Source organism: Equus asinus, chromosome 15 (assembly GCF_041296235.1).
Source record: "Equus asinus isolate D_3611 breed Donkey chromosome 15, EquAss-T2T_v2, whole genome shotgun sequence".
NCBI classification, from domain to species: Eukaryota; Metazoa; Chordata; class Mammalia; order Perissodactyla; family Equidae; genus Equus; species Equus asinus.
The window spans coordinates 11,200,782-11,325,851 of record NC_091804.1 but is presented as its reverse complement, the minus strand read 5'-3'; the positions used below and the strand labels follow the sequence as shown (position 1 = coordinate 11,325,851).

Below are 125,070 nucleotides of genomic sequence, written 5' to 3'. Positions count from 1 at the left end.
ATAAGTCAGTCACTTACAGAAGGAACACTCTAAGGAGAGTTAATTTATTAAGTTGGGTCTATATAATGACCACGTTTGTCACTTTCATTAAACAAACACTGATTGAGCAACTTCTACATGCAAGACATTGTGCTCAGCTCTCGAAACACAATGATGATGAGGCATGTGTCCTTGTCTTGAAGAGTGTACTTGTCAGGAGGGGTAACACTAGTCGTTGTAGCAAAATCTCCAAATCACCATGGCTTTGAACAATAAAGTTTTATTTCTCACTGTGCAAGGTTAAATGCAGATACTCCTGGTCCAATAGCTCTCTTTTGAGCAGTAACTCAGAGTTTTGGGTTCCTTCCACTCAGAATCCTTTGTCATGTAGAAAGGAAAGAGAGAGTGTGTGTAGATGATCACTCGGGATGTTTTATGGCCAGGTCTTGAAGTAACAGAGCTCTTCACAGTCCCACCTAGACTGTGTTGCTGGAAAATGTTCTCTAGCTGTGAACCCAAAAAGAAGAAAACTAGATACCGGAGGGGGTGGGGAAGTGTGCTCTGGAATGTTCTACCAGAAAGGTGATCCAGGTTTGGTGGGAAGGCAGACATGCAAACAGACACATTCTACTAGGCTATAGTAGCATCAATAATAAAGATATGAATAAGGTGCTGTGGGAACTCTAAAGAAGGAAGTAGGATTTTTCAAACTTTTATCAACTATTGGTACGATTTCATAAATGTGCTTGAAACTTAATTTGTTTGGGCTATTAAATTTGTAATTCTTTTTCCACAAAAATTGCAATCCAGTTTTCCCTAACTCCTCGAAAGCAGAGCACTGCTGGCAGCCTTGTTTGGCAACTTTAGTCACAGAGCACAGGCGTTTATCAATACTAGTTATGTGTGCTTACTAGAACACAAATTCACCCGGAATTTGGATCTCACAGTGTGAAAGGATTTTAATAGGATTCATTCATACATTTGTTCAACATTTTATAAAGACTTCTGTCCCCAAAATTCAATTTACAATTTTTACAACATTTTAAAAGACTTTGATCTCCAACTCTCCCTTTACAAATTTACAAGAATTTACACTCACTGCAAGGATTTCTTTCCAGAGTTTTTTAAAAGTTATTTTTCCTTAGGATCCAAAAATGTTAATTTTAGAGAAGAGGAGAGGCAGTTGAGGCTCACATGTGGGGACGGTGTGTGATGAAAATGCAGGACACAGCCACGCCTGGATTCTAATTTAGATCAGCCTGCCTCAGGCAACAGGAAAGTCATTTGTCCCTGTGTGCCCATACCGCGGTCTGGCACAAGTTGGGGTGAGAGCCACCCTTAAACTCAGTCTCTGACTATCGGATTCTTGTTTGCCATCTTAATTTATATATTCCATCCATGTGCCAATTCTCCCGACCTCCCCTCCTTTCTAAGTGATTCTAATTACAAAACACACAGGAGGATCCTTGAGGGATCTGAAAGCTGCTGGGGACACCCTCTTTGATCTCCCATCTGAACCACAACGGTCTATTGTTTCAATTCTCCCTCAGCTCTCCAGTTGACAATTATTGGCATTTTAGAGCCTGGAGATAGCAATAAGATGCCCGACAGGATCGGCCACCTAAAAATCCAAAGGAGGCACTCCCACCAAACACCTCCCCTTTCTTCCTCCTCCCTCCCTCCACAAAAATTACTGAAAAGGAGAAGATATCGAGTGCTTTATAGAAAGCTGCCAATATATTAATAAGATGCTAGGGCTGGTTAGAATTTTAAAGATGCTCAAGTCATCTCTAAAGCGGCAACTAGCCCTTCCTTCCCCTGACAAAATAAACCACAGGCGCACTATTCCTTAACCACCGCTATTTAAATTCTACAGGATGCCACGATGACCCGAGGAACTTTCGGAATGTTCAGTGTTTCTTGTCTTAATTTGGGTAAGACTTGGCCGAGGTGCCTGGCGTAAAGATGTGAACTCCGAAGGTTAGTTGACTTAAGAATCTTACTTGTTCGTAGGACCGCGAGGAGGAGGGCAGAGACCGGGCGGGGGGAGGGGCGTGTCGGCGAGAAAGGTTTGTTTATTTAATTTCAGTCTCCAAGAGACAATGGGGAGGATCCATCCCGGGGGCACTGGAGTCCAGGATGCGGGATGGGCTTGGAAATTTGCGAAATAGATATGTGCGAACGCCTGGGCTGGCAGCGCCGCTCGCGGGGAGGGAAGAGCAGGGCGGGCACAGGGGAGGAGGGAAGGAGGAAACCGGCTGGGAGGCAGGGGAAGCGCAATATAAAAGGCCCTAGCCTTACCGTGCGCCCGCCACTCCGAGCCACTTTGGGAAGGCGGGAGCCAGGGCAAGATCGAGAGGGAGGGAAACGCGCGGGGCCACTGCTGTGACCTGAGCCCACCTCCGGACCCAATTCTTTCTTGCCTCCCCAGCGAGGACCCCGCACCCTCGGCTCGACCCCGGAGCCCTTCTACTCGCCAGCTGCCCCCTGCAAGGCATGAGCGGCGCGCGGGAGCCCGAGGCTGCAGCGCGGTCATGAGGCGGCGGCCCAGGAGTGGAGGCTGTGCGACGGCAGACCCCAGATCCCCACCGGGCGGGGCGCCTCCAGGATGAGCCCTCCGACCCGCGACTGCCTGAGCTGAGATTCACCTGGGTGCCCAACCTACGTTCCGTGCGCCTGAGCCGCGGGCACCCGGCCGCGGCAGTTTCCCGCCGCGACACCTGCGCGCTGGACCAGACGCACGCCCAGCGAATCGGACTCGCTTCCCTTCCCAGGCTCTACAGGGCTCCGCGGGCGCGTAAGCTGCAGTACTCCGGGAGAGGCGGCCAGCCGTCCAGGAGCAAGTGTCAAGACCTTTCTGGAACGACACTTTATCGCCCCCCTCATACACACGCACGCCAGCGTCAGGCAGGGGCGCACAGTTGCAGACAGACACCTGGCTTGTCCGGCGCCCCCTCCGTTCTCCATCACCACAACTCCCAGCTCCACTCTATCAATAAAGGTTTCTAAACTCGCCTAGGCACCCCCACCCACCCACAGCCCAGAGCCTCAGTGCGCACAAGGGCTCTGCCCTCGCGGGCCACAGCGACCTCGGCAGCGGTGGCGCGCACTTGGCACAGCCCGGCAGGAGGACGCGGACCCCAGAGGGGTGCCCAGGTCACCTCCAAACAGTGACAACACCCGTGTACCCCGGCCCCCCATCTGGAGCCGGCTCACCCTAAGACTCGGCGGCGGGGCGGCGAGGCCCGCGGCCCGAAGGAGCGCAGGGAGGAGGGGAGGTGGCTCGTCGGGTGAGTGGCTCCAGGCGGCAAGGGCGGGGGAGCCAAGCGTGGAGGTAACTCCGGGCCGCCACTGAAGCCCTCCTCCTCCTTCTCCTCCTCCTCCTCCTCCTTCTCCTCCTCCTCCTGCTCCCCGCGCTCCTCTGGCGGCCGCTCCCGCTCCAGCTGCGGCGCCGCGGCCACATCTGGGGCGCCCATGTGCACTCGGGGGCTCGGCTGCGCCCGCCCCGCCGCCGCCCCCGCTGCCCCCTGCCCGCAGGGTGGTCCCTGGCCCGGCCCGGGTCCCGGGCAGCCCCCAGTCCCTGCCGCCGCCGACGCCGGGGCGCGCCGGGGTTTGCTCCGCAGCCGGCTTGGACGCCCCCGGCCCCGCCGTGGCTCCGCCGTGGTGCGGAGGCGGCGGCGGCGGCGGCGGTGGTGGCTCCTGCTCCCCCGGCCCGGCGCGCCCCGCCGCGCCCAGCGCCAGCCCTGCGGGCCCGGGGAGCGGGGCCCCGGCGGGGGCCGAGGCGGGAGCCGCGCTGCCGGGCTCCCGGGCTCCGACTCCTCCTCCCCCGGCGCCACCGCCACCGCCGCCGCCGCCCGCCGCGCCAGGTCCTAAAGCCGCGCGTCTCAAGAGGATGGTGCGCCTGGCGGCCGAGCTGCTGCTGCTGCTGGGGCTGCTGCTGCTCACGCTGCACATCACCGTGCTACGCGGTTCGGGAGCCGCGGACAGGCCAGACGCGGCCGCGGGCAACGCCAGCCGGACCGAGCTGCAGGTGAGTGCGCTGCCGGAGAGGGGCGCGCGTGGCAGCGGGGACGCGGGTGGCGGGGTGCTGAGCTAACGACTGACGGATGCGAGGAGGCGGGTCCCGCGTCCCACCAAAGAGCAACTGTTTTGGCAGCGGTTTTGCCTGGGCAACCTGTCTCAGGCAGAGGCCGAGCAGGGGGATGCGCCTGGGGACTGGCTTCAAGGTCTGGCAGATCCCCTTCTCCAGGTCTGTCACGGGTCAGGTGCCTGGGGGTGCGAGGCTTGGGATGGGCGGAGGAAGTGTGGAGCGTGTAACTGTTTGCTCTGGGGTGCTGCCAGTCTTTGGTTGCCCTTTAGAAGCTGAGTAATGTTGTTCTGGGCGGGGGGAGCAGAAGGAGACTGACTATGGGATGAGATCCCCAAACTAGGTTTGAGAAAAGAACCCGAGTGAGCCTGCCCCTTCAGAGAGCAATGCCAAAGGTCAGGAAATAATTTGTCGAGGAGGATGGCCAGACGTCCTCTCTTCGCCCACGCGGTCCCTGTGCCTCCCGTGTCCTTCCCCAGCCATGCAGAGGGCGCGGAGTCAAGCCACTTGTCATACTTTGGGCTGGAGTTGCCCGGGGCTTTTAAACGTGTAGCAAAGACTTCTTCCTAGCGTTCTGCCCCTGTTGAAGGTCGCCTTAGGAATGGGATTCTGATGATCTGTTCAGCTATGAGACAGGGGAGTAGGTCGCAGCTGGGGAGGGGGTAGCGGGCGTCAGACACAAGGTGAATTCTGGTTTCCGAATAAAGGATTGCCCCGGTAGGGATTTCCTGTCGCTGCCTTGGAAAGCGCGTTTCTTTGGGTTTGAAGGTGTGACAGCTGTCATCTCGGGGCATGGGTAGAAGTCAGCAGGGATTTTCCCAGGAAGCATCGGGAAATTTCTGGCTTCTGAAATCTTCTCTTCAAACCAGCCCCTCTAAAACTCTTCACTCTGCAATGTCGAGATAAGCGTTATTCATTGTTCCCAAAAGGCTTTACAGTCATTGCCCTTGCTAATACATTTTTTACATCTTTATGTCATTTGTAGAGGAAAAACTCTACTGTTAAGGAGAGAAGAATTCACTTAAATACTTCCATAGTGCTCACTATGTGCCACTGTTTTAAATGCTTTACAGACTTTAATTGATTTAATGAGGTACTATACTGTTAATATCCCCCCTTTACAGACACAAAAACTGAGGCAGAGAGGTTAAGAAACTTAGTTCACACATCCCAGATTCTTGATTAATTACACAACATTTTCTCTCTGCCAGGGTGTTTAGACTAAAGCATGGTGATCCTTGCACACAAATACAAACCAGCAATGGAAAAGTATACACCCCAGAATCTCAAGTTCTTTTAAATGTGGGACATTTCTGAAAATGTCCTATCTTTGTGGGGCCCCCTCGTCTCCTTCTGTGGGAAAACAGGTACAGTGACAGACTGACGGGATTCCTTTGGGGAATTGAGTCACCACCATTCTATAGACTGTGGTACACCCACCTGTCTAACACTGTAGGACTAATTCTTAATATCTTCAAGATTTCTGGAAGTCATATTTTAAATATGATGCTTTCTTTCCTCGTGGAATCATGAAAAGCTGTAAAAATGATGTTCTATGGAAAAGTAAATTTGGCAGATTTCTTTATGAGGTGTTTGCTATCATTAGAATAACCTGGGGTTGGCCTTTTCCGCCTGAACAGCAAGGTAATGAGAGAAGCAGCTGGTGGAAGTGGCAACGGCAGAGGGGAAGTGGATTAAATTCTCAGAAAGGCTTTTGACTGAAGAACTGCCCCAAGAGGGCAGAAGAAAATGCTCCCAGGAATATCTTGAGTCCCTAGCAGCTGCTAATCCACCAGCTTCAGCTTATCTGTTAGTAGTGTTTAGTTATTCTATTCACTCAAGGCACTTCATCCAAGTGGAATGATGAGTTTAACAGTTTAGTTCATAATTTTACCCTCTTTTGTAATTTGTTATTATAAAAGTTTTATATTCTTCCTGACTAAAGTTATTTCTTTGGCCCTTTGACTCTCCAAAGGCATTACAATTCAAATGGAGAGAGTATGTTCTGCCAAATGGGGAGGTGTGCAAGAGATATTTATTAGTGTGCCATTTTCAGGTCCCTACAGTGAACCCTAGTAGCAGGTGTATTTGAAAACAAAACTATGGACGCTATATTCTTTCTGTTTACTGGATATTTTTAACTTCTCTTAAACTCCATTTAAATTTGAAGGCGCTGTGATATCTTAAGCTGCTAAAATCATTCTTTGCAACCAGAAAGTTAATCAATCCTTATACTACATTATTTTTGTTGTCATATCTGCTTAAAACATTCTAAAATATGAGGTTGAAGTCAGAAATACACAACGGTAGGTTAATTGACCCAAACTGTAGTATATTTGGGATCATTTAAAAAGAGATACACCTTTATTTAAGATCAAGTGGTTTTGACATTTCAAGGACACCCAATAAAATGGTAGTAAGAATAACAACCATAATAGCTAAGATTTGTCAAGTGCTTTTTATGTGTCAGGCACTGTTCTTAGCACTTTACATATATTAACTGTTTAAATCCTCAGAAAAATCCCATGAATTTGGTGTGATCGTTATCCCTGTCTCACATGAAAAAACTGGGGTTAGGGAACTTGCCCAAGGTTGCCCTCATCGAAGATGCTTAATTTGTTTTTGTTATTTCATAGTGTAAAAATCTTTGAGGAATGTTTGTATTCCAAGTTCTTCGTAAAGTCATCATGCTGACTACGAGAGAGAAAGCCTTTTAACAATTTACATTTTCCAACGTACCTTGACAGTCTTATTGTGCCAAATATGAACACATATATGCATATATACCCACACATTGATACATTACACACACACACGCACACACACACATATATAAACATGATCTAACAAGATTTTTTGGTAGTTTCAGCATACTAGGGGAGATGTTTTTGCGTCTGTAAGTGACTGTCCTGTCCTGTAGATGTGCTGTTATGAGGTGGCAGTAAAATGCTTTGGCACACTATCTCTATTGGTTATGTGGCTCATGAACATAATGATCTTAGTCTTTGTACTGTTTTCAATGCTTTATTTTAAAATATCTAATAAGAAATTGTACAATTTTCTGCAACACCTCCATAGAAATGCACGGAAACATCAACCTTGTTCACTTTTGAATGAAATCTTATCTCCTCTCTGAAATAAGTTTGTCTCCTGTTGATCAGCTACTCAGATTAGTTCTTTCATAGTCTTTAATTGATAATAGTAAGAGAACAACTATATAAAATAAAAGCAGTCTGGAAGACAGAATATCCCAAAATATAGACTCCACAGGCAATAATGATAATGGTGGTATCTCTTTTACTTAAAATTCAAATGAGTGCTTCTCTACTAAATCTCAGCCAGATTCAGAACCATAAATTTCTACAGATTTTAAGTTATAAAGCTAGAATTCATTTAGACAGTGAGATTAAGCACGTATTGTAAAACATCAGATTGATTAGTTTTACAATAACATTAAAGCAAACCACACTCTGATGTGTAATTAAATGTTTTTGTTCTCTATCTCCTAACTAGCATCTTTATGAGTACTTTCCCCATTTTATCCCTCTACTTGCCTTCAATAAAAGAGCTTAGCTTCTTGTACTCACTGCTTCAGATTCAAGAGTTCATCTGAGCTATTTGTACCAGTAGAAGCAAAAGCAACATTTATTTGTACTTAGTACAAGTAAGGTTCCTTACAATGACCCCCATGGGATAGGTAGCATTTATATACCTGTTTCACAGATGAGGAAATTGAGGCCTGAAGAGTTCTGAGTAGCTTTCCCAAGGCCACACAGCTGTGATGGGGCAGGGCCAGGATTCAGACCCAGGCAGGCTGAATGTAGAGCCCAATTTCTTGGTCCAGTCCATCAACAAGTCTCCTCTAGCTCTGACTGAAGTCAACAGCCATTATGTTTCTTGTTTTGTGACTTGCCTGCCCATTTTCCAGACAGGCCATTTGCTCTTATCCCTGGAATTCTTTATAAATTATGAATAACTGTTCCACTTAGCTATTGCTGCATAACAAACCACTCCAAAACTTAGTGGCTTAAAACAACCATTTTATTTGCTCATGAGTTTGTGTGTCAGCAACTTGCTCTGGGCTCAGCTGGGTGGTTCTTCTGCTGATCTCACCTAGGATTACTCATGTGGCTACAGCCTTCTGTTGACTCGATGTGGGCTAGAGGGTCCAAGATGACCTCACTCATATGGCTGATAGTTGGTGCTGGCTGTCACCTAGGCTTTCTTTCCGTATAGTCTTTCATCCTCAAGGAGGCTAGCCTGCATGTTTTTACATGGTGGACTCAGAGCAGCAGAAGTTGCAAGACCTCTTGACCAGCTTGCACAATGTCACTTCAGCTGCATTCTATTGGCCAAACAAATCACTGAGTCTGTTCAGAGTCTAGGGGACAGGAAATAGACTCCTCTTGATGGGAGAACAACAAAGCACCATCGAAAAGGAGCATGTGTACCATGATGGAAGGAATTATTGTGGCAATCGTTGCAAAATATCTACCATGTTGAGCTTTTGTTTCATATACTTTGTAAATGTTTGGACCAACCTTGCACTCATCTTTTAACATCGTTTATGCTGCTTTTGGCCATGCAGAAACTTTCCATTTTAATTGTAATCCACTCTTAATCCTTTCCCTTTATGACTTTTGGTTTGCTTGCCTTACTTAAGAAAGTTTTCCTTAAATAAAGATCATCAACATCTTTGTTCTGAAAGTTTTGTAGGTTATTTGTTGTTTTTTGGAACTGCAATCTACCTTGAAGTTATTTGTGGGTTTAAAGTTTAAGATAAAGATAAAACTTTGGTTTTTGTCCAAGTGAATAGTCACATGTCCTATTATATTTCTTAAATATTCCACTCTATAGTCATTGATACAAAATACCACTTTTATCACATATTAAAGTTTTCCCATATACGTAAGTCTGTTTCTTGACCTTCATTTGTCTATTCATGCACAAACACCACAGTTTCATTTAATGTAGCTTTGTAGTGTGTTTTAATAGTATGTTTATGTTTATTTAAACATATTTATAAGTATATTTAAACATATGTAGTATGTTTAAATGTCTTTCCTTTCATTTTAAAAAAATTTTCTTAGAAATTCTTATAAAGTGTCTTCTTTCAAATAGACTTTATAATTATTTTGTTTAAAAATTGATTGAGATTTTTAATGGGAATTGCTTTATATATGTTTTGGTTAAGTTGGGAAGAATTAAAAATTTTATGATTTTTAATCCTCCTATTCAGGACATGGTAGAGGTATCTATTTCTTGATAGTTTCTATCTATAGATAGATATCTATTTCTTTTATAGTTTTATAGTTTATAGTTTTATAGTTTTCTTCATCTTTTTTTTCACATTTCTTTTTACAAGCTAATTTCTAGGTTTGATTGCTATTGTGGACAGGATTTTATTTTCTGTTATATTCTTCAGTTCGTTAGTTCATTGGGAAAGCTATGCTTAGCAATACATGCTTACAGCTTTCTTGGTGTGTGCATGAGAGCTAGCAATATCCATTTCAGTAGTGCTATCATTATAGTTTCATGGCATGGGTTGTAAAACTTTTCAGTTTTCGTTTTAGTACTTTAATAAGAGTTATCTGTTTCCTATGAGATTATTGGGATTCACTCCTAAAGTCCTCTTGGGCTTGGTACCTCTTTGGTTGAGATCTCTGATTAATATTCTGCATTATTCCATGATCAATAGTCTGTTCAGAAACTATTACTTTTCTTTAGTCAATTTTGATAATTTATGTTTTCCCAGAAAATCATACATTTTAACTGGATTTCAACTTTATCAGCATAAAGTTTGTACATATACAAGCATATTTTGCAAATATTTCATGACTGCATATTCTTTATGATATATGAAGGCTTACATCTCTTTATGAGACCTATCAGATCAAGGTTGTTAATTGTATTATGAAAATTCCTCGTCTTGATTTAGTTATTGTCTACTTATCTGCTGATTACTCGAAGAACTTTTTTTTGAAGTATAATTGACATATGGTATCCTGTTTGTTTTAGGTATACATCATAGTGATGATATTGATATATATTATGAAATGATCACCACGAACTTAACTGCATTCTTACCCAAATGTGGGGGACTGGTCTATTTCTCCTTCTGCTTTACTTATTTACTATTACTTATTTAGAATCCATAGTATTGGACGTAAAATGTCCTTTAGGCGGGTTATAGTCCTATCAGGGTGAAATGTCTTATCTTTTTATTGACTTTTGCCTTGAATATTTTTTGTTGCTTGATAGTAATGTTGCTACTCCTTCTTTATCATTTTTTTTCTTTTGGCATTTGTTGGGTGTCATTTTCCAACCTTTATTTTCAGACTTTCTCTGCCTTTTTTGATTTGTGTCTCTCTTATTAATAACCAATAGCTAAATTTTCTTTTTCCGTGCAAGACATCAATTAATTTAATTCATTTATATTTATTATTATTACTAATAGATTTGAAAACATTTTTCCCATTTTATTTGGTACTTCAAATTTCCATTTTTTTTTGTTTGGTGTCTCAGCCTCCAACTTATTATTTGTTTGACCTTTGAGAAGAAAGTTAGCCTCTTTATCTCTAAATTTCCTTATCTTTAAAATAGACATACAATACCTATTTCCTAATGCTGTAAGGATTAAAATACTGAATACATTCTAGGTGCTTTATTGACTGTGTTCTATCTTGTCCCCCCTCAGAATTTTGAAGACATAATCTAATTTTCTTACAGCATTTCATGTTTCAGTGAAAAGTCTGATGCTATTGCTTTGTAGGTGATTTTTTAAAACCTAGAAGCTTTTAGGATTTTTCTCTTTATTCATAATGTTCAGAAGTTTGGTCAGGTTGTGTTTAGATTTAGGGCTTTAGTTCTGTTCAGCCCTTGGTGGACATTTTTAATCTGAAGCCCAAAGTTTGTCTTCAGCTTGACAAAATTTTTTAAATAATTTCTTTGCTTATTTTTAATATCACTGTACTCTCCTTCTGGAACTCCTATTAGAGTTTGGAACTAATATTGGTATTTCAAGATCTATCTTCCATGTATCTTAATTTTTTCTCTATTTTTATCTATTTGTGTTTTTCCAACAGGTTTTATGTCTTGGTTCAATCTTCCAGCTTTTGAAACCCCTATATTAGGTCCTTCACTCTGTAATAAGTTTCCTGTACTCACCCTTTTTCCCCAACTTCTGTAGCCTCTTCTCTTCTCTTCCTCCCCTCTCCTCCACCTCCTCTTCCTCCTTCATCTTCTCCCTCTCTTTTCATTCTTTAAAGATTTTTTTAAGATGATAACAAATTTACATACAATAAAGTGAATGGATCTTAAGGGTTCAGTTCCACTTTTGACAATTGTATATACCCATGTAGCTATCATCAAAATTAGGTATAGAAAATCCTCATCATCCAGAAGGTCTTCTAGCACACCTTTGCAGGGGTTCATTCCTCGCAGAGGCAACCAATGTCTGACTTTTATCATCATAGATTAGTTTGCCTGTTCTACATCTTCATATACATGGAATCATACTGTATGCATTTTGTGTGTGTGGGGCTTCTTTTGTTCAACATAATATTTTTGAGATTCGTTTATGTTGGAGTGTATATCAGTAGATTTCTCTTTTACTATTGCTGAGTGGTATTCCATTGTATGACCATACCACAATTTGTTTATCCATTCTCCCATTGATGGACATTTGGGTCATTTCCAATGCTTTGGGTATTATGAATAAGACCATGTTAACATTCTTATACAAGGCTTTCTGTAGACATATATTTTCATTTCTTGTGAGTAAATAACTAGCAGTGAAATGGACACAGCCTCTGTTCTCGGTATTATTATGGGAATGCCTCTAGGGAAATTCACTGCATTAGGGAGTTTTCTTTTACTGTCTCAGCTCCGTAGTGTCTCCCTTTCAGTGGGTTACTGTTTATTTCATATCTATCAGAAATCATTCCCTCTTCTGTAGGTGACCCCCTCTCAGCTTTCCACTTCTGTTGTGGACTTATTTTTATATTTCGTCTGCCTTTCCAGTAGAATTTTGAGAGGGAAAAGAAGTAAACAGCAATGCTCACTTCATCACTTTGAACCAAAACACTAGCATTTTGTTTCTTAATTTTATTTTCCTGTATACAAGCCAGAATAAAGTTCTATTATTTGTTCAACCCCTTCATTCATTCCCTTCCAGCCGTGTTCTAAAAGGCATTGATCTTTGTGGCTGGGGAACACCCTGAAAAGTCATGAGAAATATCCATTCAGTAAAGAAAAATCTATTTTTTGTTTTAAAGCCCCCAAGGGAAAGAAACACACACGATCTTCTATATGTCATACTGTTTGTTTGTTTGTTTGTTTGTTTGTTTGTTTTTGGTGAGGAAGATTGGCCCTGAGCTAACATCTGTGCCAATCGTCCTCTATTTTGTACATGGGGCACCACCACAGCATGGCTTGATGGGTGGTGTGTAGGTCCACACCCAGGATCGAACCTGCGAACCCCAGGCTGCCAAAGTAGAGCACGTGAACTTAACCACTACACCACTGGGCCGGCCCCACGAGTATTTTTTAAACAACCTTTAATGTAAGAACATCCTTCCTCTGGTGTATCCTTTAAGTCTTTTATGCTGTGTTTTAATTTCATATTTGCTTTTTTCTTCCCAATATTCATGAGTAGGTGACTGCCTTCTTTCAAGAAACATCTCATGCAGGCCTTGAAGATTATTATTTAGTAGTTCCCCTGTCTTCTCCAGATTCGGTTATCTCAGTTTCTTTAACTTGTCTTCATTGGTCTTATTTTACAATGTTTGAATGGTTTCTGTGGTTCTCTTGTTTCTCTCTCATCTTCTGAAAACATCTTTCTTCTGTAATCCTTGGCTCAGGATTTTATGATTTATAAAGAAATGGATGGCAATGAAGCCTATTTCTTCAGTGACAGCTAAGTGTGTCCCTCTGTCCATATTCATCTCCCAAAAGACAGAAGATTATTTAGGGATGGGATAGCGGTGTCAGTTTGATGCCCAGGACTATACATAATGAGTTTTAAGAAACCGGAATGGAGTGTGTTATTGAAAAAAAATCTCATTTGGCATTTTATTTAAACCTTGTCTGTATCTATACTTCCCTTCCATATGAACTTCATAAGAAGCCATGAACATAAAAGACACAAAGGTTAATTTGTTTCTTTCTGTGGCACCTCAATCCAGAGGTTAGTGGGATGCCAGGCTAATAAATCCACCATGCTTGTGCCAAGCATTCCTCTTGGGACTAAGCACTTGTTGCCCACTGTGGTCTCTGACTTGTTAGCATAACCTATGGCTCATTCCCTTCTCTGCCTTCTTTCTCCTTCCATGACCAGAGTTTCCTAGGGTCATGTCCCATGTATACTGCTTGCTCTTTGTCTCTGGATTTGCTTCTGGGAGAACTCAAACTAAACAAAGCACTACTCAAACGTTAGTCAAGGGGATAGCGACCACTTCTCTAGGTAGCGACGGTGTAGGAAAGGTACAAGGCAGCGTTTCCCTGAGGCACCTGCCGCTTCTTACTGTCTTAACAAAGATGAAGTCTGTTAGCCTCAGAAATGGGTGCTGCAGTGGACAGCAACAGAGTCAAGCTATGCCATGCTCTCCCAGAGCAGCTGGGAAGAGGAGGATTCCAAAATGGTAGGAATGGGAAAAGTTAAGCCTAGGCAAATTCCTGGTTTTTAGAGAGGTAACCGGTCATTTTTCTCCAGTGACCCTGATCCCATACTTGTTTGCTGTTTTAGGTGGGAGGATGAGTGACAATAGGAAGTCCTCAAAGGTGTGTGGAATTGTCATCCAATGCCTGAAAAAGGCAGAGGCCAAGAGCCTCCATAAATATAGCTTCGCCTCAGCTCCCCAAGCACAGACCAGCATATGTCACTGGAAAGTTGTTTCTGTAAACTGAGTAGAAGTAAAAACAGCAGGTTAGCTACACTTTCTTCCTGTTGGCCTGACCCATGCACATTTTACTAAACCAAGTCATCTTGCACAGAGCACTGTTTGTGGCTGATGTACCTCTGTAAGAGAGAAACTGCCTTATACCCCTGGAAGGGACAGTGCTGCAGGGGCGATGGAATAGGAAAGTTCTCTCTTCAAGTTTGGGGCCCTGGGCTGCCAGGCTCACACTTTGGGACACCCAAGTCCCCAGATGTTCAACAGCAGGGACCTGGAAAAGGCGAGTAGACTTTGAATGCAATAGGCCACTAACTGCTGGACACCACATCTCTGTTGTTAAAAATAATGAGGAGTGGCCAGAATCTATATGGAGGATGCAGGGAAGCTGCGAATGAAGTCATAACCTGCCCAGGTATTAACTTACTCCCACAGGCATCCAGATAGAATGTTCATGCCAATGCCAATGAAACAAATAAGAAACATGGCTTGGCTCCCAGCCATACCTCGGAGATACCGATGCAGAGAGAATGAGGGGGAAAGTGGCAGTTGTGTTATTATTTTTTTAAATATAGCTTTATTGAGGTGTAACTGACATACAGTGAACTACACAGACAAGTTTTGGCACCTGTGGAACCATCACCACCATCAAAGATGATGAATAAATCCACCATCTCCAAAAGTTTCCTCGTGCTCCTTTGTGATTCCTCTCTCATTCTAGCAATCCCCGGGTCACCATTACTCTGCCTTCTGTCACTGTAGATTAGTTTTTACATTCCCTAGACTTTTATATAAGTGGAATCATACAGAATGTACAGTATTATACTCTATGGCTTCTTTGTTCACCATAATGATTTTGATTAATCCATGTTGTTTTGTATGTAAAGAGTTTATTCCTTTTTACTGCCAGTTAGTATTCCATTGTATGAATATACAACATGCTTATTCCTTTACCCATTGAAGGACATTTAGGTTGTTTCCAATTTGGGCCTATTAAAATAAAGATGCTATGAACATTTGGGTATAAGTCTTTGCATGAACATATGCTTTCGTTTCTCTTCTCTAACTACTTAGAAGCAGAGTGGCTGGGTTGTATGGTAAGTGTATGTTTAGCTTATTAGGAAATTGTGGCAATATTTTTAAGGCATTCACGTAATATGTTTAGGATCTGCAACAATCCCAAGGATGCCTTTGGAAAACTTAAAAGAATTTGGAAACTGAGTCCCAGGATGATATTTTCCTACAGTTAAAACATAGGTGTGTGATCTACAATATATTGTGAAAAACCCAAGGGAGGACAGAAGATGCTGTCTCCGTGGAAAGAATTCTCCTATCTTTTCAGGATCCCCAAAGTACAAAAGTTTCATGGTGCTCAATTCTCCAGGTGATGGTGGTGATGATGGTGGTGGTCACGGTGGTGGTAGAAGGAAGTTAGATGTTGGACAAGAAAACAGGGTTGGAAAAGTGTACCAATAGATGACTCAGCTTCATCTGTAAGCTGCTGTCCAGTGCTCCCTTCATCTTCTTGTCCCCATGCCCTGCCTGACTGGAAATTAAGAAAACCAGAAATAGATTTTGTATCTCCTGCCTGGGGACTCAACTACATTGTGACTTGGAAATCTGGCATTGGTTATAAGCCCAAAATGAATTGGAAGCCAGGTTTATTCCTGGGAACCTTCCAATTCCAGGAAGTAAAAGGGCAAAAATAAGAAAGGGCAGATCTCGTTAGATGTTTCTAATCCTTAGCCCAGGAAATGGGCTGAGGAAACTTTAACATGGGCTGACCTCCTGGCCATGCCGGACATTAGGAGAGGGCGGATTATTAGAAACCCACACAGGATTCTCATTGGAGAGAAAGACGATCCTCCCCTTACACACGAGGTGGCCCATCCACTGCCCTGATATTCACCAGGTGCAGTCGTGGCCCAGAGATACAGATGAGAAGCTCGAGAGGACTTCTTAGCCCGGGCACCCAGAGTGTGGTCTGTGGAGCAGCAGCATAGCATTTCCTGGGAGCTTGGTAGAAAATAAGAATCTCAGGTCCCACTCAGAACTACTGAGTCAGGATCTGCATTTTACCAAGGGGCCCAGGTTAATCATATGCACATTACAATTTGAGAAGCACTGATCTAGATGCATGCTTTTCTTGCAAGTTGCAAGTTCCAGAAAGCCCTCAGTACAGGTCAGGTATTATTCAGTGACTGACCAGTTAGGCTGCACAACAAACTACCCCAAAAGTCAGTGGCCTGCAACAGTAAGCATGTATTCTCATGCTCTGGTCAGCTGTGGGATCAGCAGATCTAGACTGGCTTGGCTCCAAGCTGTGGATTAGGTCTGGGTTTCTTCCGTGCATTTCCCATTCTTCTGCAACCAGCAGGCTACCTGCCACACATTTATCTCATGGGGATAAAAAAGTGCAGAAAGACAAAGACAAGCCCAGATGCACAAGCACACTTGGATCACAGCTTGGATCACAGCTGTTGGCATCCTGTCAGCAAAAAGTCCCAAGACCCAACAGAGGGCCCAAAGGCATGGGCTTTGGATTTGTGTCAATTCCACTTCTGCTTCTCACTTTCGTGTGTGCCCTTAGACAGCAGTCTCACACTTCTCTGTGCCTCTGTGTCCTGTTGAGTAAAGTGGGATAGTAATAGCTACATCACAGGAAGGTTGTGTTCTGTAAGGACTGTCCTTGGTGCATAGGAATGGTTTAACTCGTGGGTGTTGGTATTACACAGCTGTGTGACCTTGGGCGAGTTGCTTCAACTCTCTGCATTTTATTTTCCTTAGCTAAGAATAGACATCCCAGTGGGATAATTCTACTATTTTTTGAACTTAATTTTCGAAACTGATGAGGATGATGATGCTGATACCAAAGCTATCATCGGGCATTTATTCTGAGCCAGGCACTGCTGTAGGGACTTTATATGTATTTACTCCTTTAATTCTCATAACAGTCCAATGGGGATTATCTCCATTTTGCAGTTGAAGAAACTGAGGCAGAGCAATGTCAGGAAATCAGCGTTTGGCATCTGTGTGTTCTGAGTCCCTCATGTGGAGGGAAACTTCACAGAACTGATGCAGTGCAGGCTGGCTCCATGTGGCTGACACACAATTCTGCCTCATGCTTCTGAAAAGGCTGTTCTTGGCTGCTTCTCGCATGTGGAAGAAGGAAAGGAAAGAGCAGCGGGAGCTCAAGAGAAGAGACTGGGGAAGCAGCTGGCCTCCTGCTTAAACAGTCTCCTGCCTACCCCGCCCGCCATGCAGCCATGTCCCGGGAAGCAGATACCAGATGGATATGCTGCACATTTCCAATGGGACCCAGCCATCACCTAGGAGTTTGTTGTGGAGTTGCTCAGCCTGACTCTGGGCCAGAGTTGGGCCGAGGAGAAGGGTGAGGCCCAAAGGCACCTGCCTCTGAGAAGTGAGTGCTGTAAAAAGCCCTGGATTGCTCTGCCGGCACAGGATTCCACCCACCAAAGATTGTTTCTGAGTCAAGACGTTCACGTCAATCTCTTCCCGTCTTCCTTCTGAATGGTCTCCGTTGTGCAGTTTCTCTGCTTAAATATCATGTGCTCCATGGTAGAGATGGAGCTGTGCCTGCAAATATGTTATTCATCACTCACAGAGCTTTAACAATTTAAGCCTGCAGCCGCTTTCCCTGACAGAGGGGCACCCTTTCCTACCTTCCTTTCCCAGTCGTAACAAGAGACACAGGACATGGTTGGAGACAGGAGTTCTGCAAGCTCTGTGAGTTGTATATCCTGCTTTTTAATTATTGTTGCTGGCCAGAAGAATCTCTTCTTTGTGACTAATCAGATTTTCCCTTTCCTCAGTGTGTCACACAGTCCATCTCCTCAAGGTCATCTTCCTAGGAACAAGTGATCAGAGTTTTGAAGATGTTTCCCATAGTTGAGAGTGGCATCATATTTCCTTTTTTTTAGTTATGGCATTACATTGGTAATATCTAATCAGCTTGTGGGCCACTCTGGTTCCAGATCTTTTTCTGTTATACTTCCTAAGTCCCTGACTGCGTTGCATCCCCAGTGAATTTTATCTTCTGTATCGTTTTTGATAGGCTGTGACTCAACTTCAGGTATGCTCTACAGTGCCCTCTCTCTTCTTCCTTCGCACCCCAGATGATGAGTAAGGACCAGTCTCATTTCAACTGTCTTAATAGCCTATTAATTTGGTGATTGTCACAGAACTGAGCACTGACTAAAACACTGGCTACACAACTAAAATGGAAAGGAAAAAATAACTTTTAAAATAACTATGTGAACACTAAAAACGTGAAATCACTGTATTATCCCACCAGACTGGCAAAATAAAATTTTTTTTAAAAAAACTGAAGATACCAAGTGTTGATGAGAATGTAGAACACCTATTGGAAATGTGAACTGATATAAACACTTTGAAAAATCATTTTTCCAAAGTAACTACTAAAACAGAATATATACATACTCTCTGACTCAGCAATCCCACCCTGGGTTTATACCCAACAGAAATGTGTTATTAATGCACTCAAAGACCTGAAAAAGAATGCTGATAGCAGCACTATTTAAAATAGCTCCAAGGGGCAGGGCCTGTGGCCAAGTGGTTAAGTTCACACTCTTGGCTTTGGTGGCCCGGGGTTTCACCAATTCAGATCCTGGGCATGGACCTAGCACCAAGCATCAAGCCATGCTGAGGTGGCATCCCACATAGCAGAGCCAGAAGGACCTACAACTAGAATATACAACTATGTACTGGGGGGCTTTCAGGAGAAGAGGAAAAAAAAATAACCCCAAACTGGAAATGGCAGAAATGCACATCAACAATAGAATGGATAATAATAATGGTAAGTGTCCACGCTGGGAATGAGCAAGCGACAACTATACACAACATGTACAACTTTACATATGTAATGTTGAGTGAAAGAAGCCAGGCACAAATGAGTACATGCCAGATAATTCTGTTTATGTAAAGTTCATAACCAGGAAAAACTAATCTATGCTGTTGGAAGAGAGGACGCTGGTTACCCTTGTCAAGGAAGTAACTAGAAGGGAATTCAAAGGGACCATCTGTGGCTCTAGTAACGTTCTGTATCTTGATCTGAGTGTTGGTTACACAGGTATGTTCAGTTTGCGAAATCCCGCTGAGCTGTATAGTTATATATGTGCATTTTTCCGTATGTATATCATACTTCAATTAAAAATACAGTGAAGAATGCAGGAAGCAGGGTAGATAGTGAAGAAGAAATGGCCGTTTTTCACTGGGAAAGGCAACCCCCAGACCCGGAGCCCCCTCTCTGTGCTCCCTGATGTGTGCTACCCTGCAGACTGGTCTCCCGGTTTTAATGCATATGGACCACTTTCAGTGTTACGGGGATCCTCCTGTGCCTCCGTGGCCCAGTGCTATTGTTACGACATCAAAGACCAACTGCTGGCTAAGATACAGTCCATATGAAAAGAGTGACCAGCAAATTTACTGCTTGACTTCATTCCCTTTAAATGGAACTGGCCCCATGGTCCTCTTTCAAAGCTCAATTGTGGACATATATCTTCTTTATAGGACATCGTGTACAATAAAGAGAAGCAATAACTTAAAATTTTGAAAAAAAGAATACCTTTGAGAGCGCTGTGAGATGAGCATTCCATCACGGTGGTTACATGTCCCAAACACTCCTAAAAGTCTAGCCAGTGCTCTGAGAGCCTTCTATTCAACAGGCTGACTTTTTTGGACTAACTGAGTTATATTTTCATGTTCCAATCCTTTCCCTAGGCCCTGCAAGATCTTGGGAAAGTCATTAATGAGAGGCAATCTACTTCCAACCAGAGAGCCACTTCACTGAAGTCAGGCAAAATAGCAAAGTTCATATCGCATTACTCATTAACTCATTTGGAGTTGCCCTTTGTGGAGTAATCATTTATTGAGGACAGAGGCCAAACTAAGCTCCTGGATCATTTATATGCATTTCCCCAATATCCACATGGAATCCACAGCATTCCTTCACACAGCCCTGGAAATCTCAGGGAGTTATTAGCATTTATAGATACTAGAACTGGGTGAGGAAAGAACAGAGTCGTTTTTATGAGTATCAGAAAATGAAGAAACTTATTACTTTTCTAAGAGGGAAAACAGTTCTGCAGTATACAAGTAAAATTACTTATAACATAAAGGACATCTTGGGTTTAACTGGGAGTCTGACCCAGGTGGTGGAGGAGGAGGCATCTGCAATCAAAATTAACAGCCTGCTCAAAACCGAACAATCCAGAATGATCCTTTCAATATGCAGTCACTTATTACAGCAGTGAATCAGCCCACAGGGGATAAAACATTTTCAGGAATGGCCAAGCCATCCTGGCTTGTAGCTTCCACTTCTGTTTAATCCATTACTCTCAAAAAGGTTCCGCACTCCACACTTTGCTGGGAAAAGGCTGACTACTGAATAGATCCTGTCCTTTCTGCTGTCTTCACTGACACGTTCAGGAAGACACACCTCCCACGTGAAACGACTGTGATTGTCCTGCTGAGATTTTGATGGAGGCAAAACACTCAGTTCAGAAAACACCTATGAAATGAGATCAATCTCACCTATAAATGAGAATAAGCATGGACTGGAAGAAACTAGAAATATTTGGAGAGGCGGTGGAATCCCAAGGAGAATGACTCTATATGTCGAGAAGCAGGTGGAAACAATGAGTTGGGCTCTTCAGAAGGTACCTGTGGCAGACAGCTTTTCTGTTCCAAGTTCACCCCGCTGGCTTCAGTACTCTGAAGCTCAGTCCAATTCAGTTTCGTGCCCCACATGGTTCTTTCACTGCTTATTCTCCAAGGCCTAGGACCAATGCTAAGCTCTGGGATAACCCAAAAATGAACATCACTGTTCTTGGCTTTAAATTTGCTCATAAATGGGGAAAGGAGAGAAGAAGAGAAGGGAAGTGGGCCTGACAGACCCAACAAACTCAACTACAGAATGATGTGGCCCCAGATAATGGAAGAATTGTGTACCATGGGGCCAAGAAGAGCAGCTTCCTAATGTGAATGAAGGACAGGGATGTGAACAGAGAGGAAAACAAAGAGACAGAATCATAGCTTCCAAGAGCTACCCTCTAATTAAGGAGGCTACTTCTTTTCTCTGGGTCTCTGAATGATTGTCCAAGATTGCTCGAACCATTAACTCAATTTACTTTACTTTGAGGGTCCCTGTATGTGTCCGTTGTTCCTTTGGCTGGAGTTTTTCCTGCCACATAGGATGTGATGTAAATAGAGGCAGGTTGGAAACCTGCCAGTGAGATGGAGCCTGCCTGGATGGCAGGAGCTGTCTGCAGGCTACATGGACTCCCTTTAATAGGAAAACTCAGCACCCACAAAATCTCAAGTGTTCAGCCTGGAGCAAAATCAGGGGACTGTCTGCAGGCTCCCCTTTGAGATGCAAGGAAAGGTAGATGCTGCAGGAGATTTGCTATGGCAGTGCCCCTGGGAGGTTCTTTGTCTTGGTCCCGACGATCTAAGTGGAGTGCCTTTTGTGTCATCAGGATACACAGGTGCATGACAGGTGCTCATGTACACAGGAGTCACTGCCCATGGCTGTAGGCATGGTCACTACCCTTCACACTGGGTTGAAGCAGGCTTCTAACCTCTCCACTACCCTGCGAGCATCATGAGGTGCTCTGCTTAAAAGGCAGGTTGTAGACACTCACCAAATCTTAGAATTTTGTTGTTGGAAAGAATCTTGGAAAACTGAGCCCCAACTTTTCATTTCATAGATGAGGAATCCCAAGCCCAGAGAAATGAAAGGACTTGCCCAAAACCATGCTACTCATTCCAGGTTGATAAGACTGAGCCAGTAGAAAGGGAGAAATTGATGATCCCAGATTGAGAGAGGAGGACTGAAGAGTAAATTCCTCAAGAAGACAAGAGCCTAAGTGTGGGAAAGGGCCTTTGATGGAAGCAGAGATGATTGTTCCATGTCGTAGTTGGGAAGAGGAAGAAGGTGAGCTATGCAGATGGCAGTGTGGATATAGTTGTGGGAACATAAGAGGTACCATCCGATGGATGACTCCTGTTCCTTCAGTGAAATATGCAGTGAGGACAATGGAGAAGAGTAGGAGATTTGAAGAGAGAAGATGTGAAATAGCCCTCTTGGATACAGGAGAAGGCGAGATTGTGAGGAAAAGGCAGTTGATTCTGGAACAGTGCTGAGTATTCATCTGAGGTTTGAGAATATGAATCTAAAATGGAGCAAGTTTTTATTTTTCCCATCACCCACCTGCTTGGCTACCAATCTAGAGAAGTTGGATCATAGAACTCAACCAGAACTGAGGTTTTGCCAGTGAAATAGATCAGAGGGAGAGAAAGAAGCAAGGAGAGTTGAGGGGAGTTGCAAAGGAATGGTTATAATAAGGCAACATGGGCTGAATAAGAAGGAAAGTAAAAGGAAGGGAAAGCTGAAGGGTGGTGAGAAAGTGGTAGTGGACTGGAGATCTCAATGAGTTTGAAAACTGGGGAAATGAGATAACAGGACAGGAAGTGTCCTTGTGTAGAAGATTTTCTAACAAAAGGTCTAGGACAGAGGGTAGCTTAAGCGCAGTGGAGGAAAAGGTTGGTGGTGGTGAGGAGGTCAAGGAGCTGGGAAGGCCATCTACATGGATGTTGAAGTCACTCAATTAGGATAACAGAAGTTGGTGAGGAAGACTGAACCAGAAGCTTAAATTTTCAGTGAATGAGGGAGAATGACCAGAAGCTCCATGTAGAAGTTGGACACCCATCATCCTGAAAGGAGCAGGGTTTGTTTGTTTATTTTTGTTTTTGTTTTTCAGGAAGAAGGGGAAGAAATGGAAGTAGCTATAGCGACCAGGAGGAGATCAAAGGGATATTCAGAGAAGAGATTGAAAATGAGAGGAGTTTGCTTGTCATGGAGTGAAAGTCCTAGAAAGTCCAGTAGGAGAAGGGTTTGGGAGGGTGGAAGGGGACAGCTTGTGTCTGATTAAGAGATGTTCAGAGCAGTGTGGGGTGGACAGCCTATGGGCATGGAAGATCTCTGAAGGCAGCTAGAGCAACCATGATGGGAATGGTCTTGAGCTTCTCTTGAATGGAGGTGACACCCTTTGCCCAGTGCCATGGTGGCCTCTGGGGTCTCATTTCTATGATTAATTGGGTTGGTATAAAGGCATCAGGTGAGGGGTAGGGGTTACTTAGGCCTCACAACGTGGGGTTGGCAGCCATAGCCTGAGGCATCAGCTCTCTTAGTGTTCATGTGTGGAGTGGTGGAAGCTGGTAGTTCCACAGATCTCACTTGATTTGACCTACCTGTTTTTGTCAAACACTTACACGGCACTCACTATGAGACAAATACTGTTCTAAGGATTTGACTAATATTAATGTGTTTAATCCTCAAAACAACACCACAGGGTAAGCACTATTATTATCCCTATTTTACAAAATAAGGTTAAGTAACTTGTCCAAGTCACACAGTTAGTAGAGGTAGAGGCAGGATTTGAATCTTGGCTGTCTGGATCCCAGAGCCTACGCTTTCAATCACTATGACCTCTGTGGCAAGGAGCAAAAGTTCCTTTTCCATTGTCAGAAAGAGCTGTTTCCCTGAGAGTCAGAAGATGTGACTTTGAGTCCCCAGTCTGCCACTAACTGGCTGTGACCTTGGGCACAACATTTAACTTCTGTCACCCTCAGCTTTCTTAGTGCTCAGTTCCATGCAGTCATTCAGGGACCCAGGCTGGTGGAGGCTCTGATGTCCTCTTAACAGTCCCAGCCTAGAAGGGACACATATCACTTCTGCTCGTATCGATCATACCTTGATGCAAGGGGGCTGGGAAATGCATTCCCTGGCTGGGGAGCTGCCTCCACTTTGGAGCAGGGCACATATTTTCAGAGGACAGCCAGCCCCCTCTGCTTTGTTACTCAGTGCAGCTCATGCTTTCAGGACTCTGTGTGTGCACTTCTGTGTAGCCCACTTGGGCCTGTGCTCTCAGCTCTTTGTCTTCTTCCTGCCTCATCTCTAAGAGTCTCTTATTGTGTGAGCAATGACTGACCACCTGAATGCCATTAACTGCCATGCAGCCCGTCCCTTCTCAGAATGCAAGACATGAGTCAAGAAAAAACAGTCCTTCCCGAGTGCCAAAACTCAGACAAAATTAAGCATGCCAAGAATTTCAAGCCATATTCATCACTTCTAAGCAGCTATTTGCAGTGTGAATATTTATTTGCAGATACTAATCAGCAAAATATAGTTTGTGGAAGGATTGTTATAACTCATTTGATAGGGAATACAGGACTTAAAGGTTCACAGTATTTCTGCGGTTAAAGTAGCAGGTACACAATTTCCCTGAGATAGATATTTGAAGGGAAGATGGACTTACTTTCTCAATTATCCAGATAATGTGTTTGCTTTAGTGGAATGGAGATAAGCCTCAATGCTCATGGTATTTGCAGAAGGGCCTGTTCATCTATTACCCAAGCTGCAATGGAGGAGGTGCTGATCCATCTGCAGGTGAGAGAGAGAGCCCGTTAGCAGTTTAGAATGGTAATACTTACAGATGAACCCAGAGTGCTTTGCTGTCTTCTCCTTCACTCACAGACAGACAAGGTAAACTCAAGCACAGAGAAAATTTGCCTCAATCTTGGACTAAATACGGAAGTCTTCTTGCACTTTCAAAGACTGAAAGGTCTACAGGAGCGGGAGACTCAATTCAGGAGAGTTCATCTCTGGCTGGTTTGCAGGTGGCAGTCCTCACCACTAGGTGACCACCAGTCTCATGGAGGTGTCAAGCTCAAGGACAGAGGCTCAGTTTCCCACTACTGTGGAAGATGTCATATGAAAAAACCCAGCCTCAGCTAGTAAAAACTGTGTGGTTACTTATTTGGACATTACACGTCAAGTCCTACAGGTTACGTGGTCGGACAGTTTTGTAATTTGTTTTTCTCACAGCAAGAAGACCAGTGAAAAGAATTTATTGACAAGTAATCACGTTTCATATAAAACATATTTAAAAGGTTTAGCATGGAGGTTTATTCCACACTTCACAGGAATGGTATTAGCTTTGCTAGATACCTCCATACTTCAAACATAAATGAAGAGATAATGTGGTTTCTTAAAAGTCCCTTGGCCACGTTTCCTGTTAACTGTCACTCCAGTATTTTGGTGCTGCTAATGTGTTTGTGGGGTGAGTCATTTTATGTTGAGGGGAGATTTCCCCCTTCCTAGGCTCCTAAAGACAAACTACCAGTGCGAAATCAAAAGAGGTAAGATGTGTAAAAAGGAAAGGTGTGTTTCACCTATGTGTCAGATTCAGAAGCATCTGCCTTGCCTGGTGTGTATGGCATTAATTTCCTGCCGGTATTCAATTGGAATCCCCCCCTGAGTCGCTCGAAATTGAAAATCAAGTCATATTTCTTTAATCAGCTTTAGGAAACAGTGAAAGAAATGGGTAGTGGAGAGGTTTCTTTTATGAAAAGTTTCTGAAATCCACAAAGCCTAGAAAAAAAGAGTAGGCACCACGTTGGGCCATGAGTCTGGGATTTTAATCTCAAAGAGCATTTGTGCCCCACCATCTCCATGTCAGTTCAGTATCTTCCTCCCTATGTTAGTTATCTCTTGTTCTAAAATCCAGCAGCTTAAAAAACAGAATTTTATTATTTTAGAATTTCCTTGGATCAGGAATTCAGGCACAGCTCACCTGGGCACCTCCGGTCCAGGGTCTCTCACAGGCTGCAATGGAGTTTATCAGACAATATCGCAGTCTTCTCAAGGCATGGCTGGAGGAGAACTGGCTTCCAGGTTCACTCGCTTGATTATTGGCAAGATTCAGTTTCTCACAGGCTGTTAGCTGGAGGGGACCCAAAGCTCCTTGCCATGTGGGCCTCTTCATGGGGCAGCTCAAATATGGCAGCTGGCTTCATCAGAGCAAACAAGCAAGTGAAGCCAGAAAGAAAATCCACGGTCTTTTGTAACCTAATCTCAGCGACAGCTCATCACTTTTGCCTTATTCTGTTTGTTAGAAGTGAGTTGCTTGCTCCATCCCACACTCAAGGGAAGGGGATTGCACAAAGGTGTGAATTCCAGAGATGGGACCACTGAGGGCCCTTTCAGAAGCTGCCTACCGTACTCTCCTCTGCATGTATGTAGGTACTTACCCATCCCTATTTATCCCATTGGTGACAATTCCCCTTCACTCTCTGGTGTGGCGACCTGGGTCCTCACTTTCCTAGATCTCCTGAATTTTGATTCTAGTGTCTCTCTTCTCATGTCCATTCAACATATAATCCTCAGATTCAGCTTCTTAAAAATTGTTGCCCTCCCCTGCTTAAGATCTTCTAATAGTTCCCCCGTTCCTTGCCTCAAAACAGGTATCAAGGAACTGCGTATCTGGAATCAATCAACTTTTCTTGCCCTTTGTTTTATAGGCTGTATTTGCAGCCAAATTGGACTCTGACTAGTCCTTGTGCCTTCCTCATGCTCTTTTGCCTTTCTTCTCAGTCCGTTCCCTTGGCTAAAACTGCCTTTCTCTCTCTCTCCAGCTACAAAAATTCTGGACAAGCTGCAAAAGCTTTTCTGTGAACTCTTGAGGTGGAAATGGGCTCATTTCTAAACCCTATAGCATTGTACATCCATTAAGTGATGATTACATTCTTCCTCATATATAATTACCTGGGGGCATGAAACATCCCTAGTCCCTAGTCTGCCTGCTGAAATAGAGTACGTACGGGTCTTGAGAGCAGGAATAGCAGCTTGCTTCTCTTTTATACAACCCCTCCCCCCGCCCCCCCACGTGTGGTGTGGCCCCTCACTTATAGCACGTGTTCAGTAAAGCACGTGTCGCTATGTTGGTGAGTGTTGCGCTTTCCAAAATGCCTTTGCTACACTGGGGGAGACAGAGCAGATATTATTTTCATTTTATAGATGAGGAAGCTGAGACCCAGAAAGTTTACCAGCTTTCTGACAGCAGACAGTGGCAGAGCCCTGACTCAATGCCTCAGTCCAAGGCGTCATACACCCTGCCCTATAAGAAGGAAGTGACCAGATGGGCTTCTCCATTCATGTCTGGTTTTTTTCTTTTAAATGTAAACCCACTTCACTTGACCTGATTTTTTAATGAAGTGATTCACAGTCACTCAACAACCCCTGCATTATAATAAATGTTCTACTCTTTGATTTTTTTTTTTTTTTAACCATTCCAGGGCAAAGGAGGGAGTAGATCAGAAATTTTTTAAAAAAATAAATAAAAGACTGTCAGGAGCAGGAGGAGAGCCTGGATCTGCAATTTCTTGTTCTTCTGTGCATTAACCTTTTCAACTTACCTGAAAAAGCAGCATTAGGAAACATCGTGTTTTGAAATGTCACTTTGCATGTCTCTTGCTGTCCCCTAATTCACTTTTGACCATGTGATGAAGTAAGTTATCATGCAGCTTGTGGCCTGTACAGGTCAAAAGAGTTCTGGTCACCTGAGCCACCTTTGCCAGATGCCTTGGCTGGAACCACAGGTATTTCTGTTAGGAAAGTGGTGTGTGTCTGTGTATGTGTCTGTAGATGTGTGTACGTATCTCCGTGTCTGTCTAAGTGTTTGCGTGTGTGGGAGGAGGAGCAATTTAAAAGGGAGACTTAGGCATAAAGGATAATTATTTCTCAAAATCACTGTCCAGACCTCTGTGGGCAATATTCTGAATTCAAAATGACTTTCAGCCAAGTCATGTTTGCACCTGGGAACTGTGAAAAGTATTGAAAGCTTCATAAAGGAGATGAAACTTGACCACGACAGGAAGTGACTTACAGCCCCAGAGGCTCAGAGGTATTGACATAAGGTAGTGAAGCAGGAAAGAATTATGGTTTTCAAAAAGAAGTCGGATCTTGGCTTCGCTTTTATCTCAGTGTGATGTGTATCTAGAATAAAATCCTCTAACCACAGTGCCAAAGTGACATTCGTGCAACAGGTGTGGTCTGAATCCCTTGCTTTTGTGGGTCTGATACTGGGGAAAGTCACAATTTCCTCTATGACTTGTTCGTCCTGTGTCAGTATTGTGGTTTCCAAATGCTGTGTGAACCTGATTTTCCAAGTTGCAGGTGGGCTATGTGGGTGATGGCGGCAGCCAAAAGTGCTGAAGGAATTAGCTAGAGCCACTGGGCTACTTGGAGAACTGAGCCTGTGGCTGCCAGTTCACATTAGTGTGTTTCTTTGTGCATGAATTGTCAGAAACCTTTTCTCTCTAGCATTTCTTCATTCCGTTCTCCTTTAAGAACATTTCTCGTTGCTCCACTCAAATTAAGGGTCTGATGTCCAGCCGCAGGTGGTTATCCAAAAGCTGAGCGTGAACTGCGTGGCTGGTGTGTGAACCCACTCAGAGGGGCCATGATCAATTGGAAAATTTGATATAATTTTGACAAGCTGGTGGACCCTTCATCTTAGCAGTGAGATGTCTTATACTCCATAGGAAGCTATTTTTTAATGTAACATTTTGCCTGACTTCCTGCTTCAGAGTCAATCTTGGGGCATCTCAGGTTTAGCGAAAGCAAGCTTCATCATTTTGCAGTGGGTGATTTCATAAAAAATGAGACCATTGAACTTCGCCTTTTGAGCCAGGTCCCATACCCTAATTTCTACCGGTGTTCTCGTATTCCTCGGGTGAACGGCACTAATTTTGTTTCCCCTTTCCGTCCACCTCTTTCCTCCTTCTTCACCCCAATCCCAGTGTTGAGTAACAACTTCAGATATCCTGAAGGGATGTCACATGATGACTTTGATGCCATTCTCTTGATCCCACAAGATGTTTTCCTGTTCTGCATTATCAGCTGTTTAGGGGGAAGGGGTGGGGAAGGGTGGAATGAATATAGTTTTATCTACAAAGCATAGCACTGGCTTTGAATTTAACATGGAGATGCAAACGGAAGACAAGATAAAAGTATTGATGTAAGAAAGAGAGCTGATAAACATGAACATGGTAGAAAGCCCTGTTATTTCTTGAGCTGCTTGTATAGGAGAAAAAGCTGTTTATATTTGGGTGAGATTGGCTAAACACCATGGGCTAAATTCTGGCCCCAAGCATGTGTGGTCAGCCTATGAGCCCTGGAAAGAACCTGGCTTTGTTTTTACCCAAATATTAGTCATTGCTGGCTGGATTTTTTTAGGATGATTTTTGAAAAGATAAATAATATAAGGACACAAAGACCTGGAAGAAAAGCCAAGTTTCACAGGGAACAGGGCTCCTAATGCTGTTCCACTCTCCCCACCACTGAGAGGTACCAAAACCGGCATGAGCAAGGGCCGGTGGTGAGCCTGCCCGTTTCACAGATGGACCAGGACGTGGGAGTTGGTGCAGCCAGTCCAGGCTCAGCGCCTCCTGCCTCCCCATCTTTGGTTCTGCCCAGCAGATTGCTGCCACCAGATGTGAAGCAAGAGCAGGGCCAACTTGAACCCCTCCATGCCCTGAGTGGATGGACGAGGTGGGACCACATGGAGTCCATTCTTCTCCAGCAAAGCAGTGATGTGTTCCAGGCAAAAACCCAATCTGGGATGTTTGGGCCCAAAGGAAACATTTATAACCAAATTATACACCTCGGAAAATAAATGAGCTTTCATTTTGGAAGGAAACCCTGCCAGGCTCTTTATTATTTGCACCACAATCATAAAATTGGTTTTAATCTCTGTAGTGGAATGCCGCTGGGTTGGCCAACTGGCAGGCTCTGGTGGTTTGAGTGGGGACCACTTCACCCTTAAGAACGCACAATGGGAAGCAGGGGAAGTACTTCTCCCGAACATTCTTCTTAGGATCCATCATTTTTGGGTTATTTTTTTTTTCTGGCGTGTTCATTGTAACTTCAAAGAAGACTCCTTTTTCCTTTCTCTTTTCTTTTATTCTCATTTCTGAAAATTCCTGGGGCCTTCCAGAAAAGGAATTAATGTCATGTTTCCTTTCTAAATTGATGAAAATCCAGGAGTAGGTCCAAGAAAGTCTATAATGGATTTCCATTGATCGCTTGAAGGGGAATGAGATATAAAAGCTCAGAGAGAACAAGGGAGAGGAGGGCTTATCAAGCAAGTTCTCTTTTTCTACCTTCACAAAGGAATCAGGTGATTTAAACCTGTTGGAGTCTGCTCCCAGGATTCATGCTATGAAATGACCTTGTAGATATCGAAGCCAGGAGGCTTAGGGTTTCTGGGATGGCCTGGGTTTCAAATACTTTACCATGATTAGATTACGTGCCGGGTAATGTGTCCTGATTCAGGCTTTGGAATAAGGTCATCCTACGAGCATTTGAGGACGTGGCCAGTACTTGTAGTCAGGAAACTCCCTCAGAAGGGCTCAGAGTGGATGAAGTTTACAGAGAATTTCGCCCTTGTACTGAAGACATTAGGATGAAGCCCTTGTGGGCACCTGGAGTTTCTAAAAGCAGAGCAGGAGCTGTTATGGGGAGCCAAGGCCAGGACTTTGGTGCTCGTTGATCAGGCCAATCATGCCAACCCAGTTCAGAACCCCACGTGGTTCCCAAACTTTGCTGCACATAGGAATCCCCTAGGGGTCTTCAAAAAGTACTGGTGCCTGGATCCTACCCCCAACATCCTGATTTAAATGGTTTGGGGTTTGACCTGGGCATCAGAACAAGCCACAAAGTTTGGAAACCCCTGCTGGAGACTGTAAACTCCACAAGGGCAAGGGCCATGTCTGTCTCCTCACCATTGCATTCCTGGCTCTTGGAATGGAGTAATTGGCTCTCATAATTATCTGTTGAATGAGTAAATGAATAAAGGTCCTGAAGCTCATCTGCCCACATGCCATCAAAATGAGTCTTGGGTAATTAGGTAGCTTCAGCTCTAAAGTATTTGGGATGGCTTAGGGTAGACTGTTGCTTAAGTTCTGGGTCTTTCTTGCCCCCATCTATTTTACCCTCTGCTTCTCCCTACTTACAACATCAGAATGATTTTATAACCTCTTCTTAGACTACTTTTAATATTCATGTCCTGGCAATCTCATAACTTAGGACCATTGATTGCTCTGTATCTTCCATATGTCAGAAATTTATACCTGAGCTACCCTGCTCCTCAACTGTCCCTAGCCCTTCCTGTCTCTTCCTGTAATACTTTATTTGGATACTTTATTCTGGATCAACCCCATTATTTGCCAACAATACCGTCGGGGTGTCTTTCACCCAGCAGTTGAAGGCCCAGCACTTGTTCTCTTGTTCTGACGCTGAAGGTTTGAACTTCCCACTCCTTGCCTTCATCCCACCTCACTCCCCTCCCAGAGACATCGAATTCTGGCAGTGGATAAGTCAGTTTTTATGGTAAAAATGTTTATGGAAACTGTCAGTTCTTAACCTTAAAACTGAACCATGCTGTTTGTATTTTTCCAAGTGATGGAGAGTGTGAAAGACTAATGAAAATGGAGCGTGAAGAGATCAAACACGCGTCGTGGAATCTTTGTTCAAGACCTGGAATGGGAGCAATTCCGCTTGGGGGGGGCAGGAATTCTGGGGATCTTCATTCGTTGGCTTCAGCCTGAGATCATGATCTGGCATGAAAGAAAGTGAGGCGCGAGGGAGTGAGAGAACCAGCAGTGGCATGCGGGAGGGAGGGATCATAAGATGCTTTCCTTCTCTTTTGAAAAGCTAGAAACTATTTCCTTTGGTCAGAGAGCAAGCAAATCCACTTGTAACAAACTCTATCTTCTGACCTTCTTGAGCCTGCTTTCAAAAGTCAGGATTTTGAAAGAAGCCATTCATAAGTTTGCATAACATGCCATATTGGAGAACTTTCTACATCCTGCGTGCTTTTTCTGTAGACGCCTGGGGAGGGTGAGCATTTGGAGCTGTTAGTGACTGAATATCCAGGGCTTCGGTTAAAAATGGATTTGGCTCTATCCAAAAACCAGTCTTTCTGTCTGCAGACGTGGGGAGTGAGTAGCAGAGTCAGAGCTGAAGCAAACAAATGGCATTTTCACGGAAGGAGGGATAAATTTGCTGGAGGAAAGCAAAACTCTGATGGCTTTCCAGTTGAGGGCTGTGTGGCTTGTTTGAAGAGAGCATTTTCTTGGGTTGGATTCCTGGAAGCAGTTGACTCTGTCTTCAGACACCCAGGTGTGAATGCCTCTGCCAGGCTTCTGTTTTCCAGAAGAGCTCCCTGGAAGAATAAGGAGTAAGTGTGCAGAGGAGTTGAATGAATGCTGCTCAGGGATTTTTCCTTCTGGAGTAGCCCCATTCGACTTGATGGTGACTGCTGTGTATATGCTGGATACAAATAGATTTTGCTTCTTCAACTTCATTGAGCCACTGTTTTAATCTCCTGGAAAACTGCAAGTTAGATGTCGGACAGTCTCAGATTTATCCTTGCTGATGGGTTTGCTGTGGGGGGCCTCTTTGGCCAGCAGGGAGCTCTCAGGTTTAAAGAGGAGCCATCTTCAAACCATGCGAATAGTCATTTGGCATTTGGTGACACCTGAAAGAAGAGTCCAGCTCTCTTCTCTGTCTCTCACCTTCATCCTTCCCACTTCTCTCGTATACTGGTGAATAATTTCTCCTCTCTCATAGGCCTGCCTGAGGACCCCCTCTCAGGCCTTGTTTAATCTTCTGCCAGCCCTCTGAGCTAGAAAAGTTTATCCAGTAGCCAATCAGGACACAAGCCTGTCCTTCTCCATGAACTTTCATGGCTTCTTCAGAGACAGACACGCAGTGAGGGAGAAGTCAGTTAGAAACCCTTTGCTGCCTCATTTGGGACGCTTGCTACCTAAGCAAGAGTGACGAGGCTAGATGATATTGATGCCAGGGCAAAGTGAGTCAAGTCCTATAGTTCACCCTTTATCTTCAGGGTTTTATCTTTTCACCCTGTGCATTGGTCTCTAATGTCACTTGACTCAGCAGCAGCTTCATCACCCAAGGACCTAGGAGGGGGAGGAGCTCTGTCCTTCCTCTCACAGTGTCCTCATTGTTGGGGGATCCCTGAGGAGTGGGTGATGCTCAGAGAGTCTCCCCAGGCCAGACTGGATGCCTTGGGGCTCATTTGCTGTTTACCTGATTATATTTCCCCAAGATAAAAGTACAACAACCATCTGAGAGCCTTCATTTTCTGGGAATCTTTCCCTTTGCTGGGGTGACCCTCAGCATAGTAGCTCCTACCTGCTACTCGGCCAGCTGTTCCTCATCTTCTCCTGGTTAGCGCCAAGGTTCTCAGATGCTAACCTGCGTTGGAATCACTGGGAGGGCTTGTTAAAACACAGGCTGCTGGACCCCACCCCAGAGACTCTGCCAGGTGGTGGTGGGGCCTGAGAATCAGCATTTTTAACAAGTTCCCAGATGTTGCTGTTGCTGCTATTTGGGGAACCACACTTTGAGAACAACTAGGTTAAAGTGATAACTCCGCATTATTAGCAGCTTTTCTGGTTAGGAAAGTGTGGGCTACTTAGGATATCTTTAAGTTAAAAATTAAAACAGAAATTAAAATTAAAACACATCCATATGTATATATGTAAATATGTGCGTATTTTTCTATATACATATAAATACTTATAAATTTCTTTATATATACAAGTCTATATTTATATCCATTATATACACATACGTATGTACATATATAAATGAATTTGTCCATTGCATATGTATAAAATCTTTGAATCTTATTTGACGGTGATGAGAAGCAGGTAGTTTCAGGAAATGTGCAGAATCAGAATTGAATTCTGGGGACCTACACTTCATCTCCATCTGAGTCTCCTTTCTGCCCCTCCTTCCCACACCTCTGCTGTCCATGGCGCTCCACCAGGGCTGCTCCCTGGGTGTTGAACAGTGAATCAGTCATGCACAGGTGGCTGTCACCATTGGTACCGTCAACTCAGTCTCTACATTCTCTCTCCGGGCAAAGGGAAGAGACGGGCACTGCTCATGATGTCACTCGGAGGCAGGTCACTGGGCCATGGCATGTTATGCCAGGACTTGGGGTCACCACACAAGCAGATGCCAAGCCAGGGAACTGAGCCAGGGAGACCTTTCTCCGCCTCTGCCAGAGCTTCTCCTCATCCCACCACATCCCAGGACCCAAATATGGTTCCAGAGATGTAGGATGAGTTAACTGTGCCCATGCCTATTGGGCTTTGAAGTCCCATTTGTCTATTCATTCATGAATTCATCTATTCATCCATCCATTTGATCAGAGGGTATTTAGTGAGGTCCTACTATGTGCTGGGCTCTGGGCTAAGTGCTGAGAACACAGAAGAGACAGAACAGACATAATCCCTGCTGCAGGGAGCTGACACTCTGGTGAGGGCTGACAACAAAGAAGAAAGCCCATAAATAGAATCACTGTGGCTTGTGACAAGTACTATAAAGGAAATAAGCAGCGTGATGGAGGGGAATTGTAGGGGCAGGGACACTACTTATATAAGATGATCAGGGCAGTCCTCCCTCTCTGGGGGTGATATTCAAGCTAAGACTTGAATTATAGAAGAGAGAGTGACGATGGTAGCCTGGACTAGAATGATGGCAGAGGAACTTCAGAAATGGGCCAAATACTCTTTTGGTTGTTAACAGATACGAGTGAACTTGAAGAAGTTAACATAGCTAATATAATTTACTCCTTTGTGCAGTTGAGCTTACAGTTCAGTCACTTTTCGTGTGCCTTTATTAGCCAGAAACTGGACAAAAATCTAATAATGTATATGAATACAATAAAAGAAATATGTACAAGGTACAGACATAACGCAGAGCAAGGAGAGACTAATTCCACTGAAGATCAGGGAAGGCTTCACAGAGAAGGCAACATCTAAACAGAGTTTTAAAGGATGCATAGGAGTTTCCTATGTTGATAAGGGAAGGAAAGGCTTTGCAGGTAGAGGAGACAGAGAGAGGTTTGACACTAGGGCATCATTATCGCCTATTAGCCTCTGTAGCCCTGGACCATGTTTCTATCAAAATAGTAAGCTGAATCCTGTGACCCTCCTTGTGCCCTGCTCCTGCCAGGCAGGTCTGATGGCACTATTCTCAAGACTAGCTGTATTTTAATAGGGGATTATGTGGATGAAAATGGCTTTAAAACTCAAAAGACTAAAGCTCTGGCCATCCCCTCCCTCCCGAAGGTGGGCCTCTTTGGAAAGGCTGCTAACCAGTGGTCTAGGTTCTCTCTCTGCATCCTGACCACTCTCTTTACACTGGGGTGGTTGGATGAGGCTTAACCTTCTTCCTCGAGGCTTTAGTCAACACAGGCTGCCGTCTCACCTCGGCTGGTCCAGCGTGAATGGCTTTAGCCCCTGCCACTCAGCCTGATTCACAGTCATGTCAGCCCCTGATGCACCCTTGATGAGCCAGGCGACTTTGGTAAAATTCTCAACTTCAGTTTTCTTATCTGTACAATGAGGGTGATGATAGCTGTACCCATCTGGTGAGGAGCTTTGGGAGGCATTGATTGAGATGATGCATGAGGTATGTTTGGACAAGGCTGGCACAGAGAAAACATTCTTAAAAAGGTGGTGGAGGTGTGGTTAGGACTAACGAAGACAGGAGCTGGGCCTGAGGGGAAACATTCAAGAGAAGATGCACCTGAAATTTACACAATGTTATAAACCCATGTGACCTCAATAAAATAATTTTTTTTTTAATTAAAGGGGCCCGCCTGGTGGTGCAGTGGTTAAGTTCTCACATTCCGCTTTGGCGGCCTGGGTTTCACCGGTTCAGATCCCCAGCGTGGACATGGCACCACTTGGCAAGCCATGCTGTGGTAGGCGTCCCACATATAAAGTAGAGGAAGATGGGCACGGATGTTAGCTCAGGGCCAGTCTTTCTCAGCAAAAAGAGGAGAATTGGGATGTTAGCTCAGGGCTAATCTTCCTCAAAAAAAAAAAATTAAAAAAGAAAAAAGAAAACAATATACAAGTGAGTACTACAAAAGACTAATGAAAGAAGGGAATAATAAAGGAGAGAAAAGAACTCTTTTTACCACAAATGCTCCCCATTTTACAGGTGAGCAAACTGAGCCAGAGGGAAATACTGTGCCCAAGGTGGAGCACGCCTTTTTAGATGCTGTATTTCCCTGCACCCTTTATTGTTCGGAACAGAGCAGTAACAGAGAAGCTTGGTGTCTTTAAGAAATATCTCTGACCTTGCCAATTGCCATTTCTCCAAGATTCCCTTTCTATTTTCTTTTCTTTTGTGTTTTTGGTAGTTACATAAGTTCTCTATGTAAGTAACACCTACAAAAGGGAGCACAAATCATAGAAGGGCAGCTCGGGGAATTTCCACAAAGTGAACACACCAGGTAAGCAGCTCCCAGATCAAGAAAGAGAGTGTGGTGGTGCCCAGAAGCCCCCGCAGGGTCGCCTCTCAGTCTCCAGCACCCCCCGGGCCACCACTGTCCTAACTTCTAACAGCATTGCTTACTTTTGCCTGCTTTTGAACTTTATATGCATAGGATAAGTTTTATGTTCTTTGTATCTGGCTTCCTTTGTTCAATATTACCATTGTGAAATTCATCCATAGTGTGTCACAGTGTTTCAGTCTATGACTATTTATGCATACATTTTACTTATACATTCTACTGTGAATGGACATTTGGGACCCTGTCACTTTCAAAGTTCACCCCAAGTGTTTAACAGGTCTGAGGAAGAATGTGATGACCCCAAATGCTAATATCCAGAGCAATACATATTTGGGGCCTGGCTCTTTGTGACCTACTTACTCTGTTCTCTGGCTCATCTGCCCACCGACTAGCTCCCATAATATTTGCGTGAAATGCTAGGTGCCATTTCCTTCCTTCACAAATTAGTCACCATCCGTTTTATTTCATCCTCATTATATCAACTGTTTTTGTTGACCAGACCTAACTGACCCTGTGAAGTCATCAGAGCACACAAGTCAAGAAGCATTGGGCTAGTGTAAATTTTCCTAAGAAAATGAGGCCAGAACACTCCTACCAAACCAAGTCGGGGAGGAGAGTTGAAGATCCAATCAACAGTGCTCTGCTGGCCAGTGTTTTTGAGCAATCCCCCTGGAACCAGTACTCCTGGACTGGGCTGAGATTGGGGGCAGTGGGGACTTCAAGGTGGCTGCAGACCCTCTTACTGCAAGCCCCTCCAGGGGACAAATTAAGACAACATGGCACAGCGGAAGGAACAGGGCTGTGGAGCCTACTTCCTAGCCAGGGGCCTCTCCACCTCAATTTCCTCATCCCTGGAGTAGGGGTGCTCATGTCTACTTCACATGGTTGTTGTGAAGATTAGACTTAATGTCCAGTGCCTGGCATGAGTGACAGTGTGGTTTCCCCTAGACATGTCCTATGTGCCCAATATATCTTCTGTTTACCTCTCTAGATCCAGTTTTTGCCTTTCCCCACCCTAATTTTTGCTTCAAGTTCCTGACCTATGTGTGTTACCTCAATGGGTTCCCTTTCTCTCGGGCTTCTGGTTGGATTTGACCAATGGTAAACATGGCAGGAGGTGAGAGGAAGAGGAAGGGGAGGTTGCAGTATTTAGTAAGCCCCCTGTATACACACGCACCCACACACACACACACAACTTGCTCTCTCCCTTTCGGTAACAGTAATCTCTCCTTTTCCTTGCCTCTTCAGGCCTGGGAGTGTAAGGGCCCCCTGGCTCTACTGGCCGTGGGTACTGTAGCATCTTTGGTAGTTTCCATCCTCTCTGGCAGGACATCTGTAAATTATTCCTTTATTAAGCTCTTCTTGGTCACCTATTACCACAGTGCCATCCATTTTCTGCCTAGATTTAGACTGATACACACTGGTACCATGATGTTTATCCTGGGGGAGTAGTAACTATGTGCGCATGTGCTCTGTTACACCCCCTTTCATGACCACTCCCTGAAAGAAAGCCTCTGAGAAGCTTGCTGTTGTCTTCCCTGGAAGCTCAGCTAACTGAATGAGTTCTCCTGGGAGAATTATCTTTGTGGGAAACAAAACTAGTAGCTGCTTTGTTTCTCTAGGGTCAGAGTAGGAAATTGTATGGGGGCAGGGAGGAAATAAAATGGTTGAGAGTAGGGTGGGTGTCCTCTGCCACCTGGCACTTGGCCTTCTGCCCTCCCCCTAGGGTCCCTCGCAAGAGGAGAAACCCAAGTCCTGCTTACAAACCATGGTTTTCCATACTTGTTTCATCTGGTTAGTGCCTTGGACCGGTATCCAGAGTGGGGTCTTTCAGAGAAAATGAAAGTATATAATTTGGTGAAGTTACAGATTCAATAGATGGTAAGTCGTGGAATCATAGTTAGGAGTCTGAATAGTTTTGCTTCCTTCCATTGTAAACTTTCGTTCCTAAAGAATTTCCTACCTTCTCCCTTGCATTTTATATGTGTGTAAGCGTTTCTTAACTTGCCCACTGGAGTCCAAAATCCTTGAAGACAAAACCCTGTCTAAGTATGATCTTCCTAATGTTAAAAACATGATTCTCATACAAATATAAAATGAATATATGTCAAAGATTTATTTAACTAATTAATGAAGGGAGCTAGAAAGATGTTAATGCTGGTTCAGAGCACTTGAGGAACAGATATTTATACAATTAGTTGGGAAAATCATGAGGGAGTAAAGTAGTAAGTTAGAAGCAAACTTGTTAATGTCCTATAGGGCAATAAGACACTAAGCTTTGAGTTATTATTTCTCTTTTTTTCTAGTTTTATTGAGATATAGTTGACATATGTCATATAAGTTTAAGGTGTACTATGTAATGACTTGATATATGTAGATACTGTGAAATGATTACCATGATAAGTTTAGTTAACTTCCATCACTTTGCATAGTTACAATTTTTTTCCCTTGTGATAAGAACTTTTAATGAGTTACTGTTTCTACCAGACAAAAAACATTTGTATTTCTACAGGATGAAAATCTACAAGTGAACACGTAACTTTTAGTCTGGGCCCTAATCAATAGTAAATAATAGGTGAAAAGAAGGTACCTTGTCCCACAGAATTAAATACTCTTGGACAGGCCTGTCATACTGTGCCCCAGTATGAACGATAAACTTGCGGTCGTCCTTTTGCTTTATTTCCAAGTTTTGGAGAGCGCGTCTTAACAAGCTGTGTGCTGTTGAACCTTCTCACCCCAGCAGAGCACCTGGCACACAGCAGATGCCAAGTAAATGTTTGTTGAGTGAATCCACGAGTAGAATAAACACCCCAACCATTTATAAAGAAAGATTAGCAAGCTAAGTCAAGGGTTCACAATCGCATCCGCTGCCAGTTTTCCAAGCAGGGATCAAACGGTTTCCCCGGAGGAGAACAGAACAGCAGCCCAAATAAGAACAATGTGTATAGACAGGTGGGAAAGGGAGCCGGTCCTGGCGGCACACGGCTTTCTCTCCACTTCAGGCCGTAGTTGGTCTATGATAGCTCTATAATTGTTTCATAGTGTCAGTAGGGGTTCTCTAATAAATGAGCATTACTAGTTTCTGGCAGCCCACAGAGCCGTACAGGTGCATCATGAAAGTGCAAGAGAGAACTGTTAAGTCTCAGCTCTGAATCTTTGAAAATCTGGCAATGGAGCTGTTAACAAAGCAGCACATGAAAATGATGGAAGCAACAGGCAGGGGGTTGTTTTCCGACAGATTTGACCCAGCTTTGAGTGAGCGAGTAGAAGGAGAGGAGAAAGAAGGACGTGTTCTAGTCCCTGAAGGTAATATTTCTATTGCATGCGTTTAGAACCATCAGATTTTTGTTTAATCTCCTCACCCTCAATTTGATTTTTTTAATATTTGGGATAAGTTTATTTTCATTATTGGAAAATATTTTCTCCAGGACAAGTGTGTCCTGAGGATTTCATTCCTAGGATGTCAGAACTTCATGGATTGAAAAGTTTTCTGCAGTTCCCATCCTACCTCATCAAGCCCGTTTAACAGAAGAAATAACTGAGGTCCTGTAGCATTTAGCTTTTGCTGGGTGACACACCACTCTGAAGTCATTAGCTTGAAACCACAGACATGTTCTATTTCTCATGATCCTATGGGTCATCTAGGTGACTTTTCTAGTCTGCATTGGCGCAGCTGAGGCTGGATGGTCTAGGATGGTCTCCATTTGAGTGACTGGTCATTGGCTGGCTCGTTGGTATGGCTTGGATTGTCTCTGCTCCACGTGTCTCTCATCATCCAACAGGCCAGCCCAGGCCTCTTCACATAGTGGTCTCAGGATTCCAAAGAGCAACAAAAATAGGCAAGCCGCAATACACAAGTACTTTTCTCTGCTTACTGTTGTCCATTGGCCAAAGTCCCATGACCAAGCTCAAAAGCAGAGTGGGAGGCAACTACCCAAGCATGGATATTTAGAGAGAAAGAATTTGTGGACATTTTTGCAAACCAATTTACCACAGGTGTGGTAATGTGCCTAAGCTTATTAAATAGGTAAGGGCAATGCTGGGACCTAGACCCAGACCTTGTACCTCCTGGCCCAGGCCCCTTCCACGATACCATAAGCCCTTTTCCAGGATTCCAAGGTTAAGGTCCAGTTTCCTTTAAAATCTATTTTAGAGGTACTTGGAGTAGAGAGATTTGTTGTAGGTTTCAACAAGCGGTCTTGACCTTGAGTGCTGAGAGAAAGCTATCTCCTTAATAAAATGATAAGCTAGGCAAGGGTCCCCAGGACCACCCCCCAACCCAGGCCAGCCTCTGAACTCTGCCATCCCATGTTCTTTGGCTTGCTTCCAGGTTCTGCCTCGCAACAGCAGAACACCAGCCTTGACCTGGGTCCCGGGTGCTCCCCATTACATGTGGGGACACACAGAATCACTGCAGGGAGTGTTCACCTCCTGGGTCTCCTTGTCCTGTTCGACTTCCCTCCGCCTCTGGTCAAGGGAGGACGTAGATCGTTGGGCCATTTAGGCATGCTAATAATTTGGTGCCTTTTCAAATTGGGTCCTGGAAAATGGGTCCTGGATATTTATCACTCTGTTTTCTTTGCCAGCAATAGAGAAAGCACAACTTGAAAAGTCCTTAATAATCCATACACATTAAGTATTTGCTCAAAGTTTGACTTAGAGGAGAGGCTGAGCTCCATATGACTGAAGAGCAGGGACCGAAGCCCCCTGGTGGCCACCCTTGGCCTGTTCTTTATAGCCCTGAGTTAGTGAGTTCCAGCCTCAAATTCAAATACCTCTCTCAGCAGACAAAGCTTTCCCTTAGCTTAGTCCAGAGGAGGGTGCCTCACACCCCAAGGGTGTCCCTTCTAGGCAAGTCTGCCATTCCCCCTGAGAAGGGTTCTGGAAAATACAATTTCTCCATCCTCTTATATTTGCAGAGATGTTTTAGATGATGGGTGAAAGTTTCTTTGGCCAAGTTGGCTTTCTACCCTTGTGTTCTACTTCTTACATGTTTTCTTAGACTTGAAAGACTAAGTCGTGTTTCATTTCTGTTCATTCTTTAGCCTAACAGGACATAAAGGAAATGGGTCCTGGATAGTTACCACTCTGTTTTCTTTGCCAGCAGTGGAGCAAGCACAACTTGAAAAATCACCAATAATCCACACATTCTCAAGATCAAAGCTGTTGACAGAAGTATCTGGGACAAGCCAATGGGGTGTTGACTTCTATTTTGTCAGCCAGCCCTGAGAGCCTTCAATTAAGAAACAGGCACAGGGATGGCTGGGCCTCACTAGTGGCCCCTTCCCCTGTGGAGCCGGCTCCCTGCCCAAGTGCAAAGAGGTGACCATTCTTCACTTCTTCTGAAGTGTCTCCTGAGATCAGAAGCAGGGTCATTCCCAAGCCCTGAAATAAACATTCTTAAGATACATTCTAGCATGCTAACGAAAGATTCCTCAGCTATTAGTCAGGCTTTCAACAGAAGGCTCCTTTCCCAAGCGAGATGCAACACTCCTGCATTCTTGAAGCATGACGTGCCTGTGTCACAAGCTCCAAGGCCTGTCTTCAGGGTGCAACAGCAAAGATTGAAGCACGTTTCTGGCCATTTCCCCTCTGCCAGGAAGGTTCCTACAGGGACATTACATTCACATGCTTCCTATAAAATAGAGCCGTCGATACTTGCCCTGTTCTGGTTGCCGGAAAGGCATGATTCCCATCACACACAGATGGAGAGAGAGCAGAAGGTGGCCAACCTTGCCATCTGTGTATTCAACAGTGACCACTTTCCCCATGGATTGTGGTTGCTTCTTTCCAACACTTCACAGGACAGCCTCTGCCACCCCCTACTGCCACAGCTATGATGATGGTCTCCACACCATCTTTCTGAGCCCATCTTTGTTCATCTTCTGAACAAGTGTGGCCCTCTGAGAAAGCCGATTTTATGGTCTGAAACTCATTTTGTTCTTTCTCCTGGTTCTCTCTTCCTAGAAGCGCTTACTCCCCAGTCATGTGTAAAGATAATCAGTGTGCCTTTTATTCTTTTATCTCCCCAACAGGGAAACTTTTCCTCTTCCCTTTGAAATACCACCAATGGCATTCTTGAACTTATTTTTAGATGTGTGGAAACGTTCCAGACAAAAATCGATGCCCGGCACAGATAAAGTCCCCAAGTGTGTTTATCGTGGGTAGAAGAAAACGGAGTATTTTAATGTGGAAGGAGCACGACCATATGCCTGGGTGCAGTATGGCTTCCTTTAATCTGGAAAAAGGAAACAAGCATTGTGGATAATAATATGCAGATGTCCAGCCCCAAACGAGGACATATTGCTAATTAGCTATATTGTTAGTATATTTTAAGGAGAGAAGCTGCAGTGACGTTAATTATAATCTCTGTTGTTTGTTGTTCAAAGTCTATGAGACCAAAAGCATTGCTAATAATATCTTCTTTAATATCTTCAATAGAAGATTCCTGGATTTTTTTTTCTTTAGAATCCCACATTAAAGCCACATTACGGGTAATGAGGCCTGTAGCCTGAGCCTAATTAAAACAAAATCTAACTAGGCCCATGGCCATCATTATCATCAACTAGTACTTATTGGGTGCCCTGAGATCGTGGAATTGGAGGGTGTGGGGTTGGAGATGCAGATACGGCTTGTTCTCTGCCCTCCAGAAATTTGCCATCCCATCTGCCTCCAAGAAGTCTGCCTGGTTGTGTTAATCTGGGAATAGTTACCACAGCGTTTTCAAAAAAGCACTAAAACTAGCCAGCCACGATTTGTTACCAGTTTGTGCTGCTTCTGGAGGTTCTGGAAGTGCGGCCAGATCAGCCCTGTGTTTCACATACCAGCCTTTGGTTGATGTTTGTGGAATAGGGCAGGTGACTGTTTGCAGACTGGGACAAAGATGCTTAGCACACTTTTTCCAAAGGTCGACCCATCGCCCATTTCCATACCTTGATTGGCCCTCTCCAGATGATCACCCTAATTTGCCCCATGGCTCGGTTCTCCAAAGATCCCCTCCCTCTCCCTGTGCCAAATGACCAATTTGGAACTCTGACCACTGTGACCACTTTGATATTGATGCGGCTGTGGCAATCCACCTTGGTGACAGGGACAGCCAAAATAAGCAGCTCCAGCCACGCAGCAGCCCAAGGCAGTGGTTGGGCATCCTTGATCTTGGGCCAGTGATGTCCTGGGGCAAAAGGACACAAACGATAAAGCGTCAGGGCTGATCTTAGAAATCGTACCCAGTCTGCAGATGAGAGATTTCCTCTTAGTTTATGTCGGCAGAGCTTTTTCAGGGGCATTCAGGGCCAGCTGAAGAGAGGGAGGGTGGAGGGAGGAAATTCCGACATCATATAGCTTCAGCAAGCCTCCAAATGACCCAGAGAATGCCACCAGGGAAGTGTGGCCTGGTGGAAAAGTCACAACGCACTGTGATAGAAAGCCTTCAGACCAAAGGCTGATGGGTAGAGATGTGTGAGTATTCGGCCTGGCATTTATATTATTTAACTCAGTTATCTCTCACTAAGACAGCAGAGTGGCCCTGATCCTGACACCCACTCTATTCCAACTCTGATATCCTCTGGGTCTCTATACCATGCCCTGCCAGGCCTGGGGAGTCTGCACCAGCCATTTCCTTTGTTACGATTGCAGTGTTCGCTGGCCCGCTTCCCCCTCTGCTCTGTTTTATTCACCTGCTTTAATTTTTACTTGCCTTTTCAATCTCAGCTCAAACATTGTTTCCTCAGGATAACCTTTCTTTCTTTTTAATACCATGTTCAAAGTAAGGAGTTTTATAATTCCTACCCGAAATGGTGACACTTGTTTTTCTGGCTTTCTCTCTTTTGTGAGCGTCCTCGTAGGCTCATGGATTTTCATAGATTCAGTGTACATCGGTCAACTACAAGCTTGTTTTTTTCACACCCAAATTGTCTAATCTTTGTGCAAAGGGGGCCCTTCACGCTGGCTCCCATGTTCTTTTGAGAGAATACTATTGATCACTGAGAGCTTCCTTACTTTCTGGCACAGCAAAGTATCCCAAACTCACTTATACTCCCTGCCCAAGCCAAGGAATCAGCCACTTGTCCAGGGAGTTCTGGTTCCCTTTAGTGAGGGCAAACTCCTTGAAATTTAATGATAATATTTTACGACAAAGGAAATATTAAATTACACAGTGAGTAATAGATTTGAGAAATGTCATGTATAGATGCTGAAATAACAAGAAGATTCTGTGAATGTATGGAGAATGCAGATGGCAGATTTGGAATAGGACATTAGGAAAGTTAGCAGCAGAGCTGAGCATCGGTAGCCTGGCTGCCATTGTGAAGTTCACCAGGATGATACACTAAATGCCCTGTCGGTACCTCCATCAGCCAGGGATTGTGTTCCACTGCAAAGAACAGAGAGCCCAACTTTGAGTCACTCAGCTAAACTGGCTTTTCCCTTTTTATTGGTAGTCACAGCTCTAAAATTAGTCACAACAGGCAACGTTGCTACTGGTGCTGCAGCATTGTCAATGTTAACATTAATGTTCATGATAATGGTAAAATAAGTTCAGAGGTCACCATTCCAGGACTGGTATGATGGCTCTACAATGCTACCAGGGACCCAGGCCCCTCCATCTTTCCATTCAGCTGCCTTTAGACTATAGCCTTCATCCTCATGCCTACCAGCTGCCTCATTCCACTTCAAGCACTTGTAGCCACCTTTCAGGCAGGAGAAAAAACAAGAGAGAAACACAAAAGGCAGACTGATTCCACCTCTTGTTCAACAGTCTCATCTATCACCTTCCACTTATATCTCATTGGGCAGAACTGTGTCACGTGGTCATCCCTAGCAGCAGTGGATGCTGGGAAATGTAGTTTTAGCCAACCACATTGCCACCTGAAATAAACACTGAGTAAGAAAAATAGGAGGATGGATATTGGGTAGGCAATTGCAAGGCCTGCCACAATACTGCCATTTAAGGCAAAATACTAGGCTATGTGAAGATGGAGCCTGTTTTATTATTTTCTTATTATTGTTAACATTTTATTCTTACTTTATTCTTATTTTAGATAAGAGTAAGTTGTAAAATAAGGGAGGGGCAAGAGCTATGCACAAAGATGGGGAGCATCAAACTGTAGCTGGATAATTTGGCCACCATAGGTCACCTGCCTCAGCAGTTGAACAGCACCTGTGTATAAACCATATAATAGCTTTCGTTCTTCTGTGGTTCTTTTTGTTGGTAGTCACAGCTGTCAAATTAGAGTTTCCGAGAGAACATTGCTACTGGAGCTGCAGCATTGTCAAAGATTGAAGGTCAATTCAAAGACACATTGTGGGTAAAAATATATTTTCCCTAACTGAGAAGTCCCCCTCATGTCACTTCAATTAGGCAAAATGAATCCTGCAGCACCTTGGAAAGAATGGGGACATTTCTTTTCTTCAATTCTTAGACTTTCTCAAGCTAACATCTTCAGAAAAGGGTATTTGCTTTTCCAAATAAAACACAAACTATTTGAATCTTTATTTTGAGATACCCCCTTCCTGATACTCTTCACTCTGCTAGAATAATTGAAGTGGGACACTCAATGAGTGAGCTTGGTGATACAGATGGAATGACGTCCATCAACCAAGACCTTCTATGGGCCTCTGCAAGGATGATGTGCAATGTGTCCTTGAGAAAAGATGAACAAAAGGCTTCTTCCTGGATTGTTAGCAAATCCTGTCTGGTGTCTCCTGGCCCAGATTTAAAATCTAGATTACCAAAATAATGGCTACTCCTAAATCTTATTATTGATTGAATAAAGTGGAGTTTCATTTTATATGAGCCATTGTAAGACACCTTTCCCCTATCCTAGGGTTTCCAGTTTCTGAACATTGGGGGCATGCCATTGCAGGGAGCCAAGGTTTCCGGATAAACATGTTTTGGTAGAGATGTAAAAGTAATTCATATATTCAGAGATGGTGATTAGCATTTCTTTATTACTTCCCATCTTCCAAATGCTTTATAAACACTGAGCTTGTGGGGGTCAGGGAGTGGGGAGGATTGGGGAAGGATGGAGAAATGCCACAAATGTGTGCATAATTCAAGCCAAAACATATTTTCGTCCCAGTCTATTCCCAGCAGAGGTGCTTGTGGCCTGAATTGTCCAGCCAATTGCCCTTAACTCTACACTTCTCTTTTCAAGTGTAGACACAACCCAATCTGAGTTCTCTTGACCATCCTGCTAGGACAGTACAGGGTTCTCCTTATTATCTGCTCTGTTTTACATGGAGGATCCTTGAGCCACAGAGAGTTTAAGGGGTTTTCTTGGTCCATGACTAAGCCAGGGTCACTCTGTGGTACTATTTCTCCTTCTAGGAAAAATCCCAGAGTCAGATCAAGAAACCAATCAGATTCAGTCATTTTTTCAGCCATCTAAGCAAAATGCCAAATAGCAGCAAAAATACATTCTCTATCTCTTCTTCTAAAATATGAATTTTAGTAGTAGAAAGAGCATTTCATCACAGAGAAAAAGAAAGAGAACTCCATTTTTAACCCAGTTAAGCAGTATGTCCCAGTCACTACGATGAAGTTAAGGCTGGATATGCAGGGGATCCCACAAGCAATGGGCAAGCAGATCCTGGGCCCCTTCTGAAACTTATAGTCCCAATCCTGTGCAGGAAATTCTCCATGACAAGTCAACTGTTGGGGAAGTTTTAGGGTTGAGAATCCAGGGAGAAAAGCAAGGGATCAATAGCATTCAGTTCTCTCTCCTTTTGCTAGGATAGAGAGGTCTTATGTTAAGGAAAGACTTAGCATGTTCTCTTTCTCTCTGTCTCTCTCTGTCTCTGTCTCTCTCCCTGTCTCTCCATGTGCTGTTCTCAATCTCAGCGTAGTACATTTGCCTCTATTGAGTTGAGCAATGCCTAGGAATGTCAGGGCAACTCCCTCTACAAGGATGTGCCAGGAGACAAAAGCCATGGCAGAGAGGTGGCTGGAAAGGTGAACAAAGACGCTGCCCCCGGCCACATCTCCTGAGCAAAAAGGAAGGACAAGCAAAAACATGATGAGGAGCATCCAGCTTCCCCCTCTGTAACTGCCTGTTTTAAAGAGGAGACAGCAGATATGCTGTCTATTTCAGCCCTCTTCTTGCCTCTTGGAACCTTCACAAAGGTAGTCTCTGCACCAGTGACTTAATTCCTCAGGCCTATTTCTGTTTAGAGATATGGAAAAGTCCACTCCTTCAGGTTAGCGCTCTAAAAAGATATTTAACTGCTGCATGTGTTTCATCCTCTGGCCATTCTTGACCTTGGGTGCGCAGTCAGGAGTGTTTTGATACTAGACATAACCTTAAGCTGAGTCAAAGACCCTCTGGTAGGGGGTGGGGAGTACATGTGGAGACAGTGTGCTGGAACATACACTCCAAAACCCCAAAACACGCCCAAGAATAACAAGAGCATTAACCACTGACCCAAACGCTGGTGAAACTCTATCTCTGCATCTTCCTCCACCAGTAAACATGAAAACACCATGCCTAAAGGGATGGATGAAGCCTCCAACAAGAGGTCCAGGGAGAATGAGAGGAGAAGTAGAGCTGGTTTGGGAAAGAAGTCCAGCAACTTCTACACTGTTTGGTCACGGGAAAAGTTTTCCCCTAGTGACAAATAAATAGAGACATTTTTTACTAGTTGGGAAAAACAATAGACTTGTACTTTTCTTTTCAGAATAAAGGCATTAAATTTCAGAATGCCCTTTTCTCACTTTTTCTTTGGCTACCCCATCTCTTCATCCTCATCTCATGCCATTCCTCCCTCCTTCATTCCATTCCAGCTTCACTGACTTTCTTTCTCTTCCTCAAAACAGCCAAGTTCATCCCTACCTCAGGACTGTCTTACTTGCTGTTCCCTTTCCTGGAATGTTCTTCCTCCAGATTGTTGCAGATGTTCAGATCTCACCTCAAGTATTACGTTTTCAGAGAGGTTTTCCCTAGCTTCTTATCTAACTTATCCATGGCCGCTCTATCATTTTCTTCTTTCTTTTCTTCTTAGCGGTCACCACCTTCTGATCTGATTTTATTTATCTGTGTATTTATTGTTTATTCCCCACAACTAGATGTACAATACAAAAGAATAGGCCCCATGTCTGTCCTGTTCATGGCTCTATCTCCTGTGCCTAGCATGTGGTTGACACTGGTTGAATGGATGGATGGACGGATGGATGGGTGCATGGTTGGATATAATCAATGATTTGACTCAAGTATTTTATCCAGTTTGTTCAGATCTTTTACTCCATGGCCCACACCAAAGAAACAAACTCTGGACACTGGGGCTATAATTAAAGCCAGAGTGGTTAATCAATTGAAGCTGTGAGGAAGAAACCAGAATTTTGATTCCTGTTCTAAGTAAGCACCTGTAGTCCTTCAAAATAGCACGTTTTTGTTGATGTGCTTTGATGTTTAATAAATATCCCATAACTCATTAACCCTCAGAAAATTCCCACGCAGTGGGGTGGGAAAAGTTTCCTGATGATTTGGCCTTTTTAACATGGAAAAACTAAACCATGGGGAATGAAAATGAGATGGCAATACCATCCTGGCTTAATTCCAGCCACTGGAATTGTCCTTGCTCCTGAATGTAATGGACTGTTAAGGGTAGCACTTTTAAAGCTTGCATCTCCTATTTATTTGTTTGTTTGTTTTAGAATAACGTCAACGTGGACAGCGACTCAACATCAGAAACCAGCTTTCCTCTCTCCAGAGAAGCACCAGGGGACCATCCGGACCACCAGGCTGCACACCAACCCTTCCCCAGACAGCGATTCCAGCAAGAGGATGGGCGCCCTGCATTGCAAAGAGATGGCCCCAGATCCTTTCTCCTTGATCTACCAAACTTTCCAGATCTTTCCAAAGCTGATATCAATGGACAGAATCCAAATATCCAGGTAATGCTTGGCAACTGACAGGTAGAAGAAAATGAAACAGTTCATCTCTTTGTTCCCTGATCTGATTCCAAAGCAACTGCTCTCTTGCCTCACCTTTCTCCTCAACGTCTTCATGAGTCCTGCCTATAATCATGTTATTGCTATGAGAACAGTGTTGTATTTCATCTGTGCAACACCCTTGATTGTGAGATGCACCATTATTTTATAAACCACTAAAAAAAAAAAGAAAACAGTGCTAATTAATTATGACCCACCAATAATTATAAGATACATCCTGATTTCAGAGACATTATGTAAATGTAAAATGTAAAAACGAAAAAACAAAATAATATACCTTGAAATTAATGAAATACGGTAGCTGTAGGCAAGGGCCAATCTAACACGTGAGTAAACTTGGCAGATCATGGTATGATTTCAAAGATGCTCTGGAAGGCACTCTCTTAAATGCCTCCCCGACTTGCCTTGGACGCCAGAAATTCCTTTAGGAGTTGACAACACTTCAGTTGGTCTAAAGTGTAAGTGGCTGATAAAAAAAAAAAAAATGTGATAAGAGGAAGGGAGGTGAGAACACAAGTTCCTCCGGGAGAGGTGAATACATCCCACTAAGATGAGATAGGATGAAGCTGAAGGAAATGGGCGGTTAGGGAAAGAGATGCCTGGGATTGAAAATAATCACACTCATCTACACTAAAATGGCACAGAATATCTTACAAAGCAAGTCTTCATCTGATTGTACTCTCCCAACACCCTCGTGAAGTTGATGAAGCACAAATCATTTTTCCAAAATTATCAACAATGCAGCAGGTACTCAGGAAGTTACTATTTGGTTTGCCCAAGGTCACATGGCTAGGAAACTGTAGTTAGGGGCTCAAATCTAGGCTCTCAGGCTCCCAAGAATACTCAACCCACCAATCTGTGTTTCAGAGACAGACTCTTAATTTTGAATTTTGCTTGTACCTCCCTCTGTTTCTTCCCAGAGATGGTCCACATGGTGGCTAAGGGAGGCTTGCCCCCTGGGCAACCTAGCCCCTGTTCAGCTCCTGTCCTCATTTACCTGCTTCCATACTTTTAAGCTTTGTTCTCAATTCTTTTCATCTGGGGAAGGGCAGCTTTTTCTTATTCTTCCTCTCTGCATCAAATTCCAATTAGCTCACATGGCAGGGAGTTCCTGAACCTGACCTCAGAGCAATTGATCCTCAATTAAGTTAACTGTCTCTTTCTCAAGACTAACACTCCCTGCATGACACCATTTTAGATCAGATTTCTTTGGCCAGAGTTATTTGGTTCATAATACCAGTGTCATGGTGAGTAACCAGTATCACTGAGAAGGCACCTCAATTAGAATACATTGAGCAGCCCGTACTGTGTATAAAATGCTGTATTAGGTTATGGAAAATTAAGAAATATAAGGCCTTCTACCTTCAGGAAATGACATAGGTGTGAGGATCCCAGCTACTTACAAAGACAGTGCCGGAGGGATCATGGAGACAGAGGAGGGAAAAACATTGTGTTCCAAACTGGGCAGATCTGAATAGATGGGAACAAGGAGGGAGGGGCAGTGTTGAGGGTACAGAAGTAAAACGTGTTTCGGAGGCCACTCTTTAACAAGCTCTGTGCAGAAATCAGTGCATGCACCAGTCAATTTTTCTGATAGGTCTTGTATTGTTCTAATTGATAAATGGAAAACAGGCCTTTCACTCCACTGCCCTCTCTCCAGGAACTGGCTCTATGACTCTCTGATAAAGAATGAAAGATCCACTTGGGGGGTGCCAGTTGGCAAAAAAGGTGTGGACATCTCCTTACTGTTGCTCAACATGGCTCTCCATCGTGACTTCATCTACAGGAAGTGATTTTTCCTTGTTTATGGATTTTATGGTTCCTGGACCAGACCTGGTCTCACCCCAAGCGTGCTCAGACCATGCCCAAAACAATTTTAAGGCTTACTGTGGGTCACATTTTTCCCGAGGTGGGAAATGTCACTGTGGAGCTTAATGCTGAGGACTGAGCTATTACTATAATAGATTTAAGAATTACTGATGTAAAGTTTCAAGAAAATGCCTGGATGGGGAATGGAAGGCTGCAGGGAGAGCGTCCCCTCATTGGATAGTTACTAAGTGCATAGGGCTCCACCTAAGAACCAAATTTCAAGCAGAATTTCTCAGGATCCCCTTTCTGTCTCCCAGATAAATCCATCAGTCACAAAATCCCCAGACCCCATTTGAGTGTTTTTGAACTATTCCTAAATGTCAGGGAAGAACAGTGGTGCAAAGGTGGTTGAGATCCACAGATCTGAGTAACCCAGATTACTTTTCCAAAAAGGGGGGCACTCATGAAGTGCTATTCCCTCTGCAGCCCATGAGATGGATCTGTGCATGAGCTCAGTAGAGCAGCCAAGATTGCAGTTCATTTTTCATCACATAAGCTATGTTGTTTAGCCAGATGAGAAGTGAAGAGTGCTTCAGAACAGTTCCACTGGGCTTTCCGAGGGCTGAGGACCTGTTGGCATTGATGGGTGAGGAGAGAACTAAGTGAGAGGAGGGAGCAGAGGATAAATGAGAGAAGGGTAAGTTATGAGAAGGCCACACAGGATTCTCTCTGGCAGATCCTCTTGGACTTTTATAAAATGCAGCTTCCCTGTGTGCTGTCACAAAGGTATGGCTGTGCAGATGGTACAAGTAGAAATTATGTGTCCTTTCCCACTCTGAGATCCCAAGCCACCTGTTTGTATAAACTTATAACAGGTGAAAAGTAACAATCAGTGCTTCATTTTCACTTTCTCCTTCCCTCACCCCAGCTCAGAAACAAGAAGTCTGCCTCCAGGTGATGCTTCCGAAAGGGATGCTTCGTTACACAGAATGGGAAGAGGGACAGGGCCACTCCTATGAGGTCCCCATATTTTTCTTGAGTTAACTCTATGAACGGCAAAGATCACCATTACTCCCAAGAGATAGGTTTCCTCATGGCTCCAAATATCAGGGTCATTGGCAGAAGGGATTAGAAACCAAAAAACCTCCCATCCAGATAGCATTAAAGTCAAGAATCTGAAAGACCAGGCCAGTGCTGAGTCTTTGCCCGCTGTCTGGTCGGTTCTCTCCACTTCTGCTTTGTACCATCCCTGTGTCTGTTAACTTTCCTGTATGGAGGGCTGGCATGGCCTATGTTTTTCGGATCTGATAACCTGTCAGCCCTGAAGAAAAGAAAATGGAGCTGCATTTCTGGCCTTCTCTTAATGTTGGTCACTCAGAAAGATCTTCAAAGAAAGAATGAAGCAGCTGCTACCCCTGGGAGCACCAGCGCTGGGTCTGCTTGTCAGTGTGTGAGCAGGCACATACAGGAGCGCGTGCACACACACAGCACAGGCCACTGCAGTCCATGCACCACTGCACTTGAGTAAACCAGTTCCCTGGTGGTCCTTTAAAAGATGAGGTGCTTTCTAAAAGAGGGTGATGGTTTCCGTGTTGGCAGCCCTTGCCCCTTCCTTACGGCACTGCTCTTTTGTTGAAATCCACTGGTTTGACACAGGACGATTCAGCCAAGCAGACAGCACCGCTGGTCACCGCGGGCCGTCAAAGGCCGTCAAAGCATTTGTCTTCCTGGGGGGCCAAGTGTAGACAGGTGAAGGGTGCATCAGTGAATTGGCTTCCACTGCCAGGGCCCCTGGCCATGTCTCCCCCATCCCCTGGCAACCTGCCCCTCGCCCCCACCTACTTACCCCTAACTGAAGCCCCGGAGCTGAACAGGAATTCGATATCCCTGTCTCTGAACCCGGTCCCCAGCCCTCCAGTGTCTGGGAATGTTTCCCACACTCCAAGACTGGGGTCTGCTGTCGCCCCTGCCAAACAGCCCACACCTTTCCAAAGTGACATTACTGAGCCCATGGAAGGGACCACATCCCTCTTGACTTTTAGGAAGGGAAGTCCTTTTAAAAGCCTTGCTTTCCTGAGCTTTTTGTTAACCCCACTAAACCAGGTGGCCTGTGTCCCAAGTGGATCAGGCTCTCCGTTTTAAGACTGGTTTCAGGCTATGGAAGTAAGTGGGGAAAAAAACCAACAATGGGCAAAGTAGAAAGAAATAGCCTCAAACTCCTGAACCCAATCTCCATATTAAATTTAAAACAAGACTAGAAGTTGGGTTTTGTTACAATAAATAAATAAATAAATCATTCAGGAAAGAAAGTAAATCCCCCAGGACAAGTTAGCTGTGAGCTTTGGTATCCTTGGCTGGGTTTTTGGTCTGCAGCTGATGATCAGATAGCAAAGACAAAAATCTCTAAAATAAACTCATTATTAGGCTTACTGCATCCATTCGTTACCACAGTAGCTATTCACAACCAAATATTTCTCTTTTCTGGATCAAGCTGAGATTAGTATTCATTTAAACCAATAGACTGATTTCTTTTCTTTCACTGAGGGAGACTTTAAAATAGTCATCTAAAGGCCTTTTTTTTCCTTACACAGACTTATTTACATGGCCGTGGGCCTCTTGAGTACCACAAGATACAATCAGATGAGTTGCCCATGGCTGCAAATGTTGGATGTGCTTCTACTTCTGATTTTCCCTCCTCCTTTTTCTTGAAATTACTTTTGGAGTGGCAGGTATGGCCAAGTAAGAACCAAGAAATTTCTGTACCCAAGACGTGGACCCACATGCTCATGGGACAAGCCTGTATTTTTCAGATTCTCAGGGGGCACTGCAGTCCAGAATATGAGCTACAGAGTCAACTGAGCTGCATTTGGGATCTGCCATCATTTAGTCTGCCAGGCTTGGCCTCTATGGCTTCATGCAGCTTACTCGACCTCTCTATGCCTCAGTTTCCTTGTCTATAAGATGAGAATAATAATACTACCTATGAATACCTACCGTACTATGTAGAAGTAGGGTCGTTTTGAGGATTAAATGAGATCATCTGTGTGAAGCACTTACCACAGGGCCAGGTATATGGTAAGATTCCCTGAACTGGTAGATGCTGGTTGGTGATGCCAATGGGGATGAAGATGACAGAGGAAACATCTATAAAATAACTGGGAATCAGAAGACCTATTTTTGAAACCAGCTCCACACCCTTCTTGCTGATCACTTCGGGAACTTGAATTCTCCAAGTCAGTTTCAATGCCTGAAATTTGGGTCTAACTTGTATAGAATGAGCAATGACAATTGGGCAAGCATGCTCCAAGTCTCAAAGCATTAACCACAGTTAGCTGGGATTGCCAGGATTGTTTTTAGAGCATCAGTGGGTCTGAGACGAGGGGATTATATATCTTCCTAGTCAATTTTGTGTTCTTTCTGCGGCAATTGTCAAAGAAGGAGGAGTACATAATCTGGGGCCTAACCCTTCACTGGAGACTGTCATCCTGTCCCTGGATGTTCTGTCCTCCTGAGGAAATCACTTCACCTCTCAAGGCTCATTTTCCTCTCTGAGAAATGCCAGCATATGCCTACCTAGTCACCATAGCTCTCAAGGCTTAGAAGATCAGTGAGCTAGAAGATTCTAGAACATTCTCCTGAGTTCAGAAGGTCAAAGCTTCTGTATTCTCAGTGTCATTAGTTTATTATCAGTTAGACTGAGAATTGTGTTAGTTTCCCTATGGAAAAGACTATTCAGAGCAAGAGTAAAGAGTTTACTTCTAATAAATGTTTTGATTATCAAGAAGAGGAAAGTAGCTAGTAACATTTCATAGCATCTTATCCTCACTTCCCCATTTGGGACAGAATTCCCCAAATTGACACTATTTTGGACTCTCTTTTTTGGAGCTGACAAGATTCTGCCAGAAGTTGGACTTGAGTCTTTTGAAAGAGCTCTCTTTCTTTTACTGTCTTGACTTATGGTATGGAAAAGCCCAGAAGAAACAAATATATTGAAACACCTCATTTGTATACATTAAGGTTGAGAAAGGATGGTAAGATTTAGAGTCTTTATCAGCTGGGAAATATGCTGCACTCACTCCCACACCTTCAGCTCATCAATCAATTATTGTCCAAGACATCTTTATAAATGGATTCGTTGATGCTAAAGAACACGTAAATAGAATAAGAGCAACAGGAAATACAAAACTAATCCCCACCATTCAAGAAGTCATTGATCACGCACATTAAGTCCTTTTAATTGGATGCCTATGAAGTTTCAGCTTCAAGATTAGATTTCTTCTTTTGATATCAGTATGAAGTTCCCATATTATTAACTACAGGGAAGGGTGGATTCTAAAGTTTGTGTGGTTTTCTGTTTTTTGTTTTTTAATTCAGTTGGGGCAGTGGCTAGAAATTAAAGGAGAAAAAGAAACCTCTAAGCTATTGAGATTCAGTCATCGATATAGTTTTTGGAGTAAATTTGTATTTTGCTACTCATTGCCTGGCCAAGCAACAAATCTGTTTTGTTTGGATCTGAGCAGCAGTTTGGGAAAAAAAATAATCATATTGACGGTAATAGCTTAAAACATGAAATTGTTTTTATTCCCAGCTTGGAGAAATTGCAGGGCACGTTTTGTTTAGGCAATCCCTTTGACTCCAGTCTGAATACAAACGGAATACCAAAACTGTTGGGCATGTTCCCCCTTATCTTCTACCCAGAGACTGATTTCATTACCATAATTGCAGGCTGGTCTGGCTCTTGGCAGCTTCTCCCCTCCAAGACCCTAATAGCCTTACAGAGGATTGTTGCAGCTCAGTTATTCTGCTACAGGCAGAGGGGGACAGGACTGCAAAGGAGAAAGGTTATGTCTCCAAGGGCTGGCATCGCCCTGTCACTGTTCAGCTTGGTTCTGTGCCACCCAGCTGCGCAATCCTTCTGCACTTGTCCTTCCAGAGTTGCGTGTGGGTCCCAATCACCATCACCTTCCAGCAGCCATCCATTCCAGCAAACAGCAATGATACAAGATGTATGATGTTTTCCTTTCTTCTCCTCCTCCATTTTTCCTTTTTGAAAATTGCTAAAAGTTCCATAATTATTTATAAATATGCAAAGGATGCTTACAAGACAGGGGTAATGGTGGTAGCATCGAATAAAGCCAATCATGCCCTTCTAGATATCCCGCACCAGAGGAAACAGTGCACCTGTTTTGCTACAGCCCAACTTTACTCTGAGATTGAAGGCCACCCTCTTGACCTTGTATCTGGACCATACAAGGCCACAGCCCAGGCCCACCATCAGCTGGGCAGCTCCCTTTGAATGTCAAAAGAAGTAGAACTCAAACCTCCCCATTCCGAACACAAAAGGAAGGGGCTTCTTGTCTCAGGGATGGGCACACCCTGGTGCAGTTTGGCAGAGCATCCCAGCAACTCTCTCAGATGTCAGGTTAGGGCAAAACTGGAAACGCATCTGCCCAGTACATCTTGCGCTGATTACTTGGAGCGCATGTTTCTGATTCATTTGCACATAACTCATCCAGGGGGTGTTGCAAGAGCTATGTGAGGGCCAAAGGAACCCAAAGAGTCTTTTATTATATTTTTTAAACAAGTTTCTCTATGTTGATTGTCTCTCGGAGCCAAGAAACTACATTCTTCCAGCCCTGTGACTTCAAAACTAGGCTCTGGAAATCCAAAAGCAAGTTCTAACCTTGGCTCCAGGATTATCTGCTCTGACCCTGAGGGTCGGTTGAGGAATGTGCGTACTGGGTCTGGACTATGGGATGAGTAAAAATCATAGCTGTGAAAGCCTGGATCTCAAGGACTTTGTGTTCACATATCTCTACACAACCTGTGTCATTCAGCCACCACCAGCATCTGTGGTCTCTTTCCTCCTTCAGTTGCATGGGAGGACAGTACCTCTGTTACTTACTTTTTGAGAGACAGTATAGTAAAGTTGGTAAGAGCATGGGCTCTGGAGCCAGACTATCCATGTCTGCCACTTACTAGCTGTGTGACCTTAGGCAAGTTGTTAATTTCTCTGTGTGCCAGTTTTCCCTGTCTGTAAATGGGGTGGTGCTGTCTAGCAACCACCTCAAAACTTACTAGCATGAAGCAATGACCACTGGATTGCTCACAGTCCTATGGGTGAGGAATTTGAGCAGAGCTCAGCTGGGAGAGCTCGTCTCTGCTTCACAGGGTATTGGCTGGGGTGACCCAACTGAACTGGAGGATCCAAGATGGCCCCACTCACATGACTGAGGCTGTGGAGCTGGCCATTGGCTGAGGAGCCTTGGTTCTCCTCTGCGTGGTCTCCCTCTTCATGTGGTCTCCATGTGCTCTGTAGTCGAGGCTGGGCTCCTTACATAATGGTAGGAAGATTCCAAGACAGTGAAAACAGAAGCTGCAAGACCTTGTAAGGCTCGTCGCATTGTCACTCCTACCACATTCTACTGAACAAAGAGAGTCACACGCCAGCCCAGATTGAAAGGGAGGGGAAATAAACCCCACCTCTTGATGGGAGGTGTGGCACACACATACAAGGATGGGAGGAATTGCCGGGGCCATCTTTGCAGGTGAGCAACCACAGGGGCCAATCAATAGTACCAACTTATTAGGTTGTTATGAGGATTAAATAAATTAATACATTAGAGCCTTTAGAACAGTGCCTGGTACAGAGTTAGTACTCAATAAGCGTTCGGTTTTATTACAGTTATTCTTGTGTCACTTCAGAAACATATATAGTACATGTTTACTCCTTGAATGAAAGACTTCCCAGCAATGTAGTTGACAGTAAGTCAGATGAATTGCCTCCTCCCAACCCGAGGCCCATGAACCTCAGTTCTATCCAGTCATGAGGTTGATATGGGCCATCCCTGGATGTTTTCCATTCTGTATCACCATGCAGTCTCAGCTTTCCTGCATGAGGGACACATCCATCATTTGCCTCTGCTTTCTCAGACTTTCTTGCAAGGGTCACCCGGCTTGGAGGCTGTTGACTCCTCATTGACCCTGGCGTGTTCTGAATTCTTCAGGTCACCATAGAGGTGGTGGACGGTCCTGACTCTGAAGCAGATAAAGATCAGCATCCGGAGAATAAGCCCAGCTGGTCAGTCCCATCCCCGGACTGGCGGGCCTGGTGGCAGAGGTCCTTGTCTTTGGCAAGGGCCAACAGCGGGGACCAGGACTACAAGTACGACAGTACCTCAGATGACAGCAACTTCCTCAACCCCCCCAGGGGGTGGGATCGTCCGGCCCCAGGTCACAGGACTTTTGAAAACAAAGAGCAGCCAGAATATGGTGAGTTTACCACCCAGTAATATAAAATTGGTGGGGAGAATAAATGAGGATGATGAGGCCTAAAGGACATGGAGCCAAGCAAAACCCAGTTTACAGTATGTGGCTTTTGGTCTTCTATGAGGCATACCTCATAAAGACCCTGTTCCGCAGAAGCCCCAAGGCACCAGTGGCCACGTTTTTCTGGAAAGACTGTAATTTTAAAATCATACCAATTATCCTAGGAGATAATTTTTTTTAGTTAGGGGTCTTTGAGGCTCTGCCTTTTTTTCCCCCAAAATTTTAGGCTATTTTCTTAAAATGAAGAAATCACCAAATTAACTTCCCTGTATATTTCACTATAAAAATTCATACTGAAAATCAATTTAGTAAAAGAGATGTATCCAGCTGCTTTCTTTGACCAGGCAACAGTGTTATATTTAACCTCGGCAGTGGAGTGGCCCTTGGGAATCCGTGTGAACCTGTGTGTCACAGATTGTCAAAGGAAGGCCTCCCTCACAATAAATTTCAAGACCCCAGGTCGAGACTTATAGTTTCCCGTGTTTTTAGAGTAGGATAGATGAGGTAAAAAACAAATTCTAGATTCAATGACTTAAAATAATAAAAGTTCATTTCTCACTTAAGTTGGGATGGGAGACAGCGGGTAGGGGGGAGATCAGCTCCACTCAGTCATTCAGGCACCCAGGCTCCTTCCATCTTGATGCTCCACCAACTGTTAGGGCCTGAGAGTTATCCACTGGATGCTCTGCATCTGGCTGGCAGCCGAGTAGAGAGACAGAGCCTGGAAAAGGTACACACACTCTTAACTCCCTCAGCCTGGAAATAACATACATCGCATCTGCTCAAATTCTATTGGCAAGACCTGATCATCTGGCCCCAAATAGAGGCAAGGGAGGCTGGGAAATGTTTTCTGTGTGTCCAAGAAGAAGAGAAAACAGATTTGCCAAGCATCTGGCCAGACTTCATGGGGAATCAGGCGGTGTGCCTTGTGTTATAAGAATATTTGATACTTTACAAATGCATCCATTGTTGTGATATTCTTGTGGCTTCACCATAAACAGACTTAGAGCAAACACTATAGGATGAGGATGACTTGTCTTGCACTATTTGTACCCACACCTTTACCCCATTTTTCAGCAGAAAGACTGGTCATATATTGGAAAGTCATTTCTGCCCCCTAATAGATCATTCTAGGCAACTTCCAAAACAGCAAGATATTTTTTTTCCAGCCCCATCATTCAGTTGTTCAACAGACGTTTATTAAGAGCATGTCTTGTGTCTGGCACTGTGATAGATGCTGGGAATCCAAAAATGAGTAAGACACAGTCCTTCCCTAAAGAGGGAGTCCTTCCCCTCACCTAGCTGTGGACAAAAGGAGGAAAATTAACTGATAGAGCAAAATAGTGTCATGGTAGGGATATACATCAAATGCTAGAGGAGCAGAAAGAGAGCTCCCATACCCCGTCCAGCCCAGAGAAAGTTCAATTTATCTGTTTTCCAAGAAGAAGGACTGGGAATAGTAGCCAATCTTTATATAGCACTTACCATGCGCTAGTCCCTCTCCATGGCATCTCACATATGTTAACTCATTTATTGAGCTCTCTGAGGCAGGTGCCCCATTTTACAGATGGGGAAATTGAAGCCTAGAGAATTTAAACAACTTGACCTAGGATTCATCTCAGACAGTCTGGGTCCAGAGATTATTCTCTTAATCACTATGTTATTCTGCATCTCTGGGGGAAAAAAATAGCACATCTTTTAGGACGGTGGAGTGGATGTAGAAATGGACACTTATATTGGGAGATAGGAATGGGAGGAAAAGACCAGTGCTGAACTGAATGTTGAACAAGAGAAACACAGAGGATCTGTGGGTACCAGCCTGACTGCACAGGTTTGCAGCTTAACCTGTCTGCCCAGCCCAGACAGAGCACTGTTCCTATGAGTGGGGCTCAGACCCTCGACATCAGAATCCCTCTGGTTTGCATGTTAAAAAATGCCAATCCTGGGCCCCAACCTCTTCTTTCTATACGAGTGGTTCTCAAAGTGTGGTCCCCAACCCAGCTGCATCAGGGTCACCTGGGACCATGATAGAAATGCAGATTTTCAGGCTCCACCCCAGGGCTACTGAATCAGACACCCTGGGGTGAGTCCCAAAAATCTATGTTGAACAAGCCCTCCAGGGGGTTCTGGCGCATTGAGCACCACTCTTGGAGATCAATGGTTCTCAGCTTGGTTACTCACACTCACCTTGGCAATTTTTTTAAAATCTCGATGCCCAGACTTCTCTCTATAGACCAAATAAATTGGTGTTTTCTTTCAGGCATCAGTGTGTTTTTTAAAAGCTCCATGAGTGACTCCGGTGTGCAGCCCAGGTTGAGGGCCGCTGCTGTCCTGCTGAATCAGAATGTCCAGGAGTGAGATCTGGGGTCTATGTTCTTTGCATCTTTGTTTCTTTCCTTTTTCAGCCAAGGTCACCAGGTGATTCTCATGCTTGTTGAAGTTTGAAGACCAATGCTAGAAACAACTTTTTCATCTAAAGCTTTTACAGGGTACACTCTACCAAATTCATGAACATTAAGAACAACCCCTCCGTTCCAATCTTCACAATAGAATTTGCTTCTAATGGGGCAATTACTGTGGCTGCCTCAGCCACCCTCATCCCAGCTTCCTAGACCTAGAATACCTGTGGATCTTCCAGCACCCCTGGGCTGTGGATAAACTTCCATCTTTTATGATGTTGGAGTCTCTCTTAGTAACTTCCCATCATTGGACTGGATGTGTCAGGACGACTACTTTATAAAGAAAATTCTGTCCCTTATGATACCTCTAGGGCAGAGCTTCTCAGACTTTAACGTGCACACAGATCTCCTGGGGGCCTTATTAAGGTGCAGCTTCTGATGCAATCGATGTAAGAAAGGGGCGGGAGCCCAGGTGAAGCTGACACTGCTGGCCCTCGGACCACACTTGGAGTAGCAAGACTCTAAGTGTGTTGTAGCTGTTCAGTAGCATTTGCAAAATGAATGATGATTACTGCTTCCCAGACTGGCTTACAAGGAACTGTGATTTCCAGAATTCTATGTAGCATCAGATGAGCTGAGAGCTCTTTTATTTCAATGAACAAACTGTTGAGCAATTTCTGAGTATTTATCCCTGTGTTGGGTGTTGTGGAGGGTACAGGGGGAGAACCCACGGCCCAGGAAGATGAGGTCCATGCACTGGTAAAGCAGTGCAAGTCACTGTACCTAAGTGCTCAGTACCCTGTCTGAGACAGGCTAAAAATTGCCGCAGAAACTGGTCTTTGTTGAGGATGTAGATCACAGGTTTTCAAAGGCAGGATTTTTCATAAGAACTTAAATGTTTGTGGCCAAAGAGTATTTCAAAAAATCCTAGGTGAAATAAATAGAATAGAATCACATCTTTAGAATAAATTATAAAATATACAACAGAAGATAATTAGACCTAATTGGTGGAAACACATAATATGACCTTGAGTTGGCTCAACTTTGGACTGTGTTTGAGATACTGCATTTTAAATACCTTCTGTGTGGATACTTAAGATATCATCCAGGGCAAAGAAAGAGTCCAAATAAATATTTTTCTGTCAAACAGTAGTATGCCATTCCCAAAATTGTTCTGAATAACCTGTATAATGAAATCGGATCGGCGTTGCTTTTTGTAATCTGGGTTGGGACTCAGTTCTTCGCAGTTCTCTAACTCGTCACGGTCCTATTTTGATAGAGGATTTCACAGTGATTGGTTTCAAGGACTTTTTTTTTGTAGTGTTGAATTGTGGCCACATATGTGGGTGTCTTAATGAAAGGAAGCCAACTTGGGCCAAAATCAAAGCTGCTGGAATACCGGGATATAGAACACGATAGGGTAGGAGCAGACAGACCTCAAATCTAAGCCCAGCTCTGCCAAGTTTGAGCTGTATGACCTCAGGCAGGTACCTTAACCTCTCTGAGCCTCAGTTTCCTTATCCATAAAAAGAGGATGTTTCCACCTACCTTGCATGATTATTATGGGAGTTAAATCACTGTGTTTAGACAGAACAGCTGGTGAAAGCAGGCCCTCAATAACCGGTAGCCACTATCATCTAGGATTAGTGGTGGAGGCTTGCCAAGGGCTGAGTCAGGACCCAGGTCATTTCAGTTGCCCAAACACTATAACTGGCCCACAGAACTCTAGTGCCCTGAAACTATATAATGACTACTTTAAAATTTCAAATGACATCCTTGAAACCCAGCTCTCAGCCCACTGCACTCTGGATTGTTTTCTTCCCTCACTGACCTCTTTGATGTCACAGATAGGGGCTGTCAAAGCACCATGTAAATGTTTACAGGGGCTGTTGTTCACCATCTTTGTTGTCGTCTTTGCAGTTACTGCTGCTCACATTTGTTTTCTGCTCTGAGCGATGCTCCCTGTAGGTAAGCAAAGGAGAACAGGCTTGTTTTAGTCTAACAGAAAGGAATACTGCCCTCAAAGCCTTGTCCCATGGTCAGAAATCCTCTTTCTGTCCTGTGAACACATTCGACAAATGGAAATCTCCAGGAGGAGAGTGTTTGCTGGGACCTTCGTCTGGGGCGATGTGCTATAGCAGCTTCCAGACCATGAGCTGATGGACACTGTCCTCCCCACGAAGTTTCTTCGTTCCACTGCTGGCCCAACAGAAATGGTCAGCCACATGGCTATGTAAATGCTTGTGCCTAACTTTGGGGAACCAACATAAAAAAAAGGTTTGGAAAATAAATGGTTCTGTGAGCATTGAAAGTAAAGACACAGAGCAAGCCACTTACTGGGATAAAAAGTCCTTCCTGGTTCCAGAATCTGCTAGGTATCTAGAGAGCATATTTTAGGGAGAATTTTACAGTGTATTTGTAACAGTTAGCTTTTTCTGCTTAAGAAACCACCCCCAAAATTTAGTGGCTTAAGAGAACAAGTATGTTCTCTCTCAAAAGTCTGCAGGTTGTCTAGACTGTTCTGTTCTGGGCTGGTTTGGCTGGGGCTGCATGGTCTAGCATGGTTTCACTCACACTGATGGGGTCCCAGCCTGACAGCTGGGGGTGCTGAGATGGCCGGGGCCTCTCGCCCCCCGGTCCCTCATCTTCCAGGACACTAGCCTAGGCCTTTCACGTGGTGGTGGAAGATTCCCTACAGCAAGCGGGCAGCCCTAATGCACAAGCACTTTTCCAGCCTCTGTTTATGTGATATTTGCTATTTTCCCATGGGCCAAAGCAAGTCATGGGGCGCAGGCTGGGGTCAGTGGGAGAGGGTAGCCACCACGGGAGTGGATATGGGGAGAAGAATTATGGTAGTCATTTTTTGCATCATTAGACACAATTAACATTCAATAATTTAGGTCCAAGAAACCAAAACAATACCTCATGCAGAGATTCCGGTATAAGCCTCATGGTGCGTTTAATGCTAACATCTCAAAGTTCTGGGATGGTATTTCCCAAAATCAGCTCTCCATATGACTGCAAGAGGGAGGATAGGTTGCCAGAGATTTCTAGATGGTGGAGGCCCCATTGCTTATGCTGAGCCAACAAGACACCACTTGGCATCCTTGGATTATGTGTTATGCCGGTACCTGCCACTCTGGTGACATGAACTCTACCCATGTGATTTAATAAGCTTTTTCTGACTGACCCACTGCCCCTTTGTCTAAAGACATTACAATCTGTACTTGTGACTTGTTGTTGTTGTTCCCTTTAACAAAATCTAGCCTCTGTGGCACGTGCAGCGTGTGGTTGAACGTGGTCACGTGCAGGTCACCCATGCACCTGGACACCCCTGCTGCTGAGAGTGGAGTCGTGTGACTGTTCCAGGCACATCCCTGGTCTTCCTGGGGAGATGACCATGAGATACCAGACCACAGAGGTCTTGGAGGAAGCGGCAGTGGCTCCACCCTCAGCAGTTTCTCCCTTTCTGGAAGCAACATGTCTCTCCAGTTCTACTGTGTTGATGCCCAGTAAGAGATGGGAGCAATGAAGAAGGCTGGTGCAGGGGAAGCAGGCCCCACTTCCTCACACGAGGCAGGGGTTTCAAACATCTGCTTGGCCGTGTGGTTGGAAAACCATTTCTTAGAAGAAAATCAAAGTTCAGAAAAATTCCTTTTTGGCAGGGGAGAGAGATGGATGGGGCCCTGGGGGCAGGCTAGGTGTGAGCAAACGCTGCACTCTGGGTCAGGGAAGGAGACACACCATGAATCCCCCGAGTCTGCTTAATAGGCTGAGGAGCCTCGCGGCCCTGTGTTTGCCTGAAGAGTGTTCAGAGTGAATGCCATGTAAACAACAGCCTGGGAGGCTGGCACGGGGCCCGCAGTTCAGGTAGAAACATGTGTGGACTACATTCTTGCTGGGCCTATGTAATAACAATCACCACGACCTGTTATGAACGGAGAGGACCCCTTCTCTGCAAGGCACATGCCTGTAGCTCCGCACTTGACACCAGCTGGGGCCCCAAGGCTGTAGGAAGATTTGGACAAACCAGAAGAAATTATTACCGAACGGAGGTGCTGCAGAAAGAGTCATCTTTAGGGATGAAGGGCTTATCACTACAGCCCAAGCTTTCCTTTCTGTTAGCTTTATGACCTTGGATAAGTCATCCAACTGCTCCAGGACTTAGTTTCCTTACTTTTAAAAAGAGAAAGTTAGTCTAGATAATATACCATCCTCTCTCACACCCCCAGGCCCCCGTAACCCGGTCTGATTCTCCTTTTTCCATACTACTCATCAACTTCTAATATACTGCATAATTTACTCATTTTTTGTGTTTATTGATTATTGTCTGACTCTTCTCACTAAAATATTAGCTCCTCCAGGGCAGGGATCTTTGATAGTTTTATTTAATGATGTATCCCACATACCTAGAATTGTGCCTGGCATATAATGGAGGCTCAGGAAATATTCATTGGATGGATGTTGAGTAATGACCTCAAAGGACCATTTCTAGTTTTATCATCATGTATCAGTTATCTACTGCTGCGTAACAAACCATCCCAAAACTTGATGGCTTAAAACAACAGAAGTTTATTATTTCTCATGATTCTGTGGCTGGAGTTCAGGCTGGGCCCCACTGGGCAATTCCTCTACTCCTGATGGCATCTGCTGCATTCAGCTATGCACAGAGAAGGGCTGGAAGGTTGAAAAAGGCTTCACTCACATGTGTAATGTCTTAGTGGCCCTTCCTGGGGCTCCTCTCTCTCCATGTAGTGTCCCATAGTTCACAGGTTTAGCCTCAGTTTCTTTCACAGTGACTGGATTCCCCAGAGCAAAAGTCAGAAGTTTCCAGGCCTCTTAAGGCCAAAGCCAGCCCAGATTCTAGGGAAGAAGAAATAGATTGACTCTCTCTCTCTCTCCTCAATGAATGAATGCACAGGGAGGGAAGGAACTGATGGTGGTCATCTTTGGAAACTGCCTACCATGTTATTCCATGCTCCCATGTTCTGCTAATGTATGATCTCAATAAGTACTTACTGGGCACCTTCTAGGGTCAGGTCCTCGCCATGTGCTGAATGCCCAGAATGCCCAAAATTTCAGACAGAGGACCTGTCTTCACAAAGCTAAGCCCTAAAATGAACCCTGGAGCTGTAACCCTTTGGCTCCAGCTGGTACCTGGTCCCTTCCAACAATGAGAACAATGGAAGTGGACAATTGGAAGGCTGCTTGATGGCGTGGGGGGTGATTTGGGGACTTTTGGAGTGAGGTTGGTGACCATCTCCCTTGCTTCCTCCCAGATTCCACAGATGGTGAGGGCGACTGGAGTCTCTGGTCTGTTTGCAGTGTCACCTGTGGGAACGGCAACCAGAAACGGACCAGATCCTGTGGCTACGCATGCACTGCGACAGAGTCTAGGACGTGCGACCGTCCAAACTGCCCAGGTGGGTTTACACAGGAGTGTGGCTCCAAGTTCGAGGGGAAGCTTTTAATTTATATTTGAAAACTGAGAGAAATTGACTTTTTAAAAGACAACCATCTTCCTAATAAGAATTCTGACCAGACTGAGACAAGAGACAGTTCACGAGCTTAATGGATGAAAAGATGGATTTTCTGAGTGTTATGCACAATTGCAGTGGCCATGACCTGGAAGACAATGCCACGCTGTACTTACTTTATTTAAAGGAGGGGCTCTGTTTAACTGGGGCCTTTGATGTGAGACTTATTGTGCCTTGAAGAGACACATGAAAACAGACACTCACGGTCTGGTAAGAAAGCCAGGATGAGAGGCTCGGCAGCCATCTACAGCAAAACCATGCAGTTAGCCCCGTCTGTAATGCCGGGGAAGTGCTGAAGGCCCCCAAGGGAGCAGATGGAGACAAACTTGGCTGTTAATTATTGCTTTAAACTGCAGTGTCAGTGTTTTGAAAAGTAAACTAATTGCAAACTTGGTGAGAGACCATATTGGGGGAGAAAAAGAATTGTGACAGTCCGTAGCAGTGTTTTCAAGCTGCAGCCTGTTTTTGTATGGCTCACACGTTTTTCTCCCCCTGGAAACTCTGTTCTCAAACCATAACGCTGAGATCTGGAACAAAAAAAAGTGGAAGAGCAAGGGGGTTTCTGAGGAGAGAGAAGAAGGATGAGATGAGGCACATATATGTTAGCAAAGGGGCGTGTGCAGAAAATAAATGTAAAGAGTGGCAGTTCTGGCTCCCTGTCAGCCATGCCGATGGGTTTCAAACAGTGGAGCCACCATCAAGATGTTTTTCCTGATCTCTCCCATGCTCATCACAATGAGGCTGAGCTGGAGTCTGGTAGTATGGGATTTGGATGGGTAGAAATAAACCAACAAATAATAATAATATGAGAAGAAGAAAGGGTAAGAGGCTAGGAAGAAAATGAAGACGAAAGAGGAGAATCTGAAGAAGAAAATGAATGATGGAGATAAGAAGATGAAGCAAAAGAAAATGAAGATAAATATGAATACAATGAAGATAAAGAGGATGAAGAAAAAAATGAAAAAGATGATATGAAGACCAAGAAGAATAGGGGTTTTTTGAATATTTAAATACCAAGCTGATTTCTAAGGTCTGTATGTGTATTATTTAGTTTAACCCTCATAACAGCCTCATGAAGTAGGTATTTATTATCATACTCATTTGGCAGCTGTAGAAACTAAAGCACAGGGGTTAACGTGCCTAGAGTCACATAGGCAGCAGGTGGTCAATCTGGATTTGAATCCAGGCAGTCTGATTCCAGAGGCCATGTTTTTACCCATCAGACTCTTCCACCTCCACCAGGGGGAAGGATATCGGGCTCAGCCACACATGGATGCAGCAGCATTTAATGTCAGGGCTTGCGGGCTGGGCTGTTGTTTTCTCTTGCAGAGCTGGCATCCAGACCCAAGGTGGTAAACTTAGATATTTTGCTGGGGGAAGGGTCTTCTCTGCTGCCATTTTGAATGCTTCCTTCTCATTTTCTCTCACCACTGGGAGCAGCGTGACCAGCAGCCCAGCTTGTAGGGTTTCTTCTCATCTGAAATTGCCTTCTTTTCATCTTTTCTGCTTCTCTGTTCCTGGCTTTTCCAGGTTTTCAAGAATCCCCTAGAATGTGAAGGATTTCATTTTGCTGAATTTTCAGCTTTACTGAAAACAGTCTCCCTGGCCTGGCAGTGATTACACTGTAAAAGTATGTCCCCAAGGGACATCCTGCAAATAAGTTTTAGGGGCCTCACATCAAATCAGAGAGAGCCCCACAGAGCCAAGCAAGTCATGCCAAGCAGGGCAGACTCTCCAACAGCTAGTCCCCATTCTCCCTGTTCTACCTTTCCCCCGCCTTCTGACTGCCTCAGCTTGCACAGGATCCCTATTTGTAAAGGACGCCTGGGTTTGGGGAGGATGTGGGAGCCAGGAAGTTTGAAGCAAGCTGGGTTCAAGTTAAGAGCAAGTAATGACAAGCCCAGCTGATTCTTTTTGAAGCATCAGCAGCAGTGCTAAAAGTCCTAGGATATCAGGTGTCTAGTCTTTAGCTATGGACTGCTGCATCTTCAAAATGAGTTAGACAAATATTCAAGGGCAAAATATCAGCTAACACTTACCGCTTACTACTCTAGGGACCTTCCTTACATATACCTCATTGAAACCATTCAATTCTAGGAGGTGGGTCATTTAGTTCTCCCCATTTCACCAAGGTGAAAACTGAGGCACACAAAGGTTAAGTGACTTGCCCAAGGTCACACAGCTAGTAATGATTTGAACCAGTCAGTCAGTCCTTAAGACTGGTATTGACCACGAGACAAGGGATTAACCACTACACTGTGCTACCTCTAGTTTAGTTTATCACCCAGACACCACCAGACAGACTTGTGTCCCTGACAGTCCAAAACCCCATTCCTGGGCCCAGTGAATGAGTTCCTGAGGACTCATTCAGGCACATTTGTATCTGATTTCATGCTGCAAATGGTATCTGGGGTTTTAATTTATTTTATGCCCTACTACCTGCTTTTTACTATTTCCTCTGTTGGCAAGGTTCTGCCCATGAGTAGGAATGAATACAAAAAAGGCTGTGTTCAGGTGTATTTGTTTTTTTATTTGAGGGGCGTGGGGGTAACTTTTTCCATATAACTAGGGGAAAATGAGCTCTTGTCTGTGCTTAGGAATCGAAGACACCTTCAGGACAGCTGCCACCGAAGTGAGTCTGCTCGCGGGAAGTGAGGAGTTCAATGCCACCAAACTGTTTGAAGTTGGTAAGAAGATTTTTTTTCTTTTTTATCCAAATATTGATTTAGTGTTTTGGAGATTCCTTTTGCCTTTGCAATGCCATCCTTGGATCTATTTGAATGTTTCGCTTTCCTCTTATGGGGTCCAATTCCCTCAGCATGTTTCTTGCTCACTGAATATATCCAGGCAGGAGAGAGCAGTCCTGTGCCTGCACCAGACTGGGCTGAAGGGCCCTCTGTGTCCGCCCTGCCAGCTACACCGTGTCCACAACAAGTAGGCAGGGACCACTCTTCCCTTAGCATGAGATCAGTATGCAGTAGGGCCTCAAGCTGCGTGGAATCTCCTCTCACTGCCCTCATTGAGTGTCCCCATGAAGTCAAGAAATGGTGAGCTCAGTTCTGCAGCAAAGAGAGGGAGGGAGGGAAAAAGAGAACTTTCAATATTACGCCTGCCTCCCTCCACCACATTTTTTATGAACCTTTGGTACATGCTGCTACTCATCTGCTGGAAAGTGCTAAAGCAAATCCAATCACATGGACCAAACAAAATCAAAAGTGACTACTCAGGTGCTAGTTGAGAGCTTGCTTTTTAAAAATAGCTTCATGTGCTTCTGGATGTAATTCTCTATTGCTGAAAGGTGAAACTCCTTCCGCCCCATTTCTTTTAGCCACCCCCAAATTCTTTCTTAGCCTCTTCACTTCTGCTCTGCCTCCTCAGCTAAAGTGGAGGCAGTTGGGAAATTCTGTGTCACCCAGGGCTTCTACCTCAGTCACTCACACACACAATCAAACTGCCTTTAGTAGGAGCCTTCTGCAAACAATGCATTTGATCCTAAAATTTAAAAAAAGATTAAAGACAAACAGCAGGACTTTAGCATAAAATGGGAGAACAGAAAAAGCAGTCTTTTGGGGCAGAGAGCTTCTCAGGCCTCACGTATCACAGCTCACAGACAGGCAGCTGCTTGCCCTTTTGCCGAGGATGGGTCCGGTTGCACAAAACCACACTGGTGTGCGGCCAAGGACACACAGGGATGAGTAGAAACGGTATATCACTCAGCTTCCAGGCAGGAGCAAACATGACATGCTCAAATCCAGTAATTGAGGAACATTAGATGAGGGTCTGTTTGCAAAGGTATGAGCAGGGTGGATGGAAACCAAGAAAGGATTGTACAGAACCCCAGGGCTGGCAATAGTGCCGAGCCCTTACCACCCATTGGCCTGAAGGGACCAGGGGAAGGAGTGGTTACCAGAACCCACAGGGCAGCTGTGTGGAGAGGGTACCTGACAGCACTCCTGCCTCTCAGAAGGATATAGCTAACCTGCAAAACCGAGGAAGGAGCCAAGGGGACAAATACCCAGACCTCACCATCCTTCCTCCCTCTGGTCTCTGGCCAGGTCCTCCCCTTGGCTCAACCCAACTAGAAGTCAGGGCTCAAGGAGCCCATCAACATAGTCCACACAGGACAACCTTTATGGTAAGGAAAAACATGCAATGAGGAGAGGGAAGAGTGAACAGAAGATGCCTAGAAGAGATGAGAAAAGCTTGACTTGGACAAGTTCAATTTCTTAACCTAATCTGCCTCAGTTTTCTGATCTGTAAAGTGATATGAGGTAATAGTGCCTACCTTATAGAGTTATTGTAAAATTAAATGAGTTAATATTTGTAAAGTGTTTAGAACATGTCCATCACGCTGAACATCTATATAAGTTTGAGAGAGAAAAATAAGTCAATGGATGTCTCATAGGTACATGAGTTATGATGTCCTTCCACCCTGGAGGGAAAATACAAAGCCATTTTTGGGGGCCTCACTGAATTTTCTTTCTGAAGACCCTGCCCTCTGATGGAGACCCCCACCGCCTTTGCAGACACACATGTCCCAGGATGGAACCTCCATTCTCTCAGCTACTGCTCAGGCAGAGGCTCGAGGGGTGGAATCATAGAACTCTCAGCTGAGAGGAGCCTCAGCATATCCCCACTGGTGACACCCTGGCCCCTGTTCTGCGTGCTCTCTGCATTCCTGCTAGTTTAATCCTCGTCGCACTTCGTGAGACAAATGCTATTTTCATCATCAATTTAGAGATGAGAAAACTGAAGCACAGTGAGGTAGAATACGTTGCTCAAGGTCACAGAGCTACTGAATGGTTGAGTTGAGATTCGATCCCATGCAGTCGTGCACAAGAACCCTCATGTTTCATCTCAGGCCTGGCCTTTCTGAGCTCCTGAGAGATGCCCCGTCTCTCTCTTCCTCCTTTCCCTGAAGAGAAACCTGAGCCCTCCCCCAGGCTGCCCCACATCCTGACCACTTGATTTCCACTCATGACACCCCCTAGCCTTCCAGGCACCTGGGTCAGAGTTGGAGTCACTCCTGATGTCTTTGTCCCTTTGTCCCCAAGCTCACCGAGGCCTGGCAGCTCTAACTCTCTGACTACTCTTGATCTCACCTGCTGTTCCCTCCCAGAGTATCTCACCTGGACTCTTACAATTGATATCAGCACTGATTGCATTTTCTTATCATAGAGCTCAGTTATTAGTTCACTATCCCTCAAAAATCTTCAGTGGGTCCCTAGTGCCCTCTGAACAAGCTTAAACTGTGTTGAAGACCTCCATGATCAGACACCACAATCTTCCTTCCCTGTATCCTCTGCTCAGGTGAAACTGAACGCGTTCCCCAACCCTAGACAACCCCACCAGACTTCTCAACCTTAGTTTGCACAATTAACGCTAACTTGGAATGCCCTCCACTCGCCTTCCTCCATCTCTGCTATTATAGTCTATGTCGCTTCGGGACCTCTGAGAAGCAGATACTAAGATGGGTTTGGATATTCAAGAGATGTATTGGGGAAACACCTGGGAAGGATAAAGGGAAAGGCAGCCAGAGTATGCAGGGAGACCTGTCAGACCAAGGTGCAGGGCTGACCCCTGCAAAGGGAGAGAGGAAAGAAGGAAGGAGGCCCAGGAAGGCAGAGCCTGAGTGCAGCTCTGAGAAAGTCTCAGCCATGCCAGTGGGGCCCCCACAGCAGAGGCTGCCTGTTGGAGGAGTCCCTTGTCGGGCAGTACCCCACCGTGCTCAGTCATCAGCTGAGAGCAGGCCAGGGGCAGCATGGCCTTGATGTGAACACCATGGCAGATCCAAGCTGCTACAGCTTGAGGCCACCACTAAGCAAAGTGCCCACAGCAGGTTTTCTTGTAGGAGCTCTGAGCAGAACACCTGTGGCTGCCACGCAGCACTGCTGAGCCTTAGGACCAGCACAATGTCACACGGTCCTTGAAGCACCCCCTGACTTGCACTGATAGAAACAACATTGCATTTTTGAAGACCTGTGGGGCTTTTTGCCTTTGCCCTCCTTAATGCACCCTCACATCCCACTGTGGATAGCTTCCTTAGATATGCCTCGTCTTACCCCCTGCAGCTAACCAGGCAGAAGCTGTGGGGAACCTACTCTGCCCACATCATGTTCCTCCACCCCAGCCTGACCTCCAGCTGGCAGCCTCTGTGGTTCTTTGCCTGAGAGCTTTCTCTGGCCCCCAGAGCTCGCCAGCCCCTTAATGCACGGTGGGCTGGAAGTCCAGGAACAGCCCCCTATCAGTGATGATGGCATCTGGTGGATAATACCCAGATAAACAAAAAACAAATCTCTATTCAAAGACTTTATCCAAAGGACTGTTGCAAGGGGGAAAGGGACTACAGAGAGAACGCTGTGACTACAGGCCTGAAGCATCTCAAGGGTTTTCTTGTATAGAGCGGTACATAAGGCTAGACAGAAGCCGGAGGGATGAAAGGGTGGCGAGATCAGATAGGAGATCAGAGAATGTTCTACCCTGAGAACATTTTTCTGGGAGGGACCCTTAAGGAGAGGCTGTGTGCTGCCTCAGGCTGAGGTTGGGCCAAAGTTCAGGGGCTTGAAGGAAGGAGAAAAGATTAAAGTTTAGTTAGGATGCATTTTGTTCCAGTCCATCAGTGGGGACAGGCGGTTTAGCTAATCATTTATGAGGCAAAGAAAGGGAATTTGGAGCATCTATGTCTGGCTTTGTCAGAGGCAGACAAGAGGGCATCCGTGAGGGCATGCGGAAGGATGGTTCTGCAGTCAGTGGTTTTCCAGTATGCACAAGGGGTTTAGGGGTGGAGAATTCTTAACCCTGGCTGTTTCCCAGGCTCACAGGGCTTGGGTAAAGTTTGACCCTGTCCCTGCATGGGATAACTGAAATGTTCTCTGTGCGATTTCCTAGGTCCCAGTGGGATTAAGCTCCAGTTCTTTGCAGTGGTTACTTGTTTGATCCACACCCTGTATTGCTGCCCTCTCCTCTCGGAACCACCTCTCTGCTCCGCTGCTGGTGTTTCCCAGAATCACCTCCAAAACAACAATTTGCACTGCAATCTTTGTCTCAGGGTCTGGGAAAACAGCAATTTGCACTGGAATCTTTGTCTCAGGGTCTGGGAAAACATAAACTAAGATATTCACTAAACCAGAGGTCCCGGACCTGGCTGACTAAGAGACCAAGAGTGAACACCCATCAGTGAAGGGATCAGGCAGGGACTGTGGTGAACTGGAGATCTCCCTCCCTGACCAAGAAGTCATCCCTATTGGCCTGTTCACAGGGCCAGTTGTTCCCAGGGGCAATGCAGCGCCAGCATAAACATGGTGGAAACCAGGAATCTACATCAATAAGTGGAATCACCTAGTTCTTAAACGCTGTCAATTAATGCAGTATTTTTTTAATACTGTAAAGGCCAAACACACCTCTGGGGGCCAGTTCTGGCTAGAAGCCTACAGATCAGTGGCTTCTGGCCTAAATGTTAAGTTCCCTAAAAGCAGGGACCACCAGCCCCTTCCTTCTAGAGGCGTCTTATCATATAGATTTGCATACAGTGATTGTTACTCTCTCGTGCCCAAGATTAACAGGTTAGGCCACTAGCCCTAGTTTAAACCAGTCAGTGAGTGGCAGAAATAAAACTTAGTCCTACAAAGATCCCTTTGATGCGTTTTCTACCACTTACCACTTAGGATTTAGAGAGAAGATTCAAAATGGCCCTCTGAATTATTAATTTTGTTGTGGGTGATGATGGTTATCTAGAAAACCATAGACAATATGGTTTAATTATCTTCCTTTTCTTCTGCAGATGCCTACTAAAATTTAAGGATAATACCATATATTTACCAAGAAAAAATTTTAATGAGGCAAATGTAATGATGGTTAAATCTAGGTGATGGATGGCATATGGGCAGTCATTGTACAAGCATATTCTCTCTACTTTTCTATGTGTCTGAAAATTTTTCATAGTATAAATTGAGGAGTTGAGGGGCATGGAGAGAGTTGTGAGCAAAGAAGTTTCCAAGTTCAAGGGAGGTGAGCATGTTCATCCATGGCCTGGTGATTCCAGGGGCTGCAGGGGTTGACTTCGATGTCACCCTACGGCGGGTTTTCCATGTAGTGAGAGGGTTTTTCTGTGGCCTTTTTCAGACACAGACAGCTGTGAGCGATGGATGAGCTGCAAAAGTGAGTTCTTAAAGAAGTACATGCACAAGGTGATCAATGACCTGCCCAGCTGCCCCTGCTCCTACCCCACCGAGGTGGCCTACAGCACAGCCGACATCTTTGACCACATCAAGCGCAAGGACTTCCGCTGGAAGGATGCCAGTGGGCCCAAGGAGAAGCTGGAGATCTACAAGCCCACGGCCCGGTACTGCATCCGCTCCATGCTGTCCCTGGAGAGCACTACCCTGGCTGCCCAGCACTGTTGCTATGGCGACAACATGCAGCTCATCACCAGGGGCAAAGGGGCAGGGACGCCTAACCTCATCAGCACTGAGTTCTCCGCGGAGCTCCACTACAAAGTGGACGTCCTGCCCTGGATTATCTGCAAGGGCGACTGGAGCAGGTATAACGAGGCCCGGCCTCCCAACAACGGACAGAAATGCACGGAGAGCCCCTCGGATGAAGATTACATCAAGCAGTTCCAGGAGGCCAGGGAGTATTAAAGAGACGCCACTCTGGTGTTTGTGACACAAATGCACTGCACTGATCTGCTGCCTGGAGCAAAGTCCCTCTTATCTGCATACATGTATATTTGTATATATCACATGAGTATTTTTCATAAATTACACTAGGGGTGTGCGCCAGGCTCGGAGAACTGCCATCTGAAGCCAACTTTGCCATCTACAATGCCCACAGACCTCCTTGGAACCCCTCCTAGGGGTGATGTCGGCAGGAGGATGAGGACAAAGAAGCCAGAAGAAGAACCTGGAAGTCGTAGCGGTGGGATTCAGTTCCCATCCCAGATCCAATGTTTCCGAGAGGAAACAGGGGAAAGAGACCGAAGTTGTAAACGTTATAAGCAGTTTTTATATATAACTTATTTAATATGAATGTGACTTACATATAAGCTTTTCTCTGGAGTTGTCATGAAACTATTTAATTGCTTCTGTGAGAGTTCAGAAGGGGGCTTAGGGAGCTGGAAGAGAAAGGGAATTTTTAATGACTTTAAAGATAAGTAACTGGATGGAAATGTATCAAAACAAGAAAACACCCACCTTAAACCAAATGTCATTCAGTCATAAGATGCCCTGTTGAAGTCTCTGCTTCCAAAATGCCCTTGCCTCCGACTGGGTAGGGGGTGGGGGGCAAATGGGTACCTTAGGGGCAAATTTGAGGCCTGGTTTTAAATAGGCTTTAAAATAAAAAGCCACTATTAGCATAATGCTATGATTCCACTAAAAACCTTCAGAACGGCAGAATCCCTGCTGTTGTCTTAGTAGGTTCAGAAGGCTGCAGGAAGGTCAGACATAAAAACAAGGAGTAGCACTTTTCCAAAGAAAAAGCCCAAACAAATGGGGAAAGAACGTGGAACTCATTTCATCTGTTTTATTTTAATACCATCTTAATGATTTTTCTCCACCAATATATTCCCAGTAAATAAATATAAAAAGGGGAGGGGAACTCAAGTCTAGGAAATCCTAATTTTTTATGTTTTAAGAAAGGAAAAAAACTACATTATTTTTGTAAAGTATTTATTGAGTCATTGAGTCTTGTGCATCAAGCAATTGTAATATGACCTGGTTCTGTAGCGTGGAACTTAGGACAAATAAAGAGTTGGTTCATATGCAATCTTTACTTGCAAAACTCCAGGAAAAGAGACTATATAATAAAACCACAATAAAATGTGTTACCTGCAGTAAATGTGTTACCTGAAAGTATTTATGATTCAAATGCCATAAATAGCCCTGGTAAAGCAGGGCTTTGGGGCAGGGAAGAGGAAGGTTCAAATAAAAGACTCATTGATTGATGTCATGGTGGGTGGTGTAAGTCATAGCATCTTTGGCACCAAGAACATCAACCCAGCCCCCAGGAGTCTGAAGCACGTTGACACATGTATGACTTTTTGCCCACCCAGAGCTAAGAAAGAGCTGAGAAAGCCAAGCCACAGCAGGGCTTAAGACAGCCCAGCTGAGCAGGACCACTTCTAGACAAAATTCTGCAATTACGGTAATAAGTAGAACTACTCATCATGGAATTTATTTCTTTTCCAGATGAGGAAACCAAAGCTCAGAAAAAATAAATTACATTGGATCGATCTTTCATTTCCTAGCCCAGGGCTTTTTCTACTATACCAAATTTTTGGTGTCCTTATATTCCTGGTGTCTTTGGTGTTCTTGACCCCACCCTTAGGCTCTCTTAATAAAATCTTGTTCATACGGAAAAGCTCTTATCAGTCATTTATTCTTTAGAATGAGTTTTCTATCCATGTATTGCCTACTCTCAGGATATTTATATTTAAGAGATATTTCTAATTATGGAATGAGAAGCCTTACTCACATCTGAAGGAATTTTAGGCAACTGATAGGGAGAGAATCAGTAGGTCCATATATCAGGGAAACAGACTCGGTTTCTAATAATGGGAAAACTATTTTTGCAAAGAGAGTTGGTTGCAATGGAACGTATTGCCTTTGAAGTGATGAGTTCCCTGTCAGGACAGGAATTCAAGCAGAGCTGGAGATGAAGTACATGAGAAGCTCAATTGAGGGATGAAAAGAGACAAAAACGTACAGCAATAACGCCCCCTGATAAATGTTCTATTAAGGGTAAGCGTAAGTACCATGGGAAAATAGAGGCAGGATTAGGGAAGTACCTGTTGGGTCTAATGGAGGAAGGGATGCATTTGGAGTAAGAAAACCGTATGGACAAAGGCATAGAATTAGGATAGAGCTTGGTGTTTTCTGAAAACTAAGATGTTTAGAGTGATGAGCAGAGGGACAAGAATGGCAAGTTATGAAGCCATGTCTAGGGTGTTTTTCTTAAGGATTTAGCATAGAAGACTAAAGGGAACAGAGCTGTTTCCTACTACAGTAAGAATGACTGATAGGAGCAATGTTTTCAATGCACTATTTGCCTTTTCATATCAGACCTCACTCACCTAATGAACTGATAGTTGGAAAATGGAGTGAATTGGGAGCAGGGGAGGGCACTTGGGTTCTTTGCCTACTAAGAACACCCCCTAGTCTCCCATATATCATCAGGACAGTGCCACATATTTGGAAGTTTGCTGAACTATAATCTGCCTCTATCAGGATGAGCTAATTTTCAATCCCAAAGCTCTAGGGAGCCAATGAATTATCCTCAGAAATCCAGACCCCTCTGCCCAGGGTATCCAATGAGACAGGGAGACCCTTAGCTCACAGGGCCCCAAGCCAGCCCCAGGGTAACCCTAGAGAAGTTCCTCATGGAAGGTGAACCGTGTGCTCAAGGGCCAACTTTGCTCACAGCAGAGCCAGCTGCCTGCACCTCACCTGCAGCACCTGTAAGTAGGACCCCTCAGCAGCTGCTCTCAAACACCTCTCATGGGATGCTTTGCTCTTTTGCCTCTCCCTGGAAAGAGAGCCCTTCTTCTAGTAATCCACTGGGCCTCTGGGGGGCCACATCTGAGCAAGCCAATCATGGCCAACAGGGATGCCCAAGGCCCTCTAGTGGCTGCACTTGGGAAGGGTGAGGGAGAAACCCGGAAGAGCTGAGCTTTCTCTTGAGCCCCAGTTCAAGCATCTGCCATGATTAGTCTCCCAGGCCTCTCCATCTTTGTAGCTCCGTGGCCAAGAGGGTAGATTTCCCCATCCGAAGACACGGGACCAAGAGTCAAAGACTAGGTACTATACTGGCCACCCTTTCCTGAGCACACGCCTTGTGCCTCTGTGCCAATCACTTTACCATGGGAGTTAAGCACATTATATCCATTTCAGATGAGGAGAAAGAAGCCAAACAAAGTTAGCTAACTTGTGCAAGGTCATAACACTCTGTAAATGGCAGAGCTGCTTGAAGCCAGTCCTGCCTGATCACCAAGTCCATATTCTTAACCTTACCTCTTCCTCTACTCTCTTCCTAACTCTTCCCAACACACAGGATCAGGGTTTTTGCTCCAACTCACTCTGCCTTTGCTCAAATTGTTCAAATCTGCCAAATGTCCCTGCACCAACCTTTATAGTGTTTCGCATTGGTGAAAGAGGTGCTGACTTTATCTCCACGTAATCTGCTCAGTTCTCTCATATTCCATAAAAGGACTTTAATCTTGTAGCTGAGCCCTTGCTCAGGCTGAGTGAGTGGCAGAGCCTGACATTTCTAGAAAACGGCCGGCTCTACAAAGGAGAACAGAGACTGGTCTGTTTTCCCCACTAAGCACAAGTTCTGTGCTACCTGTTGCCTGTTGGGTAGAGCTCAGGGGCAGGTGCTGTACATCCCCAGCTCCTGCCACTACATGTGGCAGATGTCCTGGGCAACGTCCAGAGAGCTTCAGAGTTTGATGTTTGAGTCCACCTGCCTGGATTCCAATCCTGGTTCCCTCACTTGCCTGCTGAGTACCATTGGATAAGTTAATCAGCCTCTGTACATCCCAGTTTCCTTGTACAGTTTTGTGAGAATGAAAAAATGATAGGAATTATGAAGTTCCTAGCACAGGGCTTGTCATGTACCATGTGCAATGCAGGTTGGCCATTGGTGTTTAGTCACTGGACAAATATTTGTTGAGCATGTGCTAGTTGTCAGGCATTGTTCCAGATGCCAGAGATACAGCAGTGTACAATCCAAGTCTTCCTGTTGGAGGTTAGACAGCTAATAAATAAATAAATACATAAGCTGAGATAATGGTAAGTGATATAAAGAAAAATAAATTATTTGATCACATGTGTATGTTGCATTATTTAAGGCAATGCCAGTTGCTGTAATACGTAATCTTCAAAATCACAATAGCTTAACACAATAAACATCTAAAGAGTATGTTTCTGGTCAAGTGGTTCTCTTCTAAGTGATGACCCAGGGACCCAGGTTCCTTCCATATTGTGGCTCTTCCATCTTCAAGGTATGACTCTTTAGGATGCCCTGGGGGTCATCTCTGTTCCAGCTTACTCAACAGGTAAAGAGCAGAGAGAATATGCATAAAGGTTTGCATAGGTTGGGCAGGGAAGTAGTGTACATCATTTCCACTCAGTCTCCACAGATGTGGTACATCCCACACTCTTCTGCAAGGGAGACTGAGAAATGGAGTCCAGTTGTGGACCTGGGAAGCAAAGATTGGCTTTGGGTGCACCCAGTCAGTCTCTGCCACACAGGTGGACCACCAACTACATGATTACACAAGGCAGGAAAGAAAGCTAGTGGAAGGGGCTCTGGTTGGGCCCAAAGTAGGTAACCAAAGGGAAAGATCCTTCCCACCCCATTCAGCATCTTCCACATCATATTATAGTGCTAAACCAGACCTCAGTTTCCTATCTGTAAATTGGGATAAGACCACCTGTCGTACCTACTCATTGGCAGATGCTTTGGATGTCCCACATATCCTGTTGGCACTTTCCATACATGTATAGACCAGTCCAACTTTCAACTGGCAGCCCTGCAAGTGTTTGCCTAATGGGTTTCTCTAGCAGTCAGCTTGCACAGAGGCAGACTGAAGTGCCAGGGAGTTAACAGTGCCCCCCAGCAACACTTAACAGTTGACTGACAGGAACTTGGTGGAGGAATACCCATCTCCCTCATCCCTCAAGTGGGGCAGTTCTGAAGCATGTTTTACACCATTTCCAGAGCTCCCAGTGGGACCGAGCTCCAGTCACCCACAGTGATAACCTGCTTGCTAACACGTCATTTATTGGCCTCCTTCCCTTCCCTGTCTTTCTTCCCCACTTCCCAACTGTTGCTCCCTGGAATCATCTCCCAAATAAACCACTTGCTCAAATCCTTTTCTCTGGATATGCCTCTAGGGGGCTGGAGGGGCCGGGGTCCCAAACCAGGACATCATTTCATGCTTTAACACTTATCTAGTGCTATTCAAATAGGAGTTTATAAAATTATTGTCATCATGCTCATGTGGAGATGAGGTTTTGCTGTTGGTGATAGCTCTACCAAAAAAGAAAATTCAACCTCATTCAGGCCAAAGTTAGGAGCTCTACAAGATTTCAATACCATTTATTTTTTACAAAATAAAAGTAAACCCCCAGTTTTTATGATTGTATTCAACAGACAGTGACTCTGCCAAATACCTCTAAAAATTGTTGAACACCTTTTCTTAATTTTTGAATCCATCTCCTTGCTGACTACAGACCAGTCGTGCTCTGCAGACCACACTTTGAGAAGCACTGCTCTAATCAACTGAGCACTGGTGATCAACACCCCATGAGCACTGATTCTGGTCTGACGTACAAAGAGTCATGAAAAAGCTTCCCAGGAAGTGGGTAGGGTGAGGGGAGGGGCGCGTTCTCTGTCATCCATTTACAATTTCCAATGGAAAAATGTGTGGGTTGTCACCATTATGCCTGCACGATTTCAGACAAATTAAAGGCTTGCCTCAGTAATTACTGGGTGGGTACACAGAGAAACATACATCCATGTGTACAGATCCTGAATACAGTAGTGTAAGTTAACGCAGAAAGCTTACAGCCAGTTGCTTTTCTGAGGCTTAGTGTTGGTTTGCCGTATGGGATTAGAAAAAGAGGGATGTTTTCAGGGATCAGAGGGAAGACTTTTCGGGAACAAATTTACAAGACTAACAACTCTTTGTTGAACCCCACCAGAAGAACAAAGCTTAGATAAAGATCCCTTTTTTTTTTTTTAGTTCTCCTTGTAACGATTTGGAAACGCAACATACAAAGACGAGTGCCTTGCCTCTAATGGCAAAAATAGCATCATCCTTAACCATTTTAGCTGCAGGAGAACTGGCAGAGGACTGGGTTGAGACACAGCTGCAATAGCAAAACTGGGTAAGAATTTTATGACTTTGCTAATTTTCTATCTGTTCTGGGAGTAATAAACATGCCCTTCTAGATATTCATGATTGCCCTCAAAATGAAAAAAAAAAATCTCTTGAATGGTACAGAAAAGCCTTTCATTCTTGAGGCATGTAATTCATGGATGACTTTCAAAATGTATGTTTGAATTGGGAAAGTAACATTCTTGAATTAATGAGCCAATTGACTCAAAGGATATAAAACTTTCAAGCCTGACTTTTAAAAAAGAAAAAGGAATTTTTTTCTATGCGGCGAAGTTTATTTTCACAAAGGTCATGGTTAAATATTGGTTTATTTGCCATGGGAGGGAGCAGTCTAAATGAAGTACGCCTTTAATTCTGTAGTGAAAGGGAACGGGAGCAGATCTTAACAAGCACCACTTTAAAATGTTATACAACTAGACGTGCAGTTTTGCTTTGTCTAACGGCACCCTCCTTCATTCCCCTCTACACCCGGCTTTGTTTTTGTTTTGTTTCGCTTTGTTTACCTTTGGAGAGCTCAGCAAATGGGGAAGGAGAAAGGCAAAGAAAAAAGCCAGGATGTCCCGGGATGAAATCTTCTTTGGGGCCTCTAAAGTGACTCACTGGCCCTGTTGTCAACATAACTTAAGTGAGGTCTTTACACAGGGGAAGACTGAGAGATCCACACCACTGACGCATCTGTCCCCAAGGAAACTTCAAATCCCCCTCAGGGATGGCTGGTCCTGCCCAGCCAAAACCAGGGAGAGATTTCCAGAGGCCTCACACCTGAGAGCCACGTGATCAGGATTCCTGCAATCAAAAGAAAGCGAGAGCTTCTGTGCTGATTGCTGTGGTGGGCAGAACCTTCTGGCGAGAATGTTTTAGGGTCCTTACTTGGGAACCCTGCTGAGTGGAGGCTGGGGCCACCTTCTCCATGTCTCAGGAAAAATGCCGCCATTGAGCCATTCTTGAGCACTCCCTCCTGCTGTTACAGGATATTATAAAGAGAAAAAAAGGAGGCAAGCAGGGATCCAGTTCTGGAAAATGAAGGCTGGTTCCCAGCACTCACCAGCAGCAAAGGCAGAACACTGAAGCTTAAGATAAAAGTGCAGACTCACCTTTCGTTCCCTCCTCTCCAGTATCTCCACACTGCGCCGCTCCAGTCAGCCACCTGACTCACCGCTCCTCTCCAGCCTCTCTGCCACCCAGCTGGTCATCTTGTAGCCAATTGCCGTTCTTTGGGCCAATCTTTTTTTAAAAATGCTCTTCAAACATTTTATTGACATAAAACATACATTCAGAAGAATGCACACGTGTCATAAGTGTGCAGAACAACGAATTTTCACGAAGTGAACACACCCATGTAACCAACACCCAGGACCAAGGTCAAAAAATAGAACATAAGTTTCACAAGAGAGCTCTCTGGGGGTGATAGAGATGTTTTGTATCTCGATTATGGTTGTGGCTACACAACTGTATGCATAGGTCAAAACTCATTGAATTGTGCACTTAAAAAAATTGAATTTCAGGGGCTGGCCCCGTGGCCGAGTGGTTAAGTTCGCGTGCTCCACTGCAGGCGGCCCAGTGTTTCGTTAGTTCGAATCCTGGGCGCGGACATGGCACTGCTCATCAGACCACGCTGAGGCAGCGTCCCACATGCCACAACTAGAAGAACCCACAATGAAGAATACACAACTATGTACCAGGGGGCTTTGGGGAGAAAAAGGAAAAAATAAAATCTTTAAAAAGAAAAATTGAATTTCATTGTATGTAAATTTTACCTTTATACAAAATGAAGAAATAAAACATTCCTAGCACTCCAGAGCCCCCTTCCAATCAGTACCCACTTCCTGCCAAACCAATATCATGACTTCTACACCAGACTGGGTTTGCTGGATTTTGAACTTCAAGTAAGTGGAATCACACAGCATATGCTCCTTGAGGTCTGACATCTTTTGCTCAACATCATGTTGTGAGATTCTTCCATATTGCTGCTCGCAGGTGTGGTTCATTCATTCTCGTTGCTATCTAGAACTGCACATTTCTATTTAACCGCCTACGATGGGTAGGCATTTGCGTGGCTGTCAATTTGGAGTGTTTACAAATAGTGCTGCTATGAATATCCAGGGGGTGCCTTTTGGTGCTTGTACACACAACATTTCTACTGAGAGTGAAATTAGCAGGTGACAGGGCATGCACAGTGTTGGTAGCTACTGCACAAGAGTTTTCCTAAGTGGTTATATTGGTTGACTCTCTGTCCAGGAGTGTTTTTGAAGGTTCTAGTTGTTTGACCAATCTTGGTTCTACTCCCTTCACAAAGCCCTCCCTGGCCGTTCTGTTCTTGGATCTCTTTCTTCTTTATGTTTCAGTCTACAGGTATGTACTGAGGACTAATCATGTGCCTGTCACCATTCACCATGCTAGGTACTGGACACACAAAAGGGAGCAGACAGGAACCCTGTCATAAATGAATGATTCAGTGGGGGTGAGTAACTCAGATGACTATAATACAGTGTGATAGGCGCAATAGGACCAGATGAAGGCATGATTAATTACAGCGGTTGTAATTAATAAGGTAGAGTTCCACATTTTATTTAGGAAAACAAGTCTGATAATACCAAGTGTTGGCACAACAGTGAGAAAACAGAAACTCTTTATCACCACTCCTTGTAAACTGGAGAATAATTTGACTACACCTAATAAAGTTGAAGCTGTCACATAGCAGAAGGCACCGGTTTCACTCCTGAGGGTCTTTTTTGTATTATCAAAAATTGGAAATAACTTAAATTGTCCACCAACAGAGGAATGCACCAATAAACCATGTTATATTCATAAGATAGAATACTATCCAGCTGTTAAAATAAATTATCTACAGCTATGCATATTGTGACAGATGTGTCATGAAAATATAATGCGTAAAAAAGCAAATTGCAAATGGATATGTAAAGTATTATCCAATTTCAGTAATTTACAAACTCACAAAACAATACTGTATTATGTCTGGATGCTGAGAGAGGTAATAAAAGTTCTGAATTATGCATAGGAAGGCTAACCACCAACTTTAAGATAATAGTTGCCTCTGGGGATGGCTAACTGTGAGTGGGAGAAGGAGAGAAACTTCAGAGGTAATATTTTATTTCTTTTTTTAAAAAAGAAGCCTAAAAATATATATACGGCAAAATGTTAATACTGGTTAAATCTGAGTATTGGATAATGTACAATTGTTACATTATTTTCTGTATATTTTAAACTAAGCACTAAACATAAGCAAAACTGAGAAGGAAAAATAAATGATGTCCTGAGGTTAGAAGTCATCCTACAAGGTCGTGCTTCTACCTCCCCTTGGCACATGAGTCCACACACAGGAGGAGGTGGCCAGCTGTGGTTGGTTGACAATAGTTAATACGGATGTTGGGACATCTGTGTTCACCTGCTCCCAGACAGTGAAGCTGCTCCTACCAGCGGTGTTGGTTTCTCCCAGAGAAGCACCCACTGCCTCTGCCGACTTCTCCCTTCCTCTCTCACATGCACAGTCTGGGATAAACAGAGCGCTGGACTGGGAACTTGGTCCCAAATCCAGCATAGGCCAGTCCCACAGCCTTGCTGAGTCACAGTTCCCACTCACCGCCCCTTGCAGTCCTGCCCCCGGCTGCGGAGGAGTCAGAAGCCACAAAAATGCCAAGTCTGGGGCCACTGGCTCCCATCTCAGGCTGAAACGCCTGCTTATTGAGCATCTCCCTTGCACTGGACACTGGATTGGGGAGGACCCCAAGGCTCAAGGAGTGGAAAGATTCACCCATGATCACACAAATAGATCCATATTTAAACTTGAGTCTGTCTGGCTCCAAATCCATATTTCTCTCAACGTTTGTGCTTCCAACCTGGAGATGGTATCTCTTCTTACTTCTGTTCCCTCTGCCCCACCTTGCTGCCACCAAACCAGCATCTGGGTGGGTGTGAGGGGGTGAGACTTGATTCTCATCTGAGCACCTTCCGAATTCTGGTGGGGCCCTCTGAAACCACATGGGCTTCTCCCTGACCGCCAGGCTCCTCCTTGTGGCCCAGCCCACCGCTGTAACTGATGACTCCCCAGGCAAGTCAGCCCACAGATTTCTCTGACACTCTGCTCCTCTGAAAAATCCAACTGCAGAAAACCAATCAGGATAAGAAGGACTAGACCGAACAACGTTTGGTTTCCGCTGGATAAACCAGAATTGAGCCCGGCACGCCAGGTGTTTCTGCTTCCAGTCAGAAACTGGAAGTCATGGAAGACGGAGCTCAGGCGCGGGGGGGTACCGCTGAGCCACTCATGTCGGGGTCTCCCAGAGGCCAAGGGTTGAGGAATGAGCCTCACTTAACCTAACAGGGAGCAGTCACTCGGAGAGTGAGAGAAGAGAGCTAGACAAGGCACAGATTAGAGACAGAACTAAAGGGAAAAAAGAAAAGCAAAATGGCAGCTTGAAAAAAGCCCTACATTCTATCTCATTTACTTGTCAAACACAAAAGAGGACTGTTTTTCAGAGTTCTAAGTTTGTTATGATACCTGAAGATGTGAGGGGGTGAAGTTTTGGCTACAGGAAAAAGATTACTGCAAGTTAACCCCCTCCCCACCACACACACACACACACACACACACACTTCCCGAACATGAGAGAGGCCCATAGAAGGGTGCAGTATCCTGTCATCCAAGGATTTGCGCCCCCAGCAGGGCACCTGGCACATGGCGTAGCTGGAGTCTGGTTAAAGGAAGGGGGCTCCCTGACCAGCAAGGGTCCCACTGAAACTGTTCAGGGCTCTTCTGGTAACAGGCAGGTGGGGCGCTGCTGGCATCACACGGAGGGAAGAAAGTGCTGGCAGTTCTGCAAACCCCACCTAAGGACTGGGGGCTAGAGAACCTGCCCAGCCTGCTTTGAGGAGGTGACCCGGGTCCCCAAAGTCAGAGGCTGGGGGGTCGGTAGGTGGAGCTACAGAGAAAGGGGCCCCAGGCTCCCTTGCCTGTGGGAAGTAACCAATAACTCAAACCACTGGCCCCACTAACCACAGCCTGCAGCGAGAGCCCCTACTCCCACCCCCAGCACAGCTGAGGGGCTTATGGGCCCTAGGAAAGCACAGGATGTTGTCTTTTTCCCCAGAACTAAGATGAATCCATGGAAAGGATGGTAAAGTATGCCTCAAACAAAAATCCTTCCCAAATTCCCAAGAGAGTTCAGACTACATGAGCAGAGTTCTGTGGGGTGTCCGAGCTTTGTGTTTGAAGAGGTATTTTAACCCTAAAAGCATTGGTATCACCCTGTGCTTGCAAACCCAAGGGCAGAACTTAGAGACAGATGGTACCCTTCGGGGCCCAAGGCTGAAAACAGGAGAACTTAACTCTGGTTAACTTAAAGAGATAGGAAGCATATTGGACAGATATGAGAGAGCTTTAGAAAGATTTGAATGAATGAAACCACATCACCTGTTATTTAAGAGAGATGCTTTATCAATTAGGATTAGGTTTAGCTACCTTAGGTGAGAGAAAAACAAGGTAACCATGGCTTACATAAGATAGAAGTGTGTTGCTCTCTCGTGAAAAATAAGTCTAGAGGTAAATAGTCCTGGGTAGGTATGGGATCCAGCTTCCTTCAATCTCATTGCTCCACGTTTGTCTTCGAGCAGTTTCCACTTTGTGGTCTAAGATGACTGCCCAAGCTCCAGCCATCAGGTTCCTATTCCAGTCAGCAAAAAAGAGGAAGGAGTGTAAAGGAGCTTCCCAGAAGTTGCAGCACCATTTCTCTTTGCATCCCATTGACCGGAACTGAGTCATATGACCACATCTAGTTCCAAGAGATGATAAGGAATATCATCTTTATCCAGGGAGCCGTGTGTCCCAGCTAACACATAAGGATTCTATGACAAATAAAAAAGGTACTGGAGAGAGAATTAGTAGTTTCTTCCACAGGGGCCTAAACCATATGAATCCTGACTGTGACAGTTGTCAAAATTCTTGTGTTGAGTTTGGTCAGACCAGGCAAGGAGCCCCCTGCAGCAGGCTCCCTCGGGCAGGGCTGGTCCTCTCTGGGTAAGTGACAATGGCTGCTTGGATCTGAGGAGAGAAGCGCTCTGTTCCAGGAAGTGCCAGAACCCTGGCCTCACAGCATCTAAAACCCTCAGCAGCGTTACAGTGTGAACATGATCTCCATCTCTTGGCCCAGACTTGTCGCCTTGAAGCCTCAGCTTAAGCACAGGAACCTAGTGCAAGTCAGTCCCCAGCATCCAGCCCAGAGCCTGGCGCACACAGTAGTCTCTCCAAGAAATGTTTGTGAAACTGATGAACAAACCACCACATTCGACTGCCTCCCACATAAATATGTGACTATTTTTCATATTTATATAAAAATTTTAAAATATTATTGAATTAATAAATTCATAACTTTTCTTTCTGTGTGTATTTTCTTAGTGAATTTCTAAATGTGTATGTGTCAGGGTGGAGAGGAGGGGGTGTCAGATTCTTGGGCTAGACTTCCTGTGTTCGAATCTTTAATCTGCCCCCTGCTAGCTGTGTGACCCGGAGCAAGATACTTAATGTCTCTGTGCCTTAGTTTTCTCATTTGTAAAGTATGGTTAGCAAATTGTACTGTTGCTCATAGGGTTGTCATGATGGTTTAATGAGTTAACATTTATGTTATATAAATGGTGCGTGTGTATCATTTAGAACAGTGATCAGCATAAAGGGTTAAATCAAATAAAATATTAAAAGTGCAAGTCCCTTTTTGCAAAGTCTCATTTTTTCAGTGTTGTAAAAAGATTCTGCCCCTGAGAAGGCTGGAAAGTCATGACCTAGCCTACATGTTTTTCAATTGGCAGCTCTTTAGTTTCAAGCATTTCTTAAAATTGCCCCACTCCCAAGAGCAAGTCAGTTCATCATCATCAAAGACAGTTGGTGGTGCATCTCCGGGTGTCAGATCTAGGTTAAAGAGTTACAGGTTGCTCTAAGGGAAGAGACCCTCCCCCCATACACCTCACACCCTGTTGTCTCGACTGATGAACCCAGTACAGGGACTGACTTTATTGCTTTCTCCAAATCCTCCACCTGCCAGCTCGATGCTTCGTAGCATCTCAGCAGCTGACCATGTTGCAAACAGAGACCGATTCCCTTTGATGCCCAGGACCAGACGAGGTCCATATGAGGCGTTCAAACAAAGGTTTCCCTTTGTTTCTAAACATCATAAGAATTAAAGAGAGAAGAAGTGCCCTATTTTCTCAGGCTCTTTTCCTGCTCAAACAGAAAGAAAAACCCAAGACCCAGAGAAGGACTCAATGAGACAGAGAGACAGACTTTGAGAAGGAGACAGGAGTGCGGGACAAGGAATGGCTGCAGAGCTTAGATTACTTCCTAAAGGATGGGGGGGAGGTAGATACGTGATCTTTATCTAATCAGACAGTCTACCCAGGAAGTCCCTAAGATCAAAGCAAGGGGCTTTTTATTTAGCCCTGTGTCAACTTAAAAACAGTCCTGGCAAAGCCACAGATCTGGACAAGCTCACACCTCTCCCCACCCCCACCTCTCTGACCTGTCTCTCAGCATCTGAACCCTCTTAACATTCCATTTGGAATGAAACCCTGGGATGAAAAGGGTCCCCAGGATTACTGTAGGAAGAGACAACATTTGACAAAGCAAGGGAGAAAACGCTTGGCGAAGCCACAGTCCTTCCTGGTTTCCCAGAACAACTAGTGTGCGCTCTGGGGGAAGGCACCGCCATTTTCATTTCTCTGTGTGGATTCCTCACCACCACCATTCCCCTAGGATCAAAGGAGTCCCCAGGGAGAAAGGTACACAGTCACTTGTCACAAGCATTTTCCCCAACCTGCCCGGCACTGTGTAAGTACAACTCTGAGCAAAAGCAGGCAGTTAGGAGGAGCAATTGGACCATGACGTGGAATAGAGGCCAAGGGAGCAGGGCTACAGTCCCCAAATCCTCCTTGGTCAAGAGGACGAGATGGTGGGCAGAGTTGGGGTGGGGCGTCTTCGTGTAAAGACGAGACACACAAAGGCTGAGCCGTTGCAGAAAAGTCAGGTGCTGAGGAGACTGGGCACTGGTTCAGAGGGAGGGAGGTCACTTCTCAGAAACACAATGGCTCAAAGGGAACAGGACAGGATACTTGGAATCACACTACAAAGGTAGGAAGCGCTGATCTTCCTGGATAAGAGAACCATAGAACCAGGGTCCCCGCTCCAACAAGTTACCATGGAGAAAGCTCAGCACCCTTTCTTTCCCAGTGCAGCTGACACGTTTGTATCCTTTTCCTCCAGAAACATAGATGGCTCCCTCAATAAGGTACTATTCATAAGAAGCTAAGACTTCTTGGTCATTTACTTCATTAGGCATCTAAAATATGTATTATCTTATTTAATCTTTGTAAGTACCTTATGATTATAACTCCCATTTGATGAACTGGGTTCATAGGTTTGGATCTGACTTTTCTTATGCAGGCCATGGACTGCTCCTGGAGTTGATCATTAACAGAAATTTTTAAAAGAAGAGTATTTAACATTCACCTTGAAAGAAGACCTTGTTCACCAACCTCAGCCCTGTGAAATGGAGGCTTCCTTAACGGAGAATTGACAAACCTTTTTCTATCCTCTCCCCCAAACAAAATATATTTTTTAAAGCCAAATTGATGAGAAACGCATTATCTCTTGTGAGTCTTTCCGGTTTTCTATGTAGCCAGTTTGTCATTTTTAGGATGCACTTTTCTCTTAGAAGTGTTATGTGTCTTCTTTCTAATAAGGAAAACAACTTGCACCAAGAAGGAATTAAAATTATAAGCCAAGAAACACTTGAAGTAATTGTCTGATGTTCAGCAGGAAACAGTGCAGCTTTCAGGTACCATCTCTGGGATCTGGCTGTGAAATCAGCTTTACTAGCACTCACTGAGGCCAGCATGGCCCTTTACAAAGCATGCCGCTATGGGTTCTCTGACTTTCACGGCCCAACTCACAGGTAAGGAAACAGAAGGTGAGAGCAGTTAAGTGACTGGCTTGAAAACACACAGAACATCGTAGGGATCAATTGCCTCCTTATCTGTAAGTACACTAAATGTGAGGTGTATTTTTAAATCACAGCTTCTAGCTTCAGGACTTATGAAGCCTTAAAATGATGAGCAGGACCCAAAGGTGTGGAAAGAAGGTCTTGTCTACCTTTTCAGCAAGAGCAGAGGACTTAAACTTACATCCTTATGTCTCTCCAAAGACTAGTGTGTTTGAATGGTGATTCGATGAGAGCCTTTTAGAAGAAACTAAACTGTTTCAGTTGGCTTTAATTTTGCCCTGATCACAATCGTCTATCTCCTAAATTCAGGAAGCTTGCACTGCCACAGGTAGAAAGGGCTGGATGATGGAGGTCAAAGAGATGTCTACAAGATATCTTTACCTTTTCTTCAATTTCCCAGACACTGATCTCTTCTCAGGGCTGGCGCCAAGTCAGGTGGCAGAAATAGCTTCCAGCACCTCTGCAGAAGATACTTACTAAACTTACATATATTGGATGATAGATAAGTTTAAAGCTGGAAGCACCCTTAGAAATAAGCTAGTTTAGGTTTCTTATTTTCCAGATGAGAAAACTAAAGCACATGGGGGCAAAGCGACATGCTCATGCAGCTGAAGAAAAGTACAAGGACTCTGAGCTCTGAGGACCACATTTTAACACCATTTTGTCAGAAAATACTTTGTTTCTTTTCTGCTCCTTCTTCTCTTGGTGGTCAGCTATTTCTTTCTTGACTCTCCAAAGAAACAAATCAGAATATTTCTCTTTGTTTTATACAAGTGCTCCAGCTGTGGAGCTTCCCGATGCAAGGAACAGAGAGACAGTCCACATAAGTGACCACAAGGGGGTGCCCATGGGACAGCCTGACAAATGGGGGTGACCCTGGAGAGTCTCCCTTCTCATGGGAAACACGTGTGATGCCGCAACTGAGACTGTTATCTTTTGTTCTTAGCAAGGGGTTAGAGGTCTCAGGTCCCTTCCGAATAGCGAGGTTGCACATCTGTCCTGGGAAAGAAAATCCCCAACACGTGCAAACCTTGTGCTTAAGATGTATTTGTCTGGAGTTCTTGCTTGCTTGCTTGCTCTTCTGATAAGTGTCTCCATAAATAAAATGGGGAGAATCCTGTCGCTCTGATTCCCAAACAAGGCAGAAGAGAGCTGTGATTAGATGTCACGAGAGGGCTCACCATTTCTGCTAAAGGAAAGGCATAAGGAGGGTTATAATATAACTCACTCCTCCCTTAAGCTGTTTCCAGGAATAGTCATCTGAAACTGTCCTCAGAGACTTGACCATGGACAAAACTCCTCTGCTGCCTTCAAAAGACAAAACTCCCTTCAGGAGAAAGCCAGATCCAAAAGGATCAGCTCTTCAGTGAATCCCGCTTACATCAAACACCGAAATGTGGGTAATATGTATTCATTCATAATTCCCATTTGATGAAATGGGTCCATCAATTTGGGCATGATTTTTCTTATACATACCATGAACTACTGGTAGAGTTGACTATCAGAAGACATATTAAGAAGAAGAGTAACACTCACCTTGAAAGAAAATTTGTTCTTCAAACCCAGCAGTTTGAAATTCCTTGGTGTAGTCACATCCTCCACCCCCACCCACTGAGCCCAGGCAACCACTGATCATTATAATTTTGTCTTTTTGAATGTCATATAAATAGAAATACACAGTATGTTACCTTTTGCAACTGGCTTCTTTCACTGGGCTTAGTACCTTTTAGATTCACCCAAGTTCTGTGTGTGTCAATGGTTCATTCTTTTTTATTGCTGAGTAGTACTCCACTGTATGAATATACCACAGTTTTTTTTATCCATCACCTATTAAAGAACTTTTAAGTTCTTCCTAGTTTGGGGCAGTTATAAAAGGAGCTGCTATACACAATTATGTACACGTTTTTGTGTGCACATAAGATTTCATTTCTCTAGGGTAAATATCTTGGAGCAGGACAGCTGGGTCATACGGTAAGTATGTTTGACTTTTTAAGTAATGCCCAAATGATTTTCCAGAGTGCCTATACCTTTTTGCATTCCCACCAGCAATATATGAGCATTCCAGTTGCCACATGTCTTCACCAACTCTTGGTATTGTCAGATTTTTTATTTTAGCCATTTTAATAGGTATATAGTAATACCTCATTATGTTCCTAGTTTGAATTTCCGTAATAGTTAATGATATTGAACGTCTTTTCATGTCTTTATTTGCCTTCCATATACTGGAGAACCTGTTCAAGTCTTTTGCCCATTTTTTAAATTGAGTTATTTGTTTTATTACTGTTGAGTTTTGAAAGTTCTTGATATACTCTGAATACAGACTGTTTGTCAGATATGTGATTTTTAAATATTTTCTCTCAGAATGCAGCTTTTCTTTTTATTTTCTTAAGAATGTATTTTGCAAAGCAAAAGTTATTAATTTTGATGAATCCCAATTTATCAATGTTTTTCTTTTATCTTTTGTGCTTTTGGTGTCATGTCTAAGATGTCTTTGTCAAACTTCAGGTCACGAAGATTTTCTCTAAAAATGTTATATGGTTTTACATTTTATATTTAGATCCATGATTCATTTTGAGTTAATTTTTGTATAAAGTTTGAGGTTTAGGTCAAGGTTTACTTTTTTGCATAGGATGTCTAATTATTCCAACACCATTTGTTGAAAAAAACTATCCTTTCTCCTTTTAATTACCTTTGCACCTTTGTCAAAAATAAGTTGATTTTACTTGTGTGGGTCTTTTTCTGGATGTTCTATTCTGTTTTATTGATCTATAAGTCTGTCTCTTCCCCAATACCTCATTATCTTGATTACTATAGCTTTAAGGTGAGTCTTTAAATCAGGTTAAGGTCACCAACTTTAATCTTTTTTCAAAGTTATTTTGGCTATTCTAATTCTTTTAACTTTCCATATAAATTTTAAAATCAGCTTGTCCTTATCTACAAAAAATCCTGATGGCATTTTGGCTGAAATTTCATTAAATCTATAGGTCAATTTGGGTAGAATTGACATTTTACTATGTTTATTCTTAAAATCCATGAATATGGCATGTCTCCTCATTTATTTAGGACATCTTTGATTTCTTTCATAACATTTTGAAGTCTTCAGCATACAAATTCTGTGCATTCTTTTTAGATTTATAAACTAGGTATTTCAGTTTGGGGAGCTATAGTTAATAATCGCTATGGGCTGAACTGTGTTCCCCCCCAAAATTCATATGTTGAAGTCCTAACCCTCAGTCCCTCAGAATATGACTGTATTTGGAGACAGGGTCTTTAAAGAGATAATTAATTTAAAAAGGGATCATTAAGGTGGGTCCTAATCCAATACGACTGGTGTCCTTATAGGAAGAGATTAGGACAAAGATACATGCAGAGGGAAGACCACGTGAAGACACAGGGAGAAGGCAGCCATCTACAAGCCAGAGTGAAAGGCCTCAGAAGAAACCAATCCTGCCAAAACCTTGATCGCAGACTTCCAGTCTCCAGAATTGGGAGAGAATAAATTTCTGTAGTTGAAGCCTTGCAATCTGTGTTACTTTGTTATGGCAGATCTGGCAAACTAATACAAAAACCACGCAATTTTATTTTTTTCATTTCAGTCTTCATTGGTCACTGCTACTATATAGAAAAACTACTGATCTGTGTTTACCTTACATCCTGAAATCTTGTTAGATTCACTGTTAGTCTTAGGAGCTTTTTCGTAGAGAGTCTTTGGATTTCCTACGTAGACAATCATGTCATCTGCAAATAGGGAGAGTTTTATTTTTTTCTTTCCAATCTGAGTGTCTCTTATTTCTTGTTCTTGCTATTGCAATGGCTGGGGCTTCTAATACAATGTAGCATAGGAATAATAAGAGTAGACATCCTTGCCTTGTTTCCAATCTTAGAGGGAAAGCATTCGATTTTTAACTATTAAGTATAATGTTAGTTGTAAGATTTTTGTAAAACAGTCTCAAATTGCAGATGTTTGTTTTATTCATTGTTTGTTGAGAATTTTGTGTCATGAATGCATGTTAAATTTTGTGAAATATTTTCTGCCTATTGATATGACCATGTGGTTTTTCTTCTTTCAACTGTTAATATACTGGATTACATTGACTAATTTTTGAATGTTGAATCAGCCTTCTATTTGCTAGATAAACCCCTGTTGGTCTTATACATTGTTAAGTTTGATTTTCTAATATTTTGTTGTGGGTTTTTGCATCTATATTCATGAGGGATATTTGTCCATAGTTTTCATTTTTTGCAGTCTTTGATTTGGGGATCAGGATAATAACGGCCTCATAAAATAAGGTTGGAAGTGTTGCCTCTTCTTTTATTTTCTGGAGGAGATTGTTGAGAATTAATGCTATGTCTGCTTAAAATAATCAGCAGAATCTGGCGGTCAAAAGATCCAAGCCTGGAATTTTCTTTAGTTGAAGTTTTTAAACTACAGATTCAGTTTATCTATCAGTTATAGGACTATTCAGGTATCTATTTTATCTTGGATGAGTTTGGTGGTTTCTGGATTTTGCGAAATTGCTTCATTGCATCTAGCTTGTAGAATGTATGTGCATTGAGTTGTTCATGGTCCTCGCTTATTATCTTTTTAATTGTAAGGTCTGTATTAATACCACCCTCTTTTATTGCTGACATTGGTAATTTTTGTCTTCTTTCTTTTTTTCCTTTATCAGTCTTGCTAGAGTTTATAAATTTTATTAATCTTTTCAAAGAATCAGCTTTCGGTTTAATGGATTTTTTCTATTGTTTTTCTGTTTTCAATTTTGTTGATTTCTGCTCATATCTATGTGATTCCTTTATTTCTGCTTGCTTTGAGTTTGTTTTGCTCTCCTTCATTTCTAGTTTCTTAAGCTTGAAGCTTCTATTGATTTCAGACCTTTCTTATTTCATAGTATAAGTATTTAATGCTTTAAATTTCCCTGTAAGAATTGCTTTATTTGCATCCCACAATTTTGATATGTTGTATTTTTATTTTTGTTCAGTCAGTTTAAAATATCTTCTAATTCTCTATGTTTGTTCTCTCCATTTCCTCATTCCTTTATTTCCACTTTCCTCCCTTCTTTTGGGTTATTGAACATTTTTGGTATTCTAAGACATTTTACCCAAGTGTCCGACAGACATTCCCAACAAACCAGTGGTACTGTCTGCCTCATTCAAGGCTCAGCCCAAAATAACAAGAACATTCAGGAGTTTCCTGATTTAAGAAAAGCCATCATGCCAACATTTTGAAGTAAATATTCCACTAGAAACAGGAGTGATTACTACATCATCAAAAGATTTGCTTAAAGATTCTGTAGTGGGGTATCCAGTCCCTCTGTTCTAATAAAATTAGCTCAGTTTTCTTTTGGAGAATCACCTCTGCCTCATTCATAGTTCATGTGATTTGGGTTATATGAATTTGTAACACTTTTTTAAAATTTTTGCTTAAGCCAGTTTGAAGTGAGGGTTTTTTTGTCATTTGCAACAAGAGTCCTATTGACTAATACAAATTCCTGTAAACAGGAAACTCTCCATTGTGCTTTTAAGTATTTTTTTTTTTGCTTTACTCCTTTCTTTATTTATGTTCCATGACACTGGTCTGTGAATTTCACAAGGACAAGTACTGTGACTGTCTTGTTCACCTTGCAATATTCTATAGCCAATATATATTTGTGAATGAATGAAGGGTCTCTCGTCTTCAACGAGGGCTAGTTTCTGTCAGGGAACAGCCCATGGGTTGGGAGACTTCCTGAATGTAATGAGGCTGGAACATGTTTCATGACCATGAGCGGGCTGATCCTCAGGTAATGCTCAATGTGACCTTCCGCTTGGGTCACGGCCATCATTGAGCACTCATTGACTGCGTCCCTGAAAATCACAAAAAGTTTTATCCCATCCTGGACAATTTCTGACAATATTCTTTGTAGTTCTTGAAATAGACATTACTTACTTTGAAAACGTACTAGCTTATGATTTTGTCTGTCAAAATCTATACTTTCATACAGGGCCATCTACGTAACTCGTGAAGCACAGTACAAAATGAAAATGCAAGGCCCTTGTTCAAAAAGCAGGAAAAAAGTGCCATTAAAGATACTAAAATATAAAGCTTTTCCCTCTTTTCCATGGTTTCCCTCTTGACTTGTCATGGTGTTTTTTATTTACTGTGTAATGTCGTTATAAGTAAAGGAGAATTAAAATTTTAAGTTATTAGCATAAATTTTACCATTCATCTTTATATTGTGTAACACTAGTTTTAAGTGCAAAGAGAAGAGCATTTAACTTGTGTGAGGAATCACCAAAAACACAATTTGTATTTCGTAGCTCATACATGAATATGTATTTCGTTCTTATCAGAAGAGTGGAAATGCTGCAAAGACTAACTCAAATGTTTTCATCTTATTTCTTCGTACACTCACATTCTACCAAGAGTCTCTATTTTGGGATTTCTAATGAGTTAGGAAGGACTGAAAGGAAAAGGAGCTATATATTGTCTGATCTTTTTCTTTTCTTCTGTGTCATTTGCAGCATACACAATTAGCTAATATAGGATGTGATAAGGTTTCTTGGTCATTCGTGTTTCTTACAATGCCATTTTCTTCTTTCTGTATTGGAAGCAAGTTCTGGTTTAAATGGAAAGTGTGGGCTTCCAGGACTGTCAGCACTACAGCTTACTTTGTATGTTGCAGACATATATGCTTGAATCTTGCTGGGCTCCCATGCCTCGTGGGTCCACCAGAGTTCTGTATTCACAGGCCATCGCAAATACTATCTGCAAATGGACAGCAGACCCACATATAGCACATATCTCTTCTGCTCACATACATGTCCCATTGTCCTGTCAGACAACTTATACCACACAAGTTAAAAGATAAAATTATTAAGAATGTCAAGATAGCAACAGCAGAACATTCAACCAAGCACAGGGCCCTCCTGAGCACAGCCTGTGCAACTGCCCAAGTCACATACCTGTGAAGCTGGCCCAGCATGTATATGGAGAAATCGCCAATAAGGTGATTCTGCATTTTTCATTTGTTTCATTGTTCTCCCCACACTTGACTTCCTGGGAAATCCGCAGAATGCCTTGTGACATTTTGAGATCATTAACCACTTGACAGGGGAGGGGAGAGAAATTTAAAGCAAATGTGTCAGGAGTCACCCCTAATCAAAGACCAATCCAAAGTGAAGATAAAAGCACCTTGGAAATTACAACATGAGTCAATGGCAAGATAGGGTCGATCCCAAACATTTTGAGAACAGGTCAGTTATGTCAAGGAACACATAGTTGCTCTCCAAAACACACTGAAATAAAAATATTCACAGTTGTTTCCCATCTGCCACAACCCTTTACCCCTGCCTCCTTTTAAAAGACGTAGTTGACATTCCATATGTAATATTCAAACTTAAACAGCTTGGTGGCATAAAAGGATTGTTGTCCATGTGAAAAATAGTGCCTCATTGTTCTATCAGCAAGAAATAAATTTTATGATAATTTAAAAGTAATATGCCCTTTATATATTATAAAAATTTATTTCTTGTTTCATTTTTATTTATTTTTAAAGGCATTATCTTGAGGAGAAAAGCCAATTTCAAAATGTCACATACTCTATGATTCCATTTATATAACATTCTTTTTTCTTTTTTATTTCCTTTTTTTATTATTTTTGAAATCTTTTTAAAATGCATCACACATTTACCTTCTTCTTAATTAAATTAATTGAATCTTCTTAATTAAATCTTAATACAGATTCCTATTTGATCTCTCCTGGAGGACTAAACATCAATTATCATACTTTCAATTGGATTCCACAGAGATTTATTCAGAAGCATTCACAGGCAACGGATTATGCCAAGAGTAATGTCTGTCTTAATCAGCTTGGGCTGCTATAACAAATATACCATAGTCTGGGTGACTTAAAAACATCAGAAATTTATTTCTCACAGTTCTGGATGCTGGAAGTCCACGATCAGGGTACCAAAATGCTTGGGCTCTTGGTGAGGGCCCTCTTCCTGATTTGCAGACTACCAACTTCTTGTATCTTCACATGGTGGTGTAGGAGAGGAAGACATTTCCTCTCCCCAAATGTGCGTTCGTCTGGCCGGAGAACGAATTAAATTCACATGAGACAGAATAGCAAGAGAAAATTAAACAAAGCTTTATGAGGAACCATGGCCCGGGGCCTTTCTTCCCAAAGGAAGAAAGGACACCGAAGAAGTGAGATGCACATACTGGTTATATACCCCCAAACAGGGTGTTTCACATGTGATTGAAATGTCCCTCCCACAATAGTCACAAGATTGCCCTGTTAGCACATTGCTTGATGGACACAGCAGGTAGTGGTCTGCTGTCTCAGAGGGCGTAGCCGGAGGCAAGTCTATTGTCTTGAGCCGGGTGGTCACAGGTGAGCACAGCAATCAGTTCCTAGCCTATAGAAAGATGCTTAATCCTTAAAGAAATGCCAAAGTTGGGAGGGGGAGGGAAGTCAGTTACAGGAGGTTACCAGACTAGCACAATAAAATGCAGATTTAAGTCCTTGCCTTTGGTATTGATTAAGAGTTTCTAGAGAGAAGGTCATCTCCTTTCTTCTTCCTGGTACAGAGAGGGAGGCACCTTTTACAGATAGAGATTTACCTTACAAACGTAAATGTGTCCTAACAAAGGGCAAGTTCCATTCCTCATAGCCTCCTTCCCTGTCCCAGTTTATCCAAAGCAATCAGCCTTAAATAATCCTGATGCCAAAGAGACATATCTTGGGGTGGCCAATTCCAGGTCCCCACAGTGGAAAGAGGGCTAGCTAGCTCTCTGGCCTCCTCTTATAAGGGCACTAATGCCATTCATAAGGGTTTCACCCTCATGACCTAATTATCTGTCAAACACCCACCTTCAAATATCATTACATTGGGATGAGAGTTTCAATATATGAATTTTGGGGGAATATATTTAGTTCATTACAATGTCCCCTGCTATTTTGTGTTTATGATCCAATTGGAGAGGTAAAGCAGAAGTTCAAAATTCCTTGCTATTATATAAATCTGAACAAGTACCGTGGGGATGCAGAAGAGAAGGGAGGGAGAGAACATCATAGGAATTCAAACGGATCTTAAAGGATGGTTTGCCATGGCAAGAAAGGATGCACCAGGCTAAGAAATTCACAGTTCTGAAATGGAAATTCACAGGTGTGAAATAGAGCAGGGTGTTTCATTGGAACAACAGGTCATATGTTTGGCAATAGATGGAACAGTGAGAGAACATTAAACTTATAGGTACAGACAATGGGGAGTCATAGAAGATTTTGTAATAAGAGGATGGCATCAGTATTACACTTTAATGCAGCAATGCATTTTGAAATGTGCAGGACTGTTTGTACCAATATAAACTGTTGCAATATTATGTGTTCTTTTAACTTATTATAAGCTTTCTGTCACCTTTTGGACTGCCAGCTAATCTTCTTGATATTATCAGGATATCTGACTCTAGCCACATCAGATTTAATTTCCACTTAAATTCTGCCTCTAATCTGCTAAAAACTAGAAAACTAAGTAGCCAAGATTATTAGAATTGTATTTAAATAAGTATATATAGGCTGTGAGAAATAGACTGAAATTTACTATTTCTCTAGATTGTTTACTATTTCACTTAGTAAACAGCAAGGATTCATCCAACAGTAAAGTGAAGGGGTTTAGACTCCAATAAAGACTAAGATTTCTAAAGGAAACTTCTAGTTAAAAATAGTGAAATTGACCATGACTATCTCTTCTTCCTACTAAAATCTCATTGAAACAAAAGCCAAGGAATTTTAAAAAACAAATTAATCAATAAGGTCAAAGAGAATTGAGAGACAATTTGCCATATGTGCTTTCAACAAATTTTTGGAAGGTGAGCGATGGATAGAGGAATGGTCATTACCTTGGCCAAATGAAAAATGAGAAAGCCAATTGCTTGCAGACAAATGAGGCCAGAGCTGCTTTACCTTGAAGAAATTCTGAGTTTCTCGGTATTTATAAGCAACAATTCCAGAAGGAAGGTGAGAGTAAAGCCCATGGTGGAAAAGGGCATTTGCTGGAAGTCTGCCCATAGCATGGTTGAGTCCGTCAAGTATCCTCTCCCATCGTGTGCATCCATGCAACAAGCCTTTCATTGCTTCCTGGCAGAAAGTTGAAGGTTTGTGATTCAGAATAAATGGACTTGGGGAGCAGGCCCAGAGAAATGCAGAGATGAAGCAAGGCTGAAATAAAAGTGTACATGTCATACTGTGGACTCCACAATCTCCCTTCCCCACCCTACTTCCAGAACTCCTCTTACCCACGCATGTGCAGACATACACACAGGCACACACACACACATCCTGGCGGGAGATTCAAGTTCCCCCTACACAGTCCAGAGAAAAGACCTATGGATAATGACATTTGGGAGTTCTTCAATGAATCGGTGATTCACCTCCCAATCACCCTATGGTGAAGTTTCCCCATGCATGGTATTAGTGCATCCAATTGTGGTGCCTCACTTTTGAATATAGACTAACACCAAATACGTGGTGCCTTTTCCAACACCATTTCTCTGACACCCACTGAGTGTCCAACAATTCAATTCAGTTCTGACACTGTCTCCCTGGAGTTAGTATCAGATCCCATAAGTTAAAGGGCTCAGTCTCACAAGACTGCCCCCCTGTAGAGGCCAATCACAAGGCTCAGGCCATCCATACTTCTGACTGACTGGCTATAAATTGTGGGTTCCCATGACCCCCTCCTCAAGTTCAATAATGTGCTGGAATGACTCACAGAACTCAGGAAAGCACTTTACTTACTATTACCAGTTTACTACAGAGGATACAACTCAGGAACAGCCAAGTGGAAGAGAAGCATAGGGCAGGGTATGGGGGAGGGTCACAGAGCTTCCCTGCCTCTCCAGGCATACCACCCTCCCAGCACCTTCATGTGTTCAGCTAACCTGGAATCTCTCACTGTGGTTTAGGAGTTTTTATGGAATTTTCCTTACTAGACACAACTGATTAAATCATTGGCCATTGGTGATTGAGCTCAATCTCCACCCTCTCTTCCCTCCCCAGAGGTTGGGGGGTGGAGCTGAGAGTCCCAACCCTCTAATCACAGCTTGATCTTTCTGGAGAACAGCTACCATCCTGAAGCTACTCAGGAACCCCTAAGCCAAAGGTCATCTCATTAGCACACCAAAGACACTTCTCACTCTAGAGATGCCAAGGGTTCTAGAAGTTCTGTGCCAGGAAACAGGGACAAAGACCAAATATTTTTATTATACCACGTAAACATATCACCAGATATTTGTGAAAAGTCTCCAATGTGAAAGAACAAGGTTAAAAAGGAAAAAAGGAACAGAATTAAGACAGGAATGAATATTATTAGTATTCTCAAATAGATAAGAAAAGATATTGCAGCCAAATAAGAACAGGTTCCTACGAAAAATGAACAACTCAAGAGGGAAAAAAAAAGAACTGGAAAAAAATGATCATGGAATTTTTTTTTTAGTTTAATAGAAAGTTGAGGAAAATTCCCAGAGAGAAGAGGCAAAGATCAAGGAGATAGAAATTAGGAAAAGGAAGGAAAGCAAATTAGATGATCAATCCCACATCCACCAAGAGGAGTTGCAGAAAGAAAGAACATGAAGAAAGAGGCAAGAAATGAAAGCATCAAAGAAAAAATGCATGACAATGACCCAGAACAGAAACACATGGGTTTCCAGACTGAAAGTGTTCTCTGAGGGCTCCAGACAATAAATGATGGGAAATTTACACCAAGGTGCACAAGTGAGAAATTTCTGAATACTGAGGTTAAAGAGAAGATACTAAAAGCTTCCAGGAATTAGAAACAGATTACATAGAAAAGAGTGAGAATTAAGTATTCAGGTAAGAATATTCCAGCAATGAGGTTCCAATGGCCATTGAGTTATGTGGTGCTTTCACAATCCTGAGAAGGAATGAGTCCCAACCAGGACTGGCCTCATGGGTGTGCTACCAGTGAGGTCACACAGGGCCCCAAACTCAGAAGGGGGCCTCACACTGGGGTTTAATGCTGTGGTCACCATTTTTTAAATCATAACAATTTCATCTTTGAATATGTGTTTCATGAGTGAAGTCCGATAGGGCAGTGGTCCATGCACAATGCTCCCTCCAGCCACCTCCTCACTTCCCTGCTGTGGGGTCTTGGCTCCCTGCTCCCTGACACCACCACGAGACTCCTGCTGCCTCTGCCCCGTGGGCCTGGTGGTGAGAGATTTGGGGTTGGGCACGTGTGCCCCACATACTTGGTTGCCAGGCTGGGCTCTCGGTTCCTATGAAGGTCTATATTCACCCCACAAGCATCCTTGTGCCTGAGGGAGGGAGTGTGACATTAAAATAGCAAATAAAAAACACCGTGAGAGCTTGAGAGAGAGGTCACAAAAGAAAGAAAAAAAGCTTTTTTCCTGCTTTTTGAGAAAAAAGGCCCCACATTTTCACTTTACGCTGGCCCCACGAATTACGTAGCCAGCCCTGGTTTCAATTTAGAGACTGCTTGGGAAACAAAGGAGTTTTATTCTTACCTCAAAAGCTCAACTGTGAATATCGCCAAAGATAAAAAGAGCAGGTACTCCTAACATTGGTTGATTTTATAACGATGTTGGAATGGTTCCAGTGTGCATCCTGGATCCCATAGTTGGAAACTCCTGCTTCCAATGCGTCTTTCCTGAGCCACACCCTGACTACTGGATTAGGATGCTGACCCAGGGCATTGGATTCACAACCTGACAGCCACAATTTCTGACCCAAAAAGACAGTTTCAGACAGAACTAGATGCTCCCGAGGGAATCCATGAGTGGATTTAGGGGTTTAGTGGAGTTTTTGCCATATGAATAGCAGCACCTGTTTTGGGAGAGTTTCTTGGGGTCTTCGAAGTTCAAAACCATCTCAAGGAAGATGTGAGACCCTAAAAATAGCTCCCAAGAATAAGGAAGATTTCCCTCTCTGGAGAATTTTAAGCGGAAAAGAGATTCCTGCTCATCTAGAAGAGCACAGTGTGGGCCAGAGGCAAAAAGGGAGGGCGGGTGCCTCAGACAGACTCTCTAGCCCCCTCACCTCCTGAGCCTCTGACTTTCATTTTCTTAGACCTTGGGTCATTGCCAGCCGTGAGAGTAGCCAAGTCTAGACCTTGCTTTTTGAAGTGAGTACTGCTACTTGCTCCACACAGGTCCACATTCCCAACGTGCTTAATGCTCCCCCCATCCTCCCCCTCACCACCACCCCCAGAACCTCAGACCTCACTGGATTTGGTGACCTGACAACTGCCCTCTACATAGGGATTTGTATCGTAAATTGCCACTAAGAGGCCTCTGATACACGTCTTCCTCACAAATTTATGCTGTCGTGGTTTTCAGACAGAAACTGGCGTGTTCACATGTGGCAGGCTTGCAGCTCATCAGACAGGTTCTATTAACTCGGTCTCCAGGTGGTAACCATATTATTTCATGCTTCTCAGTAACTTTTGCGCAACACAATTACCTTTGACAGTTCTTGAGTGGGACAGCAATTTTCAGCAAATGTTTTCAGTAACCAGAGGCCAGAAGGAAAGGAAACGTGAGTGCTTCAGTTAAGTTTTGAGTGTGGCTCTGACAGCTCTTCAGCACCTCTGTGGTGTTATAAATAGAAAATCTGTGGAAATTCGGGCACACGGAACTTAACGGAAGGGAACTAAGCAAGGCCAGTGGTTTCCACTGTATTTAAGAAAGAATTTGCCCTTACACAGAATGAAAAGTTCTACCACGATGAAGTTCTTCCGAGCTGCAGAATATGGTAGAATTTTCTTTCAATGGGGTTTCGCGCTAAGGATGTTTTGTCCTCCTTCGTGCTAATTCCACACTGTGAAGAATGTGACATTCACTTCTTGGACTTGCCTGAATTTATAGTGCCCTCAGCATTCCTCCAAGTTATCCAAGGAAGATGTAGATAATTCATCCTCCATGTATTAGTTTCTAGTTTCAGGAAAAAGATACTAAGTCATCACAGGTGGGCTGTTCAAAGTCTAGTCTTAACACAGTGGTAATATGAAAGTTAATTGCCTCTCCACACTTTTCGCATCAGCATCACCAACACACACACACACACACACGCACACGCACGCACGCAACAGCCACTTTTCAAGAAAACACACAAAAAAGTACCTGCAGTCTTTAGTCATACATCGTTGGAAAAGAAAACAACCATTTGGTCTTCAAATCATCAGATATTAACAGGACTGATACACACAATTGATAAATCTGCAGAGTTCACGGCAGGTGGGGTTGAATATGAGGTCACGTGGCCACAACCACATCCCAAAGAATGTATTATGACTCACATCTCACTGGCCTAGTGCAGAGCAAGACATCCCTTTGACACATCCAAGAGAGGAGCTTACCCTTTGCTCCAATTTCATTAGCAATGTTTTACAGGCAAGCTTTCTTTTGATCTCCAGTGACTAGACACATGATATCATCAGCTCTAAATCAAGCCACATTTTTCCCCCTCCCTAAAACTGGCCTCATTAGTGAGGACAACACCAGCTAATCTGTAACATGTTACAGATTGCAACATCTCCTGGTGCCATCATTTGTCACCTTCTTTACTTGTTTACCAGCCACTTTGTCAGCAACAGTGGGTGATTTTTCTCCTTGACTCAGAGAACAGAATTTTGATTATAGACTTTTCCTGCAATCCTCATCCTTACCAAAGTTTGACGTTTGGCCATTACTGCTTTTGAACTTGTTTCCATGTGTCTCAGGACCTCGTTCCTTCCTTATATGTGACCTTTTGGTAGAGAACAACTGTCCAAAAAGTGATCTGCAGAGGATGTAATATAGAATAACTCAATTAGACATGGTTCTTATTTCCCCAAAGTCACAAGTGACAGTTTGTCAACATTTTACAAGTGTTAGACATTAGTCTTCTGCTTGGTTTGGGAGATGAAAGAAAGAGACATCACAGCCAGGCAACATATGTGTAATCAAACTGTTCTCGGATCATGCTCAATATGAAGAAAGTAGGCTGAGGTCTTTTATTTGATTATGTTTAAAACAATGGCCCTTAATTGGTTTCTTTCTTATTATAAAAACACAAAATATATCTGTTACCAAAATATCAGGAAGTACAAGCAAACCAAAAGTAAACGAAAAAATTAAATATTCGAATTTTCCCTGTGGGATCACTGCTGGTTAGCTAGGCCAACATATTCACAAGTATTTCCTCACTTGGCTGTCTCTACCATAGAGTCTGGAAAAGGTAAATATCATCCAGCCTCCCTTGCAGCTTAAGTGGTCATCTGACACATTTCTAGTCAGTGAGACCTTAGCAGGAAACAAAACAAAACAAAACCTCATAAGGGAGTTTCTGGGTAACCTCTCGATTCTCCCATCTTCCTCCCTTGAGTTGGAGCTGGGGCAGCTATTTTGGGACCATGAGATAGTAAGCATGGAGATGAAAGCCAGTATGTTAAGGGTGACAGAGTGGACATCTGGGCATCACTGAGTAACTGAACCAATGCCTGCAACATTCTACCTCCAGACTTCTCATCAAGTGAGAAAATAACTGCCTATTTATTTAAGCCGCTGCTAATTGCCATTGAATGCAGTATTCCTGTTGTACACACTATAGCTGTTGTATGCAGTACTCCTAGCTGACCCACCCAATCACCTCGAAAAAAGTCATCCTACCAGTGTACTAGGTGTTCTCAGAGCTTTTGCTTTTGAAGGAGGTAGAATACGTCTTTTTGTTTGACCTAAAACTTTTAAAATTTGCCATTTAAAAATCAACTTCAGTAATAACTTTACTCTTCTAATAATAATAATAATAACTGATATTCTTATGGCACCTTGGCTTTCATTATCTCATTCTCCCGTCCTCATTTTGAAAGTGAGAAAACTGTGGCTCTAGTTAACAATACTGCATTGAATATTTGAAAGTTGCTCAGAGAGTAGTTCTTAAAAGTTCTCATCACAAGAAAAAAAATTGTAACTATGTGAGATGATAGATGTTAACTAAACTTATGGTGGTAATCGTTTTGCAAATACACTTATCAGGTCACTGTTATATACCTTAAACTAATACAATGTTATATGTCAATCATAGCTCAATAAAACTAGAAAGAAAAAAAGAAAAAAATGTAAGAAAATTGAAGCTCAGAAGAGATTGAAATTGCCTACAAAGTAGTTGCAGCTTAAATTCAAGTATTATGGTTGCAAATACTTCCCCCTTTTAGTCATAATACGGGCTAAGTCTTCTCCAGTGAGTTCACAAATGCTCAAGTCTACAGCTTGGAGGCTGAGTAAACTGGAAGCTGACTGTGGTCAATTCTAAAAGCCATCTGAGATGCCAACCAAGTTGAGGGCAAAGTTCACTGCCTAAGCAGGTCACCCAGAAGAAGCCTGGCTCCAGGGCTCATAATTGTGCTAAAGGTAGGAATTGCTTTCTGCAATGGACTTTCTGTCTCCCCCACCACCACAATAAATTCATATGTTGAAACCCTAATCCCAACGTGATGGTATTTGGAGGTGGGGCCTTTGGGAGGCAATTAGGTGGTGAGGGTAAGAGACGACCTGAAGGCACTTAGTCCCATTATAAGAAGAAGCCACACAGCTAACCAGTCATGTGAGGACTCAATGAGAAGATGGGCATCTACAAACCAGGAAGAGGGTCCTCACGAAAACCCAACCATGCTGGTACCCTCATCTCAGACTTCCAACTTTCAGAACTGCAAGAAATAAACTGTTGTTTAAAACATCTGCTTTTAGGCATTTTGTTATAACAGCCGAAACTGACTAAGACACTTCCCAAAGGTCACCATGGAACCAGAGAATAAGCACACTAACTTTTCCTAGTTCTCTAAAAACAGAGTACTTTTATCTTCCTTTTCCAAGAAATTAAGCCAGAGGCCTAAGATCATGGCTCTTGGGAAGCGTAGAGCCAGGATTTGGACTCTGATCTATTTGACTCTAAGGCTGGGGGGCTAATCCACTAGGCAGTACTGTCCAGCTATGGCACCTGTTCAGCATTTTCAAATATCGTGAACACCCATTGTGAATTTTTTTGGTAGAGGGGGAATAGGACTCTGCAGAACACCAGACAGGTCAGAAGACCTGCGTCTGAGTCTCCAATCTGCCACTTTGCATAGGAGTCTGAGTAACTTACCTGTCCTGGACTTTGCCTGAAAATTAGGGTTGATGATAAAGCAAAGGAGATGATGTATATATGAGAAGTTTGAGCAAACAGCCGTGACAACCTCCTCCCCCGAAGTCTTTCTCTTCTCATCCTTCTCTTGATGATGGACTTAGTTGGTGTATTATTAACTTTTGCTATGTGACAAACCACCCCAAAATTGAGCGGCTTAAAACAACCACCATTTATTAGTTTTCAGAACTCCACGGATGGATTGGATGGTTCTCATCTGGGGTGGCATGCCTAGACTCTCTCATGTGTCTGTGATCAAGTGCAGGGTCAACTGGCTGCTGGCTGCTCTAGAATGGCCACAATCACTTATCCTGTGGTTAGATGGCTGTCGGTAGGCAATAGGACGACTAGCCACATGTCTCTCATCCTCCAGCAGGCTAGTTTGGGTTTGGTCACATACGGTCACGAGAGAGAGAGAACGTATGCAACACACCTAGTGGCCCAGGCTCAGAACTGTCACAACACACCTAGTGGCCCAGGCTCAGAACTGTCACAACACACCTAGTGGCCCAGGCTCAGAACTGTCATATGCTCACTTCTGCCACATTTATTAGTCAAAACAAGTCACAGGCCACCCCAGATTCAGTGAGTGAGGAAGTAGACTCCACCCCTTGGTGAGAGGAGCTGCAAGGTCACATGCAAAGTTAGGAAGAATTTGTGGCCATTTTAGCCATCAATTACAATACTCAGCCAGTTTTCTGGAGCCACACATTTAGGCCAGCCTTCCCAAGTCTTCTCTGCCCAAAAACCCAAACAGAGTCTGTTTCTGCAGTGGAGCAGATTGTAGGTCTGGATGGGTTGTTTGTTTTTGTGTTTGTTTTGACTTTTAGCTATTTCCTGGATGTTTCTTTCAGAGAGCAGAAGGCTCAGTTCTGTCTGCCATGTGTATTAAGATGAGCTGTGACAGAGCATCACTTTGTGGTCAGAGGCCCTGGAACCAGGTGGGGACAGACTCAGCAGAGACTGCAACAGGCCTTCGCGGAACTGGAGGCTGCCCTTCCCAAATAAGAAGGCACTCTTCCTTCTGAGGTGCTTGGAGCTGCCTGACAGTCAGGGCTGTGTAAGTCAAAAGCATGACCGTGTTACCCAGCCCTGGCAGGGGTGACAGGGTGTGTTCACCTCACTAGCTAATCGGAGACCTTCCCAGCCTGATGAATTTGTGGAACTCCTGGCCCTTGGATGACAATATCTGGCTCACACTTTGTCTGCTTTCAAGCTTAGAGATTGCACAAGTGATTTGAAAGTTTGCAGAGGGCCTTGGAATGTCCTGTTTGATGAAATCATGCATGGGGCCCCTTTGGATGGGGACAAGGTGGGGTCACATACTCCCCGCAGGGCTCCTCCTGATGGCATGTGTGTGTGTTGGGGGTGAGTGCCCACCCAGCTTGGGTCACCTTGTGCCATCTGGGGCCTGGACAAGGAGAAGTCAGGGGACGTGGCTGGCAGAGATGCAGAAAGGAATGTCTCAAGCAGAGCAAAACATTCCTCTCATGCGCTTTCCTGGCAAAGCCTCTGAGAATGGAGCCTTCTCCTGAGGAAATATTGCAACACAGCTGAGATGCTGAAGGGTCAGGGAGGGGTCCAGGCCAGTGCAGGCAAATGTCCCTTCACTGGCGTCTCTTACCTCAGGCAGGGTCCTGCTCGGTGGCGTTTCTGCATGAGTGGGCAAAATGAGAAATTCCCACCCTCTCCCCTCACAAGCAGATATTAGATGAGGTCCAGCAGGAGGCCAGTGTCAGACATGCATGGAGGCTGGAATGGGGAGGCTACCGCACCCACCACGCTCCTGGAAGAGCAGAGGCTCAGCAGTGATTGAGGGAGGCAGTTTGGCTCTTTGAAAATGGCCCTCTTGGGATTCATTCCCCAAGCACTTATTTTCTGGCTATAGAGACAATGCTAAATTTAGTTCTCATCTATGTGAACGTTTCTTCCCTTTTCTCAATGGCTCCGCCCTAGACTAATTCCATCTTTCTTTGTTTTTTAAAGAATATTCTCTTTTCTGGTATTCAGTGGACTTTTTGGTTCTGTGACACCAGCAGGAATCTCATCCTGAGGGGAGAAATATGACCTACAAAGACAAGGAAGTACCCTTGGCCTTGACCTCCAGCCTCTGGGGGAAAGGTCTTGGGGATGCCCTCAAGTTTACAGTGTCTGGAATATTCACACACACACACACACACACCCCCATACTGGACTTCCAAGCCCAACGCTTCCTTCACTGCAATATTTAGAATCACTTTTCAGAACCTGATAGAAAGGTACAGTTAATTTAAGTAAATGGAGGTAAAGGGAAGGGATGGTATCTACATAACAGGAAGGGAATTTGGGAGAGAAGAGATGGGGGAGACATTCTTCACTTAAATCAGAGATCCTCAGGATTTAGCAGAAACATCTGCCAGTAGAGATGTCAGTGCCCAGGGGAGGTTTTCTGGAATGAAAGCTTTATTCTCTCAACCATCTGCTAGCTACATTTGATAACATCCAATCTCCTGGGAAGAAAATGTGAGATTAGCCCATTGGGTTCATACCAAGTATGAGAGAGGACTTCCCTTGAGGCCAAGTTCTCCAGCATCCTTGTTTTTCTCCTGTCTCCCCAGGGCCTTGTCTTCTCCACATGTCCCATGTCCCTCACTCACTGTGCTGGTCCCTCTGGATCTTTGCTGGCCCCGTGTTCACTCCACTCCAGGCTCACTTAGAGGCTAAAGTGATTAATAAGCCACAGCAGGCCCAGGAAACAGCCCAAGCAGCCTCCAAGATTTCTTGGGCTTGTGGCATAGCAGAGGCCCTAAGTTTTCTGGGATCCCACTGCTTTCAATGCCATGTAAGGAAATCAGGCCTCACACAGGTGAGCGTGTCCAGTCAAACTATCCCCACCCACTCCCAACCCACCCACCACCTCCCCAAGCTCCTGCGTGTTTGCACACATTCACCAGGCTCCATGCCTGCAATATTAACGTGCCCTGATTCTACCTCCAAAAAACTGGTGAAAATGTCAGAGCTGTTTCTTTTCTGGTTTTTTTTTTTTTTTCATTATAAAGACAACATAACCACATTAAAGAAAATGAAGAAACCAGAGTTAAAATTTTTATTTTTATTACTGTTTAGTCCTTATTTGTATGCATATAGGGTCTTTTTTTTTTAATAGCAGTAATCAGAAGGTAGGGAATTTTGCTGGCTGACTTTTTCTCCACCTCAGCTGCAGTTTCTGACCCATGAGATGTCTTTGGGCACTGGCATCCACCAAGGGCAGTGTGAGGCCAACGGAGCTGCTCACGAGGCAACGTCCGGGGGCTGACAGTGCACTACTCCTCAGTCCTTCCCCAAGGGAATCTAAAGTGTCCTTGACATTCACAGGGCACCAGGAGAGAAACGAATTGCCTCCCTGAGTGGAACACCCCCACATGGATCCAATGTCAGGGCCCTGGCCCTGTTCCCTGGAGGGTTAACTCTGGCGGGAGGGAGGTCCAGCACGCACCTTTTCCCAGTTGAGTGACGCAAGACTGGCGCCTTGCGGAACAGAGCCGTCAGTGTCTCTGGAGGATGGACTTGGCACTGGGTTCAGAGCGGGTGAAACACTGGGAGTTTGTTAGCCGAGCCAACCCCACTGCTCCACTGTTTCCCCAAACACCATAGGTTTTCCTAACTTGGCCTGAGGTTGAAGGGAGGCAGCTGGAGATGTTGAACAGGACCCCAGGGGACCGACCCCCATCACTGCCACAGGCTCCTCAATGCCTAGTCGGGCATTTCCCTTGAAATCCCTCAGCTCTCTCCCAAACCGTAAAACACGAATGAAGAGCAGGACTGTTTGGCCAGCACAACGCCTGAGAGAAACTCTGGAGGCCGCTCAAGGGCTTCTGCCGTCCGACAGGGGCCACGCTTCCAAACACAAATATTAGCCTTGGCAATCTGGCCGTCTCCTGCTTCACAACTTAGACGGCACTTTTGGGGGTCATGTTTAAGTTGGGGAAGAGAGACATGAAGAAAAAAGACACAAGGTCTCCGGGAACAAAGTGAGCTTTTGATTTCTAGACAGTATTTAACTGTACTAGTGTTTAAAACCCACCGTGGTTAAAGGCTACGTTTCTAGGAACTTCTAGGTAAATTCCAGCAGCTCTTCCTTATGGGGTCCTCAGGCTGGAGACGTGAAAATGAAAATATCGATGCTTAGATCCTTGGTAAAGATTGCAAAAGCACTCACATGAAAACTAATCCCCACAACTCAAGACTGGAAGCCTTGGGCATCAGCTTCATAAAGCCTGAAGATTTGTCCTGTTTTATATTCTGTTATGATGGTCAGCAGGTGTGGGCACAAAAGGAGACAGAGGAGAGGCTCAGGAAAAAACGAAGTTTATTAAATTCACAGATCTCAGAGACAAGAGGCCATGCAGGCCCACATGGCAAAGACACCAGGTGGGCAGGAAGCAGGAGTGAGGGGAAGGCTTAGGCCATGGCCTCTATTGGGGTTTCTATGGGAAAGGCAAGGCAGGGCAGGGTAAACAGTTCAGGGCTGGCTAGTTTGAATAATTCTAGCAGGCTACAGGGGTGGTCCCCAGTTGCCTGGAATGTGGCCCTGGAATGATTAAGGCAGAGGAATATTGCCTCCTGGGGTACACAGGCCAGAGAGAGGAGGTTGGGCTCTGGATTGGTCACTTTCCATATCCAGGGGATGTTCCTGGCTGAGTCCTTTGCCATCTCTAAGAATTGGCTAGCTCAGGGAGAGGCACTCTCTCCCCAGCCAGGCAGATTTTTTCTAAGATGTCAAAATGTCATAATATACAGAAAATTGTAAATATTTACAATACACAGAGACTTCTCCAGTTGAGCCCACAGCCAATGAAAATACACCTAACCTTATCAGGGATGCCAAATCCAGAAGAGGGCAGTGGTTTCTATCCAAAGCATGGTGCCAACGGCAAAGCACTAAGGTGTGCCAGGAGTTAAGTGCACCCAGGAATGGGACAGAAAAGTCTCCCTGGGGCTCTGGGAGCTGTCAGCTGCTGGAGGACAGCAAAACCCACATCAGGACTCAAGCCTTTGAAACTGGGGGCCCCAGACTTCAGCAGTTACCTGGGCTTCAGATAAGCCAGAAAAATGTGCAGTGAACTTGTGAAGTCGCTCTTTCTTCATTTATGCCCTAGTTATCCTAGCTCCTCAAGCTACATATAATTTGGGACCCCCTTCCAGGAGTGCATTGCCATACATGCCATTTGAACCAAGGATTCCGCATCTCAGAATTTGCCCTTAGGCCATAATCAGGGACGAAGGTGTAGTCCGTAATCTTTTAGATGCTCAAGTGTGTTCATAATAGAAGAAATTTGAAAACAACACAGTCAAAAGGGAATTAGCAAAATGCACTATGTACAAACAAGCAATATGCAGCCATTTAGAATTATGTCATAAATAATTTAATGTGAGACGTGTTGATATCATGACTGAAAAAGGGTTACAAAACAGTATGATACTGCTTTTGTTTAAAATCTGTATGTGTGTTTATATATTCAGAGAAAACAGCTCCATGTGGGGGAGGCTTTCTTTGCCTGCTCCCCACATTCCTGCCTCAACTCATGAAACAGGAGCTCCCTCCAATTCCGTGGCTGTCTCAGAGGTGCTGAGGAAGAAGTGCTCAGCCATGGAGCCGACCCTCCGACCTAGAGAGAGTGATTTATCCAGTTGTGCCATACGGGCACACAAGTGGGTGGCGGTCATTCAGCCTCAAAACCTAAAACAGAACCTCCATGTTTCCTGGTCTCTTGACAGACATGCTCTCTCAGGGCCATAGACTCATTTCCTGCCTCAGACAGGCCCAACCAGGCCTCTTCTTTCTGGTTCTACTTTCTCAGATTGCCTTGAATGAATGAAACCAGTCAGGTACACCTGAGGACCAGCTGCCTCAACCTGAGTAATTAATAAGGCTGATAACTTTTATTCCATTTGGCTGAATTCCATTTTATTCCATTTGGCTGTATTTGCAAGTGTCATCTAGACTCCTGGAGGGGAAAAGGAGTAATTGATGGAATGCAATCAACAACCCCCACCCTGAACCCAGACTGACCTAAGGCAGTGGTTACTTGTCCCCTAGGAGACATTTGGTAGTGTCTGGAGTCATTTTCGGTTGTTCCAACACACATGGGGAATAGGTAGGGGGTTGCTACTGGCATCTAGTGGGTAGTAGGTAGGGGCCAGGAATGTTGCTAAACACCCCACAATGCACAAGGCAGCCCTCCACAATAAAGATCTTTCAGCCCAAAATTAGAAGCCCTGGTCTTAAATATATATAGAGAAGTGCTGACAACAATTTGTCCTCTATTTTCTATAGTTTCTCATTTTTCTACAGTATCTGTATGTTGCTTTAGTAATAAAGAAAAAATAAAAGTTTCTTTAAGTTTTAAGATAAATTGGTTGTACCCTAAGTAGGATTTGTCAAATTAATGACACAAGGAATAACTTGGTTTCTGCAAAAGGGTAGCTAGGACTATGGACTTCTTAGGGCAGGGATGTCTATATTTTGTACAACTTTGTATTCTGAGCATCTGGATCAGAAGCTGGCACGTGGTAAGTATTGAATAATTGTTGGATGGACAGATGGACGGGACCTGCCTCAACATCACCAAGAACACTTAAATGTCATCTGGTAACCATTTTGCAATATACACATGTATCAAATCTTCGTGTTGAACACCTTAAACGATGTTACATATCAATTATATCACAATGAAGCTGGGAAAAAAATTTTTTAAAAGATAAAGCGGCTGTAGCATGTTGAAAGTTCAGGTGTGGCCACATTTTGGTGAGTATTTATTGAAGAAAATTAAAATCTGGTTCCTACCAACAGGTCTGGGCACTCTTTGGAAGCCTGCCTAGAATGGAAATAGTGTCTGAGAGGCGGAGACACTGGATTTGACAGACTCCACTCATAGCTGTGCATTACTATTGAAGAAACTTGGCAAGTCAACCCATCCCTAAGGACCTAATGGATTTCATGTTGATTTCTATTTTTTCTTTTCACTCAAATTATGTGAAATTTTAGCTACTGACACCACCATATGGGTGATGTAGTGCATGCCAAGGAGCGTGTAGCTCTGTCGCCATAGGTTTATTATGGCTGGTCAGTCCTAATTAAAAGAATCCTTTCATCTTGTCTTTAGGACTTCCGGACATGGCGCCTTGGATTTATTTTTGGCTCTGGGCATCTATGTTGTTTCCCGTTTTGTTGCCAGATTAATGACATACAGCCTGTGAGCTAAGGCAGCCCAAGAGGAATATTTCTCTCACCTTCCTTCTTATGCCCTAGGATGATTCTGGACCCACAGCAGATCGAGTGCATCATACAAAAGTCAGCAAGTCTGACGTGCAAAACACCCATGTCTTGCCACCTCCCGCGTGTTGGTATTTTTGACAGTCCTCAATTAGAGTGGTACAGTTAACTTCAGCCTGTCATTTGCGTGGGCTAATCTGTTTGAAAAATCCTTGAGGGGTCAGCCAGTGGTGGGAGGACCATTTTCCTATAAACAAATGATGGAACGTCTATGTCTGGAAGACACCAGCTGTGGTTTGGTTCCAAGGCCTTTAGAGGAAGCAGAAATGCCAGCCCCCTTCCTCCTGGGCTCCACAGGCTCATTCCCGGGACTAATACTTTTCTATTCCATTATCAGAAGCCCCTGAGGAGACCTCTGGACCACAAGGATGTCAGGTTCCAATTTCATTTTATCATTACCAGTGCTAAAGATGCAACATTTACCCCCAAGAAACTATTTGGAATAACTTATTTAAAGCTGTTGCTGAGTATGAAGTTCGAAATCCTTGAGAACATCTAGGAACGTTGATTTTGGATTCAGAATAGTTAATCTTATCTATGTGTTTGTTTGCTTGTTTATCTTCCACATATGAGTGCAATCCTACAGTATTTCTCTCTCTCTCTGACTTATTTCACTTAGTATAATACCCTTAAGGTCCATCAAAATTTTTTTATTCAAAAGTAGACTTTGTGTAACCATAGGACAGTGTTATATAATAGAACTTTTGGTGATGAAAATGTTCTATATCTGTGATATCCAATATGGTAGTCTCTAGTGACATGGGACCTGGGAGCACTTGAAATGTGGCTAGTGTGAGTGAGAAACTGAATTTTTCATTTTGTTTAACTATTTTAACTTTAAGTAGTCACATATGGCCAGTAGCTCCTGACTTAGGCAGTGCAGTTACAGAACTGGAATCATTACATTGGGTTCTAGAACTTACTCAATCTGTGCAGATGCAGAAAACAGGTGTGATGAGAAGTCTCAAACGTTTTACATGTAAACTCATTGAGAATGCATAACCTCAGATTTTATAGCATATTTACCTTCCTGGTTAAGGTTTTCTAAGATTTGGGTTAAAATAAATTTATAATCTCTCAGCATCGTATATCCAATGAGGTAACAGGCATGTGTGCTGAAGGGGTGAGGGGACAAGAGACACACAAATAGCTTCCTGTGTGGCAGCAGAAAGTCAGTCTAGGGCCTTTTTTAACTGTTGTAAATAATTCAAGGGCAAATCATTCCTTGTGGACTTTACTTGGCTCAGCCACAATGAGGAACCATGCTGCCTCCCAGACTCAGACACTGGAGAGCCATCAAGCTAACATTTTAAAACAGTACTTAAGAAAATACATGGTTCTTTACAATCCAGCCCCTAACCACCTCTCACCACTCTCCAGACACACAGAGGGACTTATAATTTCTCTACCACACATCTCTGTCTCTTTGCTTTGGCTGTTAATTCCAATGGAGTCCGCTTTCAACTCTCTCTTAATGAAATAAAAGATGCCTTCCTTTTCTTTATTACAGTGTTTCCCAAGCATCAATCATCTGAGTACCTCCTTCATGATTTTTTGCCGTGTCTGTATCCTCCTCTACTATTATTTACCTTAATACTTCTAATTTGATTCACTCTCATTTACTTAGTTTGTCTTGAGCAGTAATATCCATGATATCATGGATTGGGTGTGCTGGTTATATTTTTGCCAAAACATACTAAGGCAAATAAATATATATATGATGTAAGGAAAAATGTTTAGCCATTTGTCCCCTAAAATCAACTCATGTACCACCAGTGGCATACATTCAGCAGTTTGGGTAATTCAGCTCAAGCATCCACACCTCCAGGAAGCAGGTTATGCACCCCCTATTGCTCCAGCAGCTAGGCATAAGCCCCTGGTAAGAGGATAAGAAGACTCTTCAACGGGAAATTGATTGCCCAGGTTCTGACATTTGGGAGTCCTCCCCCAGAGCAGCTGGCCTACTGCCTGATTCTACTGCGAAGCCCCTCTTGCTTATAAAGCTTCCAACCATATTTTAGGTACTTTACTATAAATAGGAACAGAGAGCCAAAGACCACCAGACATTTGAGGAATGTCTCCTGTGGAAATAAATAAAGGAAACCTCATTTAAAATGGACTTGGGAAGCCCCGAAGGGAGAGCTCTCACACACATACCACTTGTCTCAATTTGCATAGTCAGCAGGAAGAAAGAAGATTCCTACATACCTCAGTAACAAAACTGTCTGCCACTTGCAGCCAATGAAAAGCTGCCACTCTGAATTTTTGTTCTCCTCCAGTGAAATTTTTTGATTAAAACAACCTTCCCCAATTTCTTTCCCAAACCTAATAAAAGCTGACCTTTCCTTTGTCTCTTTGGATTTGCCTGTGGCCCACCATAGTTTGCATTTCCTGAATTGCAATTCCTCAGTTATTCTCAAATAAACTCATTTTGCTGGTAAAATATCTGGCTATTTTATTCTTAAGGTTAACACTCTTAATAGAAAAGACAGAAACCAAAACAAAGAGATAGGGAAAAAAGGAATGTGAAGGACACAGAGATAAGGTAGGGATCAGAAGAAAACTTCAAAAATCCTACTAAAGTTAATATCCTTAGATTGAAAAGAGAAGATGTTGCATCCATGAGACAAGAAGAGAAAACTATGAAAACTAATGGATCAAATAATAAGAAAGAACTCATAAATTTAAAATAGGATGACTAAAATTTTAAAAAATCAGTAGAAGTTTTGGAAAATAAACTAGATGAAACCTCTCAGGAAATGTAACAAAGAGAAATTTTTTGTTAAGAGCGATAAGATAAGAGTCTTGGGGAATCCATCTAGGAGATCCAAGATCCAAATAATATTTATTCTAGAAACTTAGAGAAAGGAGAATGAAGGAAATTATCAAAGAAATAATGAAAGAAAAATGCCATAATTAAAGAACATTTAGAGATTGAAAGCGTTGCTGAGTGACCAGTACTCTGAGACTCATCGAAAGACAGAGATCCTAAAAACTACACCAGAAAAAGAGAGAGGGAAAATGTCCACTTACAAAGGATTGGAAGTGAAATTTTCATTAGACTAGACACAGCAATAGGTATGCTTGAAGACATTAAAGAAATTGAGTTTTAACAAGGAATCTATATATAGCCACATTAGAAATAATTGTAAGAGGGAGAATAAAGATATTTCAGACCCATCCCTGAACCAAAGACTAATCGCCTCCCATGTGCCCTTTCTTAGAAACCACTAGAGAAGATGATCCTACAAAAGGAGGGAGTAAGCCGAGAAAGTAGAGGACATGGGAATCCAGGAATAGGGCATCTAGAAAGGGAGGTTGTAGGGTGACGGTGAAGAAAAATTCCAGGATAATCACTATTCAGCAGCCCTAAAGACTGCATCAAAACAGAAGAATAGACGGGTCTGGCACAGAGTCTTCAGGGAAAAAAAGTAGAACAAATAAATTATCTGATATGTTTGAGCTTTCAGAAAAGCTATCAATGGGCATTGACAGATCTGATGAAAATACTTAAAGTGGGACCCAGAAAACTCTGCGAGTGAAAAACAACAACAAAACAAAACATTATACAGGAAAGAAAATCAGAATTCCCTACTTGGTTCTGGGGTAAACCATATTTACAAATCATAATAATATAAACAGTGACAGTTGATTTTGCTAAAAATTGCAGTGTAATTAGGAGAATAGAGAGAAAGGAAAGGGGAGGGAGTGTGTACAGGTATTATGTCTTATTTAACACGATAGGAAGTCAACACACAAGGTCTAAGGAGAATGAATCCAGAGAGAGTGTAAGCACACGGGGATAAATACCAGAAGAAACAACCGAAAGAGATGAAAGTGGGTCTTGGGTAGCAGGACATAGGGTAGGAAGAGGTAAGCCCCCTGCTGTTTGGGGGCTTATTATTTTTTAAATTATGTCCGTATATCTTATGAAAAAACTTTTAAAAAGGCAGGGAGAAATTCTGGTTGCTGGGCTACAGATCAGAGAGGAAAGATTTAGTTGCTGAGGGGAGCCATAAATTGTAGCACAACCAACTTTCCAAAGGCTCCCATCTGCACATACTACCCCCAAATGATGTGATGATATTACACAGGGGAAGAGAAGGAAAACCATGCCCAAGCTCCACCCTCCCTGTTGGGAAATTCTTGGCTCAGCTCACAATACTGAGTCTTTGTTTTGTGGTGTTTACAGGACTGTACCCTTCTGGAGGTGAGATGTTTGCTTTCCATGGCTGGAAAGTTTCCTACATCCCTACCCGCCATATATGTGGCTGAGGAATTGCACAAGCCCCAGCCTGCTTCCTCCAGCACTGGTGTGTCAAGCCTTGGCTGCAAATTATGTGATGTGATGTGATGGTGCCTTTGCAATGCTTTATGGACTGGCTCTGTCTTCCATTTCAACCTGGTGAATGGTTCATGATGTAACTAGGGATCTGACTGGCTGGGGCGGGGAAAGACAACTTAACTCAGCTGCACTTACCTGCCTCTGTGTAACTCTTTCTGCTCTCCTTCCTCCTGTGTTCTCAGTTCTGTTTATCTTGGTCAAGGAGATCCCCATCCGCAGAGTCCTATGAGAGCTCACTGTTCTTCACATTGGCAGCAAAATAACTATGTTGATACCACGTGCAAACTTGCTCATAACTCTACCGCCACTGCTTCCCAACTGATGAGACCTCATTAGAATCATCTGCGATTATACTAACATGCTGTTGGTACTTGCTCTCACTCTTCATTCCCACTGGATTTTTGACAGGGAAGCTAAAGCTTTGTCTCGTAAAGCAATCATAAATCAAAAAATAAAGAAAAGCCAGAGGAAGGACAAAAAGAGAGAAGCATCACAAACCCATATCTTGATTCCAGGACTCGCTGTTGAGATGTTACTATTTTATATAATAAGAAGTTTTATGGCTTAAAATGAAGAGGTGAGAATCAGCAGTTAGTATCCCAGTCATGCCTAGGGATTTTCCCAGATTTAACAATCAACAATATGAGCAATTGTTGTAAAGCAGTCTCTTCATTCGGCACATAAAGGTCAGGGAAGTAATCCGCCTTTCTATACTCAGTCTTAGGAAACTTGGTTTGGGGACTGAGGAGCTGCCAGCAGCCTCATAACTTAACCAACAGAACTAAGCCTATATCAACATGACTTTACTATTCATTCCCGAAAATTCTTGTCCAGTAAATAACTTTAATGTTTTGTCCAGGAACTTCCTGAAAATCTATTTATTTTTAAATAGTGGATTACTCAACTAGTCCCTTTCTCAGGTCAACAGGTTGCTCCATGGGACAGACCTTCTTGCTTATCAAAGCACCACTTGCTCTAGAACCCTTACCCTTCTATGCTCATCAGTTTCAAACTATTAAATCATGAACTTTGCCCACTTGGAATCCCCATATTGAAAGGCCTGCCTTAAACCGCTCAGAACCAGATCTATGCATATCTTCCCTTGACCTTTCCCTTCTAAGCTACTTAAGACTTTGTCAAAGTGGTGGTCTCCTATGGCAGTAAGTAATAAACAGCTTTGCTTGATCAACAGAGCATTGCTGTGGTCTTTTTGGGGGTGTTGGCAGTTGACAAACACCATGCAGATTCTCAACCGTATTTGCAGCATCACAACTGTTGGCTTGGCAGTCTTATACCGCTAGCCCCTTTTCCAGCTCTTTCATTCATTCAAATGTTTTTTTGAATTCTACTGTGAGCCAGGGGATATAGATAGGTTTGGTTCCTCACTCCATAAAGTAAGGAAAAAAGACACTACTCAATTAATTCCCCAAATATAAATGCCTATAAACTGTGCTAAGTGCCATGAAGGAAGAGATGCAGCAACAAAGAAACATTTAATAGGCCTACTGTGAGAAATCCACCAAGGATTAGGCCACTGGGGCTGAGCTAGGAGGAAGGACTAATCTCCAGGTAAGAGTCTGAAAATGGAGAAGGAAGACCTCCAGGCTGAAGGAACAATTTGCCTTTATTAGGCTGGGGACTCATTATCACTCTCTTCAATTCCTTTATCTTCAGGATCAGATAACTACTTTGTTTCTTCTGGCTATTTCTCTCTCACAGAAATGAAAAAGAAAGAGAAATATGTTTCAAATAACAAGACAACCAAAGAGAAAAGACAACATATCCATGTTTCTCATTATTTATCTCCCTTTTCCCTGGGGTCCTTTAAACCTGGGGTCCTTAAAACGTGGTAAAAATGAAAGATCAATCACTCTGGAAAACAGCCACAATTTCTTATACTTAGATTCTTATATAAATGTAAAATACTATATTATCCAGAATTTTTACTGCCAGATATTTACCCAAGAGAAATGAAAACATACACCCACATGAAGACTTAGACATGAACATCCTTAGCAGTACCATTCTTAATAAACCCAAATTGAAAACAACCCAGTGCTCCTTAACAGTAGAATGGATAAATAAATTGTGGTAGTCATTCAAGGAAATTCTATACAGCAGAGAAAATGGATAATCTACTGCTACATGTAACAGCATGGATGCATCTCTCAAACACATTTAAAAAGCCAAATACAAATGAATGCATACTGTATGATTTCATTTATAAGAAATTCTACAGAAGGCAAAACTAATCTATAGAGACAGAAAACACATCAGGATCAGTGCAGGCCAGCCCAGTGGCAGAGCAGTTAAGTTCATGCGCTCTGCTTGGGTGGCCCAGTGTTTGCAGGTTTGGATCCCGGGCATGGACCTACACACTGCTCATCAAGCCGTGCTGTGGCAGCGTCCCACATACAAAATAGAGGAAGATTGGCACAGACGTTAGCTCAGGGATAATCTTCCTCAAGCAAAAAACAGGAAGATTGGCAACAGATGTTAGCTCAGGGCCAATCTTCCTCACAGAAATTTTTTAAAAAAGAAAGAAAATAGATCAGTGGTTGCCTAGAGCCAGAAGTAGAGAGGGATTGACTGCAAAGGGGCATTAGGGAACCTTTTTGGATGATAGAAATGTTTTATATCTTGATTGTGGCAGCAGTTACACAGGAGTATATGTTTGCCAAAATTCAATGAACTATACACTTGAAATGGGTGTATTTTACCTTATGTAAATTTTACCTACATGAAATTGACTCTTTTTTTTAATGAAATAAAGGTAGAAGTTTGTTTCCATATGAGACTACTGAACTCTGCTGCAAATTCAGACCACAGGAACAATTCCTAACAACTTCGTGAGGTAAACATTATCATCACCATTTTACACATGAAGAAATGGACTTTCAGATTCCAACGTCCACGTGAGAACTGAGAAAGTTTGTTTGTTCTTCATGAACCTTGTCAGAGCTGAAAGGTATGGGCGACTGGGTGTGTAGGTTAGCGGTGAGGGGGATCGGAGAATGAAAAACTCAGTAAAATGAGTCCAAGCAGTGAGGAAGGCAGCGATGGAGCCCGGCCAGAGGATGAGGAATAACTGAAAGACATTTTAAGAAACCAGTGTACAAGCCTTTGAAAGAATGCACCTCCAGGCATATTTTCAAACAGACTTTTTGCCTGGAGTTCATTACAAACTACCGTTCCCTAGTAACCAAAAAAAGAAAAATGTCTTTGCAGTGAAGGAAATACAGGCTGGTACAGAAGTAATGATCAGGTTAATAGCCATTACCTTCTTCAATACAAGCCTGTGCTGAAGTAGATATTTCTTCAAAGCTAACTTACCATCCAGCTTGTATCCATTCCTAGGTAGCTTCTCTGTGAGTTATGTTAGGCTTGTGGACAAATGTCTTAAGTTCTAACCTTCATCTTTAATAATAATAATATTAGTAACAATAATAATAATAAAACAGCCCATGGCTGTTTCTGAGTATAAGTAGGACTTGTGGTCTGGGACAAGTGAGAAGTAAAAATGCTGAAGTATGTTTCCCTGGCATTCTTTGGGTGTAATTAAAAATACATATTCAAACATTGGGCTAAAGTGTCCATACTGCCTTGGTACCAATAATGCTTAGAACTTTCTACTTCCTCAGGATTCCTGAAAGACCGGTGAAACAGGTCTTAAGGTCCACATTTTAAAGATGAGGTGTTATATGCACACAGTAGGTTGTTTCAGTTATCAATTGCTGTATGACTAACCACCCGAAATTTAGTTGTTTAAACATGATACTACTGTTCATGACTCTGTGGGTTCACCAGAGGGTTCTTCTGTTTTGCATGGTAATGGCTGTGGCAACAGGACAACTGGAAGGTCTGAAATGGCCCCATTCTCATAGTCAGCAGTTGGTGCTGGTTGCTGGCAAGTAGCTTAACTGAGGCTGTCTTCACATGGGCTGCTCCACGTGGCTGCTTGTGCTTCCTCACAGCATGATAGCTGTGTTCCGAAAGGAGTGTTTGAAGAGGAAGGAAACAGAAGCTCCCAATCCTCTTAAGACCTGGGCTCAGAAGTCCCACAATTTCACTTCTGCTGCATTCTATTGGTCAGAGCAATGAGAGGACTAGTCAAGATTCAAAGGAAGGAGAAACAAAAGTGACATGTGCATACAGAGAGGGAAGAAATTGATGGCAGCCATCTTTGGAAACTATCTCTTGTATAGGTGCTCAACAGATATGTGTGGAATTAATAGATGAATTGTATATCCAAGGGTCTACAGCTGATCAGAAGCAGAACAAGAATGCAGGTCTCTTGACATTTATCTCTGTGTAATTGAGAGTTAGTAGAGGGTTGGGCACACTGGAGCTCAAGTAGCTGGATTTAAATTCTGGCTCTGCCACTATCTGTTTGACCTTGAGAAAGACATAGAATCTCTCTGTACCTCAGTTTCTCCATTTGAAAAATAGGAAGAATGACAGTTCCTACCTCAAAGGGTTCTCGCGAGGACTAAACTAGTTAATATGTAAAATGTGCTTTGGCAGATACTCAGAGCTATGCAAGCGTTAGTTATGATGACTCTACCAGTTTGGTCATGGTGCTTCTGGTGATGCTATGACTCATATCTATTAGTTCCCACACTTACTGACCCAGCAGTTAGCATTCAGCTCTTTCCCCGGGATAAAAGTATAACATAGCAGGGTGCTGGTTCTCAGGGTGAGTACCGCCTACATCATTTCTAGTAAACGTTGTCTGAACCTTCTCAAATGGGATCCACCAAAGGTATCTCCTCTCCTCTGAAAAGCGCATCCAGATTTTTGAGGCAGGGAGTTTAGGGAGTATATAATCGGCATTAAATGATTTATCCTTATTACAAAACAGTGAAGTCCCATTTATGGTAACTTAAAAAAAACTTTTTAGATGATTTAGTTAAAAGTCAAAGTTTTATGACAATCTTGCTGCAGGGAAAAGAATTAAAGCAGGCTAATCCAAAGGTTTACTCTTAGTGGGGACACTTCACGCGAAAAGAAATGGTTAATCATTGTTAGACTAGATACGAAAACAAAAAAATGTCTGGTTAAAGATCTTTAGAATCTTTGTTGACACTCAGATGAGCCAACTGGGAGAATGAGTAACTGGTTTCTCAAACATGGTCTCAATCCCATCAGAATCCATCAGAAAATCACTTATGCAATTTATCAGGAATGCCAATTTCTTCCTGTGAGACCGGTGTATCAATGTTCACAAAATGCTCACAAAAAATGTTCAATTCCAGATCAGATTTGGTACAATTTCTTCTTCCAAATATAAATGCACTAAAAAAATATGAAAGGAAAACATCTGAAAATGTGAACTGCTGTGATTATTTCTCAATGATGAGATTATAAGGGAATTTGATCTTCTTCCTTGTTTTTATTTTAAAATTTTGAAGTGAATCAATGCACTACTTTTGTAGTTCCAATAATAAGAAAGAAATGTTTTTCATCATCATTTAAATAAAGAATTCCATTTTTTTCATTTAAAAATGTTTGATGATGACAAATGAAGTAAAAAATGTGAAAATGCTGGTTTGGGAGCCTGTGGAGGACAGGCCATGTCTTCTCAGTAACACTGAGTTGAGGAGCAAAATGAGGTTCGGGAGGAGAGACAATTCCTTAGGGAAGGAAAGATGCCAAGAGATGGTGATGAATGGCACCATGGCCTTGGGGGAGGGACAGGCACTGATTTGGTCTTGTCAGTTCTTCTCACATCTTTTGTGCCAGTGACCAAAGGATGGATAGATAGTAAAGGTCCACCTGACATATAGCAGCTTGCCCACGCTCCAGCCTGTGGCCTAAGAGAGCTGGATTGAAACTCCTGGTTTTGAAAACAAAGACCCATGATTTAAAGTCTACATATCTGACTCCTGAGAGGGGCCAATTTGGCATCAACACTGAAACAAATGTCCATTGAAATAAAACAGAATTTGAAGTGACCTGGAGTAGTTTTCTGTTCATCAGATGCCCTACCTATTGCATATTCCAAAACCAAATTAGAGTGCATCTTTCTAAGTGAGCCTACTCCTCGTGCTGGAGTTCAGGA

General features: G+C 43.6%; 2 protein-coding genes across 2 annotated transcripts in view; one reads left to right on the top strand and one right to left on the bottom strand.

The window, feature by feature from the left end:
• Positions 1–3,835: 3,835 nt before the first annotated feature.
• Positions 3,836–79,180, top strand: ISM1 (isthmin 1). The gene is made up of 6 exons (XM_014865867.3): positions 3,836–4,009; positions 48,892–49,131; positions 58,005–58,269; positions 66,005–66,148; positions 68,860–68,949; positions 74,384–79,180. The coding sequence occupies exons 1-6, from the start codon at positions 3,872–3,874 to the stop codon at positions 74,899–74,901; spliced, it is 1,395 nt and encodes a 464-aa protein (XP_014721353.2). The 5' UTR covers positions 3,836–3,871; the 3' UTR covers positions 74,902–79,180.
• An 18,768-nt stretch (positions 79,181–97,948) lies between these two features.
• The window catches only part of TASP1 (taspase 1), a 310,101-nt gene continuing 282,979 nt past the window's right edge, over positions 97,949–125,070 (bottom strand). Inside the window, exons 14-15 of the transcript XR_011494551.1 lie at positions 104,855–104,967; positions 97,949–100,368 (exon numbers count right to left, since the gene is read on the bottom strand). The gene's annotated coding sequence lies outside the window, so the exon portion shown is untranslated. The remainder of the gene's footprint in view (positions 100,369–104,854; positions 104,968–125,070) is intronic.

Bases quoted from the DNA above. Each gene is read 5' to 3' on its own strand.
- ISM1 (XM_014865867.3), top strand. From the start codon at position 3,872: ATGGTGCGCCTGGCGGCCGAGCTGCTGCTGCTGCTGGGGCTGCTGCTG. The intron at 4,010-48,891 runs GTGAGTGCGCTG...TGTTTGTTTTAG, and splicing joins CCAGCCGGACCGAGCTGCAG to AATAACGTCAACGTGGACAG. The intron at 66,149-68,859 runs GTGGGTTTACAC...GTCTGTGCTTAG, and splicing joins CGACCGTCCAAACTGCCCAG to GAATCGAAGACACCTTCAGG.